This window comes from Cnephaeus nilssonii (assembly GCF_951640355.1).
Source record: "Cnephaeus nilssonii genome assembly, chromosome: 3".
In the NCBI taxonomy this organism is placed as follows: Eukaryota; Metazoa; Chordata; class Mammalia; order Chiroptera; family Vespertilionidae; genus Cnephaeus; species Cnephaeus nilssonii.
Genome location: NC_137074.1, coordinates 27,228,735 through 27,372,913, shown reverse-complemented (window position 1 = coordinate 27,372,913; position 144,179 = coordinate 27,228,735). Strand labels below are relative to the sequence as shown.

Genomic DNA, 144,179 nt, shown 5'->3' with positions numbered 1-144,179 from the left:
TGGGTTTAGTGTGGAAATTATAACTGTTAATAATTTCTTTGTAATTCTAGGCAATGCTTATGAATATCTGTCTCTACACAGAGAATATATAAAACTTAAATATATGAAGAAATATAACAGGCAAAGAATCTATATTATTTTATGCAAATGATAATGATTATTGGGCCAAAGGATATATGCACTTTATATTTTAAATATGTTCCTAATTGTGCTTGACAACTATTTTTTCACAAAATTACAGTCCCAGCAACTCTTTTTTTTTTTTTTTTTTACTATTTTATTGATTTTTACAGAGGAAGGGAAAGGGGTAGAGAGTTAGAAACATCGATCAGAGAGAAACATCAGGCAGGCAGTCAAAGAGGTTAAGTGCGATCAGGCAGGCAGGTGAGTGGTTAGGAGCTGCCGATTCCTGCACACCCCCTACCTGGGATATGCCCACAACCAAGGTACATGTCCTTGACAGGAATCAAACCTGGGACCCTTCAGTCCACAGGCCGACGCTCTATCCATTGAGACAAACCAGTTAGGGCCCCGGCAACTCTTTATGAGTGTTTTCCTCTCAAATATTATTACCAGTCTCTATATCTATAATAATAAATGCGTAATATGCTAATAAGACCGAACATCCTTCCAGATGACCTACTAGACAAAGCTGGGGCTGAGAAGAAAGCCTGGATCCTGGGTGCCTGCCGACAGCTGGAGGGAAGCCTGGGTCCCGGGTGCCAGAGGGAAGCTGGTGCTGGCAGCCGGGGAAAGGAAGGCCTAGTCTTGCATGAATTTTGTCCATTGGGCCTCTAGTATATCCTATATAATAAGAGAGGAATATGCTAATTATCCTTTAGACTGTGAGGTGTAACAATCAACCTAATAATGACCAGATCACGAATCTGAAGGAGGGTGGGACAGTGAACTACAAGTGGGCGGCAGAGAGTTACAGGAGAGGGCAGGGCAGCAAGCTATGAGCAGGGGCGGGAGGAGAAGGGCAGGGGAGCTACAGGAGGGCAGGGCAGCAGGCAGAGAGCTACAGGAGGGTGACAGAGAGCTACTGGTGCACGGATTTGTGTGCAGAGCTACTAGTATATATATAAAAGCCTAAGCTACTGTTATGACTGAAAGACCATAACAATGGGAACCAAGGGTTAACCAATCACTATGATGTACACTGTCCACCATGGGGCAGATGTTCAACACAGAGCTGCCCCCTGGTGGTCAGAGAGCTCTCACAGCCAATCTTCTGCGGCCTTTCCCTGCAGCCGGCCAGCCCCCATCAGTCCCTGGTGCTAAACCATTCATAGAGACCTGCTTCTGGGTTGGGGTTTTGTATGTAGCAGAGCAGCTCCCTCACTGAGATCTATTGAAACTCAGCCCTCGACACAGGGTTTGTCTCGCCACCATGGTGGTGGCGTGGCAGCACGGGAAGGAGGAGTGGGAGAGGTGGGAAACCACATGGTGACTGTGAATGTCACATCCTCTCCCGACCCTGCCCAGGCCCGAGGGCCCGGGCTGGGGCGGGAAACCGGGGGTGGGTGGCGGTGGACATGGCCACTTTCCCAGCGGGGGGGCAATGTCTGGCTCCCTCTTGGGGCCTGCAGCCAACCTCCTGTGGTCCTCTCATGCACAAATTCATGCACCAGGCCTCTGGTATTATAGAAATATTACACCCATCAGATGTGTCATATTTTCCTCATTTTATTAGCATTTTGTTTTTATTGTAAAAACATCATCATTTTAGATGTTATGTTCTTGTGTTTCTCTGTGTGAATTATCTTTGGCAACAGAAGTTTCTTCGTTTTTTAGTTTTTAATAACTCTTTGCATATTAACATAATTAGTTTTTTTTTACCTTTGATATGTAATCTATAATATTTTCCAGCTCTTTATTGCCTTCTAAATTTTAGTACTATTTTCTGTGCTTTAATTTTCTATCTAGTAAAATGTAATAAGATAGAAATTTGATAGAGTCAAATTTGTAAATCTTTTGTGAGATTTATCATCTTTTTTAATATGTTGCTATGCCTAAAAATGCTGTCTCCATTCCAGGTTTATCTTTTGAAAAGCCATCTTTTTTTTAGTTCTACTACCCTTCTGGTCTCATTTTGACATTTACATATTTGATCCATCTGGAATTACTTCTGCTACAAGCAATGAAGTAAAGCTCCAGGTTGCTTCTTCTACAAATGGCTGGCCACTTGTCATATGAACACTCAATTTTACCCCCAAATAATTTGAAATGTCTTTTTTTGTACCTGTGCTTTTATCATGTATATTTGGTTCTTTTTTGATCTTCCAATTATATTTAATTAATATATTTGTGCCTTTACATATTAGTTTTAAGCTAGATGAATTTTCATAACATTTAAATCAACAGAAGAATTAATTTTTCTTTCTTGCTCTAAATTTTAAAATTTTCTGAATATTATCACACATATTTTAAAATAATTCTTTACATCATTACTTTTCACAGGAATTTTACATTATTTTGTTAAAAGTAGCTGCTAGAGGAGGGACTGTAATTGCCATTGAAATGTCATTTGTGTATAATAAATATATGTCTCCTAAATATTGAAATATACCAGAGGAAATCTTCATATGAAAAAAAATGTCACATAAGTTTCCATTCATTTACATATTTTTTAATATTTCATATTAGATAGTTTTTGATGCTTTAGAGATCCAAATAGTTTTTGTAAAGCATATGCCTGTTTTTTGTTATGATTAATGTTAATGGGAAATATTAGTTATTATATTTGTTATTTTTGACATCTAAAAAGCATTTATTTTACCTTTTTATTTTAAATTTAGGAAATTTTCTGAGTTATCTGTTTCTAGTACTTCTACAGTTGATTTATGCTTTCTAAGTAATCAATCTTGAAATACAAAAATTATTTTTGCCTCCCTTCTATTCAATATTTATAACTCACTTTTTCCCCCTTTGGCACAGTACTCTGAGGTAATGTTAATTTGGTAAAAAATTTAATACACTTATTTTACAGGTAGAAAAACTGAGAATTGCGTAAAGATACACAACTAGTAAGATTACAGTAGGAATTTAGATCCAGTTTTGTCTCAATACAAAGCTCATGCTCTTAAACACTTACGTCAATATACAGAGAAGAAAGTGATGTCTAGAAGATTAGGACCTCCAAACATTGACCTCAAGGAGAGACCTCAGAAAATGAAATATTGAGAAACTGGGGAATGGTATAGACTAGGTAGAGAGAAAAGTTATTCTTGGTAAGTAACCAAGAAAGTCAACTCATTTTTACATTTTCGTCAGGGTTGCCTGCTTCTGGCAATTGCTTTGGGTTTACTGAAGTGGAATAAAAAATACACAAAGGTATGTAACTATTATATAATAATTTTCAGATTCAGCAAAGCACTTCAAATTTCCAACCAGCCTGAAAATCACTATGAGTATATTATAATCTGGGCAGAAGAAGTTCTTAATGCTGCCAAAACTTTCCAATGGTAATGCAGCACTTAAACCCATCAAACAATTATTGTTATGTCTTCATGTTAACTCAAATGATAGACAAGGATCAAAGGGGGGGGGGGGAATCAAGAAATTCATAAACACTAAGAAAAATTAACTTAAAGATTAGGGTATGCATTCTTCAGTATTAACTCTGAAGTAAAGTAGCATATAAACATTTGAAGACCTGTTTTTCACCCACTTACAACACCAATCCAATGACAGAGTTGTCATCTGAAACTAGGTCCTGAAATAAAGAGTATTTTCCATTGATAAGACGGATTCAACATACTTATATCATGGTAATACTTTTGAATTCCTTTTAAACCAGATTTTACTATAAGGCTGTCTTTAATCACTCTCAGAAAACTCACTAACTACTATATGAGTTCTATTAAAAATATGAGTAGTGACTTACCGTAAAATACAATCAATAAAGCATGTGCTGGTTTGTTTGTTTGTTTGCTTCTACATGATTACTACATTTACAATATTAAAATTATGACAAGAGTGAAGTACAAGACAAATTTTTTCAACCACGTCCCTAGAGTAACTCCTACTCTAGTGTGTAATCCTAAAATGAAATGCTGGTACGGAATAACAATAGTAAGGAATCTTTATTGTGTATATCATGTGCAATGTTTATTGTGTATATCATGTGCAAGCAACTGTATTATGGGCATCATGTTTACTCCTCTAAACAATTTCATGATGCTGTTACATGATATTCTCCTTTTGCAGGCGTGAAACTGATATAACAAAACTTGTGAGCCATAGAGCTAAGCTTCAGAGTGCCATCTGCAAAACCCCTCCTGTTTTCTCTGTCCATGTCCCTGGTTCGCGGTAGTAGAGGACATACTTAGTTACCTTAAAGTAACTTAGTTTTCTTTATTCTATTCCTCTCAACACAACTATATTGTTATGTCAAATGAAGCACTCTTTAACAGCAGGTGGTTAAAAGGGGGAAGTTGGATGAGAAAAAAGAAGAAAAACATAAATTGTACCAATCCCTCTATCTCAACCTCTTAATGCACAGGAAGTATGTGACTTATTACAAGGCAATATTAAGAGGCCCTTGCTTGGCTGCTTCGGACCTCATATTAACATCCTACAGAAAGCCAGAGACCAGGGGTGATCTTGTGGATGTCTGTATGACAGAATGCCTGTGATGCTGCAGAGCCAGCCTGTGATGAGGGCTCAGATTGTTTATGTGGCTCCTCTCAATTGCTTGTTGTTATAAGAGCAAACTGGATTTCCATTTTCCTAATGTGATTATATCCTAAATTACAGGTACTGATTGTAAACTCTACTAGGTTATTTGACTTAAGGAGACACATTTCATAAATCAGACATATATTTTTCTATTGGGTCTTGTTTATCAGTCCAGCATTAACTTGGTTTAGAATTGATTTTTCACAGTAACATATTTAGTAATTGTGTTTCCTTAAATTTATATGTTGAAGCTCTAACCATCCAAGTGAGTGTATTTGGGTCTAGGGCCTGTAGAGAAATAATTAAAGGCCCTAGCCAGTTTGCTCAGTGGGTAGAGCATCGACCTGCAGACTGAGGGGTCCTGGGTTTGATTCTGGTCAAGGACATGTACCTCAGTTGCAGGCTTGATTCCTGGCCCCGGTCTGAGGGTGTGTGAGAGGCAACTAATCAATGCGTCTCTCTCACATCAATGTTTCTCTCTCTGTGTCTTTCCCTCTTCCTTCCACTCTTTCTAAAAGTCAATGGAAAAAATATCCTTGAGTGAGGATTAACCAAAATAATAATAATAATAATAATAATAATAATAATAATAATTAAAGATAAACATTGTTTTAACTCTGGGACTCTTATGCATTAGGACTGGTGTTATAAGAAGAAGAAATACCAGAGAGCTCTCTCTTTCCACACATGACACAATGTGAACGTGATTGTCTGCATACCATGGATGTGGGAAACCTCACCAGAATCTAACCCTGCTGGCACCTTGATCGTATACTTCCACCTCCAGAACTGTGAGAAAAATACATTTCTGCCACTTAAACCTTCAAGTCTGTGGTATCTTTTCTCTTTCCTTTTCCCCCTCAGAAACACTGAGTGGTTATATTCCATTCTAAAAAGACATAAGACCCTGGCCATGGTTAGAGCGTCCTCCCATACACCAAAAGTTTGTGTGTTACTTCCTGGTTAAGGCACATACCCAGGCTGGGGGTTTGATCCCTGGTCGTGGTGCATACGGAGGCAACCTCTGGATATTTCTCTCTCACACTGATGTTTCTCTCTCTCTCTTCCTCCCCCGTCTCTCTTCCTAAAATCAATAAAAAATATATTCTCAGGTGAGGATTAAAAATAAATAAATAACCATATGTTGAAGAAACAGCATTGAGCTTTCATCACATACCATGTTTTTGGAAACTGAACATGCTTAATAACTTACATTGTATCTTTAACATACTCAATAAAAATCTAAATAAGCTCATCCCAGGTAAAGCACACACACATACACATAGTGTTTATAATTTGCTGAGTGCAATATGTTTAGACATATCTAATAGTCTCTATTTGACAATTTATGCTACAACAGCTACAAGATAGCAACTGCTTCTGTATCCAATTTAAAAACATGAATGTTCTTCCCTGTACCCTAGAGCTTAAAGACAATTTACAGAAGTAGGCCAATATGAAGTATTGCCACAATAAACTGTTGTTTTACTTTCCTTTTGTAGCAAAAATTAGAAAAACACTGCAATGCTGGTGAGTCATAAAATATGTTAGCAATAAAACAAATACAAGCTATCAAGTTTATTTAATTTCTACTGTTACTGTCATTATTCAGAGACCTCTTTATAGTCTTTCATATATTTGAAAGTAATTTATTTTGAAAAAAATATCAAAGTTGGAATAGCGGATTTTCTCCCAAAATGCTTAGTTGTGAACAAAATCATCCTTCATAAAACAAAATATAAGAAAGCTATTTTACTTGTTTCCCTGCAGAAGATATTATTTGTAAATAATTTTATTTTAAAAACATCAATCTTAGAGGACATGTGGTGGCAATATACTTAGCATTATTTTTAAAACAATAAGCTCATTTTATTTGTCCTTATCAGATCATGACTAATTATATGGAGTAAATCAGTGTTAAGTATTGAAATATATAGAGAAAAATACTGCATTCAAAATATACAGTTGCTAGAATACAAAAAAAACAAACCTATTTATTGTTCTTTTTGCTTAATACTTTTCCTATTTTAAATACTAATATTTGCCATATTATTTTTTTTGGTAAATGATCTGAGTTACGAGAGTTATAATTAGGGGAAATGACACTAAAAAATTACAAGGAAAATGATATTATAAATTTAAACAATTGCTTTAAAATTATTAAAATTGTTTGATAAAAGACAGTAATATTCTATACATTTGTTTCTAATTAGAAAATACATAAATTTCTATAAGTTTACCAATAAATATATGGAGAGTATGTAAGGAGACTTTATATTATATATCACCTAGAGTTCTTCAAAGGATAAATTATTTCAAAATAAATGGCACTTGTATTTCTATTATTTTATAAATTTGTCACATCAGAAATTATTTCGAATTTTTTTTCTGAAGAATTAAATAATTTGGCAGAGGTTCTCAAATTTTATTGACTGGGATCAAAGTGGCAAACGCATATTGTAAAGAATCTCAAAACTCTGTCAACTGGTGTGAAGAATTATCCATTGGGATAAAACCGCTCACAGGGAAGACTGGCAAGCATAGAGTAATCTCTATCTTCCCCAGAAATTCTCAAGTCCATCAATAACAGTGAAGTATACACTCTCTCAGATTTCAGTTACCATATAATATTAATATTAGTCAATAATTGCATAAAGTACAAATTTTACCACTAGATTTTCATTCCGTAACCACTATGTAAATAACAAATGGGTATCAGTGTTCAGTCATGCTACTTCTTTCAAAGTCTGCTGCTGATTGGTCACTGTATATCTCATTCATTTCATGCACAGACAGCAAGAGTGAAATTTGCCTCCTGGCCTACCAGTAATAAATTTACAGATACTTTTCAAAAAAAAAAAATGGTTAATGAGAAGAGGGACTTGGGCAACAAAGATGAAAGCCTAATGGAGAAATAGACAGTAAAAATGCTGACCATGAAACTGGATGTGATTAAGAGATAAATGCTTGTGGAAAGGTTGGCAAGTCCGCTCTTTGAGAGACGTAATATGCAGCCAGAGGAATTTAAGTAAAAGTAAATTTATTAACATAAATAAAGTGACTGTATTTTTTATTTGTTTTTATATATATATTTTTTTATTTCAGAGAGGAAGGGAGAGGAAGAGAGAGATAGAAATATCAATGATGAGAGAGAATCATTGATTGGCTGCATCCTGCATGCCCCACACTGGGGATGGAGCCCGCAACCCGGGTACGTGCCCTGGCTGGGAATCAAACAATGACCTCCTGGTTCATAGGTCGACACTCAACCACTGAGCCATGCCAACTGGGCGAGAAAGTGATTCTATTTAAAAGGAATGTAGATGTCCTACAGAAAATGACACCAGCAAAAAGTTTCATAATAAAGTAATTCTTGAAAATATTTTTATAACATAGTAAGTACAAAGGACAAATGTTGGAATCGAATCCAAACATAGAAAGAAGTATGAGATTTCCTAAGGTAGTAAAAGTGTTCACTCTATATTGTAAGTTATTAGATGAGGGGAAGACAAATACTATACAATTAGTTGATAGTTTTTTCACAAAGAAATAAAACACTTTAATTATCAATGGTTCTAATGTTGAAATTAAACTATACAAAATGAGTATTAGTTTTACTATTCTTTCCTTATGTACTTACAACCAACACTAATACAGTTTTTATTATTTTGACAATCATTTTTAAAGGTCAAGAAACAATGCAATTTCCCCATTGAATATTAATTATGTCGTGTACAGTTTCAGCCTGCACAATCATTTTTATGATTCTAAGCTACCATGCAAAGTAAGGTAGATGAAAGTCCAACAAAGAAATAAATAATGGATGTGCTGAATACAAAACTGAATGTGATTAGAAGACAAATGTCTGTGGGAAGGAATATTGACAAGGCTACTGTTTTAGAGACAATACTGTTTGATATAATATATCCTTGCCACTTCAGATTTTCATATATGTATACATACATATATACCAACAGCCTAGGAAGCTAGAGAAAGTGTCTTCCTACACAGTAAAAGATGGGCATGCCTACTGTCTTTTATAAAATACTAGAGGCCTGGTGCACGAAATTCATTCATGGCAGGGGGGTGGGGTGTCCTTCAGCCTGGCCTGCACCCTCTCCAATCTGGGACCCCTCAAAGGATGTTCTACTGCTGGTTTATAGGGATCGGGCCTAAACCAGCAGTCGGACATCCCTCTCGAAATCTGGGATTGCTGGCTCCTAACCGCTCACCTGCCTGTCTGCCTTCCAGATTGCCCCTAACCACTCTGCCTGCCGGCCTGCTCACCCCCAACTGCCCCTTGCTGCCAGCCTGATCACCCTCAATTACCCCCCTGCTGGCCTGCTCACTCCAAACTGCCCCACGCTGTCCTGATCACCTCCAACTGACCCCCACTGATGGCCTGCTTGCCCCCAATTGGCCCACCTGCTGTCTGCTTACCCCCAATGGCCCCACCCCCCACCAGCCTGATCACCCACAACTGCCGTCCCATCCTGGCCTGATCACCCACAACTGCCCTTCCCTCTTGGCCTCTAACCACCTCTACCTTGGTCCCCCACCATGGCTTTGTCCAAAAGAATGTCTGGAAGGTCTCCCAGTCTAATTAGCATATTACCCTTTTATTAGTATAGAGGCCTGATGCATGGGTGGGGGCCAGCTGGTTTTCCCTGAAGGGTGTCCCGGATCAGGGTGGGGGTTCCCTTGGGGCATGGGGTGGCCTGGGCTAGGGGCCTGTGGTGGTTTGCAGGCCAGCCACGCCCCCATGGGGTGAGAGTCCGGGGGGCATGGCCAGCCTGGGTGAGGGGCTGAGAGCTGTTTTCTAGCTGGCCATGCCACACAGCGATCCAGGCTACCAGCCTCTCCTTTTTTATTTTTTTTTTCAATGCCTCTATGAGTGGATGGCCAGGGCCAGCTGTAAGCAGGTATCTGGATTTTATTTATCTTCTATAATTGAAACTTTGTAGCCTTGAGAGGAGGCCAGGGCCGGCCAGGATAGGCAAGAAGCTTGGCTTCCTCCATCACTGGGGGCAACCCAAGCCTCCTGCTCACTTCAGCTCCGTGGCCAGCAACAATATTTGTTGGGTTAATTTGCATAATCGCTCCTGATTGGCTGGTGGTGTAGTGGAGTGATGGTCAATTTCCAAATTTCTCTTTTATTAGTGTAGATTAGGCAGCTCTAATGCCCATATTCCTTTCCTTTGACACAACCTATTGCATGTTCAACTATTATATGCTCTCTTTTCTCTACCTTATGGGAATTATATCTCTGGTAACCAGTGTAAAATGCTGATTCTCATAGCTGTTGCTATGAAAAATAATCTCCCCTTCATTTCTAATCCAGGAATATTGTGTTTTAGCATTTATAAAACTGTGACAGGCTAACTCCGTGGTTGGCAAACTGCGGCTCATGAGCCACATGCAGCTCTTTGGCACCTTGAGTGTGGCTCTTCCACAAAACACCATGGCCTGGGCGAGTCTATTTTGAAGAAGTGGCGTTAGAAGAAGTTTAAGTTAAAAATATTTGGCTCTCAAAAGAAATTTCAATCGTTGTACTGTTGATAGTTGGCTCTGCTGACTAATGAGTATGCCGACCACTGGGCTAACTTATTGGCTTGCAAGTAAGGTGATATTTCGGACCCTGCACATTTCTTGACAGTTTTAGTAATGGGGATTGAATATGACACACATGATTTTCTGGTAGAGAATAGATGAAGGCTTCATAAGCCAGTTGGCAGAATTTGAGAGCAGTCTATATAAATATTCACAGTCGGTCTTGCTTTGTGGACATTTTTCTTAGCCCTTATGTTGAAATGAGGCCATAGTAACAGATGCCTCTGATTCAAGTGGACTTCTCAAGAATTTTTCTCCTGTGCAAACAAGCTGGAGTCAGTCATAGGGCTCAAACACCTGTCCAGAAATCAAAGTGACTGTGGTTACTGAGCCGAAAGGCTCCCAAAGCTGAAATAGATAATGTCAGGTAGGTTGAAAATATTGGAAAACATTTGGTTGAGTCATGTGACACCATTATCTGAAGAGAGAAGTGAAGCATAGTTTGTTAACATTTTTGTAGGAAAAGAGCTACATTTAGTCTTTGAAACAAAGCTGTTTCTATTTATTTTTCTACTGCTTTCAACAGATCCTACCATATTAAGTTTGTCTCAAAATGTATTTGAACTTCCCCTAAAAGTTTCTTCCTGAACCTCAAACTGCAAATGTTTAAAACAGGAAAAAAAATCTATTCCAGCACACCTTTACTGACCAACATTTTGGTCTGATAAATAATGATATTATTATTAATAATAATGATAATTACAACCTTTCAGGGGAGTTGATGGTAGGCATTGCAATAACTCCCAAAGGTACGATGAATGTCAAAAACAAAACAACCCATTATCTGCACTCCTACTTTTCACAATATAATCTTTGTTACTTGTTCTATTTGTTTTTGTAAACTAAGTGATAATCATATCTAATAAAAGAGTAATATGCAAATTAACCATCATTCCACTACACCCACAAGCCATGCCCACCAGCCAATCAAGAGTGAGTATGCAAATTAACCCAACCAAGCTGACTATGGCCATGGAGCGAGCAGTAGGCTTGGGTTTCCCCAGCGATGGAGGAAACCAAGCTTTCTGCACACCCTGGCAGGTCGAGGCCTCCACTCAAGGCTACAAAGTTTCAATTATAGAAGATAAATAAATCCCAACAAAAATGGCGGCAGCCACAGAGCAAGCAGGAGGCTTGGCTCCGCTCAGGCTACAAAGTTTCAATTATAGAAGATAAATAAATCCCAGATACTAGGGCCTCCGCTTGGGTCTCTGGGGGGCATGGCCGGCCTGCAAACTACCACAGGCCCTTTGCCCAGGCCGCCCCATGCCCCAAGGGAATCCCCACCCTGATCCAGGACACCCTTCAGGGCAAACCAGCTGACCCTCACCCATGCACCAGGCCTCTAGCCTATCTAATAAGAGAGTAATATGCAAATTGACCATAATTTCAACACACAAGATGGCTGCCCCCATGTGGTTAAAGATGGCTGCCCCCATTTGGACACAAGATGGCCATCACAAGATAACCAGCAGGGGAGGGCAGTTGGGAGGGACCAGGCCTGGAAGGGAGGGCAGTTAGGAGGGACCAGGCCTGCAAAGGAGGGCAGTTGTGGGTGATCAAGCCTGCAGAGGAGGGCAGTTAGGGGTGACCAGGCCAGCAGAGGAGGGAAGTTGGGGGCGACTGGGCCTGCAGGTAAGGGCAGTTTGGGCAGACCCAAGCCTGCAGGGGAGATCAGTTGGGGGGGACCAGGTCTGCAGGGGCGGGCAGTTAGGGGTGACCAGGCCTGCAGGGGAGGGCAGTTAAGGGTGACCAGGCCTACAGCAGAGGGAAGTTAGGGACTAACAGGCTGGCAGGGGAGCAGTTATGCATGAATCAGGCTGGCAGGGTAGTGGTTAGGGTGTGATCAGGCGGCAGGCAGAAGTGGTTACGGGCAATCAGGAAGGCAGGCAGGTGAGCAGTTGGGAGCCAGCAGTCCTGGATTGTGAGAGGGATGTCCAAATGCCTGGTGGGATCAGGCCTAAATGGGCAGTCGGACATTCCTTGAGGGGTCCCAGATTGGAGAGTGTGCAGGCTGGGCTGAGGGACACCCCCCCCCCCCTGTGCACAAATTTCTTGCACTGGGTCTCTAGTTCTAGTATAAAATAGTTTACATGTTAGTATTAAAATATAAAGACATCTGGAAACAGTCCAAGTGCCCATCAGTAGATGAGTGGATTGAAATGTTGTGGTACATTTATATCATGGAATACTATGCAGCTGTAAATAAAAGAAGGATCTCTTATCCCTTGAGATGGTATAGAGGAAACTGGTGAGTATTATGCTAAGTGAAATAAGCCAGCCAGATAAAGGCAAGTATCACATGATCTCACTCATGTTAAATCTAATGAACAAAATAAACTGATGACCAAAATAGATCCCAGAGACATAGGATCATAGAACAGAGGGAAGGTGGGTGTGGGGGGAGGGGATTAACCAAAGAATTTAACTGCATCTATGCATAACCAATGAGGGTGGGGTAAATGAGGGAAAGAAAGAGAGCATCTGCAATACTTTCAACAATAAAGATAAAAAAAAATTTTTAAATATATAAAGGAATATTTAAACTTATTAGCAATAAGATATTTAGTATAAGAGTTTATAGGCTAATTATTCAATTCCTAAACTATAGAATTTAAATTTTTACAATCTTCTGTCATTTTTCAACTTCCTTTAATTGTTATTATTGTTATTATTTTCCTTGAGGATAAAAGTAAAATGATAATATAAATTCCAAGAGCAAGGTTTAGAAAGTTTAGAAGTCCTCAAATCATTTTGCCCACTGACTTAATTTAAGCCAAAGGCACAAGATTTAATTTTGTACCTATCATAAATATTTATATATTCCACATATAAATGCAAAAACCCCCCTTTACACATATGTAAAATTATAGGTCTCTACAGTAAAGTATTTTGAGTAATGTCAAAGAAAAATTACACTGGGCAAAGTTAAACAGGCAAGGAAGTTTTTAGTCAAGGGTATTGCAATATGGAAGAAGTCTTTTCAACTCCACTGAATCAAAAGTTGGAGAGTTTTAAAAAATGAATTATGGGGAATCTTAGGCCACCTGTTTGCTGATTGGCTTTATGCAAAGGAAATATAAACTAGCCTTCATGACAGGTGGTATTTTATAACTTGGTGGGAGATACCTACCAAAATTATTCTACCCTCCCACAGACGGGGATATTGAAGCATTATCTTCCTCAATGATTACATTGTGAAGGAATGGTTTGCAGGTCCTCCAGGGAAAAAAGTGTACAATGTTCTTTGTAATATGAATATAACAGAAACATTGAGAGAGGTGTTCTTGCATCATTGCTAAGAACAGAATTTGAAGAGGAAAAATTCAGTGTAATTGTCACCTTAACATTTACTCTGTGTCACCTTTGTAAATTCATTGATCTCCCTGAAAAACTCAATTTCTGCATCTGTCAAATGATAAAACCATAAGCACTTGCCTTCCAGAGCCATTGTGAAGATTGTAGTTAATAATGCATGTGAAGCATCTGTTACAGGACCTGAAACATAATAAATGCTCAAAAAGATTAGTTATTTTAACTGAAAAGACTCATAGTATTTAAAACAGAGCAAGGATTTCAATTTAATTTTATTAAACTACTAGAGGCCCAGTGCATGAAATTCCTGCCCCGGGGTGTGGGGGTGGGGAAGGGTGTACCTCAGCCCAGTCTGCACCCTCTCCAATCTGGGACCCCTCCAGGGATGTCCAACTGCTCGTTTAGGCCTGATCCCACCAGGCAGTTGGACATCTCTCTCACAATCCAGGACTACTAGCTCCCAACTGCTCGACTGTCTGTCTACCTCATTGCCCCCAACAGCTTCTGCCTGCCAGCCTAATCGATGCCAAACTGCTCCCCTGACAACCAGATTGCCCTTAACTGCCCTCCCCTACAGGCCTGGTCACCACTAACTTCCCTCCCCTGCAGTCATGGTCCCCCCCAACTGCCCTTCCCTGAAGGCCCAGTCACCCCCAACTTCCCTCCTCTGCCAGCCTGGTCACCCCTAACTACCCTCCTCTGCAGGCTTGATCACCCACAACTGCCCTCCCTTTTAGGCCTGGTCCCTCCCAACTGCCCTCCCCTGCAGGCCTGATCGCCCACAACTGCCCTTCCCTGCAAGCCATCTGTGGCGGCCATCTTGTGTCCACATGGGGGTGGCCATCTTGTGTGTTGGAGTGATGGTCAATTTGCATATTGCCTCTTTATTATATACGATATGTGCATTTGTCAAACTACTTCCTGCATTTGTTGGCTCTTCTGAAAAGTACTTCCTTACAGAAATTAGAAGGCTTTGTAAAAGTAAATAAGTATTACAAGACACGCAAAATAAATTATTTCTCTATCAACCATGGACTTGTGGTTCTTGTGTTGTTTATTGTACATAATTCAATACTTAACTGGTATAATTTCAGTGTGAAAATAATATATTAGTATGAAGTTGATAAAAGTAAAATGTGCCTGGCTGGCATTGCTCAGTGGTTGAGCGTCAACCTATGAATCAAGAGGTCATGGTTCAATTCCCAGTCAGGGCACATGCTCTGGTTTGCAGGTTCGATCACCAGTATGGGGTGTGCAAGAGGCAGCTAATTAATGATTCTCTCTCATCACTGATGTTTCTATTTTTCTCTCCCTCTCCCTTCCTCTCTGAAATCAATAAAACAAGTAAAATAAATGATGCCCTCATAAAATCATCCTAAAATGCATAATTTATATTGAGTATAAGAACAATATATATATTTTTATACTATTTTCAACATATTTTCATTAAAATATTTTACCATTTTATTTCTCATGTAAGTGTTTTTATAGTAAAAACCTCTGGTAGTAAACAAAACCACAAAACACATTAATTATGGTTCTAGTGACTTAATGTGACATATGCATAAAATATGAAGTACTTAAAATTTGGTTTCTGGAATTCTTCACATTTTCTAATTATAATTATATGCAAATGTCAATTAAAAATAGTAGCTATTTATTTTTCTTTCTCTCAGGTATTTAATAACACATGTGCTTTGCTCTTGTATGCTTCCCCCCTACCCCCTTCAACAAAGTAATATATGCAAATGTTCTATGAATCATAATAGTATAGAATGGTTTAGAATAAAACCATTTTTCATGTTTTCTAATACTACACCCCAAGAGGTTATCCTTTCATTGTTTCTGGTTTCAGTTTCTCTGATAATTACAGTGTAGTAAACTAAATTATTGACCCCCCATAACTGATCCTCATCTTTAACATATGACTTTTTATTTCTTACCATTTTGGCTTGGCCATAACTTACTCTGACCAATAAGATGTGTTTCACACAATGGAATACACCTTTACATTTTAAATATTTTCTGTGATAGATACTATTCAAACAATGTGCTGTAGCTTCTGAGAACAGTCCCAAAAAAGAAGATCCAAAAATATTTTGCACAATGTCAGCATGTTTAGGAAAAATGTGTGGTCTTGCCTTGTCACTATTCATCATTCTCTCTACAATTTGTGTGAATGATTACTTTAAAGATAAATCTTACTCATCGTCACATCACTGCCTTGAAATAAAAAGTCTTAGCCTTAATTTGCAAGTAATGTAAATTTTTTTGTTAATCCTCACCTGAGGATATTTTTTTTCCATTGTTTTTTAGGGAGACTGGAAGGGAGAGAGGTGGGGAGAGAGAGAGAGAAACATTGATGTGAGAGAAACACATCAATTGATTGCCTCCTGCACCTGCCCTGAATGTGACCAGGGTTTGAACCTATAACCCAGGTATATACCCTTGACCAGGAAGAGTCGAATCCACGCCTCTCCATGCATGGACCAGCACTCTAACCACTTAGAAACACTGGCCAGGGCTGTAATAGTAATTTTTTTAAAAAAATATATTTTATTGATTTTTTACAGAGAGGAAGAGAGAGGGATAGAGAGTTAGAAACATCGATCAGCTGCCTCTAGCACACCCCCAACTGGGGATGTGCCCACAACCAAGGTACATGCCCTTGACCGGAATCGAACCCGGGACCTTTGAGTCCGCAGGCCGACGCTCTATCCACTGAGCCAAACCGGTTTTGGCTGTAATAGTAATTTTTAAAGAAATTATTCTACCCTTGTAAATAGCATGAAATTAATTAAAATGTACTTTATATTCTTCTTGTCAGTTTGCATGTATGGAAACAAGATTGTGTTATTTAAAAATATAACAATAAATTTCATTCATTTTGACTCCGAGGCCATGGTTTGCTATTTTTTTTTTTTTTTGCTTACTTATGTGTTTTTAATCTTCCTATGGATTACCAGGATATTAAGCCACACTTGACTTAATTTTTTAATTTTCTGTTTTCAATCCATAAATATTTATTCTATCATTTTTTAATGCTAGTAATTTGACCAGGTGAATATAATAGACATAGTATTTTTCCCTATTGGAGCTTATATGTTAGTATAGGAAACAAGCAATAATATAAAATAATTGCTATGGTAATGAGTGCTCTGAAGAAATAAAGTAAGACTTGGAATGAGAAATTCTAATGATCAAAGAAGAAATCTAACTGATTATTGAAGAACAAGAAGAAGGCAATCAAACGTTGCAGGCAGCAGAAAAATGGTACTCCAGGATTTCAGAAAAGGTCAGTTATGAATTGATCACATAGAGCTTGAGGTGGGACATAAAATGGGGGTGATTATGAAATAAGAAGCTGAATCTATATCATGCAGGAGTCTGTAGGGAAATAAAAAAGGATCAAGATTACTAAGAGTGCTTGCTCTCTTTTATACAATTTAAGTATTTTGGTGCTTTTTAAGAAAACTGCAAAAAAAGTTAAGAAAGACATTATGTAGAGACATAAATATCACTTGTTTTATTTTGGACTTGCTATTTTAAGGATCAATATACAGGTTGGGAGCAAATGTAAATTTATATTGTTCATATGGGAAATAATGCAATAATTAATAAATAATACAAGAATAAACTCTATGTTTCATGTACTCACAATTATAAACCTACTTTTGCCTCACACTATAGACATATATTTTCTGTGAGTGAATGCATGTATATGTGTATGTGTAGACAGACAGAGATAGATAGTAACACATAGGAATATACATACATCCAAATAACTCAATAACCAAATATATTCATTTGTAAAAGAATTCAATAATAAGATTAAAACATTTTATTATATATCAGTTACTTGATGAAAACTATAAGATCAATTGCAACTGGGCACTCCAGTAATTGCCTAATTTTTGCTTGAGACGGTATAATTTCCTTGTGGAAATCTTATCAATTCCCCATGCTTCATTTTTTAATTTTTTTCATGGCTCCAATTTTTATCTTTCATAACATCTCTTTGAAAAAAATCAATAGCTAATTTTCCTATAACAAATCCATATGGATTTTTCATAAATGAGTAAAATTTAAAATGTTTCATGGGTACATGGCAATTTGTTATATTATTCATTCAAACTCTTAAATATGTTTAACAATTTTTACAATACAAAATTGAAACAACAAAGCAACAAAGCTTTCTTTTTTATAATGCTGTCTACTAAAGAATTACTAATGCTGTCTATTAAAATATAGAGGCCCATTGCACGAAGAGATTCGTGCAATAGGCCTTCCTTCCCTTGGCTTCCAGCACCGGTTTTCCTCCGGCACCCGGGACCTAGGACTTTGCTCCGGCCAGAGTCTGCCATCTTCGTCTTGGCTGCAGACACAGGCCAGAGTCTGCCATCTTCGTCTTTGTCTGCAGTCTTGTCTTCGCTCTGGCACTCGACTCCTGTAGATCCCTTCGCCCCCCTCCCTCCCTCTCTTAGCAGGCATCCTGCCCCGCCTGGCCACTCCGTGCCTGTAGCAGCTGGTTGGCCGCCATCTTTGGCCTTCTAATTTGCATACTCACTCTGATTGGCTGTGGGCATAGTGGGGGTATGGTCAATTTACATGTTTGTCTATTATTAGATAAGATTACTAATATATGTATATACATAGTACGGAAAAGTAGGTTTACAGTTCTGAGTATGCAAAACACAGTTTATTCTTGTATTATTATTTATTAACTACTGTATTATTTTCCATATGAACAACTATAAAACTACTTATGCCTCACCCTGTATATGCCTTGGTCTTATTGAGAGATATGTCATTTTTCCCTTTTTAGGTAACTGGATAAAACTGATAAATTACTTATTTTGTCTCTTGTTTCCAATTTGAAGCTACATTTCTATTGATATAATCAAGAAAAAATCTAATTTTTCAAGTTAAGTTTCTTTTGAAATCTTTAAAGGCAATCTACAACTTCTACATGGTGAAAAATGTCTTTGCCAATGAAAACATTCAGTAGAATAAAAATAGTTGGTTCTAAACATTAATAAAACATGAGAGACTTAGGTTGTCTGATTTTAGAAGTAGGTAACCATAGTCTGTGGTATTCTTTTCTGTATGGCATCCATTAGCATTAAAACCTACTTCAAAATATTATGGTTGACATCAATTAAAATATCTTCCCAGTTGTTGACCAATTTTATTGATACAAGTATCCTATATACATTATTATGTGTAGATTATATTTAATGACCTTAATATTTTGTGCAGGGGGCAAAGGGGGGACATCTGTAATACTCTCAACAATAAAAATAAATGAATTAACCAAATTAAATAAGTGCACAACTTAAAAAAAATACTAGAGTATATCCAAAGAAACAGTAACTCTTTTTTAAAAAAATCTTTATTGTTGAAAGTTTTACATTATATCCCGTTCTTTTCCCCATTGACGGGCCTTCCCTGGCCTATTGTCTGTGCCCATGGGTTATGCTTATATGCATGCAAGTTCTTTGGTTGGTCTCTTCCCATCCATCCACTCTCCCTTGCCTTCCCTCTGAGGTTGGACAGACTGGGAAACGGTAACTCTTATGTCCCCATACAAATGCTATTTTCTTTACTTAACATGTCATGAAGAAGATTGGGAAGCACTATTTTCAAGCATCCAAAATAATAAAACTCTTTGAGAAAACAAAGGCATTTTTATTTTCTGTCATTAGCCATAAGTACTTAACTATATTTGTTCTTCAAATTTGGTGCCAGAAACCAGTGGCTTCCTCATAAACACCTGCAGGAGTTCTGATTTTAAGATATATTATAACATTATATTAACAACGATCCTATTCAGACTGCCATGGTCTACCCATAGCTGTATAATTCTTCACTTTTTTAATGCACTTCCATAATGAGAAGGTATAGGACCTTAGAACTAAGGAAATTTGCAGTCTATCAGTGTGTTTTCTGTGTTCTCACAAATCTTTGATTTCAAAAAGCACAATATTTCTCTAAAATGTCAAACACCTTGCAGATTTATATTATGTCACTTGTTCTGAACATAATCCAAGATTCAGCAAAGCCTTCTGCAACCTCTCCTTTTCAGTGTATCCTGGAAATAAAACTTCTCTGGATTAGGGACTGGAGGATAGTCACTTGTTAGAAATCTAGGAGAGCAGGAATAGTGTCTTTTTCTTTGTTTTACTTTTACTTTCTGACCTTTTTCTATTCATAGAATGTAGATGGGAATGACTTCTAGTGAATATTCATAGACTGCCTGAAGTCCTGAGATAGTACTGCTTAAAAACTGAAGCATGCCCTAATCATATTTAGCATTCTCTATATGAGCCCTTTGTCCTTACATATAACAGCAAGAGCTGCCTCTTCTTAGCGCCCCTATGTACTACCTGAGGTGAGGATTGGTTTTCTATATTTCAATAGCCAATATTCAGTATTCTTAGAAATGATCCAATGAATAACTTCTATGTAAAATGGTTTTCATAAAATAATTTGAACATATGGCCACCTGAAGCCCACTCCTCACTGTCACTAGCTGCCCTAATACTTTTCTGTGTACTCCCTCCTATTATTTTGGCCTCCCAAATTCCAGGGAATTATGATATCTGGATTAAATTTGTCAGGTGCTTATGTAGGTGGAAAATTTGTGAGAAAAGTTGATAAATTTGATTTTGGATATTCTTATTTTGAACTATATGAGCTGTTCATTAAGTATATAAAGGATTAGGGAATTACCTGTTTATAGATGAAAATGGAGCCTTTGAATTGGATGTATGCATGTTGGTGTGGGTTCAAATGTTTGATTACCTCTTAAAGTTGAAGCAGGTGAAGCATATTTAAATTTTGTTGGAATAGAACCAAAGAAGAAATATCTTTAGCACAGTACTGACATGGAATAATTTTGTAGCTGAAAAAAAATTTGGGTGTTTGTAATTATCCATTCCCTTAGAAGTATTAGCACATGGAGGGTCCTAGACCTATTGAGTACAAGTCATTATTGATGTGAGTGACTTTCTACTTAGCAAAGAAGAGTTTAATAGATGAAGCAAGTATGCATTTAAAAGAAATCTGACTTAGCTTACTTTGCTTGCATGAAAGAAAGAGAGAAAGAGACAGAGACAGAGAGAGACAGAGAGAAAGAGAAAGAGAGAGAGGGAGTTTGAGACACAATGGGAATACCTGGGAATGGAAACTGTTGGGCTCTTTATTTAGGGAGAAAAGAAAAAGAAAATATTTTTGGCAACAGTCAAAAGAGACTGAGAAATAGATAATAGACACTTTAAATTGTTGTTTTTTTAGTAAATTCTATTCAGTGTTTGATATAAAGTGATTCTTCAATGCCCTTAAAATTCATAGTAAAATCATAACTTCTTAACCAATACCTTAATATAAGTTGATTCTTTGTATTTAATGTTGAGTCACTCGTTCTCTGTCAAAAAGACCCTTGTACCAGTCAATGTAAATATCAACATTTATCACACAATGTATATTATGTAATGATAGAGGAGATGGGAGTCACAACATAGGTGTAAGGATGCCTCTTAGGGTGAACCACACCTTTCCTCTATAACAGATGAAAAAATAAAAAAATAAATTAAAAATGAGTATAGAACATTGGATGAGTATAGAACATTCAATCTCATAACAAGGCCAATCACTGAAATGGATGGGTGAAGTGAAGTTACTACCAGTTTAAGAAGAATGGGGAAAGATTGAAATAATTATAAAGGATAAGCATGTTACCATAAAACCAAGTTCAGCTGCTTTCCAATCCTTGAGAAACAAGTATGGGATGGGAAGAAAAGGTTGCTTTATTCAGGAGGTGTCAGCCTGGGAAGATGGCAGACTAATATCCAAAGGCCATCTCTGAAGTTCCAGACCAAACAGAAGCATTTTAAATGGGAGGGGTCGGGGATTTCAGGGAACTGAGAGAGAAGTCTGTGTTTCCTTAGTCACAGATATTCTTTTTTTTTTTTTTTGTACTAGACTCCTGGGAGCCAACATTCATAAATTTTCTTTGGGACCCTGAAGTTATCTCCTCCTGCTTGACACAGAGATACCACATCAGCAACTTATGACTACATTCCTGAGAACAAAAGGAGTTGCTCACTAAGAGCTAGTCTGTCCTCCTATGAGACAGGCTAAGTATACAGGGCACAGCTGTGAATCAGGAGGCTGGCTGAGCTCAACCTAAATCCTTATTTTTTTTCCATGATGGTGTTATAAAATGGCAAGGGGGCAAGGGAACTCACTAGTTTGATAACATTTATTCCTGAGAGTACCTTCTCCAGAAGATGACATTCTTGAGATGTTTCATCTCAAGTATGCTTTAAAATACTGTTTTTATTATGCACAAGAGGAAATTCCTTTTTTAAAATACTAGTTTTCTAATCCCTTTTTATGTGGAAAAGGTCAAAACCAAACAACTACAGATGGATCCCTATTAACATCACAGATGACTCACAAGATACACTCTTATTTACCCAGCATTACCAGTAAAAACATTAACTTTCCGGATTCAAAATTTTTTTTTTTTTTTAAGAAACCATTATCCTGTTATTTTCTGAGGCAGTGGGTGGCAGTCTTGAACTTGAAACAACAATCTGTTTGATCATCCATCATCCATCTAATCATACTAACCACAAGAGCTAGTACATTCCTAAATACAAACCAGAGATTTGGAAATGCTGGGCTGTAGGAGGACCCATACACATGCTGCAGTGTCTTAAGTAGTTCTGTTGTCTTTACAAAGGTTTGCTTGCAATAGTAATGTTAACGTTTAAATTATAAACAAAAACCCACGTGAACACTCTTTAGAAGGAACCAGTCCAAGAACAGTTATGACCTTTTGGGCTTGCCCTTTGTCTACAAGTTTAACAAGATGACTAAAAACATTCTGAGAAGCCTGGAAGGAGCATATAAAAATGTAACGCCATCTTAGAAAACCCAGACATGGCCTTCCACATTTGTAAATCATAATAACAAAGGCAAAAGTTCCTTGTGCTGTTCCTTCCCTCAGGCTGCTCTCCTTTTAGCAAATGACCAATGGGATACAATGTTTACAGTGCTGCCGATTTGGAAAATGTTGACCCACTGCCACTACTGAAAGATAAGCAAGACTTCAAAATAGATAATCATAGATTGAAAAGACACACTATTTAAATGGCATTAGTTGCAATGGTCTGCATAAACCAGTAGTCTATGCCTATCTTTTTTATCACATGGCCCCAGAGCTTTCTTTGGGCATGCAGTAAGAACCTCTCATGTTCTGTAATGGCTAGCATAAGAATTCATTCTTAACCTAATAATTTACTATAACAGCAATAAATATTGTGGAACTGCCAACCGGGGAGAAACATTATTTCCTCACAGTTTTTAATGAGGTTCTTATAACAACATCCATAATAGTTATAAATACAAAGTGATATTTAAAAATATAGATCATTCATCTTCATGACAGACCAATTAAATCAGAGTTTTATGGTACATTAGTTACCCTTTATTCATGGGGGATACATCCCAAGCCCCCAATAGATGCCTGAAACTACAGATGCCTGAAACTACAGATAACACCGAACCTATGTGTATATATGGACATGTGCACACACTTTGAATGGTTATGAAGTCAGTGTTTATTAACCATACAGTTTATTTTCAAAATTTAAAAGAATCTACAGAAAAGAATAATTTTGTTAGAGTGTGTATATGTTTTTTGGGATACCTTATTTATACACTGGTTTTACCTATACATGCACACCTATAATAAAGTTTAATTTAAACTTAGCAACAGTAAGAGATTGACAACAACAATAATAAAATAAATCAATTATAACAATACACTGTAATAAAACTTATGTGAAAGTGGTCCTTTTTGATAATCAAAACAGTTACTAAATGACTAATGGGTGGTTAGCATATACGTTGGACAAAGGGATGACTTATGTTCCAGGTGTGATGGAGAAGGATGGCATAAGATTTCACTGTGCAACTCAAAATGGCACACAATTGAAAACTTATGAATTGTTTATTTCTAGAATTTTCCATGTAATATTTTCAGACTGTAGTTGGTTGTGGGAAATTGAAACCATAGAAAGCAAAACCGCAGATAAAGAGGGACTATTGTAGAGGGTCCAAAAACTGGTTTTAGAAAAAATACGCTAGAATACTCAAATGTTCAGATTGGTTTGAGAACCACTGATGTATACCAACAATCTGACTGATACAATGCTTTGTTTTTGTTTGTTGTTATCCGTGTTGTTTTTTAAAATGTTGATTGGGATGTAGAAATCATTGTTTCCTTGTAGACTCTTCATCTTTTTGGATACCATAAGGCCTTGTTTGGTGTTTACATTTAAAATTATGCTCCATACCTAATTAGATGGGAAACTGACCGATATGCATCAATGCAACTATTCAAACAATTGAGCTGCTACGAATTGTGTTTTACCTAGTGACTTGTGTTGGTCTGTCCTAGAATGAGGTCAAATTAAATCAAATAAAAAACAAATAGCATAAACTATGTGACCACAAACATTTAACTCATCGGAAACTGTTTCCTCACGTTACAATGTAGTATCGTTGTGAGACCTAAACTGTGTCAAGTACCTAGCACACAGCCAATCATTCTTTGAACTGCTTCCAATCATTTTTTACAGTGAGCGTCTTATTATCTACTGCCTAATTTCAAAAACAATAGTATTTAAGATAGATCTTTTTTTGCAAATAGTCACTGTTATTTTCTTATATTTGTGGTTAGGTGCCCTGAGTTGACATGAACATATCACTTCTACAGTAGAAACACAAGGATTGCTCCAAAAGAGGGCTCCATAAGCCAAATAGAATTATTTCTTTTTTCCCTTTGTGGTGATATAGCATATCGATCTCACAGAACTAAAGCAAGCTTTGATTTCAGTTATATGTGAAGATGAAACTATCAGTATTAAGCCAAGAGGAACAATTAGCCTTCTAAATAGAGTCAAAATGTAAAAGCCACACTGGTCTTTTTTTATGAGACTTCAGTTTTTTACCTTGAATATTAGCAATATTCACTCATGTTCACATGTAAGCATGAACATGTAAATCTATATTTATGTCTGAGTATAAACCAAAATTAAATATAAATATAACTTTATGTTTGTTGCTATGATTTCTCCAACCATTATTTCTTCATATTAACTGACAATAAATGTTGATGCTTAAAAAAAAATAAAAACTAAGTGTTCCCATGGCATCTAACTAGCTTGACAAGTAATTATTGTATGAATCAGTATTCCACATATAATTTTTTTCTTTACATTTAAAGCAAAATTCAGCACTTTTATATCTTCCCTTTACTTTCCATTGCATTTGTCACCTCCATAGCACAGGACTTAGTACTTCATGACTTCACACTGACATAGCCAGTGAACCTGGAATTCTCTCTCAACATTTCTTTACAACAACCTCCCACTGTTATCATATTGGAAAATCAATGATTATGGCTTTAAATGAAATATTTTTGTTAGACGTTTAAAACATTCCACATTTTCCCCAAGTCTGACTTGTCCAGCTGCCCCACTATCTATTCTCTTATGTGAATATTCTGCTTCCACCAGCTGATTGAAATATATTTCTTTTGAACCTATTCATCCACATTTTTGTTTATGCTGGTGTTCTTTGGTTTCTCGTTTTCTCTACATGCATCTTGCAATTGAATCCATCCTCTTCGATAATAAAAAACTCACCTAACCTTCAAAATTCTACCCAACTTGCATCTATTCTATAACAACTTCTCTGGCAGGCCAAACCCCAAGGATTTCCGTTAGTAATAAACTCCCATGGCATAGCTTTCTGTAATACCGATTGTCAGTTAGTTCCAGGGAGTTTCATTATGTGAGATGTGTTAGGGAGAATAAATGTCCTCAAAAATGTCCACCTCTTAATTGAAAAAAAAAAAAAAGAAAACAACAAAAGAAAAACAAAAAAAACAAAGACCTGTGAGCGCTGCCTCATGTAGCAAAGGGACTTTACAGATGCAATTAAGTTAAGTTTCTTGAGATGGAGAGATTATCATGGATGATCCAGGTGGGTCAAAGAAAATCACAAGGGTCCCTGTAAAAGGCGGGCAGGAGAGTCTGAGTCAGAAAGATTGGAAGGCTAGAAGCTGGAAAAGGCAAGTGAATTTTTTTCCCCTAGAGGCTTTTGAGAAGGCATGCAGCCCTGCCAATACCTTGCTTTTCGCCCTGTAAGACCCATTTTAGGAATTCTGTCCTCTAGAACTTTAAGATACACATTTATGTTGTTTTAAGCTACTAATTTTGAGGTAATTTGTTAGAGCAGCAATAGAAAACCAATACACAAGTTAACCTTATATAGTAGTGAGATGGGTGATTCATTGTAAATATATGCATGGAAACAGAAAGGACATGCGTCCCACTCACAAGCCTCATCTCATGTCATGATATCCAGGAGCAGGATTTTGGCAGTCGCCCCCGCCACCGGACCCCCAGCTTGAATTTAAACTGTCTTGTGGATTCTTGAATGCATTTCAAGTAACTCCACAATAGTGAGAATTTATTATACTCCATTATTCAAATTGATTCAGTTCTTTTTTTGTCTCAACCTATACCCTTCCTATGGCTAATACTAACTCATCACCTTTCCCTCTGCGTATATTGTCTGCACTTCATGGCTTTTGCTTACTCTTAGCTTCTGTCTGTGCGTGACTTGCATTATCCCCTTGTGGTTTTGACTGATGCACATGCGTATGCACTGCCATTTCTGTTTAGCTTTTAGTTCTGCTTCCAAATGCCTGCCCTTATTTCCACATCTCCAGGTCACGTCTGGAGGAAGAGCATTCAAGTGGTCCAGATAGCACCTAATGCTGTCATCTGAATTTGGCTTCCACATCAGGCCCCTTTGTCAGTCATAGCTGGCCACAGATTTCCTGGCTTGGCCTACTCTGGCACAAATCTGACTTTCAGTTCACTGTAGGCATGCATATGTTTTGCTTCTATAATGTGATTATGAGAATTGGATGTCTAGGACCACATATTGTTTTGTATTTAACCCACTATCACATATTATAGGGTTCAAATTATCTAGATTTTAATTAATTATTTGGTCAATTGAATAATGAAAATTGAGAGTATTACGATTACTCCTGCCAAATCTGCTACCTTTTATTGTGAGGTAGGTTATGAGTACCACACATTTAATTCTTACATATCTTCATCAGTTTCCATATGAATATCAGATATGTATATATCTGAAAGATCTTTTCATTGAAGTTTAATAATTGAAAATATTAATGGTAACAGAAATGTAAGATATAATTTGATTTACAATTCTCAGTTAACATAAGAAGATATTGATTATTTCTGTTATCAATTATTTCCATAGAATGTAAATATAATTTATATCACTAACATATAACACATTAATCTAATTTGGGTTTTATAAATTATGCATTAAAGCTAAATTAATAATATTTGATGATATTTACTTAATCTAGGTTATTTACAGAGTCCGACTTTGCATCTATCCATACCCTTGGTCTCTAACCTAGGTTTGGAGATTTCCTTACTTTGGCTTGGCAACCCGATTCCAGACACATGGAAGCATGCTCAGATGAGAGCTGAGAAAGGTTGCCACTTCAGCCTCCTCTCCACCTCCAACATCAACACTGGTACTTCTATCATAAAATCTCCACTGCAAAACCCTTCATAAAAAACAAAAGCCTATTTTGGCTTTGTTTGCAATGTTCAAGGAGAGCTGACTTCATATTAAAATGCATGACTCACAATTTTATGTTGGCAACAGACGTTTCAAACAGTGCACTGAGAACTCTTCACTACAGCAGAATCCTAGCACTGCTCTGTGGGGCACACAGAAAGATATCTTGTGACTCCACCTCTTACTCCCTCCACCCTAAATTGCAACGTTCTGTTCCTCACTAACAAGTTAACCGAAGGCTGAATCCTGATCACTTTAGTTCTGAGATACTCAGTAAAGTCTGTGTTTGCTGCAAGGGACATGTTTATCATTTCCTCTCCTGTTCCTTTAGAATTTTGCATGTAGTATGTGATGAATAAGCATATTAAATTATTCTCAAAATGTATTGGCGAGAAGAAATTTGAAAAATCTTAATGCTGCCATACCCATATGAGAAAATGCTTTTTAAATTTTTCAGTTATTGAGACAAATGTTGATGACAACTATAAATAGCCTAGTTCTGTGATAAAGGCTTTGCTGAAACCACAGAGCCTGGCTCTCCCATGGTTTGTATCATGGAAATAGAATACCTGTTTTTATAACATCTCTGCTAAGGTCATTTATGAAAAGAGCAGGCACAGAAAAGTACAATTTTTTTACTTAAAATCTACTGCTGTCAAGTGTCTATGCTACAAGTATGAAAACAAAGATGAACAGTAAGACACTACCTTCAAAGAGCTTATAGTTCAGTAGGGTTGATAAATGATACTCACAGAGAGCTGTAGTACAGACAATATTTCTAGAGGCTGTATAAAAGTTACAAAGGGAACGATGGTATTGTGATAATCTGGCACGCCTATGGAGATATAGAGCTATTATTATGGAGACGTGCAGAGTGTATTCATTTGCAATGTTATTTTTTATCTCAAAAATCTTGAAATGTGGTGACAAAAGGTAGTGCTTTTTTCTTTCATATTACTATTTTTTATAGATCAAAAAAGAGGAAAAGAGTTAATATGTCAATGATCTGTTCATGAACATATAAAGCTCAAGTACCTTAGTAATGACTCAGGCTTCACAATTATGACTTGATAACATATGGATCATTACTGATTTCATCTTAATTGATATGACAATTTTCTTTACACTCTGTAGCAACATTTGGCATTGTGGTTTTATTCAAAGTGAATAACTCAGATATCTGACATCTTAATTTGAAGACATCTGTCAGTCTAAACTAAAACTGATAATTGATTTTTCAGCATCAACATATTTAGAATTTATAGCAATATAATGTAAAATAATCTCTGAAATAGATTGAACTATTTTCCAAAAATTATATGCTCATATCAAAAGTAATATACTGTATCAGCTTGGACAATATATTATAAACTCCTTTTCTCTTAAATATTGACCCACAATTTTGTGTTGAAAGAATATACTTTCCCCCTCATTGAATAGCAAGTAATTTTTTATTTCCTCTTAATGAAGTAAGATAAAATAGACTCTCATCTTGGCTAGTTTCTGTAAGTTTTGTGGTTCAGTTACTATCAAAGTGATCTTTTATTTATAAATAAATATTTTTATGAATATCACCAATAATTTATTCCATGATTTTTTTCACCAAGATTCAAAATAACACATTATTGAAATTAGCAGTAGTGGTTTTGACAAAAATGACATCAAGTATTCTCAACTAAGCTAGGGGTTATATCAGAATGATCTAGGGAGGTCATTTCAATTAACTACTTCCTCCACCAATATGTTCTTTTTTAAAAAACATATTTTTATTGATTTCAGAGAGGAAGAGAGAGGGAGAGAGAGATAGAAACATCAATGATGAGAATCATTGATTTGCCTGCTTCCTGCATGCCCCCTACTGGAGATTGAGCCTGCAACCCAGGTATGTGCTCTTGACTGGAATTGAACCTGGACCCCTTCAGTCTGCAGGCCAACACTCGATCCACTGAGCCAAACCAGCTAAGGTCACTGATCTCTTCCTTATCCCTTTTCAATCACTGCTTTAGTCAGCCATTCTTACCAACAACAGTGCATTCTATTAGTTAGGTGTATGGAGGGACAGGCAAATAGTTGAGAACTATTGGATTATAATACATTTAAAAGAACTTTATATATGTAAAAAATCATTCTCTTTTGAGGCCATCATATTTAGGCAATTTTCATAGACAATGAAATAGACAATTTATTTCTAACAAATTTTAAAAATATATTTTTAGATGATTTTTTTTTGTTATTTATACTGTCTTTGCAGATATATTGGCTGTTAAAACAGCATATGTACTGAAAATGTGTTTTAAAATTTACTGTGAGGTTTTTCAATTTTAATTATTAACATTGGACATAAACATAGAAGGTTTTGTGTGAGGCCAAAGACCCTGCATTTTTCCACTGACACTGATGTAGATGGTTCATGGCTCATGCATGGAGAAACATGCCATGGAAATTGAGTTCAAGGTCCTTGGAGTCATGCTGTCTGATTGGAACCCTGAGTCTGCCACTTTTCATTTGGGCCACCTCAGGCATGACTTATTTAATGTAGTGAAGTCTCAGTTTACTTAAGTGCAAACCAAGGACAATAATGGTACCTATATCTTAGTGTTGTGGTAACTATTCATTCAAAACATGTAGTGCAAGAGGCTGGCACTAGGAGGGAACCATTAAGTTATGCTATCATTATCATCATGATCAGCATCATCATGATCAACAACATCATCATCTAACAGGCATAGAACAGCAATCTATATTTAGAATAATCTCTTAATAGTTACTATTTCTTTTATATAATATATTATTTACAATTTTATTTAATTTTCTCTTATGTTTTGCTTTGTTTTGTTGGTTGATCATTTTGTTTTCCTAAGACAAAATCATTAGTGCTATTTTACTAAATAAATTAGAAGTTTTGTAAATGTTGCAGATTGCTAAGCCACCTTAGGGAAGCAAACACAAAATATCAAATCATATCTAGCTGTAAAAATTCAGCCAGAATGTCTAGAAAGTGGAATAATTTGTTCATCTTCAGATGTGAATTGATATTTCCTTCATTATGATAAAAGCAAACATCCCAACATTATGCTAAGTAAAATAAGTCAAACAGAGAAAGACAAATACTGTATATCACATATTTAGATTCTAAAAATCCAAACTTATGGAAACAGAGTGGAATGGTGGTTGTCAGGGGCTGGGGAGATGCAAGTCAAAAGGTACAAACTTTCAATTCTAATATGAATAAGTTCCAGGGATCTAAGTTACAGCCTAGTGACTGTAGTTAACAATATTGTATTATATACTTGAAGTTGCTAATAGAATAGGTCTTACGTTGAGAATATGTGTTCGCAACACACACACACACACACACACACACACACACACACACACACACAAATGGTAATAATGCGAGATGATGAAATGTGTTAACTTTGTAGTAATCATTTCACAATATATAGTTGTATCAAATCATCATGTTGTACACCTTGAACTCACACAATATTATATGTCAATTATATTTTAGAAACATTCTGATCACCCAGCTATCCTGCACCTACCCAATAGATCTGAGGGGAAGACGTTTGCCTTCAAATCAACAAATGGGTGAAGTCTAAATTTAAGATTAATGTTTCAACAAGAAAATATTGGATTAGAAACCCAAAAATCCCATATTGTTTCTGGGAGCCTATTTCATTATATATGTTAGGCTTTTCACCCATTTTTTTCAGTCTTAGAGTATTGACTTTCAATACACAGTTTCATAAGCAATAATCTAAAGGCAGAAGTAGAACACACACTTCAACTCCGACCTCCACCTAATATGTGATTTGTGAGGAGCTATGCTTTTTAAACTATACTTAACCCTGTGTACCCTGGTGTTTTCTAAATTGGTCTGTCCCCCCTTCAATTTACTCTATCCCCTTAAAAGTCATCCTATATAATAAAAGCCCAGTGACCATAATGGCAGAATGACCAGAACAACTGCTCAATCAGTCACTAGGAGGTGCACTGACCACCTCTTGGTCCTTCCCCCGCCAGCCGGCAGGCTCCGATCACCTGATGGCGAACTGGGAACCCGGGTGGGTGGTGGCAGGGGGCGGGGCAGGCTGCTGGCAGCCGGGGAAGGTGGTCCTGATCACAGGCGAGGCTGAGAGACAGTACCCACCCATGAATTTCGTGTGCCAGGCCTCTAGTCTTCTATAAAATAGACTTGAATCTCCCAATTGCTGGAAGTGTTCTCTGTCTTGATTGAGGTGTTGATGTTATGGGTCACACATTGGTCAAAACTCAATGAATTGTACAATAGAAACATATGCATGAATCCCCTCTACATAAATTTTTCCTCAATTAAAAGTAGAGTGATTCATGTTGATGTCTTGTTTTGCATTTTAAGATAGAATTTTACACTAGTTTTTTTTTATAAAACAGAGACAAATTATATGCCTACTTCTTCTAGTTCAATCAAAATGTTTTAAGCCTTGAAGTCTATATTATGTGGTAACGTTGTCTCCTAGTAGCACCATAATATCATTGTAAGAATGAGATTTATAATGAAAATTGCAGCTCATAGCTGAAAACAATGGAAAATTATGGCTTTCTCAGTGATATCTCCTACTTCTAGCTAGCAGAGTTCCTAATTTCTTGTATCTTAAAAACAATGTAAGATTTCAATCTTTGAAGAAGAATATCTAGATTTGAAGAGGCCTAATAAACATCTCTCAGCACTCCCAACATTCTGAATAAAATGAGAAAAAGATAATAAAAGACCAAAATATCAGCTTTCCAATGGATACAGTTTAAATAGGATTCAAATGGATTGACTCTCAGTCCAGGCCAGGGAAAGATTTTAAGTCTGTAGAGTAAATGCTTTCTTTCCTTCTATTCTCTGTCTTACATTGGCTTGAAATGAAGGTGAAAGAAGAGACAAAATCCCCAGTGCTTAGCTCAGTCAAGTGGAAAAATGGTCTGACCGGTGTGGCTCAGTGGTTGAGGGTCAACCTATGAACCAGGAGGTCATGGTTCAATTCCTAGTCAGGGCACATGCCTGGATTGGGGGTTCAACCCCAATGTGGGGTGTGCAGGAGGCAGCCGATCAATGGTTCTCTCTCATTATTTATGTTTCCATCTCTCTTTTCCTCTCTGAAATCAATAAAAAATATTTTTTAAAAAGCATAACAATAACTTTTATCCAGCAACCAGATAATTGACTATACTTGTGAGAGTAAAAGTAAGGGGAAAAGAAAAGGAAAGAAATGTTTAGAGAACACTGGCATCAGAAGTGTGAAGAAGGGTTATTTCTGTATATGGAAAATATGTGAAATCAGGATATTGTAGGAATCACTGACCTCAATCCTGAACCTGATGTAACACAGATCTCAATCTTTAGATTTTGCTGATTTACAAATTCATTAAAAAGTTCTTTGCAGACTTAGACATGTTAAAGGAACACAAGTAGCTATCTGCTGCTGGAATTAAGGACACACATAAGGTCAGGAGACTTTTGTTTGTCGAATAGTATTATTATTACTTGGAGGTAGAAAAGAGACAGAAATAAGTCACAGTGGAGGACACCGAAGTCTGCTTGTAGGTATAGCATGTCACTAATGAAATCTCCAGGCTTCTTTTTGTCTAGCTAAATTCTCCAGTGGCTTCTCATTTCACATAGGGTCAGTGTCCAAACCCTGTTGATGACCTACACAATCCTATCTGATAAGGCCTTCCATAACCTTTCTGCCCTCATCTACAACTATCTACCTTTTGCTTGGTCCACTCCAGATGCACTTGTCTCTGCAATTCCCCAGACACAGCAGGTAGGACCCACCTCACAGTGCATCTGTTTAGCTCATACCTTTACTTCTTTTAAGAAGTTTTTTAAATGTCATTTTCCAATAATGAACACTGCTTGACTTCCTTGCCATGTTACTTTTTTTCGGTGGGATTTATCACCTATCTCTATATAATATATGTACTTATTGTGGTAGAGATTATGCCCTCAGACAGGAATAGAAATTCCATGGATGCAGGTATTTCTGTGTCTTATTCGCTGCTATAGCTGATGAATGAATGTACCCTCACGTAGAACAACTAAAGGGCATTCAGGATTTCCTGATGTTGCGGGATATGCATCTGACTGCCAGTATGTTGTTAAACTCCAGATGCATGCAGCCAGCTAATCTAACAGCAAGGAGTCATCCTCAAACACAGCCTAGTTGTTATGTCTTTTCCAAGTATAATACCCCAAAAGCCTTACTGCTTAGCTGTTTCTTTGGTACTTTCTCTCTGGTTCCCAGCTTCAGTATACCTCAGGACTGTGCCTCACTTTCTGTTCCCTTCATGTTGATTAATTTGGGCTCCCGTTGGACTTCTTGCCCATCCATCCTAATCTCTATGTTACACCCTTGTTCACTGTCCACCCAAGATCACCTCTGTCATTCTGGCCAAAGGGAGAGAAAAAGACAGCAGCCTACTTCACTTTCATATCCTTCAAATATGCAGCCTTCAGGGTACTAATTTGCCATCTACAAATTTGTATTTATAGCCATGTCTGCAAACTTAAAAACCCAATAAATAACATCAGAATATAAGGAGAAGAGGCACTTTTTAAATCCACTTTTCTTCATTTTAAACACATTATTTTCTCTGTTCTTCAGCAGATATTCCTCTGCTCTCTGCTGAGTTATTTTCTGCTTGCCTTAGGAACTCTCTTACCAGACTATATCCAGGGGGCCTATTTCCCATGCTCTGCCTCTCTGTATGTGAAATTTCAGAAGCAGGTGTGGGGTGCAGGCATCTGAAACAATTCATGGACCAACAAGATGCCTTGGTGAACACTGGGCGGAGGCCAAGCATAGAGCTAGTGTGGGGACTGGAGCCAGGACTGAACTGGCTCATGATGCTGTGATGTGGAATAGAAGTCACGGAGCCAAGAAAAAGAGCCAGATATCAACTTTTCATCACATTGAGGGTTTCACTCTGGGAACAAGAAAGGTTTCTTTTTAAGTCTTACCATTCGCTAGTCTTGTGAGAATTGACAGAAACTTTTACTTCTGCTGTTTTCCTCTGGGGCTGCTAGACTAAGGTGACCAGACGTCCCGCTTTTGGCGGGACATTCCCGATTTTTAACAATTTGTCCCGCGTCCCGCGGCGTTTTAAAAAAGTCCCGATTTTTGGAAAGAATGCACGACAAGCTAGGGAACAGCGGGAGAACTGGAAGGGAATGTACGGTTTTCGGTGGCCATGTGGCTATTTAGCCAGGATATGAGTTTTATATTATTTTTGTTAATTTTATAATGTTAAACTTTAATAATAACAAATAATTGTTGAGAACTGATTATTGAGAACTGCTTATCCAAGTTCGCATTGTTGATCAGTTGTTAGAATTCGACCACCATTGTTTGGACTTAATGAACAATGGCATTTTTTGGGATTGGCAACGATGAAAACATTTTGTAACTGTCTGTCAGACGATACACATCGTACTGCGTGCTAGTAAGCTAGTTAAACAAGTGATGTCATTACCAATCAGATATTCAGATAATTTAGGTAAGTAATTTATTTATATTTCATAAATACATACATTTTCTTGAATTTAGCAGACAGTACTTGTATTATTTATATTTTATAGTGGCGGCAAAAAGTCTAGCGCCGGCCTTGAAAGTGACACTTACGACTTACGTTACGGCAAATTCATGACCTTTTAAACAACGACAGCAATCTACTAAAAAAAAATTCACTCAAATGAGAAATATGCCAAAGAATAAAATAATACTATACATAATTTTTTATTTATTATATTTGTAAATTGTACTTACGTTGAAACTAAAAAAATATATATTACAATACTATTTTTGCGTTCTATGAAAATTTTTGTTGCTCCATATAGACCATATTTTTAATCAAGAACACCCTCCCCCCCCCTACTCCCCCCCGGTCAATGGTGTCCCGCTTTACCAATGTTAAAATCTGCTCACCTTATGCTAGACCTATCCCTCCTGACTATGGCTGACAGGCTCTGCTTCTGCGCCATGATCCTGGCCCAACAGATCGTCATGCTTTTGTGTAATACTCTCCCCTGGGTGCCAATGGGACTTGTCACTTGCATCTAATCAATAGAATGTGGCTAAGGCAGGTGATGGATAGCACTCGTGTGGTTTTGTTACGTTAAATAAAATGCCTTCTTGCTAGCAGACTTGCTCTAGAGACTTTCCATCCTAGCTCAGTGGCGTGAAATGACTTGCCTGGAAAGCCAACCGGACCAGGAACTGGGAGCAGCCTCTAGCAGCTGAGAAGGACCTCCCCACTCCAGCCAGCATCTGGGGCACTCAATGCTACAGTTACAAAGGACTGTTTCAAAAAGCCCGAATGAACGTGAAAACTGATTCTTTCTCAGTCCAGCCTCCAGATAAGCTAGACTGCTGGGCCCAGACTCTTGACACACAAAAACTTTGGAATAATAGATTTGTGTTGTTTTAAGCCTTTTATTTTGTGGTAATGTGATACGCAGCAATAGATAGCTAATACACTGAATTTGCAACCCCTAGTGGCTTCCCTATGCAAATACACTTAAAAGATGCTGTTAATCAACAGACCCCCCCCCCCCCCCCCTGAATTTTTATCAAATGAGGCCATTTTCCCTACTTTTCCAGCCACGTTTTACTATACCAGGATTGGACAACTGCAAGTTTCCAAACCAAGACATGCCTCGACCTTGGTGCTCCTGCTGAAAAATCGAACTGGACCAATTAAATTATCTGAGAGCCCTTAGAACCAAAAAGTGCCCTATATGTCCCACAGACTGTCGGGAAGAGGATCAGGTTTGAGAACATAGAGGGTGAGTTTGCTGTAGCTCGCCATTCTATCTGCAGATATGGTATTTATATTCCATTTAGTACCATTTTCAAAATAAAAGGTACCTAAACGTCAAGTGTAGCAGTGGACAATCAACATAAACTTACATTTATCCCTACCAATTTGTTTTGTTATTTCTGTTATGTAAATTTTAAAAGTCCTTGGTAATTAATCCACTTCTGTTATTAAATGCTCTCTAATGAGAGATATTTAAGTCAGAATTCTTTCCTGATGTGAAGAAACAAAGACAACATGGGGTCCCTAAATTTAGTCAAGTATAAAAATGTGTTAGTAGCAAAATGTGTGTTTAAAAATGGTGGTGAAGGCATAGAGAAATAAATTTGTTGTTTTATTATGTTTAGCCTTGGTAGAAATCCAAAATAAAATCATTGAATAACATCACACAGTAGCTATAATTTATGTAGTATTTTTAAAATATCAAGTATAAAGTAGTACCTTTATTGGTGACAGATGACATGTCACCAATAAAGATGTGAATAAAACACAATACCTTTTATCAGATATTTTACAACTAGAGAGATAAATATTATCCATACTAAATATATTTGATAAACCTTGATTAAATTTAATGTTGAAATCAAATGCCACATACTTTCACTGTTAGAAAATGAGAAAACTGTAAAAGAAAATTTGATATTAGATATTAAAATATAACATTAGGCAGCCATTATTTTTGCATTAAAAAAATTAGCACATGTATCCCTAGCTGGTTTAGCACATGTATCCCTAGCTGGTGGATAGAATGTCAGGCTGTAGACTGAAGTGTCCCGGGTTCGATTCTGGTCAATGGCATATGCCGGGTTGCAGGCTCAATCCCCACTAGGGGGTATGCAGGAGGCAGCCAATCAATGATTCTCTCTCATCATTGAGGTTTCTATCTCTCTCTCTCTCTTCCTTCCTCTTTGATATCAATAAAAATATATATTTAGAAGATTAGCAAATATAGATGTCATAGTGAGATCTATACTTAAGCTCATTAAAAAGTTGAATCCTACCTATTTCAGTCAATAAAAATGCCTAGGAAAAGTCCTAAAAATATTGAAAGGTTTCTTTTATAGCCCGAGAAATTTTTTGACTTAGTACTTTAATAATATAAATGCTTCTTATAAGGATCTGAACAATATTAGAATATTTGTTGTGAAAATAACATTGATTCACTGACACTTGCAAACTATGTCACAGGAGGTGGTGGGATTGAAATTCACACAAGTTACTCTGGGAACATGGAGGGAAGGGGCCACCAGAAAATAATTAGAAGCTCGGGATATGGTTATGTTTTGTATTAGAGAATAAGAATGTATTGAAAAGCAGGCAAGAAAAGGCAGGAATAAAGATACAGAAATGTAAAATAATAGTATACGAAGGGCTGACATTTACCTTTATTTAAAATATTTTATCATCAAAATCTATTTGATAACTTTCTTTTCAAAATCTGTGACTTGTGGTGCAAATATTTCAGTAATTACTCTTATTCTAATACATTAATGTCCCTTTTTTCTTATATTTAAATTTTATAAGCAGTGTGAATATTCTATACAAACTTATTATTTAATCATATCTAATAATAGACAAATATGCAAATTGACCATACCTCTGACACACCCACAAGCCATGCGCACCATCCAATTAGAGCGAGTATGCAAATTAACCCAAACCAAGATGGCTACAGCCACAGAGAGCAAGGTTTCCTAGGTAACAGAGGAAGCCAAGCTTTCTGCCTGCCCTTGCCAGGCCTAAGCCTCCACTCAAGCTACAAAGTTTCAATTATAGAAGGTAAACAAATTCAAACAAATGGCGGCAGAATGGAGTTTGAGAGAGCAGGCCAGGGTTGCTGCCAGCAACAGGGGAAGCAAAGCTTTCCACACACCCTGGCCGGGCCCACCCGCTTTAGGCAACAAAGTTTCAATTATAACCCCAACACAAATGGCTGCCGGGCCTCAGAGGGAGCCCCAGGCTTGGCTCCGCTCCAGGCTACAAAGTTTCAATTGTAGAAGGAAAATAAATTCCAGATACCAGGGCCTCCCCTTGGGTTGCCAGGGGGCGTGGCCGGCCTGCAAACCACCACAGGCCCCTCACTCAGGCCGCCCCACACCCCAAGGGAACCCCCACCTGATCCGGGACACCCTTCAGGGCAAACCAGCTGGCCCCCACCCCTGTACCAGGCCTCTATCCTATCTAATAAAAGAATAATATGCAGATTGATCATCACTGCAACACACAATATAGCTGCCCCCATATGGTCAAAGATCCTGCCCCCATGTGGACACAAGATGGCCACCACAAGATGGCCAGCAGGAGAGGGCAGTTGGGAGGGACCAAGCCTGCAAGAGAGGGCAGTTGGAGGTGATCAACCCTGCAGGAGAGGGCAGTTAGGGGTGACCAGGCAGGCAGAGGAGGGAAGTTGGGGGCAAACAGGCTGGCAGCAGAGTGGTTAGGGGGTGATCAGGCTGGCAGGCAGAAGCGGTTAGGGGCAATCAGGAAGGCAGGCAGGCAAGCAGTTGGGAGCCAGCAGTCCTGGATTGTGAGAGAGATGTCCGACTGCCCGTTTAGGCCCGATCCCACCGTACATCCCTCAAGGGGTCCCATATTGGAGAGGGTACAGGCTGGGCTGAGGGACAACCCCCCGCCGTGCACGAATTTCGTGCACCGGGCCTCTAGTATTTATATAATATACTTAAACTGGTTATTTAATTTAGTAGTCTTCTTAGTTCAGTTGAGAAAGAAGTCTGTACTTACTATATTTTTTGTAGAGATATAGTTTGTAATGGAAATTTCATACTGGATTCATTAAAGGGAGGGTGGTGTGTAATAAATACTTGTGGAAATATCCAAACAGTTCCCCATTCATTGTTACTAGAACATTGAAGACACAACATGTTTACTAGCAAGATGGCTTATTTTTCATGTGTAAACTTGGCTGGCGCCTGGTGTCCAAATATTTGGTCAAAAATTATTCTGGAGGTTTCTGTGAAGGTGATTTTGGTTGAGATTAACATTTAAATTATTGGACTTTGAGCAAAGCAAGTTATTCTTATTATGTGGATGAGCCTCATCCAATTAATTGAAGGTATAAATGGAACAAAGACTGACCTTCCCTGAGCAAGAATAAATTTTGTCAACGGATTACCTTTGAACTTGAGCTGCAAGTCTTCCCTGGGTTTGCTGGCCTATCCTGCAGAGTTTGGACTTTCACCTCTACAGTCATGTGATCCAGCTTCTTAAAATAAGTCTCTACATACATACATATACTAATGGTTCTGTTTATCAGAGGACCCTGACTAATACAACTATCTCTGTCTGACTGTATTTTTAACTACTATGAATAACAATTTTCCAACCATAAAAATAGGAATTGGACTAGGTGTCTTTAAAAATCTCTTATAGCCAGAATTTCTATGAGCTAGAATTTAAGGTGATGTTTTCAAAGAATTGTAAGATACGAAATTTTTGGTAAGCTATATTATACTTGCATTGTGATCACTTACAATATCATCCTTAGTAAGTGCTATGGGGCAATAGTTGTACTTATCTACAAATTAATCAGTCATATATATATACCGTATTTTCTGGTGTATAAGACGACATTTTAACCCAGGAAAATCTTCTATACGCCCAGTCATCTTACACGCCGGAAAATACTGTTCTTTGTTTCTAAGGAAGTAAGTTTATGACCAAATGATACCAACACAAATGGGGAGAGAGAAAACAAACATCTAGATTCCTCCCTAATTATATTTTGTTATTTTTTTTCATACCTTTTTTTTCCATAAATTGACTAGAACACTGATATTTGCTAATGACTTTTGTTAAGGATGATTGCTTTGATTGGAATTACATTTATTTTCATGGTTATGCCATCTTTTCAATATTATTTTGCTTTAAAAAGCTAGTGATCTAAGCAAAATTCACATGCATATGTCATCAAAAGCATTTACATAAAGACACAAAATAATTTATTTTCTTAATAATCCACCCATGTTGGCAACTATGATTTTTAAACAGCTGGCACTATGATAAATGATCCAATATCTAGAAATCATGCCATGAATCTGGAAACTTTGCACAGATGCTTATAATGAAATGTTCATGATCACATACCACTTACACATTCAGAGGATGACACAACCTTCTGTTGTAAGACATTTACATGGTGATATTTCTTTTAGTAATGTTTAGTAATGCTGCTTTGCTTTAAAGATTATGTATTCCTCAGGAAATAAATTTATTATATTTGATTATTTTAATCTTTAAGCTTGATGGTTAAGTGTTTCTTAGATAAATTTTTAATGGAAAATATTAATTTAGAGTTTATGCACTTTAACAAAAAGAGTTGAAAATACTCTGGGCTTAAAGATGTTTACAAAACTAGCTTTTCAGACATCAATACAATTTTAATTATCAACCACAGAGATATTCAGGCTGTAAGAAGAAAAATTTCATTTTGTTACATGGAAAAAATATTGTTTAAAGTAAAAACTAAAATGTTTGTATTAAGATATATGAATTGTGTTGCAATACTTATTCTTCTTTAAATGCAGTTCACAGAATAGCAGGTAAAATAGACCATTGAGGAGAAAAAGGAAGTATTTTATTCCAAAGGCAAAAAGTGAATCAACTTGAGCTGTAAAGGACTTGAAGATGATATTAATAGGGAGATAGTGATTTGGAATGTTGAGTGATGATTCCCAAGGAATGCAGAAAAAGCACTTGACATAGAATGATTACAAATCACTGCCAGAAAGATGGATCATAGCAATCTATTTCTTGGTTCTTTAATTATGAAATATTTAAATCTCTAATATTCCAAAGTCTGAATTCTAATTCAGAATATAATTTCAGAGTTTCTCTGATTTACCTATAGAGAAAAGCATAGGTTTTAGCATATTCTAACCCTAACTTATTTATATTTACTGCCTGTCTCTATGTGTCTCTGTCTTTGTGTGTGTGTGTGTGTGTTTCTTTCATACACATATCACCATACACACACAAACACCCTTTCTAAAAATTCAATGGAGCAGATAAGAGACAAGGAACATACACAAATATTACTAATTATGTTAACTTCATTTTGAACTTGATATTTCAAAATTAAACATAAGAAATTCTCATCTATCTACACATTTATTGTATTGACAGTCTTTACTAAGCTTTAAGCTCATAAAACAATGGTGATGAATTGTTAGCCAAATTATGTGCCAACTATCTTTCAGTTTTATATTTCTAAAATAAATTATGAAGACTGTTAACCTAGGCACATTTGAGAGTTACTTAAACTAGGTATAAATGTGAAGAACTAAATAAATTTTATGTATCCATTTAAAAAATTCTGAATACTCTCAGGGACTTACATTGAGACAAACTGTGACAGTCAATATTAAAACTAGAACTTACAAAATAATATTTTTATTTTTATGTGGCCCAAAAACAGTCATTTTTTGAATTAAAGGAATGTAATAATTCCTTATTGGGTCTATAGAAAAATTGTTTTCCTTCAGTTTGTACTTCAAGTTTAATATATTTTGATTGAAAATTTTGTTTGTTTGTTTGCTAATCCTCATCCTAGGATATTTTTCTTCCATTGAATTTTAGAGAGAATGACAAGAAGTAGGATATGAGAGAGAGAGAAAGAGAGAGAGAGAGAGAGAGAGAGAGAGAGAAATATCTATGTGAAAGCAACATCCTTTGGTTGCCTCCTGCACGTGGCCCAACAGGGTCCAGAATAGATTCTGAAACCAAGGTCCTTTGACCAGAATCTAACCTGTGACCCTTGGACAGACGCTCTAATCACTGAATAAAATCAGGCAGGATAAGAAAAATTTTAAAAATATACAGAAAAATTTATGAGAGGATGAATTAAGTAGACATGATAAGAATGCAGTTTTCCCCTGTATTTTTCTTAATTTTCTTTCTTTATCCTTTACTTTTACTTATTTTCCTTATGTTAAGGTATTGTGTTTAATGGCTATTACAAAACAAGAAAACTATCCACCACCTGAGCCACCCAGCCAGGGCTATTAAGATTTTTTTAAATATTCAAACCACTATGCTAAGCACTGGTCCTAGAATGCTCAATACGACCCTGTGTCTAGCACAGAAAAACGCAATGTCCTATATCATCATGCTTTTACAACTAACATGATGGTATACTCTTGTGAAGTTATAGCATGTATCTGATATGAAATATTATTTATTGAAATACTGCTTTTTGTATTTTATACTATCAGGCCTTGGCTATTCTCCTGGAATTATAACCAATGATCAAGGTGACCACCTTCCTACACCTAAGGTTATGGTGCCTTATTTACATAAGGTACAGACTCCACAAGGTATGCATATTGCCTCAAAAATTTTAGTTTATTATGGAGGAATAGAAAAATATACTTACAATATAGGCTTCTGAGAGCCTATTTCAAAGGCAAAGCTTTTGATTAATAAAACCTGAGCTTTGTTAAGAGAATTAAATATTTCTGGAAAGCAAAAGTGAAGGCCCTTAACATAGTGAAACATAAGCTTATGTCACAACATGAACTGGAGAGGTGATAGAGGAAGACGTAATTTAGCCCCAGGGAGATGTGTCTCATCTGGCCTGGAATAGGGTTTACAAGAAAACACTGAAACTTTCAATAAGAAATAAGGCCATATATGGAGAAGCAAATACAGCATTAGAAGCCTGACCAGCATGGGTCATGCCACCATAGTGGCCCCAATGGGATCCCTACCAATTCTCTCAAGCATCCGTTCCATGTGAGCATATGATGTGCTTCACATATGTTGGGATGAGGAGTCAGGTAGATTATGCTTCTTTGCATCATTGTCCGATAAGGACCATTGTCAACAAGTTCCTTCAGGTTGCCCATGAATCAACTATCACATGGAAGAGATTCTCACTTATGCTGCAAGATTTTTCAGAGTACCATTCAAAATGGCAAATGTGGGAGTGCCAATATTTACATCCAGATATCTTGTAAGCCTTTTGAATAGCACCAGAAATCTTATGACGATATGATGATATATAAAGGAAAGACCTTAGCTACTCAACGTTAGAGGTGTACCTATTACTTATGGAGATTATTATCAGTGCCACAGAATCATTACCAATTCCTAGATTAAAAAATAATTAATTAATTAATCAATTAATAAATACACAGTCATTTGAACACAAGGTCATGACCCTTTAGGGGAAAACATCACATCAAAGAAGAAACAGGTTATTCAGAGAGATAAAAACAAAAAAGAAAAAGGAAGGAGAAGGACATAGATAATAATCTTGAATGATTCTGTCTTAGACTTTGAATTTCCATCAAATTATGGAACCTCTTTTCAGGTAAAGAATAGAATTTGCACAGATCAGACCCTAAGTGTTATGGCCTTGACAATTGAAGAGGTTGGAATTTGTAGGAAAAGACTGGTTTCTACCTGCAGGCCAGAAGGAAAATGTGCAGCTGGTAATGTGGACACTAAGTTACTTTGGAGGTGTTTTGGGAAGCCAGAGAAGACTGTTGTCATTTTTTTAGGATAGGAAGATACTGGCATTCCTCTTAAATCAGATGCAATTGTGACTCACAACTGGTTAATGAATACAACTGCTCAAAGAACGCTTTGCCTGTGCTGGTGGCAAAGCCACCAGAGAGAGAAATGAATGTTCTTGCACCCACTGCAGCGCTACTGAATCAGAAACTCTGGGAGTCATGCCCAGAAGTCTGCTTTAACAAGCCCTTCAGGTAATTCTGATGCACAATTACTTTGAGAACCATTGTTTTAGTGTAAGACATAGTGTCCTCTACTGTTCTGATGTTGGGAAAATAGCAAGTCATATAAAAATCAAGTTTGACAACATTTAGCTTTCAACTTTTAGGATGAAATAGCACCCTTCCATAAGATTAAGTGTCTTTTTCAAGGCAACAATGTTTTACTGGGGTAGGATGAAATTGAGGTAATATTTTTGCAGATGAAAACAGTAGAATTCTATTCTCAATAATTTCAGTTGTAGCCTGGCTTCCATACCCTTTGAAATAATGGCATACCTTGTATCAAATAAAGTTCAATAACAGCCTAAATAAAGTAATTGTTGATCAATTTTAGGTTTCAAATTAGACATTACTTTTTAGTTTACAAAAAAATAGACTTTGTTAATTTTTCTCTACATTTTAGAAGCTGCTTCTCAAGTATCAAGATAACATTTAGAGGTCTGAGCATAGCTTTGTGCCTAAGCCAAAGTGTAGAAAGGATATAATCTATAAATATCAAGACAGCTTTACTGTGACTTAGTAAGGAAATAACTGTCTGAGCAGTGCTAGGAATATAAATACAGAGAATAGAAGACTTATTAAGACATTGACTAGGCCTCTGATAAGGGACCAAAGCTCTCACTTTGGGGTTGGGGTTGGGGTTGGGTGGGTTAAAATACATGTAGGATAGGGCAAAGAACAATTGGAAAAGGAAGCCCTACTACCTGAGGCACGTTAGAGCCACAGAAGAGTAGAAGTAGCAGCTTGACATTCATGGGCAGAAGGAGAGCTGGAAATGCAGCCACAGGCATCTATCTCAGAGATGGCTTAACACATGAAAGAGCTACAGATGCTCTTCAATCACTCTTTGAGTGCATGGAAGTGCTGAGGAAAAGGTGGCCTGCAAGGTGTCTGAAGTTGGAATAAAGAAGCAGCAGAATCGTTAATCTTGTGATCTGAGGCAGTGGGAAGCTAAACAGTCATCATCAGTGAGTACCAGCTTGGTGGTCAAAACCAGGCCAAACCAGGTAGGTGCACATAAGCAGATAGCAGTTCAGGAGTGACTGTCAGGGCAGGGAGGGCAAGAAGTACATGGACAATGCCTTCCATGAAAATCAGAAAACTTGACTTTGAACAAAGATGTCAAACTAGAAAGTCAAGGTGAGAAAAGATCCCTTGAAGCAGAAAATGTCCTTCATATTAAGCTTAAACTTTATCCTAACTGAATATTTAAGGAAAAGTACTTTAATTTTAAAGAAATCAAATTACATTTAATAATCCTATCTAATAAAAGAGTAATATGCAGATTGATCATCACTGCAACACACAATATAGCTGCCCCCATGTGGTCAAAGATCCTGCCCCCATGTAGACACAAGATGGCCACCACAAGATGGCCAGCAGGAGAGGGCAGTTGGGAGGCACCCGGCCTGCAAGGGAGGGCAGTTGAGAAGGACCAGGCCTGCAAGGGAGGGTAGTTGGAGGTGATCAACCCTGCAGGAGAGGGCAGTTAGGGGTAACCAGGCTGGCAGAGGAGGGAAGTTGGGGGCAAACAGGCTGTCAGCAGAGTGGTTAGGGGGTGATCAGGCTGGCAGGCAGAAGCGGTTAGGGGCAATCAGGAAGGCAGGCAGGCAAGCAGTTGGGAGCCAGCAGTCCTGGATTGTGAGAGGGATGTCCGACTGCCCGTTTAGTCAGACATCCCTTGAGGGGTCCCAGATTGGAGAGGGTACAGGCTGGGCTGGGGGACAACCCCCCTCCATGCACGAATTTCGTGCACCGGGCCTCTAGTCAAATATAAGTCCCATTCTTTCTTCTAATTATTCTTCTTAGATCTTCCCAGTAAATCACTCTCTTATAGTAAGTGAGGCACTTAGGTAATTAAACCAATTTCGAGTCCAAATTGATATGATATTTCCATTTAAGTAAATGCAAGCTACTTGACTGAAACAACAGCTATAGGTAATCCACGCTTGTATAAAAGCAGAAATACATTGTATTTGTTGAAGTACAATTTTCACTATTACACTAGCATCTTTTCAAATAAATTTGAGAAGAAGCTACACTAATCAAGAAGTTTCCCGGGTATAATTTTGAAAAATAAATATGACTTATTTACAGAAGCTAAGCCGAGTAACCTGGCATGTGTGTTTTTCAAATATTGGCATCCATTCTAAGGCCATTAGATATACTAGTAGCTTATAGCCAAGGTCTGAGTGCAAACAATTCAAGATTTTCTACATAAAATGATGGCGAATGTGATAATAAATGCCTTCTATAAAAACAAAATATTCACAAAAGACATTCTTTGTGACAAGATAACTCATGCTGACAGCTTGTGAATTCCCGAATTCTTCAGGCAATTCTATTTGCCATGGTCTCTGGCCCAATTTTATAATATTAACTGATTATCACAAAAGGGTAGCTAAGGAGGCATTTTAAAAAGATATTGGATAATTTTGGATTTGTAATGACAAAAAACAGGTAACTTTAAAACGTTATGTGATATTTCTAGGTGCATAGACAAGGAAAGACAATTGAGCATTAAGCAAAAGTTTCCAGCAAAACATGCATGGCTACAGAATTAAGATTGTACCTTTTCCTAGAACAAAAGTTTCCAAACAGTGCAGATTTAAAATTGCAGGCATAAACCTATTTAAAGGGCTTCATCATTCAGGCCTGCAAACAGCATTGTCTTTATCAATTTGTCTGTAGTTCATTCTGGTGGGTGACATTGTTCTTGAGTACTAATCAATTGATGTCTCCGTGCCATCTGGCATTCTGTTGCTAAGCACAGCTGCGGCCCTGTAAGGTGAAGGGTGAGTGGCAAGAAACAGGGTTTGTGTTCATCACGATGTCCCGGTCCAGACTACAGAGTCAATAAATCCTTCATATGTCGGGCTTATCCTAGCAGGTGAAGAAATGCGTTGGCAATGCATTCAAGAACATATGATGAAAAGTAATTACTCTAATGAGATTTTGAAAATCTTGTTTTGTTTATAGAATGACCTCATAAGAAAGGATATTTTTCTTCACTTGGGTTGAATATAATACAAGTCATTAACAGCTATAGCATTACATAAACTATTTTACCTAAAACTCTGAGTTCATAGCATATTTATTTTTTTATTGCTAAGACATAGGTATAATATATCTCATTGACTCATTTTTACCTATAAGCAAAGACCTATATAACTTGTCTTTAAATTTCTAAGAGTGAAAAACAACACTATTAATGATTATGTGGAGAAAATAGGCATTTACCAGGAGTATCCCAGACAAATATAGTACAAGTCTACAATTGGAGAAAACTGATGCCCATTAAATATTGTAAAATTCAAATAAAAGCTTAAATTCTCATCAAAATGTTGTCAAAATACAACAAATGGTTTGCTTTATAAACATCATAAATAATCTGCTATTATTCAGCTTGAGTGTGGTGGAATTTTATACAAATTTCTATCAAAGCAAGAATAGTAAAGTGTGGATTTTCATTATTATTATCAATGACTAAGAGCTATAACCATGGTGTACCTGTATGTTCTGTGAAGTCTCTTTTTGCCATTTATTCCATGATTACCACAATCAGCGTAACGCCACCTTGGGAATGTGTGACTGGTTCAAGAACATCTTGAACCAGTAGAAGATCTGGAATATGAAATTTGGAACATCTTTCCAAATTTCATATTCCAGATATTCTATTGTATTCCTTAGGAAAAAGAGACATGTCTAACCTTCAAATAAATTGTTTCATTGAGTGTATCCAGCTGGAATAGAACTGGCTTAGAAAACACCTTGGGGAAAGGGCCTGACAAATCCCTATCCTATATAATAAAAGAGTAATATGCAAATTAGCCATCACTCCGCTACACCCACAAGCCACGCCCACCAGCCAATCAGGAGCAAATATGCAAATAAACCCAAACAAGATGGCTATGGCCACAGAGAGCAGGAGGGAAGCTTGGGCTTTCCCAGCAATGAGCAATGGAGGAAGGCAAGCTTTCTGCACACCCTGGCCGGCCCAGGCCTCCGCTTAAGGCTACAAAGTTTCAATTATAGAAGATACATAAATCCCAACAGAAATGGCTGCCACCATGGAGCGAGCAGAAGGCTTGGCTCTGCTCCAGGCTACAAAGTTTCAATTGTAGAACATAAATAAACCCTAGATACCAGGGCCTCTGCTTGGGTGGTCAAGGGGCGTGGCCGGCCTGCTAACCACCACAGGCCCCTTGCCCAGGCCGCCCCATGCCCCAAGGGAACCCCCACCCTGATCTGGGACATCCTTCAGGGCAAACCAACCAGCCCCCATCCATGCACCAGGCCTCTACCCTATCTAATAAAAGAGTAATATGCAGATTTACCATCACTCCAACACACAAGATGGCTGCCCCCATGTGGTCAAAGATCCTGCCCCCATGTGGACACAAGTAGGCCACCACAAGATGGCCAGCAGGGGAGGGCAGTTGGGAGGGACCAGGCCTGCAGGGGAGAGCAGTTGTGGGTGATCAGGCCAGCAGGGGAGGGCAGTTGGGAGGGAACAAGCCTGAAAGGTAGGGCAGTTGGGGGTGATCAAGCCTGCAGGGGAGGGCAGTTAGGGGCAAACAGGATGGCAGGGGAGCAGTTAGGCATCAATCATCCTGGCAGGGTAGTGGTTAGGGGGTGATCAGGCTGGCAGGCAGAAGCAGTTAGGGGCAATCAGGAAGGCAGGCAGGCGAGCAGTTGGGAGCCAGCAGTCCTGGATTGTGAGAGGGATGTCCAACTGCCCATTTATGGGCCTAAATGGACAGTCGGACATCCCTCGAGGAGTCCCAGATTGGAGAAGGTGCAGGCTGGGCTGAGGGACACCCCCCCCCGTGCACGAATTTCGTGCACCGGGCCTCTAGTCTATACCATAAAAGGCCTGTGGTTGTGACGCTGTAATGGTGTCACGACCAAACAAGCAGCGGCTCTTGCAGCAGGTGGGGCAGGGTGCGAGCTACTGGTGGCAGACAGCTACTAGTGGCAGAGAGCTATGAGCGGTGGAGGGCGGGGCAGCAAGCTACGAGTGACGATGGGCCTCTAGTAGTAGATAAACACCTATAACCGATGAGTGATTGCAAAAGATATCTCCAGCAATGAGAAACATCTCTTGTGTTGTTGTTGTTATGTACTTTCTATTTCTAACAATGAAACTCTTAGAGAAATAGGCACACTATACATTTAAAATGATTTTGAGAAAAATTATGTTTTCTGCATTTATTTATCCACTAAAACAACTACCACATCTTATACTGTGTCTACTGTGGTGCCAAGGAATTCATGAGATGCTGTGAATACAAAGATAAGCAAAATGACATCCATTTTTTATCAACTCAAATACAAGCGGGTGACAAAAAATTAACACATAGGGAACTATAATAAGCTATTTTCTCTAAAAGTACTTTTCTTTTTTGTATGACTACTTATCCAGGCCATCAGATGTGTTAAAAAATGATCACTTTTCTATGTCCATAAAGCTTATACATCCATAGTTCTAACAATTACTGCATACAAATAAGTTAGATATGTATATCTATGTATTTGTAGACAAATATTTTGTAAGTTCTAGATAAGTCACCCTTTCAAGTCATGTTTATTGTAATACACAGCACTTTATCTTCTGTCATGTTGATCATTTAAACAGAGCCAGAAATCTGACACCAGAGCAATGATTATACAGAGAAGGACCAAAGTGCCATCTGATGGGTTTAAGGAAGAATTAAAAGTTAGAAATATTATGTGGAGGCTGCAAATTATCTTAATGCAAATTTTCTCATGTTCAGCAAAATAAGCTTCTCCATATTTAGGAATATACTCTGAACACATTTTCTTTGTATGATAAAATCTTCCTGAGAATGTGATCACCAAATATGAACAGACTGAAAAACAATTTTAAAATACAGATTGTACTAAGACATAGCGCGATTAATTATTAATTGCCTGATTATAAATAGTAACTGCAGTCATGCACCGGCAATCCAGAGCTTAGCTAAATGTCAGACTCTTTGGCAATACATTTGTAACCCAATTGCAAAACATAGGTCAATCTCAGCAGTTCGCACTTTCTGTATTGTGGCTTTGACTATTTTTCCTCAAAATAAGGTTTAATTGTCAGTCTTTGCAAAGTCATCCTGGTGTAATAAAATAAAGTTTAAAAGCAAAAGAAGAAATGTATCAGAAATATAGCAAAGAAGATTGTTAGGGGGGAAAATGAAAGAAAAAAATAGGAGAGATTACCATGGAAAAGAAAGCAAGAATCTGTTGGGGAAAATGCCCACTGATTGCTCTTTTTAAACTCTTGTCTCGGAAATCACTCTATGACTCCAAAATGTGCTCTTATAATGATCAAATTATTTTATAAGAGATTTTCATTTAAACATGTTGTATGCAAATTGGGAACTTTTCAAGTTATAGTAGCGGGGAAAGTAAAATGCTACAGTTTTCAACTCACGATACAGTAGCATAACTATTTTATTTTATATTACATAAATCTTTTTTTCCCTCCTCCTAGGTCCAGTTCTGCCTACTTTTGCAGTTGGTGACTCTCTAGGGTGCGTATGTGCGCGCGCGCGCGCGCGCGCGCGCGCGCACACACACACACACACACACACACACACACACACACTGCAGATCATCTATATAAGGAACCCAGTGGTCATAATGCCATAACAACCAAAGACCAGTCACCAGGAGGCTGCATGCATGGCGAGAAGCAAGTAGGTGGGTGGGGCTGCGTGCGCAGCGAGGCGAATGCCGGTGGGTGGGGACTTGACTCTGGGTCTCCCTGCACAAGTGGGAGTCCCTCAGCGCCACAGGGTCTGGGGTCCTGGGTCTCACGCAATTTCATGTGCTGGGTCACTAGTTGAAAAATAATGTCTCTCCTAACAAATATAAGGATTTGTTAGGAAGGATTTACACCTCACCACAAATATGGAGCCTTCCTAAAAGTCATTCCTATGCATGTGACTCCCCAGCATTTCCATTCTTTTTTTTTTAATTGATTTCAGAGAGGAAAGGAGAGGAAGAGAGCGATAGAAACATCAATGATGACAGAGAATCATCAATCGGCTGCCTCCTGCATGCCCCCCACTGGGGATCGGGCCCACAACTTGGGCATGTGCCCTTGACCAGAATCAAACCTGGGACCCTTCCACAGGCCAATGCTCTATCCACTGAGAAAAACCAGCTGGCCCAGCATTTCCATTCTTTTTAAAATTTTTAAAATTTCTTTATTGATTAAGATATTACATTCCCATTCTTATGGCAGCTCTCCACATTACTACCTTCTTGTAAACTGTTTGCCTGTCACCTTATTTACCTTGTCTCCCAGCAAAAAAAAAAAAAAAAAAAAAAAAATCTCTTTGCTCCAGCATCTTCAAACTGCAACTTTTTTTTCTTTTACTTTCTATTTGGGTATATATAAATAATAATTATAAGAACAGTGCATTTGCAGTACAAAAAATTAGAAGATAAAGAGAACCAAACAATTACAAGTAAACTTTATATACTCACTAAAAGCAATAACCACCATTAATATCTTTTTTTAAAATTCTTTATTGTTTAAAGTATTACATATGTCTCCTTTTTCCCCCATTGACCTCTCCCATGCCACTCCCACCCCCCAGCACATGCCATCCCCCCCCCCCCCCCCACTGTCTGTGTCCATGGGTTATGCTTATATGCATGCATACAAGTCCTTTAGTTGCTCTCTTACCCTCCCTCTCCCCGCCTACCCTCTGAGATTGGAAGGTCTGTTCGATGATTCTGTGTCTTTGGATCTATTTTTGTTTTCATTTTATGTTGTTCATTATATTCCACAAATAAGTGAGATCATGTGATATTTATCTGTCTCCAAATGGCTTATTTCACTTAGCATAATGCTCTCCAGGTTCATCCATGCTGTTGCAAATGGTAAGAGTTCCTTGTGTTTTTTTCTTACAGCAGCATAGTATTCCATTGTATAGATGCACTACTGTTTTTAATCCACTTATCTGCTGATGGACACTTAGGCTGTAAATTGTGCTGCTATGAACATAGGGGGGCATATATCCTTTCTGATTGGTGTTTCTGAGTCCTTAGGATATATTCCTAGAAGTGGAATTACTGGGTCAAATGGGAGTTCCCTTTTTAGTTTTTTGAGGAAACTCCATACTGTTCTCCACAGTGGCTGCACCAGTCTGCATTCCCACCAGCAGTGCAGAGGGGTTCCTTGCTCTCCAAATCCTCGCCAGCACTTGTCGTTTGTTGATTTGTTGATGATAGCCATTCTGACAGGTGTGAGATGGTATCTCATTTTCATTTTTATTTGTATCTCTCTGATGATTAGTGACTTTGAGCATGTTTTCATATGTTTCTTGGCCTTCGGTATGGCCTCTTTCAAAAAGTGTCTATTTAGGTCCTTTGCCCATTTTTTAAATTGGATTGTTTATCTTCATTTTGTTAAGTTGTATGAGTTCCCTATAAATTTTGTAGATTAAACCCTTGTTGAATATAACATTGGCAAATACTGTACGGTCTCTCATGCAGTGGGCTTTCTTGTTGTTTTGTTGATGGTTTCTTTTGCTGTGCAGAAGCTTTTTATTTTGATGTAGTCTCATTCGTTTATTTTCACCTTTGTTTCCATTGTCCTAGGAGCTGTGTTAGTAAAGATATTGCTATGACAAATGTCTGCTATTTTGCTGCCTATGACTTCTTCTAAGATTTTTATAGTTTCCCGTCTTATGTTTAAGTCCTTTGTCCATTTTGGGTTTATTTTTGTGAATGGTATAAATTGGTGGTTTAGTTTCACTTTTTTACATGTATCTGTCCAATTTTCCCACCATTTATTGAAGAAACTGTCTTGACTTCATTGTATGCTCTTGCCTTCTTTTTCAAATATTAATTGAGCATAAAGGCTTGGGTTGATTTCTGGGTTCTCTGTTCTGTTCCATTAGTCTAAATGTTTGTTCTTGTGCCAGTACCAGGCAGTTTTGAGAACAATGGCTTTGTAGTATAGCTTGATATCTGGTATTGTGATCCCTCCAACTTTGTTCTTCTTTCTCAGGATTGCTGCAGCTAGTCAGTGTCTGTTTTTTAAAATATATTTTATTGATTTTTTACAGAGAGGAAGGGCGAGGGATAGAGAATTAGAAACATGGATGAGAGAGAAACATCGATCAGCTGCCTCCTGCACACCCTCTACTGACATCATACTCAATGGGCAAAACTGAGTATGATGTCAGTAGGGGGTGTGCAGGAGGCAGCTGATCGATGTTTCTCTCTCATCCCCTAAGAACAGGAACAGGTCAGGGATGCCTACTTTAACCACTCCTGTTCAACATAGTACTGGAAGTGCTAGCTATAGCAATCAGACAAGAAGAAGAAATAAAAGGCATCCAAATTGGAAAAGAAGAAGTAAAACTGTCATTATTTGCAGATGACATGATATTGTACATAGAAAACCCTAAAGACTCCATCAAAAAACTACTAGACTTAATAAATGAATTTGGCAATATAGCAGGATACAAAACTAACACCCAGAAATCTATGGCTTTTTTATACACCAATAATGAACTCACAGAAAGAGAAGCTAAAAGAACAATTCCATTTACCATTGCAACCAAAAATTTAAGATACCTACGAGTAAATTAGCTAAGGGGGTGAAAGACCTATACTTGGAAAACTATAGGGCATTAGTATCTTAATTCATGTCCTTTTAAATTTGTGTGTGTGTGTGTATGTGTGTGTGCATACCATAATGGGATGATATTTTCATAATATTCTTTTAATCAAGAATTTTCACCACAGTTATTCTCATATAATCTAATATACAGAAATTATTCATATTTCCAAAATTGACCCCCAAAATATATTTTCTGACATTCAAACCAATTTCTCGTCTGCACCATGCACTGCCTCTGATTTGGTCCCTGATATGTTGTCTATTCTTGCACAGAACTTGCTTCACGGTTTTGTTGAAATGACCAGGTCAGAATGTCCCACTTTTAGGAGTTTCCTAATTACTTCATTGTGATATAATTTACTTTGTTCATTTATTTTCTTTATTTTACATAAAGTGTAAGTCATATCTTAAAGCTTGATGATAAAAGATCAATTTAAAAATTTAGGTAGACAAAGTGCTGTTATGTGCCCAATATTCCATTGATTCCATCATCCATGATGCTACATTTCACCCTTAGCTTAACTTACAAAATCCTGAATGTAATCTGTGTGGTGTCTCAGAATATAGAATGTCCAATTCTCCATCGATTATATACCTAAATATTTTAATATCAATTGTTAATTCTTGTCTGAATTAATATTTTTATTAGCGTTTGTGATTTTTTGTTTCTAACATATTATTCCTTCTACATACATTAGTCATCGTCTTTAAATTAGAGTTGCCCCTCAGTAACAGAGCTATTTAATTTATTAGACTATTGATTGAATTCCCTTATATATAAAGCCAGAGAGCAGGTGATTTCCATAGATCTTGGAGGAGTATTTAGGAATAAAGGAGTATGACGCTAGAAAATAAAAGTAAAATAAATCAGAAAAAATAATAGGCACATATATGTACATATATAAATATTATCATATACATATATAGGAAGAAAGAGATCATGATATTGAATATGGGGTCAAAATATTACATGTAGTAACTCTGGATAAAGGCATATGAGAGTTCTTTATACTGTTTTAAAACTTTTCTATAAGTTGAATATTATATCTAAATAAAAAGTTACCCTTTTGGAAACTAATAATAAACACATGAAAATATGATTGCTCACAGTAATAAGCAAATGAACTAAATGTAAAGTCATAGTTTACCAAATGAAACAAAAATGGGAAATATACAATAATAAATTGTATTTTTTATTTAATAGAATTTATATTTCAGAGAAGTTTTAGGTTCACAGCAAAATTGAGAGTAACGTGCAGAAATTTCCCATATTTTTCCTGCCCCAACACTTGCACAGCATTCCCCATTACCAACATTCCTCTACCACAGTGATACACTTGTTACATGGGTGAACCTATATTGACACATCATCACCCAAAGTTCATAGTATACATTAGGGTTCACTATTGGTACTCTACATTCTCTGTGTTTGGACAAATATATAGTAACTTGTAACTACCATTATAGTAGCATCAGAATAGATCCTATATCCTAGTATTAGTGCCCTAAAAAATATTCTGTGCTCCACCTATGTATCCCTCCCTCCATCCAATACCTGGCAACTACTGACATTTTTAATTATATCCTTAGTTGAGCCTTTTCCAGAATATCATATAGTTGAAATCATTACAGTCTGTAGCCTTCTTGCACTTAGTGATATGCATTTCAGTTTCCTCCATGCCTTTCCATGGCTTGACAGCTCTTTCCCCCATTAAATTTATTGTGTAACATTTATTGATAAAATTATATGTTTCAAGTGTACAATTCTATGATATATCATCTTCATATTTTAGTATGTATTTATTGATTTTAGAGAAAGGAAGGGAGAGACAGAGATAGAAACATCAATGATGAGAGAGAATCATTGATGGGTGGCCTCCTACACACCACTACTGGGATCAAACCTATAATCCAGGCATGTGACCTAACCAGGAATCAAACTGTGACCTTGTGGTCCCTGGGTCGATTCTGGGCTATCATGTGTATATTGCATTCTGTACCCATCACACAAAGTCAAATCTTCTTCCTTCACCATATATTTGGCACCCTTTTCTAGCCCCCACCCTTTATCCTCTGGTAACCATCATACTGTTGTCTGACTTTTGAGTATAAAGGAAATGTACATTTTTTAGACTGCTGGTGGGAGTATAAATTGATAATATTTTGTGCTGGTAGTTAGTCGTATGTATCTTAGCCATAAAAGTGTACATACCTTTGGAAAAATTCTGATTTAAGTAATTATTTCATGAAAAATAAGAAATATATTAATATATTTATAATTGTCATGTCTATTTCTTAAGTTTAATCCTTGCCTGACACTATTTTTCCATTGATTTTTAGGGAGAGTAGAATGGAGGGAGGGAGGAGAGGAGAGAGAGAGATGTGAGAGAGACATATTGACTAGTTGCCTCCTGCACATGTTCCAACTGGGGACAGGATTAAACCTGCAATCCAGGTATGTACCCTTGAGCAGAATTGAACCCAAAAGCCTTCAGTATGCAGGCTGATGCTCTAACCACTGAGAAACATGGGCCAGGGCTCTTATGTCCATTTTAATATTATTACTAGAGGCCTGGTTCATGAAATTCTGGCATGGGGTGCAGGGTGTCTCAGTCCGGCCTGCACCCTCTCCAACCCAGGACATCCCTCTCGCAATCTAGGACGGCTGGCTCCTAACTGCTCACATGTCTCCCTGCCTGATTGCCCCTAACTGCCCTCCCCTGCCAGCCTGATCACCCCTACCTGCCTTCCCCTGCTGGCCTGATTGCCCCTAACTTCTCCCCTGCCTTCCTGATCGCCCCTAACCACCTCTGCCTCGGCCCCCACCACCATGGCTTTGTCCAGAAGGAGGACCAGACGACCAGAATATATCCGGTCTATCTGGTCTAATTAGCATATTACCCTTTTATTAGTATAGATTTCCATGACATATTTAAAACAATCTACCTTTACAACAAAAATGAGTTAGGTAAATTATAGAGCATCCATAAAACTGATTAATGTGCTGGCAATAAAATTAAAGGAAAATATTTGACAATGTCAATTATATGAAAGCAGACCACAAAATACTATATTTGACACATTTCCAAATTAGTTTAAAGTAAAAGCTGTAATTCAGTGTGATTGAATAGGAGAACAAAAATAACCCTTATACATGATGGAGTAACAGTTTCCTGAGGAGCCAGGCCCCAGGACTCTACCTCTCAGACTGTAGTCTGTGAAGTTCCTGACTCATCGCACACAGGAGGCCAGTTTAAAAGCTCCCACACCCAGCTCTGTGAAAGCCCAAGCCCAAGGATGTGGGCCAAATCTGGATTTCTAAAGAGCAATTGGATTGATTCGGTGGCATGCTAACATAATTTTTCTGAGGGTAGAACTCCAAGATTAATCAAGTGTTTGGCAAGAATAAATTTAAGCCAATTCAATAAATTAGTTTCTAAGCAAATAAGAGTGCTGCTTCTCTTTCTTTCTTTATTCATGTTAAAAAAAAAAAAAGTTTGTTTTTCTTTCTTTGCTCTAGCCCCGCATACTTTAGTTTCAGAGTTTATTTCCTTACTTTGATTCTCTTGACCTTGTAACTTTGACAGAAATCAGCATTACCATGTTTCCTCAGAAGCTGTGGCTTTATTTTTTATTGTATTATTGTTCTTAGAGTCTAGTGTTCTAGACTCTAACCAAGTTGTTGATTTCCATAAACCTCATTCCAGAACTTCTTTAGATGATCTTCCTTTATCCCTGTATAAATAGCACAAGGCTACTTCAGACTCCCCACCATTCACTCTCCTTTAACTCCAAATGATCTTTGTTTTATCTCTTACTGATTCCACTGCCTGTAGGCACTTCCATAATAGCTATCACCATACTATTAAACACTTGTATTGCCTGCAGAGCTGGGCTCACCTCTAAAAATCTGTCAAGAAATCTACCTTAAAACCTGCCACATCTGGGTATGACTGTCTAGTCCCTTGACTCCAGAGATTTATTCAGATTTACTCTGATTAAGAACATTGTCTCTTTTTGCAGGAACTGTTGAAAACATATGATTATTTGACAGTCTTGAGGGGTCTTAGAAGACTGCAGAAACCCCCACACTACTTTGTACTAGACATACTGAGTTATTATGAAAAATCATATTAAGAAAATAAGAAAAAGTTGCACTGAAATATCCATATACAATAAGGCCAATTGTAATAGTGTTACCATAAAATTATATTAGAAGGTAGTTTTATTACCTGTGTGATTTTTCGCATGTTACTTAAACCCTTTGTGGCTAAATATCCGCAACCATAAAATAGGAATAACAATAGCACTTACTTAAAAGGTGGTTTTGAGTTTTAAATAAGTTAATATATTAAAATATATTCAAAGAGTTTCACCCAGCTGGTGTTGCTTAGTGGTTGAACATTGTCCTATGCACCAAGAGGTCACTGGTGCGATTCCTGGTCAGGGCACATGCAGGAGGCAGTTGATCAATGTTTCTCTCTCATTAATGTTTCTATCTCTCCCTCTCCTTCCCCTTCTCTCTGAAAAATTAATAAAGACATTAATATGAATATATATATTCATGAGTTTATATATGACATGAATATATATATATATATATATATATATATATATATATTCAATGAGTTTAGAACAGCATGTGCACAAAGTAGTTAATAGTTAAAATTATGATTGTCATCATATAAGTAAAAAATGATGCAAACTTATGGATAATATATCATTAAATCATTAAAAATGTTTAATAAAATTCATATGAAATACATTGAAAACAGGAAACAAAATTATGATAACCTATTTGATTATCACTACATATAACTCTGTAACTATCACAATGTACATATATTTAAAAACTAGAATGAAATATATCATATGATCACTTTTATCTCTGTGATATGTAAAATGTAGGAACATGCTCTTTGGTGATTCCTTTTTTTTTAGAGGAGGCATTGCTCTTATAAAAGTCTACTAATAAAACATTAGGGCATTTTTGTGGCATCAGTGTGCCTAAGGACAACTAATATATATTACAAATTCCCTTGAATGTTACTATTGAAAAAACAACCAGTCCAGTGGTAATTAAGTTACACTAAACCTTAAAAGCAAAAAGTCTCTGTAATAGGCTAACTGGAACTAATCATGGTTGTCTTGTCTGAACTTCAACATTTTTTGTTGCAAAATGTGAGCAGAGTTAAATTAGTGTTGAGTGGTGTGGTATTTCAGCAGTGTCACTCACAAGATCATACTCAACATCTAACAGCATGATCATTTAACCACCAGGCTGTCAGGTAACACTTGTCTACTAACCCTGAAACGAGACCCACTGCCTGTGATCTACATCCTCCTGCTGGATATGAGTGAAAAAATGATGACATTGGACAGAAGCAGACAGCAGATGTATGTTCAAACACAAAGAAAGAAACCCTCAAATAAGACAAATAAATAATGCACTGAAATAAAGCATCATAGAATGAGGCACGACCAAAAAAATCATGAGAGAAAATGAACTAAAAAGACAGTAGCCACGCAAAACTTGAGCAGAGGAAAAATTGTCAGGTTTTGTAATCGGTTGGTGTTATCCAGTTGAAATGTGTTAAAAATAAAAATCTGCTTAAACGGATTATTGTTTATGTTTAACTTTTGGTTTAAAATAAAAATAAAATATGTGTATATATGTGATGTATTTTACACAATAGTGCATGGATATTAGGAATTAGGAGTATACCAAATGCTCTGTTGAATTTGCTAACGTCTAAAACATCCCTCAACAATTGCAGGATTTGAGAAAAAGACCAATCACATGTTAACCCAAAAATCAGTGCCGTGGAGCTGTGTTGGAGAGAGGAATTTTTACATTTGGATAAAAAATCACATATATTAAACTAATGATTTTTTTTTCATGTGGGCCATAAGAATGATTACATTTGCCGGTGTTGCTCAGTGGTTGAGCACAGACCTATGAGCCAGGAGGTCACGGTTCTATTCTTGGTCAGGGCACATGCCTGGGATGCAGGCTCAGTCCCCATTAGGGGCCGTGCAGGAGGCAGCCAACCAATGATTCTCTCTCATCGTTAATGTTTCTATCTCTCTTCCTCTCTGAAATCAATAAAAACATATATATATATTTTTTAAAAATGACTACCTTTTAAACAAAAATGCCATCTCTTTACAAAACAATGTGTAATTGTCAGTGTACTATTTAAATTTTTTCCCCTTCTTTGGACCATGCATTCTCCAACTTTTGTGTAACTAGGTTGTCATTTCATCAACTATATTACAAATAAATTACAAATTATTATGATTATGAAGTGTGAAGTTTATTATCTAACAGATAACTCTTAGTAACATTTTTTCTCAAATAGATAACTTTGAGATCAAGATGGATGCTATCTTGGAAACAGTTAACATGAAATAACATGAGACAAATCTAGGTTAGCATTCTGATTCTAATAGCTACTATTGATAAAATATATAGCAAGTTTCTGATCTTTATAAGTCTGAGTTTCATCAACTAATATTGTGGTTAATAATATTTAACATATATATTTGTTGGAGTAAAATATTTATGGAAACTGGCAATTACAATGATTGGCATAAGGTAGAATCAATAACATGACAGTTTTTATATTGCATGTTTAAACAATATTAAAAAGCAAAAATAGGCTTACCTACAATTATTGTCTGCTGGTTACTCCATAGTGAGCCAAGAATGAGTGAGAGAGTTAAAAGCTAAAGCAATTAGTATTTGCAAAATATAAAGAATGTAACCGCATTGAAAAATCAGGCATTAAACCGTTAATTTGTTTTTCATTTTTCCAAAGTCCTAATGAGAAAAATAAGCCTGAAAGACACAAATACATTCTTAAGAGCTTGCACACTTCCAGGTGACAAATGTGACTTTTCCATAGAGTTTGGTGCATTGTTTTTGGTTATTTTTCTTGTCTTGACCAGAAAACCCTGGCTTCTCAATACATGTGACTGCCTGCAGGGCCACTGAAAAGAAAATTACTCAGACTTAAATAAGTGTTGGGGTGTGAGGATTGAAAGGACATACATATAAGAGAAATTCATTCAGTTAATGTAGCTAATCTTTCGATTTTCACACCTTTACCTGCCTAGTAATTGTGTTGTTTCCTAATTTATCTTTTACATTCCTTTATGATTGGCACAGATTGAAGGTACAAAGATGTCAATAACAGCGTTTTTTTAGAACAACGTGTTTAAATCTTAAGTTTCAATCTTAAACTGAGCATAAGAAAAATATATAACCTATAAAAGAGGGGAAAAAATCTTTAAAAGTTTTGGTAGTGTTAAAACACACACACATACGTTCATTTTCAGTTCAATTTCAGCTTCTTTTAAAGAAGCTTCTATTTCTTTATTTCTTCCGTCTTAGATGAGTGCCTGCAATCTTAAGCCATGATTCCGGTAATATTTTTGTAAATGGATCACGATTGCATTCATACCATTAGCCTCTGAACAGATGTCAGAAAGTAAAGATTGGCTGCTTCCAGAGCTGGGTGCTGCTGCCAAGTCTCGCGAGCTTTGTCAGTAACAGTTGATTGTAATGTCAGTGCAGTCCAATTTACAGGCTGGAGCAGCAGCTGCCTGCTGCATTTCCCTGAAGTAATACATGATTTCCACGCCTTGCAAACTTTATCATCTTTTGTTGCAGTGAGTCGGGTAAGTTGTTCCGAATTTACATCTTTGTAGAGAGACGCAAGTTTCTGTGAAACTCATTCTGTAGCAGGATCCTGATCCCTTCACGTGTTTGCTGTGCCTCTTGGGTGCTCTGTGGGGGGTCAGTCATTGCAAAAAAAAAACAACAGATGAGGCAAGTGAGCAGGCACCTGCATCAAATCTTTATATTATTCAGGGAACACAGACTGAGTCCATTTAACTGCTGAGGAAATAGTGAGTTTATTTGACTTTGTATAAAGAATCGTAGCACTTGTGGAATCATTGTTGTGTAGGTTCTTAGTGCACTCCCCAAGCAAAAATGTTTTATGCTATTTTACCCTTAAATACACTGTTCAGTGAGTTTCTCCTTAAAATAGTAAAAATAAAGGTGGTCTTAGACTAGTTTTACTCTATTTTTCTAAGTTGCATGAAAAGAATAGTTCTCTTATTGTCTGGCATGACAGGGTACTTTTCTTAACACTTTACCATCTGAAACTTTAACAATATCAATTGGCAAAGGAAAGCTCTAAGTTTCTTATAGCTGAAAGGAAAATCTATTTCCTAATTTGATTTACAAAATTTTGCCCCCTTTTTCTTGTTTGTCCTCTTTCAATATGTGTGTAAATTATAGCAAAATATTTTACATTTACTATGATTTTTATTATTTTAGAGACTTTAAGCAAATATAGACTTCTGCCCATATTCTAATCTTGTAAACTTACCTTGATTTTGATGATGTCAGTACTTGTTTCACTAGAAGATTAAGTATAAATTGTATGAATGATTAAAAGCAAACTAAATGTGAGAAAAATTCATTGTTTATGAGTTCTATTTGTATTGTTATTTTTTTAGATTTTAGAATATAATGCATGATAATAAGTTCAAGTAGGAGCTACTATTACTAGCCTGTGTAATGCGTTCCATAATATAAACTGTAGTTCACCTGTATAAATAGTTACCTTTTTAAGGATGAGCATGAACTTTCAGAGAGTGGCTTTATCCTTTAAATGAAAAATTTTAGAAGCCCTGTGAATTTGAAGTAACATGGCCTTTTGGATGCCAAATAAAATTTCTAATCAGATTTACGAAGTTCTGTTTCATTCTCCTAGATTTATTGTTACTGTTTGTTTATAATGTCCTGCTTCTTTAATTGTAAGAGAATTATAATTGAATAGATGTCAACCTAAAAACAGATTCACCTTTCAAAGAGACTCAAGATATCTCTCTAATATTAAACGTTCAAATTATTCACACAATGAAAACTTTGTGAATGTTCTTCCTGACTGAGGACAGAGACAGATCTTATGTTGCTGACACCTAATAAAGATTCTTCTATCTGCATACATCCTTTTAGTACCTCATGCGTATCTGAAGAATCTCTGAAAGACAGTGGTATAGTCTATTTATAAATAGACTTCCTCAGTTCCCCACTTCACTTAGCCTTCAACAAAATGAGCTTTCTAGGTTTGGTATAAAGGCTTAGTTGTTTTAGCTTGACCAAACTCATTTTAGCAGTGCATGTGCTAGATCATATTATCCAAGTAGCTGTTTTCCCACTATTTTAAGAGCTATTATTTTTATAAAGAAATATATATTCTATTATAACTATTTAAAATAATGGGAAATTATAATCAGAACAAACTATTATCAATATTTGCTTGACCATTCTTTAAGAAGTCCTTAGCTGGCCAATTATTTTGAAAATTTGGTTGATATTCAATTATGGAACATATGTGGGTAAATATATTGCTCTTTATAGCAATCATTTTCTAACACCCACATCTTGTATTATAACATTACAATTTTCTTTTGAGAATTGGTCAAGGAATTCTGATACTACTTTCAAAATTGAATTAAAAATGCAAAATGAAGGAAATTTATTTTTACCTTTTTAATGTTGAAAGTTATTTTTTTTAAGTTTTTAATGTTTTCTCAAAATTTCCAGTAGATTTTTATATCCTGGAGCATTTGGTAAACTTTGAATACTATGTATTTATCTTTCAGATTTCCTCCCCTTTTCACTCCCATCGTTCATTTCCTTTTGTAGTTCCAAACAATAATTCCTGCCTTTCTTTCAAGTGTTATACATTATTACAATAAGTTAACTGATCTAAATTCAGATAGTTAGTTGTACTTAGCATGAAAATTCACCCCAGTTTTTATGATAAACATATTAAGTATTCTTAGTGTTCAAAGTGGTTATTTAATGTGATAGTAGTCAATTTGTACCAGAATTAATAAGAGAAGAACAATGGTTTTTTATTGAATATTTTAAATATTAATAAAGATTTAGAGATATAGACTAATATTTTCATAGCCACCTTCAATTATTTCTCTTTAGAATGTTTAATCATGTGATGGCATATATTAAAAATATGAATCTCTTAACGGTAAAACTACAGAGCAACAAGTTAAGTTTGAGAATAACAGATTTTGAAAAGACAAAATAATGCTTATTAAAATAAATTACTGCAGCTATATATAAAAATATTTGCTTATACTAACAATGAGTATGTGGACAAATGCATATTTTAGTATTAAGATTTAGATTTAAGAATATATTATGTAACACTCTCCAATAGATAACCAGAAGGTGAATTAGAATTATATTGACCATGCTAACACATTTAACCTCACTAGTCATACATACTTTAATAAATCAAATTAACATATATGCATTGAATAATCCTTGAGAATAAAATTCCTTCTAAATCAGCATCTTCTCCCATGAGCTATATTATTAACAACTGGTTCTCTCCATTTATATTATAATTCAGGTAGAGAAGACCTCCTGATTATTTAATATCAGAGAAATTAACTGGTATCCTACATAATAAAAACCTAATATGCTAAGTGTTTGGTCATCTGGTCGTCCATTCAACCAATCAAAGCGTAATATGCTAAGGCCCCTCAACCACTCACTATGATGTGCACTGACCACCAGGGGCCAGACGCTCTGACTGGTAGGTTAGCTTGCTGCTGGGATCTGGATGATTGAGATTGAGCAAATGGGCTGGACACGCCCTGGAGCCCTCCTATGGTCCCTCCTTAGCTGGCCAATCTCCTGCATCCTTCCCCAGCCCTGATCGTGCACCGGTGGGGTCCCTTGGCCTGGCCTGTACCCTCTCACAATCTGGGACCCCTCGGGGGATGTTGGAGAGCCAGTTTCAGCTCTATCCCGCAGGCCAGGCCGAGGGATCCTATTGGTGCACGAATTCGTGCACTAGGCCTCTAGTATATCCATAGAACTCCACCTCCAATTTTTCTTGTATAGGTTGTATAATGGTAGCAGATTTGTTAGTTTTCATACTGTATGGTATAAAAGACAACTATTTTATGTTACTTAACAGTCAATGAATAGATTGTCCAAAATCTCTTCTGAGCATAGATTGAGCTTGAATGGAGGAAGAACCTACTAAGCAAAAAGGACCACAGAAGGGATCATGGAAACTGAAAATGACAATAAAAGACTAAGGTTCCTTAAAGCTTCTTAACCTACTTTACAGTTCTGTCAAGAACCAGCATGCATGAATATGTACATATTTCAGAGACTACATGGGCTTGTATTTTCTCCTCTAACAAGGTAGAAATTTTATCTGTAATAAATAGACTGCCACTTATGGTGGGGCTGTGTATGATAAGAAGTATACATACCTGCTTAAAATAAATATCCCCTATAAAACACTAAATCTTCCTTGCAAACATTTGATAATGAATTTTTTCAAAAGGAAATAGTGTCTACTTTTCATTCCACTATTTGTTTTTGAAATTGAAAAATAAAATATTTCCAACTGTTTCCTATGTGGTTTTTTTTTTTTTACATAAACCTTTGTAGTGGTCCAAGATTTATTAGTTTTCATCACTTGCATGATTAATTAAAACTACTACATTTTTGTTTGTTATTATCAATAAAACATAATGCCAGATGCATAAGGCTGTTAAAACTTCCTACTTACCTCTCTTTCAGAAACCAATATGCAGAGCAAGGGTACAATCGTATGCAGCCAACTTCTCTTGATGTTTCTTCTGCTCTGGGTGCTTATTGGGAAATCACACACTGAAGAAGACATCATCATTACAACCAAGAATGGCAAAGTCAGAGGGATGAACTTGCCAGTTCTTGGTGGCACAGTAACAGCCTTTCTTGGAATTCCCTATGCACAGCCACCTCTTGGTAGACTTCGGTTCAAAAAGCCACAATCCTTGACCAAGTGGTCCAATATTTGGAATGCCACAAAATATGCAAATTCTTGCTATCAGAACACAGATCAAAGTTTTCCAGGCTTCCTTGGATCAGAGATGTGGAATCCAAATACCGACCTCAGCGAAGACTGTTTATATCTGAATGTATGGATTCCAGTACCTAAACCAAAAAACGCTACTGTAATGGTATGGATTTACGGGGGTGGTTTTCAAACTGGAACATCATCTTTACCTGTTTATGATGGCAAGTTCCTGGCACGAGTTGAGAGAGTTATTGTTGTTTCAATGAACTATAGGGTGGGTGCTCTAGGATTTTTGGCTTTACCAGGACATTCAGAGGCACCAGGGAACATGGGCTTGTTTGACCAACAGCTGGCACTTCAGTGGGTCCAAAAAAATATAGCAGCCTTTGGTGGAAATCCTAAAAGTGTAACTCTCTTTGGAGAAAGTGCAGGGGCAGCTTCAGTTAGCCTTCACATACTTTCCCCTGGAAGCCACCCATTGTTTACCAGAGCAATTCTTCAAAGTGGGTCTTCTAATGCTCCTTGGGCAGTAACATCTCCTTATGAAGCTAAGAACAGAACATTGACCTTAGCTAAATTTATTGGTTGCTTTAGAGAAAATGAGACCGAGATCATCAAATGCCTTCGAAATAAAGACCCCCAGGAAATTCTTCTGAATGAAGTATTTGTTGTCCCCTATGATACTCTCTTGTCAGTAAATTTTGGCCCAACTGTGGATGGTGATTTTCTCACTGACATGCCAGACACACTACTCCGACTTGGACAGTTTAAAAAAACCCAGATCTTGGTGGGTGTTAATAAAGATGAAGGGACGGCGTTTTTAGTATACGGCGCCCCTGGTTTCAGCAAAGATAACAACAGTATCATTACCAGAAAAGAATTTCAAGAAAGTTTAAAAATATTTTTTCGAGGAGTGAGTGAATTTGGAAGGGAATCCATCCTTTTCCATTACATGGACTGGTTAGATGATCAAAGACCTGAAAAGTACCGTGAGGCCTTGGATGATGTGGTTGGGGATTACAATTTAATATGCCCTGCCTTGGAGTTCACCAAAAAGTTCTCAGATTTGGGAAATAAAGCCTTTTTCTACTATTTTGAACACCGATCCTCCAAACTTCCTTGGCCTGAATGGATGGGAGTGATGCATGGTTATGAAATTGAATTTGTCTTTGGTTTACCTCTGGAAAGAAGAGCAAATTACACAAAAGCTGAAGAAATTTTGAGTAGATCCATAATGAAATACTGGGCAAATTTTGCAAAATATGGGTAAGTGGCCATTGTTGTAATTGTTCTTATTTTGTTTTGTTTGTTTTGTTTTGCTGAGCTTTGCTTGGTGCTTGGTGTAGACTTCATTAAAAGCACAGAAACATTTTAAATATTTATTCTTTTTGTACTTTAGCTGATTTTGTGTTTTACTATGTAGTGAATTTCAATTCATTGCATGAGCATGCCTAAAAGAGCTCATCAAAGAACTTTGTGAAAAATATTTTCTGATAACGTTTCCAAAATGCCACAGAGTACTTTAGCAATCTCAGCCAGAGTTTGTATGGAAATATATGTGTAGCTTGAGAACTAAAATTACTGTGACCATGTCTTTTAACCTGAAAGTTCTTAATGCTCACAGGTTTAGAAAAGAATAGAAATGTAACTTTTCACTCTCTTAAGCATGGGAACAGTGGTACCCGATAACATAAAAAAACATGCACCTGCTCAGGGAAACCAAAAGCAAGATGGTGATGGGGTTGATCCTTAGAGTACAGTTTTCCATTTTATAGAAATTTTCCCCTAATAGGTTTGCTCAGAACTTTTAGGTGACATGTACTGGACAGAAGCTACAAAGCTCCTCATGTTTATCTAAGCCGTTTTCCACTCGAGTAGTCGTATGGCTGATTAAAATCATCAGAAAACTTGCCAAATAACATATTTTCCCTTATATGTTACAAATAGTGTAATATGTCTTCAAGAGTCAGGAAAAAATAATCTATTTGAATATATATTCTAATATATTTTCTAAATATAAAAAATGTATGTGTATAGCAAATAAGGCTTTTTTAAATAACTGCATTTGTAAAAACAAAAATGAATTTTATACAGTGGAATACCTTATATGAATTAGAATGATAAAAGGTAGAAATTTGGAAATCTATTTTAAAAGCAGTGCTTATACAAACTTACCAATTAACTGATGCATTGATTCCATCTGTGATACTGTCTCGTATTAAAAGGAATGTTGATAGAAATATCATTCTGGTTTTCTTTTTCAATTCCCATTTGAAATTTATTTTACTCCATGTTACAAAATACTTGTATGATGTAATTCTAAAACAATGATACTAATCCACTGTGTATAAAGTTAAAATTCTTCCATCTGGCATTAGAGGCCTCTCTAATTTTGCTGCCAAACATTTTCCCCAACAATACCTGGCTGCTTGCTAGGACAGATATCTCATGAATGCCAAAGATTTCAAGCTTAGCCATGTTCTTGCTATACGCTTTGTTTAGGACATCTACTCCTACCCTTTTAAATGACACAAGCCCTACTATATTTTTTAAGGTCATCAGAAACTACATGTTTCATTAAGCAGATCTTTAATTCCTTGAGTTGCAATTGCTTCAGACTACCTTTTCACTCTCAGAAATTATTGACTGTGCCTTGTCCATTTACTATCTTTCATTGTATCCTGAACCTCCTAAACTAGACTAAACAGCTGCTTGGGAAAAAAAGGTGGTTATATTGGATACTCATTAAAGTACTGACTTGGGTATATATACTTAACAAATTTGTAGTTAATGGTTGAATGAAAACCTCTAAAGGCTAGTATGAATAAGAAATATAAAATTTTTATGAGGTACACGAACTATTATACTATTTAAAGTTGTGCAATATCTTTTTTAAATGTATTTTATTGATTTAAGAGAGAGATAGAAACATTAATGATGAGCAAGAATAATTGATTGTCCATCTCCTGCACACCCCACACTGGGGATCAAGCCCCCAACCCTGGCATGTGCCTTGACTGGGAATGGAACCATGACTTCCTGGTTCATAGGTCTACACTCAACCACTGAGCCACTTGGGCCAGGCAGGTTGTGCAATATCTTGTTGTGCAATATCTTATGCCTTCTCAATATCAATTTAAATTTCTGTTTAAGAAGGATCATCTTATTTCTAGATCTGAATTAGAATTACTTAATATCTTATTCAGTTCTCTCCCTAAAGGCTATATTCTATAAAACATCATTAAATATGTTTTTAATTATTTCTTATAATTTAAAGATTACAAATAATTTAAGGAGGATTTCTTAAAATTATTGATTCTTATAATTTCTAAAGGACTTCATATTTTGCATGTTGAAGTCATTAAGGACTTTATATTTTCTCATGTCAGAATGAAGAACACTGCATATCAAATGTGGAAAATGTCTTGTGTATGGCACTCAGATAGTGACAGATCAGAGAGTAGACTCTTTGACACAATAAAATAGATTGCTTAATCCTCATGTCCTTCTATGATTAACATATGTTAATGGGAAATAAATGGAGGTTGACACATTTTAATTATTATGCTAAGTTCATATAAGCAAGATTATAAACCAAAAGATTAAAGTAAACTTTATAGGTAATTTAGCCATAACAAGATGTCATGTTAGTTGATGAGTTTCTTTATGGTCTATATTTACACAGTTCAGCATAGATACTTCATATTTCTTTAGAGTTGACATCATGCCAAACACAATGTTAATCTCCTGGTGTGCATTATCTTTTATCAAAGCATACTTATAACAAATATAGACGCCTAGAATGGTTAAGTAAACTCCAATGGAAACAAAGTTAGTTAAGTGTTAGATTTAAAGCCCTAGCTGGTTTGGTTCAGTGGATAGAGCGTTAGCCTGCAGACTGAAGGGTCCCAGGTTTGATTCAAGTCAAGGGCACATGCCCAGGTTATGGGCTCGATCCCCATTACGGGTTGTGCAGGAGGCAGCTGATCAATGGTTCTCTCTCATCATTGATGTTTCTATCTCTCTCTCTCTCCTTCTCCCTTTCTCTCTGAAATCAATAAAAATATATTCTTAAAAAGTGTTAGATTTAGAAATCTAACTCTGTGGTTCTCAGTCCAGAGAATAATGTCTGGAGTGGTTTTTGAGTGTCATGACTGGGAGTGTGGTTGCTGCTAAGGTGAAGACCAGGGAAGTTGCTCAACACCTTATAATGCATAGGACAGCTCCACAACAAAGAATTATTCATTCCAAATGTCAATAAGCAGAAGATTTCTACTTCCACATTAACCAAATATGATACATTAAGAAAGTAAAAAAGTAGAACAAGCAGTTACAATTATCATTCAGAAAAATTAGTTTTCAAGTTCATGGTTTATAAAATGTGTTAATAAATTATTCTCCTTAAATAATGTCAAGCACATAACATACATTTCACTTTGCTACTATCACTAACCTTCTTACTGTATGTATTTAATAATAATAAGCAACAACAAAAGAAAAAAATACACAAAAATATTCACAGCACAATTTCCTGAGATGTTAACAATGTGAAGGTTAGCAGAAAATTAATACTTGCATGCTCTCTCCTTTGTTTGTACCTGAGAGAGGCATGACCGATCATACAGGTATCCATATAAAAGGGTTGCAGGGTCCAGAACCGAAGTTTTGTTTGACAAGCAAAACATCCCCACCCATCTCCATGAACATATTGAGCAAGAAAGACCCGAATTGTTCGATATGGGAGACATGCGAGAACCGAGGTTTGACTGTATTTAAAAACGCTTATAATTTGACTTCTTGACAAAAATAAAGAGAACATTATTCTGTGGAAACATTAAATGGTGTTCAAATTCGGTATCTTTAGTTGCAGTGTTGGAGATTACTTACAAAACAGAAGCTGTGATATAAGTTAGACATTTGTTAATTAGAATTAGAACCTCTATGTGTTTTGATTGTTTCTGCTTTAACCTCAATTCCATCTCAGAAAGTGAACTTAAAATCTTACCCAAATAACACAGAGGTCCATATGTGCATTACTTCCGATATCCTATAGTAATACAGGTTGAAATATCAATATAACATATCCATCAGTTATTCATCCAAGCAATAATTTGGTGAACGTCAAATTCAATTTAGCAGCACTTAATGACATCCTTTCAGCGCTACCTCAGTGATACAGAAACTGATGAAATCAAACTTGATTTATCAGTGAAACCAGAACAGCTAAAGACGGATGTTAAGCCAAAATCCAATGAGAGCATCATGTGAGATAGAGGAAGGTATTATTCCAGGACCCCTCTGAATATCTCCTACTGTTGTCAAGCATCTTCTGTTTGCTCTATCCTCTCTGAGTGCTATATTCAGAGCTCCTCTTAGACTACTTCAAGGGTAGCCATTTACAGATACACAATCTTTCTCTCATATGTAATTACCACTTTATGTCCAATATTAATCTTTCTATAGTTATACTAGTGGCCCGGTGCATGAAATTCATGCACATTAAAAGGGAATTAATTAGAGGAAATATTTTAATATTGCTATTTGCCCTTTCTCTATAATAGAAGTGTCAGAGATGAAAGAAAATTAGTAAAATGTGTATGAAAATCTCCCTCCTGTCAGAGTCTGGGGTGCGCCACAGGACCCAGAGTCAAGTCCCTGCCCACCCGTGCGTGCCTCGAAATCATGCCAGACCGAGACCCGGCCAGCCCCACCCCTGTTGGGTGAGACCAAGACCTGGCAGGTCCCAACCCCATCCAGCCCCGCCAGGTGGGGGGCACAGGCGGGGGGTGCGGCCTCAGGTCCCCCGACAAGCCCCGCTGGGGCAGGGGGCACAGCCTTAGGTCCCCCACCCCAGCCCGGCACCATGCAGCCTCAGGTCCCTGCTGATCGGTCTTTATGGAGTCACAGTGTGATGACCATTTGCATAATAGCCTTTTATTATTATGGTAATTTTAGGAAAGTTATTAAAATTTTCTACATTTTTTTCCTATCTGTAAAATGGAGATATAAATATACCTCCATTACTGACATATTGAAATATACCTTATTAATGACAGGAAATTGGTTTCCTTTTTTCCATAAAAATATTCAATTTTTCCTCTACTAAGTACAAACTACCTCAATCTATTTTTATCTAACATTAAATTTGGTTTTCACCACATAATGTACAATTGTTTAACTTTCAGGCTTAACAAATTAAACAATTACGCTTTCAAAGAAATAGAACTAAGCTGCAAAATTGAGGTAATTCACATGCTTCTGTGTTTGTTCTTCTGGTGATAATTTATCTCTACAGAGCCCCTCTAAAATGTTTAATGTTTCCTAACATGCTTTGATCAGAAATAAATGCTATGACACGTCACTTTTATTTTATACTACTTTGATATCCTGAAAACAAAAAAATTAAAGTACTTTAAGTAACTTTACAGCATCATTCCTGCTGCTATTTTCATGTAATTTATTTTTTATTTATTCATTTACATTGTAATGAACTTTACCACAAAAGAAACGATTTATTAAAAGGAAACAAACATATATTATTAAGGTTTCAGTTCCAAAAAATACAACAGTTCCTGATTTTTGTACCGGTCAGCAGGTGTGATTATATTAAATGCAAAGTCATCATTTCTTAGTGCACAAGATTTTATTGAAATAATTGAGACCATTTAAAAATAAGCATTTTTCTGTATAGTAAATTATAATAGTAATTACTAAAAATTACATATTTTTTCATATTTCTAGGGCAATGAACGTTCTGATTTGAATTATTTTGGAGATATATTTACATACACTCACACTGAGGGATGGGTGTTTCATGTACATTACCATGACTTCATTATACCACTAGAAATGTAATCAATAATAACAAATTTTAATATGTATAATGTGAAGTTGATTTAGTTATATTTAATCTTTAATATGTATACTTCTATCTTGTTTAGTTATATATGACACAAATAATAAAGTAATCAATTAAACAATATTTTAACCCCACTTATTTTTAAAATCATATATTTGTATTTTCTTTGTATATTCCTTGATTTTTCTTTTCTGGAATTATTTTATGTTTCCAAAAGGCAATAGACAAACTGAGAAAATTCAAAAAGAAAGTGGAGACCTAGGGCTTCTTTTGCTAAATATCTGTATAGGAATTTTGCATGTGCCTGTATCATTATATAGATTTTATGCAAATCCCTTCACAAATAAATTAATTCTCAAGTTACACTTGAATCTATTTTTATTATATTTTTCAACTTAAAGAATAATATTCTAGGACTTCATGACAACACATTTCTTAATAAGGGATTTCTTAAATATACTAAAAAAAAAAATAGGAGTTAAAGGTATTTTTAACATGAATGGTACCATTATACTGATGAAGTACAAAATATATGGATTCTATTAGAATAAAAAAAATGCTGAAATGATGATATTATATAACACTTTTTTTAGAGAAGAAAAGTGTGGGCCATAGAAGAAAAGGGAATTGGAGCTAATAGGTGAAAGAACAAAGATTAACTATGACGCAAGATTATTAACTTTCATTTCCTTGTATTATCCACTTACCAGGCTGCTTTCACTATGAATTACTGAAAGCACTCATTAAATATACTTAGGAAATGCACTTGGTTGCAAACTTATAATTTTAACATGTTAGCACGCTGATACCTGCCTGGGTAATGTTACAGAGGTAAGGATAGAGAACAGACTAAAATTAGACATCATGACATATCGACAGAAGTTTAAGTGTGTGAAAGTCTGTTATCTGGCCCATCTAGTCCAATTCTTATCAGGCTTATAATTAGATTTTCTGACAACTAATAGTTCATGTAGTTTCTAGAGTAAAGAAAAAAATTCTTACCCTCTGGTTCTATAATTATTGTGGTACATTATCATAATTAACCTAGCTGGGACATTTTGATGACTTTGCAAAAGGGCGAGGGTTCAAATCCCTTTGGATTTATTTTATTGCTGTCACGATGACATTAATGTTCTATTACTTCAAGTCTTTTCATTCCCCCTTAGGAAATAGGTGAGGAATTATTTTACAAGAAATGAAACAATAAATGTTAGCTTGAGTGTTCCTGTTAAAGTACTTATAGTTTACCAGATAAAATAGAAATGTAGGTGAAAAAACATATATGCATTAGTGTAATTTATTAGAAAAGGAAGAATTACATTATGGGACAATTTAAAGTGTACATAAGATCACTTGCAAAACCATTTCAGAGTGCAGCAATATTTTACCATCAGTGACAGTGGAAGGAGAAGAAACCAGATCCCCAAAGGGCTACATCTATGAAATAGCTATAAAACTAAAATATGTTTGACTAAGTGCTTCAAAATACTCTATCACAGTGAAGAGAAGGACAACTAATGTTTCTGTAGTATAAGGGCGCTCATTAAAAAATGGAAAATCCTGCTTATTGGGTCCATATACTTGGAAATAATGTGATTTGTTCTCTGTGTTTTTCCAAGTGCATTCTGTATTTGGGAAAACTATAACATTTGTAAATCTTAACTTCAGTCGGACATTAGAATTAATTAATCAATTATTTTTATTAAAAGCATAGTAAAAATGTAATGCTTTAAAAGACTTGTCAGAAACAAAGTAATAACTTCAAATTTCACAAAGAAAAAAATGCACTGACTAAATATTTTTACTGTATCAAATAACATGTTTTTTATTGTTCCAAACTAAAATGTGTTTGGTCAGATTGAGGAGTTCCAAGAAATTATTTTTGCTTCAGTTTGCCTTCCTAGTCAATAACACTCGAGGTCAGAATGCTAAAAGGTATAACTGCACCCTCTTTTTATTTTTCATATGTTAATATATTGCCTGGACTTCTTCCTATTATGATAAAGTACTATTAACCTGTTGGTATGTTAATGTTAACTTGTCCACAGATCTCTGTTATGTAAAAGCAAGTGAGTATCTTATACAAATTAAATTAATTATTGTTGGTGTATCAGTCTGAAAGAATTGATATAAAATAATATTTATTTTATGAGTTAAATATTAATTAAAATATATCTTATCTAATAATCCATTACAAACCAAAATAATACCTAATGTTGTCACATGTGTTAGTTTTCACATTTTGCTTACATCTATAATATTGATGTTTCTGGATATATGAAAAATTACATATTTGATCAAACTCCTTAAAATAAAAACCTACATTTTTATATAGCACTTGGTAATCACAAGTTATTTTTTTAAATGTGGGTGGGTCATGTATTATGGCGGTTTGATAATTCATCCTTCCATTTAAATCATTCAAAAATATATTGAAAACCTATATGCACCAAGCATTACCTAGGTGATAGGAATACAGCAGTAATGAAAATATACACAGATGGAGAAAAGAAAAAAACAAACAAAAGGAAAACATTGAGGAGAAACACAGAGAAAATCTCTACCTTCCTGGGCTTTACAATCTAATAGCAGGAAAAAGGCAATAAACATATACATAATATATTTTATAATGATCAGAGCTCTAAAAATAGTAAGCGTAGTTAGGGGCATAGAGCATGATGTGAGTGGAATATGATATCATTTGCAGGGTGGTCATGAAAAGTCTCTGACAAAGTTATATTAGAGCAGAGTGACTGTTTAAACATTTGGATATCTGGGAGAAAGCCATCATGTGGATATCTTGGAGACATTTTCTCAGAAGAGAAAGCATCAAGGACATGCATAAGACTTAAATCCTTAAGATGTTGAAGTGACTGGTAGAAGATAAAGTTAGAGAAGTATAGAGGGCCAAGATATATATAATTTGAAGCTTAATAAGTCCTTGGAATCTACTCTAAGTGAAATAGTAAGCCATGAAAAAATTGGGGCAGTTGAGATTCACAATTAGAGTAAATTTTATAAGCATCTCTCTGATAGGTAGATAAATAATGTGATGAAAAATAGAGAAGAGCTAGGAGTCCATAAAGGAATCTAGGTGAAAAAGAATTGTGTCTTGCATTTTGTTTAAGTGGAAAGAAATGGTCAGATTCAGGATATACTTTGAATCATTTAACAATATTTGCTGATAGATTGGATGTGGGATATGAGAGAGTAAGAAGAGACAAGGATGCTTCCAAGGGTTTTGACCTGAGCTACCAGAGGAACAGGGGTGCCATTTCCTGGGATTAGAATGACTTCAGGAAGATAGAGGTGGGATTGTGTAGTCAAAATTGCACTTTAAGTTGAAGGTGCCTACTTTGCACCTTCAGACACTTAGAGAAAGAAAATAGGTATTCCATTAGCTATTCCACACTGGCATCTGGAATTCAAGAGAGAGAGAGAGATAAGGATTAGGGATAAATTTGATGCCTAACAGCGTGAAGATGGTATGTAGAGCCAGGAGACAGGATTATATCATCTATGGAGGTTGTAGACAGAGCAGGTGTCTGAGCACTCCAAGGTTAGATGTCAGGAGGAAGAAGAGCAACCAGTAGAAATAATAATAATTGGAAGAACAACTAGGACAAAATATCTCCCTGAGACCAAATGAAGAAATCATTCAAGGAAGGAGCTAATAACTGTATCAATTATGGAATGAGTACAATGAAAACTATATGAAATTGTATATACAGGTCTGTGGGTTTGGAAATATGAAGGTTATTGGTGGCTAAGATGTGATATTTTGAAGGAAGGGTGGGAATAAAAACCTTAATGAATATTCCAAAGAAAATGGGAGGCAAGGAATTAGAATGGCAGTGTGGATCAACTTTCTCAAAGAGCTTTACTCTGAAGTGAAATGATTGTTGTTGCTTTTATACGGGGAAATATTGCAATATGTTTCTGGGCTGATGGGACTGGTACATTGATTAATGTGACTAATTTGGTTTTGTGTCAGCATTATAATTATCTATCTGTTTTCTTCCATCGCTTATGTTATTTTAAGAAAACAGTGCATCTAAATTCAATGCAAGCCACTTGGTTAGAAGGCAGGCTGTTAGTAACTTGGATTTTGTGGAGCACAAATGGAGGAAATCCAGAGATGGGAAACAAAGGAAAAATAAAAATACCACCCACATATTTTGAACACCAAAAAAGGCTTTCAGGAAATATTTTTTGATACAGGGGTGGGCAAAGGTAGGTTAATAATAATAAATATAATAATAAATAAATAATAATACAGGAATAAACTGTGTTTCCTGTACTGACAACTATAGACCTACTTTTGCCCACCCTATATTTATTCCACATAAAGCGTTGTATTTTACCATTTGGAACTTATTGACTTGTCATGTGCCCTAAATTCTAAAGAACTAACCTTTTATTTTTGAAGATGAGAGACAAATTAGAAGCAGCAATATTCTGAGAACTAAGGCAGGAAGCAAGTAATTTTACAATAGTCCCAGAGGTCAGAGACTAACAGCAAGACAAGCAGCTTGGGGAAAAACCTCGGATATGTGAGCTAGTAAAAGTAGTAACAAAATATTGACTCTTAGACCAGGTAACATGCTGTGTAGTGTCTTCTATGTGTCCTTTAGCATTCAGGGAAATATTCAATGTCAGAAAAATTAATTTGTTAAAATAAAGTGAAGATGTCATAATACAATAACAACCTTTGAGTAATACTATTTGCACATAATAATAATAATAATAATAATAATAATAATGTCATTATTAAATATGTATTTAACCAACAAATACAATTTTTCAATGTAATATTATTATTATTATTTAGAATTGTTGTGTGGTCAGAATATGCCTAAGGAAGTACTGACCAGGGCTGGCCGATGTGGCTAAGTTGGTTGGAGTGTCATCCCAAACACCAGAAGGTGGCTGGTTTGATTCTGGTCAGGGCATATACACAGGTTGTGGGTTCAATCCCCCACTGGGACATGTAAAGGAGGCAACTGATGAGTGTTTCTCACTCACATAGATGTATCTCTCTCTCTCTCTCTCTCTCTCTCTCTCTCTCTCTCTCTCTCTCTCTGTCTCTCCATTCCTCTCTTTCTCAAATCAATAAAAACATATCCATGAGTGAGGATTAAAAAAAAAAGTACTGACCAAATAGCCTTTGGATTAATCACTTTAAGCCTATTGTGTTGTTTGTGTGAATAATATTAATTAAAATTTATTAACCACTAAGAACTGGCTCTGTGCTCAGCACTTCTCTTTCATTATGATAGCTCTCTAGAGAAATATGATCCTTATCAACAGGTGGTGACAAGGATACTGAGGCTTAAAGAGCTTAAGCTGCTCAAAATTCCACAGATATTTATTAGTAGAAGCCAGAGATACAATTTGAACCCTGGGGTCTGATGAAAACCAAGTACATCTTCCATGTACTTTGCTCCATTTCTATTAAAAATTTTGTGTACCCGTAGGAAAGAAAATAATAATTAAATCTCCTTTTTCTTTATCTTTAGTATAGGAGTGCTAAAGCCTGTTTCCTGAGTTGTCATGGAAATTTGAAAAAATATATGTAAAACACATCACATATTTCTAGACACATACCAAAGTAGGGTTACCAGATAAAGAACAGAATATCCAACTAAATTAGAAGATCAGCTCAAAATTTTATTATTGTTGTTATTATTATTATTAACTGTTGATATTATTATTATTAATTACTAGAGGCCCGGTGCATAAAAATTCATGCACTGAAGGTGGGGGGGTGTCTTTCAGCCCAGCCTGCCTCCTCTCACAGTCCAGGAGCCCTCAGGGCGGGAGGTGACCCAGTGATCAGGGGCAGGCGATGCCCCTGTCACACCTCTGCTGCTGCCACTGCCGGCAGCACAAACCTCGGCCGGCCTTGGTTACCTGAGCCTCAGGCGGCCTTGGGTGGCTGGGCAGCCGCCATCCGAGGCTTGCCTGTGCCTCGGGCTGGCCCTGGGCTGCTGGGGGGCTGAGTGGACTGGGGGACTCCGGAGGCAGGTGCCCCAGCGGGGCTGAGGAGACTGGGTGCCCCCATTTTGTGGCTGTGGGCGCCACCATATTTGAGGGCGTGGCAGTCAATTAGCACATTCCCTCCTTATTGGCTGTGGGCACCACCATCTTTGAGGGCGGGGCAGTCAATTAGCATATTCCATCATTGGCTGTGGGTGCTGCCATGTTTGAGGGTGGGGCAGCAATTAGCATATTCCCTCCTTATTGGCTGTGGTCACCGCCATCTTTATGATGGCATGGGGGTCAATTAGCATATTCCCTCTTTATTAGATAGGATTTTAGTGCATGTCCCATAAATCTGCATGGAGCATACTTACTAAATAAAGTTACTTGTTCAGTTGAAATTCTCATTTGACTGGGTGTGTTTTTGCTTTTTTATTTATCTAAATCTGGTAATTCAACTGCAAGTCAGATGTGCTACATAGAACTGAAAATAACCCCTAGGAGTAGGGTTTAGTGAAACTTAGAAACATTCAGTGAAGGGCCCACAATTGGTGGGATGAGCAGGAAAAAGAAAGAACATAGACCTGGGTTGGCTCTCACAACTGGATCAGGTCAGCAGGGATTGGAAAGTGGGGGTTTTCAAGGAATACCCTGAATTTCTAATGTCCTGGCTATAATTCTCAAGATTGGGTCTGGGCTGGGGCTAGGAGAGCTCAGCTTGCATGTTAGGGTTTCCATTAAATGTTAAGTGAGCTGCGGAAAGTAAAGATTAATAGAAGGGCAAGAGCTCATCTAAATGTTAATATAGTAAAATGATTAATGCAAATATTTGATAATTTAATATCTAAAAGAAGAATATAATAAATTATTTCAACATCAAAAAGGTTTTACTTATATATTAATATATCTTTTAAATTTCATTGGTATATAATCAAAGTGAATTTTGAAATAGCCAACGATTTCAGAGAGGAAGGAAGAGGGAGAGAGACATAGAAATATCAATGATGAGAGAGAATCATTGATCAGCTGCCTCCTGCATGCCCCACACAGGGGATGGAGCCTGCAACCCAGGCATGTACCCTTGATTGGGAATAGAACCGTGACCTCCTGGTTCATAGGTCTATGCTCAACCACTGAGCCATGCCAGCCGGGCGAGTCTTACACTTTTGAGCAAGATTGTTTCATTGCTTGTGTTATTATATTGCACAGATTAAAATTTAACATAGCTGCTGTTTCCATGGCTGATTGAAAAAATAAAAGACTTATTGTATTTATTTTAACTATTGGTATTGTACTGCAGCAGCTTCACTTCGTAATTCATAATTCATAATTGCCATGAAATAAATTTCAGTCAATTTAACCTAAAACAAGTAAAATACAAACAATAAATTAAAATCAGAGGAAACCATCACTACCATCATTAACTGCATGCTTTCATGTGTTAACTTTGAGTCAGATGTTTCTGTTCTTCCAGAAATTCCACCTCAGTTTTATCCTCTGATCTTGGCACAGTTTGTCTTATATAAAAGCACCACACCAGTTATTTATGTAATGGTATACTAAAGAACAACAACAACAACAAAAAAACATTTTAAGAGATAAAAGGAATAACAGCTATCAGCTTGCTTCAAATACTGCTAAGGAAACCAACATCTAAAACGCACTCCTAATTTTAAACAGAAGAACTTGATTTTCCAGATGGGCCACTGAAGCAGAGCTGATGACACAATGCATCCTTACCCCCAGGGGCAATTTGTCTAGTGGTGTTCGGTGTCCCAGTATTAAGCCTCAAAGTGGAAAGCTGACAAAAAAACAACACACCCAAGGACAAAATGGTACAAACATTATAAAGTGACTAGAGGCCCGATGCATGAAATTTGTGCAAGGGTAGGCCTTCATAGCCCCAGCTGCCTTGCGGCCCCATCCCACTCCTGTACCCGCCTTGGCCTGGTGCTACCTGCATCTGCCACCACACACCCCTGGTTCCCCAGTTCCATGGAGCCCCCCAATGATCGCCCGGCAGAGGGTGGCCTGGGCCTTCCTCTTTGGGGGCGATCATGGAGCCCCCTGATTGATCACCCTGCTGGCCAGTGGCCTGGGGCTCCCTCTGTGGGGCGATCATGGGGTGATTGAAGGCCCCCCAACCAATCACATTGCACCCACCTTGGCTGGCCTGGCACCAGTGCATGTCATAGTGTGGTCATCTGGAAGGTCGTCCGGATGATCATTCTGCTGTTCAGTCCTTTGGTCGATTTGCATATTATGCTTTTATTATTATAGATAAAGCTATGCAAAGTCTGCAGTGAATCCCTTAAAATGCAATATTAGCACTCAAATAAAGGAAGTATATATACTAGAAATAAACTCTCCCGGACACTATATATAGTGTATCCTATCTAATAATAGACAAATATGCAAATTGACCATACCTCCGACACCCCACAAGCCACACCCACAAGCCACGCCCACCATTCAATCAGAGCAAGTATGCAAATTAACCCAAACCAAGATGGCTACAGCCACAGAGAGCAAGGTTTCCTAGGTAACAGAGGAAGCCAAGCTTTCCGCCTGCCCTGGCCAGGCCTAAGCCTCCACTCAAGCTACAAAGTTTCAATTATAGAAGGTAAACAAATTCAAACAAATGGCGGCAGAATGGAGCTTGAGAGAGCAGGCCAGGGTTGTCGCCGGCAACAGGGGAAGCAAAGCTTTCTGCACACCCTGGCTGGGCCCACCCGCTTAAGGCAACAAAGTTTCAATTATAACCCCAACACAAATGGCTGCCGGCCTTGGAGGGAGCCCCAGGCTTGGCTCTGCTCCAGGCTACAAAGTTTCAATTGTAGAAGGAAAATAAATTCCAGATACCAGGGCCTCCGCTTGCATTGCCAGGGGGCGTGGCCCGCCTGCAAATCACCACAGGCCCCTCGCTCAGGCCGCCCCACACCCCAAGGGAACCCCCACCTGATCCGGGACGCCCTTCAGAGCAAACCAGCTGGCCCCCACCCCTGTACCAGGCCTCTATCCTATCTAATAAAAGAGTAATATGCAGATTGATCATCACTGCAACACACAATATAGCTGCCCCCATGTGGTCAAAGATCCTGCCCCCATGTGGACACAAGATGGCCAGCAGGAGAGGGCAGTTAGGAGGCACCCAAACTGCAAGGAAGGGCAGTTGAGAGGGACCAGGCCTGCAAGGGAGGGCAGTTGGAGGTGATCAACCCTGCAGGAGAGGGCAGTTAGGGGTAACCAGGCCGGCAAAGGAGGGAAGTTGGGGGCAAACAGGCTGGCAGAAGAGTGGTTAGGGGGTGATCAGGCTGGCAGGCAGAAGCGGTTAGGGGCAATCAGGAAGGCAGGCAGGCAAGCAGTTGGGAGCCAGCAGTCCTGGATTGTGAGAGGGGTGTCCGACTGCCCGTTTAGGACCGATGGGATCGGGCCTAAACGGGCAGTCGGACATCCCTCGAGGGGTCCCAGATTGGAGAGGGTACAGGCTGGGCTGAGGGACAACCCCCCTCCGTGCACAAATTTCGTGCACTGGGCCTCTAGTATTAAAATACTTTGATAGGCATATTCTCCCTAGTAGAGACAATATGGAAAACTTTCATGAAACTTTCTCTGTGAATTTGTGTCTGCTGCTAGAAAACCACAACTCAGAAGAATATTATTTGTAGCTCATATTGAGTACAACTATAGATAATAAAACTAATTCTTACTGTCAGATGTTTATTTTTAAAAATTCAGTAAACAAGAATATAGCATACATTATATATACTATTTTTGTCCCCTTAATAAATCTCAACTTCTGTAATTGGAATCAAAATAAAGAATGTATTTATTTATTTACATTTAAATTGTACTTAATTTCTTTTTTCCCATCACCATTTATCCCCCTATACTCTCTTCCACTTCCACCCACTCAAGATTGTATTTAAAGCAGTTAATACAATGTCTATAACATAGCAATGATAATTAAGAATGACAATTTTAATATTATTAGGAGTCATAAACATAAAACACCATTCTGATAATGTGTAAAACTCTACTGACTTCTATGACAGACCAAAAAATAGTGGCATTTTCAATAAGTTATGATAACAAAATAATGCTTACCTTGACAATGCTATTTTTTAAAAGTTTGATGGTTAAGGAAATTTAAATAAGGGTTATGCTCTAGACATGCTTATTCAACTTTTATTATTATAAGAAACTTGATAGTCATAAAAACCATACCACCTCTCTTGGAGACTGTGTATAGTATCACATTGTGCACTTTACTTTGGAAGGTACTATAATATGAAAGTATGCTACTCTTAGATTATAAAAAATACATTTTAATATGTGTAAGATAGTTAGAGGGGAATATGCTTAAGACACATTTTCCTTATACCACTGACAAATATTCTAAATATGAGCAGTGGATCTAAATAGTTACTACGCATGTGAGATTATACAGGCACATACATAATTTGAAACAACATATTGTAAGGCATATTTCATATCAAAAAAATCTTTAACATCAACTTATTCATCCTAAATTTTTATTATATAACAATGTAAAGAATAAAAAGTGTTTTTTAAGTATTTAAGTTTTATTTAGTATGGCACATAAGAGACCCATGGACATTCAAACTTGGCAGTAGTATGGTCTTGATGTAAAAGTTTAATATTTCATAACTTTTAAAAATTTAAACCATATGGAAATTAGATTTTGCTATTTTTATACCTGGAATTCAATATTTTCAATCATATTGCTTTTATGTTAGGCATTCAAACCCCTGAATAGCCTATAGAAAATAAAGGTGAAACATTTTTACACTATAGGAAATGAAAAGTTTATAACAGTTTGGTCCTCTACAACCTAAATACCAAATAACACTCTTTTATCATAAAAGGGAATAATTTTATAATAACTTATGAAATATAGATTGCCCAGACGGTGTGGCTCAGTAGTTGAGCATAAACCCATGAACCAGGAGGCTACCATTTGATTCCCTATCAGGGCACTTGCCCTGGTTGCAGGCTTGGTTCTGGGTTGGGGGAGTGCAGAAAGGAGCCGATGGATGTTTTACTCTCATATAAATGTTTATCTCTCTTTTTCCCTCCCTTCCTCTCTCTAAAAATCAATAATTTTTTTAAATCCCGATCATTTTTATCTTAACCATTTTAAATAAATATCTCAGTGTACTGTGCAGTGATAACTTTTTAAAAAACAACTATAAATATTTTTGTGTTAAATATGATTGTGTATCAGATAGGGAGAACTTCAATTATATTTCCTAGGAAACTTACTAGACAAACAAGTTTCTAGAAAATATTACTTTACTTTAAAATGGTCTTTATTATGGAGATTGCAGCCAAAAAAAAGAAAAAAGAATGTAATATGATGTCAGAAATATAAACACATAAATATTATAATTCAACTATAATTTACCTAAATCTGAAGCATTCTTCTTCTAAACTTATAAGAATATACCAGATGCTGGAAAATTGCATAAAGTAAAGCGAGGAACCTAACAAAACTTTTTGTTGTTATTTTGTAATATTTCCCTCAGAAATAAGAAAGAAATGGAAATTAGGTACTACTTGAGTTTTCACCTCCATTTCATCAACCAAATGGGGAAAAATCATGGCTTATTAAGGAAAATATGATGTATCAATATTGTTTTAAAGTAAAGGTTTGAAAGAATGTATTTAACTTATCCTGCCAAAGACATAGCAACATTATTAATAGTTGTTTCTAAGATTATAGTGTTCTTGTCAAGCTATTTTCTCTAATTTCACAACTGAGTTTTTCATAATCAACAGATGGAAAGAACCCAATTTGGTCATTAGAACAACAAGAACAATATTTCATCATTTTGACAATTATTCAGGCAGATTAAAATAAACTACATAATTAACTATGATAAAGATGCTATTGTACCCTTATTTGGGCATCTAGTTCTAGGCCTTTTTTGGTTTGTCTGATATTATGAACATCAATAATGATTATAAAAACAAAATTTTTATATTAAATTTTACTCCACATCTCTATAATATTTTATAATTTTATTCATTAAATAAATATATTGAGAACCAATCATGTGTCAGGCACTATACTAAATGTTGTGGAAAACATAGTGCAGAATAAAACACAGATCTTTCATCAAGGTGATTACCACCTAATGCTGGAAGAGAGAAACAAATAAGCAATTACCATACAGAGTGGTAAGGACTGTAATATGGCTAAATTCTATGGAATAAAATATAGAAGAACTGCAATCCAGTCCTAGAGTCTTATGGAAGGACATCTTTCTCAATGAATCAGAGTCTTTTGGGAAGATAAAATATTGCTTGCAAAGACCCAAATGTCATAGAGATAGCAAGAGAAAGTAAGAAGGCAGGTGTAAGGAGACATGAATATGGAGAAGTATGCAGAAACAGGTCATAAATTTTGTAAACTCAGCTATTTGGGGATTATATTTCCATGTGGAAACATTTTGTTCTGTTTGTTTTCTTGTTTAAATCAGCAGAGAATGCTATCAAATTTGAATTTTAGTAAGAGCATCCTGTCCGCAGGGGAGAGGATGGCTTAGAGGTGAGCAATAAAACTGACAGGAAGAATGATTTGGAGGTGTGTTGCAATGGTCCAGGGCAGCATTAACAATGACCTAGATTAGCAAGGTTATGCTGGGAATAAAAAGACCAAGCTGACAATGGATTTGAGAGATTCAATGGATATAAGTCATATATATGGGGATTCATTAGACATAGAAAGTGTATGAGAAGAAAGGGAAAATCAATAAATGCTATCCAATGTTCTGACTTGACTAGCCAGAGCCTTTTGCTGAGTTAGGTACTTGTGGAGGACAGGGTTAAGTTTCTGAGTTCGGTCCTTCACACATGGCGTTAGTGTGACATGTGTGAAGGACATAGGAGACATCTATGGTGATAGGTTAAGTAGGTACTTGGATATAAATGGTAATTTAATTAATTGGATTGGGTATGATCACAAAGTATTTTATGTAGAATGACAAGAGATACAGACCTAGTATAACTATCAATATACAGTGTCAGGAAGGAAGAAAAGGTGCCTAAAATTCAGAGCAAGAAAAAGTGCCTAGAAAATTAGAAGAGACAAAAAAAGAAAACAAGAGAAATTTGTGATGTTTTTGAAGGTGGCGAAAGTAAGCTTGTCAAAAAGAAAGGTAAAATATTGACAAAGTAAGCACTAAAAAAGCACATGACCTTTAATATTTAATGATTCAGGTCCTTGTTTGTCATCCATCTGTGCTGTATTTAGATCTCCAAAATTATATAAAGAGAGATAAACTTCTCTCCATCTGCCTATATACATATGAGTGTGCATGCATCAAGATAAATATTCAAAATATGTAACAAAACATCTTATGGCACTAATAAATATAACCTTGTGCTTAATTTTTTTGAAATATATTTGTGTTCCTTTAATAAACTATGCTGAAATAAACACTAACCAACTTTCCACCTTTCCAAACTTCCATACCCTTCAATTGCTCCGTCTGGGATTCCCAGACTGACAACCAGCTTCACTGCTGTTTCAACTTCTGGTCGTTTTTCTTCACACTTTGGCTTTAAGAGATGTCTGGCGGGTCCTGGCAATTCTTTTTCACCTTCAGCTCATTCAAATAATACTGCTTTTATTTCACCATGCATGTACCACAGAGTTGTATGTACATATATATCTTCCTGAGTTCTCATTACTATTTTAAACATTATTTCTTCCTTCTCCCTCAGAATAATCCAATTCACTGAAGCAGATTCTGTCAGATGATACTATGCTATTCCACTTCCCTATATTTCTGTAGCCATCTGCTTCAATACAAGTGAATCCTACTCATTCACTGGAGATTTTTAGCATCTAGCTTACTTTCCCCTTCTCTCTATCATAAATCATGTAATCATTTTAAAATATTTCAATGTTTGTACTAATAATCCACCCAATGATTTAACTCTTCTTGCAATCTACTCTCCTGCAGGAATTACAGCCTTACTTGTGTCAATCAAATAGTTCAATGTGCCTATAAACACACACACACACACACACACACAGAGAGAGAGAGAGAGAGAGAGAGAGAGAGAGAGAGAGAGAGAGAGAGAGCACTAATAAATTGAAGGCCTTAAACTCAAGATCTTTAATGTAGCTTAGTAATAAATGTCCCTACCTAATTAATTTCCCAAAATTTTCTACAGAATATTTATATTTTGTCTCTCCTCAAAGCTTAAAAATCCCTCCTCCAGTCCTATTTTTAGTTATAAACTTGCATTTACACGGAAAACAATACACCCAGACTTAAACAGCTCACCATTTCCACCAACCTATCAAAATCACACCAAAGAACTCTACCTTCCTTCTGTGAAATGTATTCTCTCTCATCTCTATCTAGATTCTCCAGAGTCCATTCACTCATGACTATGCAAAAACTTGGCTTTTATAATTCTTTTTCTTCTCTCCTCCATCATTATTTTTCTCTCGATCATTCCCATTATTTTACTAATATGCAATATATCTAATCTTGAAAAAAAGACCTCACATTGTTCAATGGTTACTTCCTCATTTCATTTTCCTAGTCTTTTTGACAGCAAAACACCCTAAATGAGCTATCTTTACCAATTGCCTACTTTTCTCATTTTATATTTAAATTATTCCACTATCCCATTCACTTCATGTTGACTGCTCTCAAAATTGTCAACAGTAATTTCCACTTTACCAAATCATGTAATCGTTTCTCCGTCATCTTACTTAACCTGTGTTTGAACTTTGTTCATTCTCTCCTCATTGAAGCATCTACTTTTGTTGGGTCCTGGGAACCCAGCAATCACCAGGTAGTTTCTAACGTTTGTGAACCTACTCTTTTAGTCTTGTGTTGGTGTTTCTCCTCTTTTTCTCAGTTCTGAATGTTTTAGTGTTCCAAAATTCAGTCTTTGGGCATGTTCTTTCTCTCTCTCTCTCTATTTTAAAATCCTCATCCAAAGATATTTTTCCATTGATTTTCAGAGAGAGTGGAAGAGAGAGGGATAGACAGATAGAAATATCAATGTGAGAGAAACACATAGATTAGATGCCTCCTATATGTGCCCTGACCAGGGCCTGGTCCTGGGAGGAGTCTGCAACTGAGGTATGTACCTTTGACTGGAATTGAACCCATCTTCAGGCTGACGCTCTATCCACTGAGACAAACTGGTTAGGGCCTGTTCTCTTTTCTTATACATATTCATTTCATAAGTGATTCTATCCAATTTCATGCCTTTAACTACTATTTACATTCTGATGGCTTCCAAAGTTTTATCTGTAGCTCAGACCTCTCCCTGAACTCCTGGATCTTGTGTGCATATTCACTTAAATATGTAGTAACTATCACAAACTTAAAATATTCATAATTTTCTTTAATATTCTCCTCCCATGCTTCCCTATCTCAGTTAAAAATCACTCCCTTCTTCCACTTGCTTATGCCAAAATCCTCAAGGATAAACAATGCTGCCTCCCTTTTGATCACTCCTCACATCCAATTTGTCAGTAAATAATGTTAACTTGACCTTTAAAAAAAATAACCAAGCCAGCACTCACTTCAAGAGTACACATTGCTTATAATTATTAATGTCTATTACATATCTTTTCATCTAAAACAGTTGTAAATATAGTCTGGACATTAGAAGATATTAAGAAATAAATGTTCAATTTATTAGGTATGACAGTGTTGTCTTGGCTAAGTAGGAATATGTCCTGTTAAGGTGGAGGGAAGTGGAGGGAAGTGCATACTGAATTGCTTAGGTGAAGAATGTGATGTCTGATCCAGCCTGTATGCCCAGTGGTTGAGTGTCGACCTATGAAACAGGAGGTCACAGTTCAATTCCTGGACAGGGCGCATACTTGGGTTGTGGGTTTGATCCCCAGTGTGGGGTGTGCTGGAGGCAGCTGATCAATGATTCTCTCACTATTGATGCTTCTATCTCTCTCTCCTTCTCCTTTCTTCTCTGAAATCAATAAAAAACATATTAAAAAAAAAAAGAATGTGATGTCTGCTCAACAGCATAAGACAAATAAAGAAATAGAATGGATTAGAAAATATCCAGAATTTAACCCTCTTTACCACTTCCACTGTTACTATTTAAGTTCAAACCACCATCATCTCCCATCTGTTTTTTTTCACTAGTCTTCATCTCAATTCCACACTAGCTATACTAGTTTCCTTTTTTGCTGTTTATTGAACTTATCATAACACTCCCATATTAAGTATAATTAGAACTTTTGCACTGGGTCTCCCTCATTGGTCTCTTTGCTTCCTTCTCCAGATATTTACATGAATAGATCATTCATTTTCTTCAGGTCACTCGTAAGTCACCTCATTGGAGCCTCTCCTGGCTACATTTTCAATACTCTATACACTTGACATTTTCTTTTTCTTCTTATTTTGGCCCTCTTTGCACATATTATTTAGCAGATTGATGTTGATCATCATTGCTCTCTCCCACCAAAAGAAGAACAGGAGTTTTTATATATTTTATTTAGGACTGTATACCTGGCATATTGTTGGGCACATAATAGTCAATGAGTGATTGTTCAGTAAGTGAATAAATGAATAATTGAATTATTCTTCTCATCTTACCTTTACTAGTAGAGCTCTCCAAAGCTTAGCTCTTAGATCTCTTCCCTATTGTCTTCCTACAATTTTCCCTAAGGAATCTCATCTATTTCTATGATATTAAACACCTTATATATGCTCATGAATTCTGTTTATATTTCTGAATGTTTCCTACTTTTGCAAGTTACTCAAAGCCCAAACTTTTTTTACATGTAAACCCTTACTTTCTCTATTCCACATTAGCAAGTTCTTTCAGCTCAACCCTCAAAATAGAGCCAAAAATAACTTAAATCAGACTATCTTCAGATTCAACCCACCAATGTATCTTTTCTGATTTTCTACAATAGCCAGTCAGTCTCCCTGATCCCACCGCAGTTGTTTCTAAAGTTTATTCTCCTCACTGTGGTTGGAGTTATCTTTTCAAAATGTAGGCCAGATCTTACCACTGTCTAGATAATAGCTCTCCAGTGACTTATTTTTTTCTAGAATAAAATCCAGATTTCTCATCATTATCTAAAAGGGCCTATATGACATGTTCTTTGGCTACTTCTTTTAAGATTCTCTCCCTTTTACTATACCCCAGCCAAGCTGGTCTCCTTGAGACTACTTATCCTACCTAATAATAGAAAATATGCAAATTGACTGCACCTTCACCACGCCCAAGCCACGCCCACCAGCCAATCAGGACAAGTATGCAAATTACCCCAACCAAGATGGCAGCTAATTTGCATATCAAGACAGTGTAGAAAGAAGCCAAGAGCTGCAGAAAGTAGCAAAGCTGCGGAGAAGCAAGCAAGCGGCGGGGGGGGGGGGGGGGGGGGGGAGGAGAAGGGAGGAGCGGAGGCGGGGCCGGGGGAGAAGGGAGAAAAGCAGGTGGCCTGGCGGAGAAGACGGGCCGGGGGAGAATGGAGGAGAGCAGGCGGGCGGGGTAGAGTGCAGCAGGAAACCCTATTGCAGGATTTTTCCTGCAACAGGAATGCTAGTTTAAAATATATGGATAAATGGGCTCTGAGAAGTTGAATACCTTTGTGCAAGTTCAACCAATTTTCAGTAGTTGAGTCTGGTAGCAAAGCCTGTGATTCCAAGCCATGTACTTTGCAGCCCCTCAGGATGTAATGTGATATTGGCAGCAGTTTGAGGACATTAACTGAATCACACAACACGTCAAGTGTGTGCTTTGCAGAGGTTAAATATGATGTGGTCCCATAGAGTTGAGGGAAAGCAGAATGATTAATATAGGTGTGTTCGCAGTGGTTAGGTGTTCATAGCCAGAGCCCAGCAATGTGTTATTGATGGAAGAAATGTGGAGACAAATGAGTCCACCACATACAAGGATAATTAAAAATGAGAATGGATACATTTATGAAGGGATAGGATAGAGGCAGAAAGTTTGAGTTAAGGTGATGCCTTGGGAAACCAGAATCTAAATGACAGTTTAATTTTTTGTTTGCTTATTACAAATATTTGAATAACAAGGACTTCTGGTCACAATGACAGGGATTTTAAAGATAGGACACAGGACAGGTATCTTTATCAAAATCTCTAGCTAGGCACATGTAATTTTTTTAAAGTTTTACAAATAAGTATGGTATGACCCCTAATTAGATGTGTCTCCTTATCACCAACATTTGTTCTTCCCTCTTTTTCCCCTTCCCATTGAGGATTACTGATTTGTAATATAAGAAGCAGAAATGCACCTAAAATATTTTTTGCAAACTACATAGACAAAAGAGTAGATTAATAATATAAGAGAAAATTATGCTAGTAGCAAAAAAAAACCACAAAAAAACATAAAAATAAATACATACTTAAATTAAAAGCCATGTCATGGATAACATTCTCACCACTGTACAGATAACATAAGCTACTGGTAAATACATGTTTAATGGAATATGCTTTGAAGAAAGAGTTGGGATGAAGATTTTAAAATTACAAAGAGTTTTAAAATATGAAATAAAAATTTATTTTAATTACTTCTTAATCCTAAAAGTATTGAAATAAATCACATTAAAAACTGAACATCTAAGCACACACTCACATATGGGTATCTAAGTTTTTCTTTCACCTCCACAAAACAACAAAATAAAACCACACAAAACACTTTTTGTTAAAACTTCCAACAAGCTATTATGGATTAGAAAGAACATGGCTGGCGAGTAGAGGAAGATGTACTTAATTTTAAAGCCCCTGTTTACACGTAGTTGCCAAGGTAATTAATTCCTCTGTGTCTCTATTTCTAATAAGACCTACCTCATAGTTTTATTGGGAAAACATTTCCAATGATATGTATCCTACTGTGGAAAGCCTGCAAGCAACAGCCAGAATGGACTGCTCCTTACAATCTTCACTATCGCCCTGTCATCCTCTTCATATTCATAGCTTCCATATATTAAATATTTCAGTGAGATCCATCATGGCTCTAAATGTTCTGCATTTATATTGTATGTGTACTTTACAATCACTCTACGTAAAATACATTAATATCCTTATTTTACAAATAAACTGATGATTGGTGATTTTAGGCAAATTGCCCACGGTCACGCAACCAATAATATTTTTAATAAATACTTTTCCTACTTCATTTATTGATATTAAAATTGTTTTTAAATTGCAGTACCTGAAGTAATGCTTTCAAGCTCCTAGTGTCAGAGAAAAACACACTTTAAATCATAAAATGACTATGCTGTAGGAATACTGCTTATCTTTATACAACTACTATTCTCTATATAGAAAATAAACTTTATTTTACTTTATCAGATTGAGGACATTTTCAGATTTGTAATTTCAAAAAATATATTTCTTAATTTTATATATTATATTCCAGAATTCTACTTTAAATTTCATAAGTATATATTTATTTAAAATGGTGAAAATATATCTGATCATAACAAGATGAGTACTTAGGTAGCTCTAACCATAAAACAGCATACAATTTAATGAAAACAATACTTTTAATTCTTCAGCATCACCTTATATACTTTTGCCTAAAATCCATAAAATAGTTTCCCGGGAACACTGTCTTTAAATTCATAAGTTATTAAAACATACTTCCCAGTGGTGAATACTTATCTTTGTAGTTTTTATTATGGTGCATCTGCCCTGGACATAAGAAGTAAAATTATGTGACTGACTTAGCTGCAATTAATAAGTCATTCGGAAGTCACACGCATCATTGTCACTAGAGAAGAGTCTGGAAGAAATTGCCTGCACTGTATTTAGAATCTATGAGAACCGCAAAGTGCGCTCTGTTCCTCCTTCTCACATTTCTCATTCTTGGTAAAAGCCAGAAAGCTGTAGCCAAGATGCAGGGCAGGAAGTCAGGCTTGCTTTCATCACCCTCTTCAGTTCCTCTCACAGCCATTTTCTGACTCAACAGCCAGTTATGAATCATCATGTGCTATTTACAGATATTTGGTTATACGTCTTGTCTTCCTTCATAGACAATATTACCATCTGAATTTTAAAATATTTATTACACTGTTTATTTGTTCTATCTGTACAGATTAAATGGACAGATCTCTGATATCAGGGACCTTATTAGTTCTCTTCACTGCCATATCCTTTGCCCATCGATGAATTCCTGGTACGCACTAGGCAATACAATTCAATGACTGAATAACAAACAGCTTTCTGAAAAAATATATTCAACATTTTATTATGGGTTCAAAACAATTCAACAGAATACTAGCTAGGATGTGATACCTCTCCAGATAGAATAACCTCATTGTCTCACAAATGAAAAGGTTATCTTTAGTCTGTAGGAAAAAAAAAAGTGCTTGTGTGAGGGTGATAATGTATCTAGCTTTGTACAATTCAAGTGAAACAAAAAGTGTATAATAAAAGAGGTTAGATATACAGTATATCCTACATATCCTATGTGGGCATAAAGCAGAGAACCTTTGGGAAACAGTTATATAAAGACCATTTTTTAGCTTAGTATGAAAAAGTTCCTTTTGAGAAAGAATAAAAAATTTCCCCAGTGCCTAAAATTCTAGTAGGAACTGAATGTAAATCTGTTCTATCAACTAGAGTTAGTAATGAATAAAGTTGTCTGAGATTGTAATGACCTTGTCCAGATGTGACACATACCCCATTATTGAAAGTGAGCAATCAGAAGCTAGAATAGCTTTATGCAGATACCCTAGAGAGAATAAAGTACTGAATAAGAGATTAGACAATATTATTTTAAGAAAACTTCAACTTTATTTGAAGGGCATAATATTTATCTTTGCGTTAAAAAAATTATATAATAGTAGGAAAATTAGGAGAAAATCCAGAAAATAGTTAACTGAAACAATGTAAGGAATGGAAATATTTGATTAGAAAATATTTTCAACTATATGCTAACAAAATATGATGCTTCAATGAGTAATAATTGAAGGCTTAAATGGAACATCATATAATTTTTCAATATGAAAAATATAGGGTAATTTTTAATTAAGTACATGTTGGTCAAGTAATATAATAGACCTATTGGAAAACAACATGGTATTTTATGTAGTAAGTAGCAAACATATTTATTGTTATCTCTCAAATATAAGTGTAGATTTAATAACACTTGGGTCAGAGGTTTCCATCAGTTAGTTAAATTATATAAAATTAATCATTAAAGTGAAATAAGATTATTTGCTATGATAACCATTTTAATGATAAGAGATACAATATGCTTGGGAGCCCTCTTTGGTAAATTTACTAAGTACAATTTGGGGCTTTACTTTGTATTACAAAAAAAGTTATTTAAAATACTTGTTGTGCTAACAGGTTCCTCCAAAAATAGTGTCATTGCTATCTATGTTCCTTAATATGGCACATTGGTTTCTTTCACCTTACTTTCCCTAGAAGTAGCGTTTTGTAAATATTAAAATAAAATATGCATAGATATTCTTAAAAATTTAGTTTGCAGTATATTCATTGTATTAGCTAAATCTTTTCTTCGCACATTGAAGATTTTTGCATTTATATATTTATAAATTAAACTACACTATGTTCAAATACCATCAGTATAATGGTTTCCTTACTCCAGCAAGCCCCTCCTGGTAGGTAAAACCTTTACCAAACAGCTTTTGTTAAGCACTGACTGTGCTAGGTTGTGGGAATAAAAATATTCTCTGCTCTCATGGAGTTTTCCAGTCTAATGGAGGTGATAAGTCAATTATAGGGACCTCCAGAGAATAGTGATAGAAGAGAAATAACTTTGAATTCAAGAAAAACTATCTGATAAGCTCAAACCACCCATTGAAGAAAAAAGTTGCAATAATTTAAGGTTTTGTATAATTTTCTTAGAGCATTTGATTTCCCAAATCCCTTGTAATATTCAAGTGTTCCCTTAAAATCAAGCTATTTTAAGACTCTTACATGTTACTATAAAACTAAGTTTCTAGGACTTTTTTTTTTTTTTTGGCATTTCTAAGCTTATTCCTGAAACTGTGGGCTTGCTGCCATAAACTTTATGGCACAGACTAGAACAAATCAACATGAATAAGAACAAAACTGATAAAATTTGGAGGACTCAAAATAGAAACTAATTTGTTTCAAGTTTGGGATTATTTTCCTGTCCTTAGCTAATGCTGTCTGTCCCCGTATTAACATAAGTGCTCTGGTATCATTATGTGGACCTGCATTTGAACTTTCTACAGACCTTTGGGCTATAGCTCCTCTGGGATTCATGTGATTGCATCCCAATGATATCAGTTGCTCTACAGACACAAAGAAAACAAAATTAGGTACAAACAAAACAATAGCAGTAGTTCTCTTGTCACTAGAAAACAAAAATTGGTATTAACATAATCATCTTCACATTTAGAAATTAAGCAAGATACCTGGATGCACTTACTAAACTTATAATAAAAGAGAAAATATGGAAGGAAAGAAAGTTTTCAAGGAGGGAGGATATAAAAGAAATTACACAAACACACACCCCCCACACACCCCACATTAGGAAGGACGGACGAAACGAAGGGAGGAAGGAAGGAAGGAAGGAAGGAAGGAAGGAAGGAAGGAAGGAAGGAAGGAAGGAAGGAAGAAAGGGAAGGGAAAGAGAGAGGGGGAGGGGGAGAGGGACAGAGAGGGAAGAAAGGTTCCTGCTTCTCTTTGAGAAAATCTAATATTCACGCCGGTTCATTTTCTGGGGAGCTGGAGGAGGTTAAACATCACCTAGTATTCCTCTTTAATTCTCCAGCTAATTAAGCAAACCCTTCTGCCCAAAAAAAATTCAGGGGAAAGAAGAAAGAATAATTTTCCAGACCATGAAAGCTTTGTTTACCCACCATACCAACTGTATAGTGAAGATCTTTTGAGATCTTTTGTCTGGCAACCTTTTGCCCTTTCAATTGATGAACAACTAAAGTTGTACAATGCAACTTAATTGCTAAATGTGTGCACTGGGATTCAATTTGTTTGCATGGCTCTGTCCAACTACTGTAGTGAATTAAGTATTTAAGAGAGTGGGTTAAGTACAAAAACCTCTTTTGCATACTAAATAAGATTTAAATGTTCTAATAAAACATAGGCGGGGGGGGGGGAAAGTGTTTTAAATGGCATTTGATTTCTAGGTCTAAATTTAGGGGGGGAAATACCACATCTCAGTAAAGGTGAAAATGTGTTGGAAGATTTATATTTGGATTAAAAGGAAAATACTGTCTGTGTAAGTCATTTTTTTACTCCTTTTACTTTACCTTTAAATATGATTGAATTTAACAACACTGACGGACAACTTTTGCCAGGTTTTTTTTGTTAGGTGATCATAATAAAATTTTTTAAATGATTAGACAAGTTCATGATACCAGGGAGCACTTTAAGCTATCCTATATAATAAAAGGCTAATATGCAAATCGACCAAACGGCAGAATGACTGGTTGCTATGACGCACACTGACCACCAGGAGGCAGATGTTCAATGCAGGAGCTGCCCCTTGTGGTCACTGAGTTCCCACAGCGGGGAGAACCGCTCTGTCAGAAGCCAGACTCACAGCTGGCAAGTACAGTGGCGGTGGTGGGAGCCTCTTCCGCCTCCGCGGCAGCACTAAGGATGTCCCACTGGTGGCTTAGGCCTACTCTCTGTGGGCTCTCAGACTGCAAGAGGGCGCAAGCCAGGCTGAGGGACCCCCCTCCCGAGTGCACAAATTTTGTGCACCAGGCCTCTAGTATGCTATAAATATGCAGCTTTACATTTTAGATCATTCTCAGACTGGATCTTTCTTCCTACCTTACCAGGCATCCAGTTTCATAGCACATGTCTAGCTATATTACAATAGGCCTTAGCTTATTGCTAGTGCAGAGATCTCACCCCATATTCTGTATGCCACTAGTTACTACAGGTGCTAATTATTCTTCAGTTGGAAGATGATATGCAGCTAAATATAACTCATCTTTCTAAAGGTATATTTTAAACTAAAATGTAATTTGTTCTTTTTCATTAGCGTTGAGTGAAAATAAATCTTCCTCTTTTTTTTTTTCTTCCCGAGAAGGTTAGACCATTGATGTGTTTTGCCTTTTGAGCAAACTTGATAACAGGATCATACAGTCTATATATTTTCTTTGGGATTCTGGTCTTCCCTTCTCTTCCTTCCTCTTTCTGTCATAAAGATCTATATTCTTATTTCTCTGTGAAGAAGCTGAGAATGTATCCAAGCTATTAGTTAGGATTAATAACCAAATTGACCATGGACTCTATTTCTATAGCATATTTAGATTTAAGAATTCAGTGTTAGAGAATTTCTGAATCATTGCAAACGTCCCTGATGTAGTAATACAATCCTGCTCCTCAGGTACCCAGATTCCTTCTTAGAAAAACAAACCTGTTGATGTAAGGAGGAAACAATGAGTTTAGGGAATTGTTCTTCAATAATTACTTCCTTCATTTCTGTAGTTTGCAATGGAACTGTCAGGAGATGGGAGGAAGCAAGTAACAAAAATGAACTAGATTTAGATATTTGCATTAAATATAACCTAAACTAGAGGCCCAATGCACGAAATTCATGCAAGAATAGGCCTTCCTTCCCCCGGCTGCTGGCATCAGCTTCCCTCTGGCACCCGGGACCCGAGCTTCACTCTGGCTGCCTGCAGGCACCCAGGACAGGACATCTGGAATGATGTCTGGTCTAATTAGCATATTACCCTTTTATTATTATAGATTGCAAGTAATCCATTTATAAAGAATTCTCAATGCACACCTACATTATTATACACTCCACATTGCTTTAGTAACTGATATTTTTGCCTTTGTTACATCCAGAGGGAAAACAGTACAGTCAAGAAACCTTCCTAACAAACTACAGCAAGTCTAGATGGAGGGCACAAGTGAACCTTGGAAAGAGCTCTATTTCAATCGTGAACAGGCTTAGGAGAAACTTATGCATAGTGTTATTCCTCATCAGCTGACATAGGGCTTTGAAGTCACATGTAGTATTATTATATATTTAGGCACTTGAAGAGTCAATGTGAGTTTTCAAGTTTTTAATCTTAGAAGATTCATGTTAACAAGACATTCTTTCCATCTTATCATATGAGAATAAAGTGAATTTCTCTCTTCTAATGTTATTAAAATTAATATATTATAACTGATACTGAGTTAATACAAAATATATCCAAAGTTCTGAAGGCTATTCACTTAGTTCTCATTTAAACAAGCATTTCTGAACTTTCTTTTTAGGCTTATAATGGATGTTGGGCATGCAAAATGCTCAAAATGTAGTCGTCTATCCTATCTAATAATAGCGTACCATGTAAATTACCATCACTCCGCTACGCCCACGATTGGGCGGCGGAGGCTGGGGGGCGGGACTTGGGTGGCTTATCCGGCCATTGAGAGGCACGGATCCTCTGCCACTGAGCGGGGCTACGCTGCTGTTGAGAGGCACAGGGGGCGGGACTCCCGCCCCCTGTGCCTCTCAACGGCCAGATCCAGGCCGCTGAGGGGGTCCCACCCCCTGCGCCTCTCAACAGCAGGGGAGACCCCCTCAGCGGCCCCGGATCATCAAAAGTGGGGGAGCGAGCTCTGGCCTCAGTCAGCTAGCCACGGAAACCCGGCAGAGGATGGAGAGCAGCGACGAGGAAGACATGGAGAAGCACCGCATCCACCTACGCCTGTCACTCTGCGCACACGCTGCACCTCCTGCCCTGTGAAGTCCGGGTTAACCGGCCGCCCCTGTGGGGCGCTTTTTCACCCCGGCCATCCGTCAGGGTCCCGATGGACTCGAAGGGCCGCAGTCTGAGGGGCGAGGAGGTGGAGGTGCCGCCTGGCCTGCTGGGATACATGATGGTGAGTCCATCGGGACCCTGACGTGCATGATTCAATCATGCACTGGGCCTCTAGTATATATATAAAAAGTCACTGACTGGAATGTGGTCATGAACGGAATGATTGGTCGCTATGACGCCCACTGCGGCCAGCAAACCGGCCTGATGATGGGTGGGGCCGGTGGCCAACCTTCCACGGCCCCTCATCCCGGCTGGCCTCACCCCCAATCACCCCTCCCTACCCCAATAGGGGGCGGGGCTGGCCGGCCAACCTCCTGCAGCCCTTCCCCCCAGTTGGCCCTGCCCCTAATGGGCCACCACCATGATCGGCTCAGAGCCCCAACCCCGATGATTGCCCCCCTTACCCCAACAGAGGGTGGAACATACCTCCTGCAGCCCTTTACCCCCACTAGGCCCCAACCCAGGGTGGGGCTGGCTGGCCAACCAACTGTGGCCCCTCCTCCTAGCTGGCCCAGCCCCTGATGGGCTCCCACCACTCCAATAGGCCCATGGCCCCTCCCCCTGGCTGGCCCTGCCCTCAATCGCCCCCACCTCACCAATCAGGGATGGGGCCAGCTGGCCAACCACCCATGGCCCTTCCCTCTGGTTGTGGCCCCCGATCAGCCCCTCCACCCCATTAGGGGGTGGGGCCAGCCAGCCTACCACCTACAACCCCTCCCCATGGTGGGCCCTACCCTCAATCAGCCCCCACCACCCTGATTGGCCCACGGCTTTATCCTCTAGCCAGCTCCATCCCTGATTGGCCTCCCCTACTCCAATCCAGGGCAAGACTGGTGACTACTGCCCGCAGCCCCTCCCCCTGGCTGGATCGGGCCCCCCCATACCAATTGTGGGTAGGGACAACTGGCCCACCCCCCTACATTCCCTCTCTACAGCCGGCCCTACCCCCAATAGGCCCCCCCCCCCACCCTAATAAAGGGTGGGCTTGCCGGCCAATTGCCCTCGGCCCTTCCCCCCGGCCGGCCCGGCCCTGATCTGGCCCCAATCAGGGTGGACCAGCTGGCCAACCTCCCACCATCTACTCCTCCTGACAGGCCAGGCCCCGATCTGCCCTGATTGGGGCCAGGCCAGCTGGACCCCACCCGTGCATGAATTCGTACACTGGGCCTCTAGTTATTTATACAATTTGGCACCCTTATGGTGAGTTGCAATTGCAAGTTATGACAAATTAAATTTTTATGTAAATAACATTTGTTCAAATGTTTTTGGTTACCTTAATATTCAAGTTGCAGAATATATACATATACATGTATATACACATTATATACATATATGTAATATATAAGACCCAGATAAACAGAAATGGGCATGCTTGTATGTATATGAGTTGTGAGTATGTTTGCAAAGAAAAGCCATTTAAATTATTTCATTTATCTTTAAAAATCAAGCTTATAAGCCTGTAAAAAGCCATGAAGTTCTGTATAACAAGTTTTATAGAACTAATCAATCAACCTAGGATTAGCCTTGTAGATTAAAATGGAGCCAGTCTGATTAAATTATTGGAAATACATTCAGGAATTAATACTAAATTGCTTTAATAGAATTCCATGGGTTCTATGGGTATTAAACACAATTTGGTTGGTTATATAAGTAAGAATATATATTTTTATTAATAATTTAATATAGGAAAGCTCTCTTTAGGTCAGTTTTAAAGATTGCATAGATTTTAGGACACAATTAAACAAAATCAGTCATTGAACTTGGTCAAATTCATAAATATATTTCAGTCACAAAATATTCTTCTAGAAGCAATAAAAAAATCACTGTTTAATGTCTGTATTTATCCTAAGGAGTTTAATGTATGCAAAATGAAGCAGATAAAATGATCTTTGAGAAAATATTATCTTATTTATCTTTTGCTGTTTATTATTGTCACTATTTTACTTGTGTCTTCATATTTTCTAAGATAGATTATGTTATGAATTCATGTTCATTATCTCATACTTAAATATAGAGTAGTTTGTTTACTATTTGCAAATTGCTTTGTTTAGTCTTTATTTAAACATGTCAAAACAATAGAAGTAACTTTTAAATTTTTTTCATTTATTGCTGTTACTACTATTCCTGATATTAACTCAATGTCTCCTTTTAATTTTCTTTTTGCTCATTTTTGGTCTATTTGTTCCTAATGTTTTCTAATGTTACTAAATCTGCACATCTTACTTTTTTATATGTGAATCCTTTAGGCACAGGTTATATGTCATGTTATCAATTAGTTTCATTTAAACTAATGGTAAAAAAAGAGTTTATATGTAATACCTTATATGTAATACCTTAATCAATAAAAAATGAATTTTAAAAAATAGTATATATGTAATGCACATGTTAAAACTGTCCCATAATGTCTTATGGCCATAAAAAAAATTACTTGAAGCAAACATTTACATTATTTGACTCAGAATGCTGATTTTCCTGAAATGGGATAAATGATTGTGAAATATGATTTTCTATGTGGTGGTAGTTTTTAAATGTGAACATTTACTATAATGGAAAATGAGATAATTTGAAGTGCCAGTAGGATATTTCTTATTTCTTTTAGTCATATTTCTTGCAAAATACTATAAATCAGACACAGTACCAGGTTGTAAACAAAGCAATCAAATGATGGTTTACATGGAACTTACTCTCTGTCTTAGTCCATTCAGGTTGCTATCACAAAATACCACAGCTCTGGTAGCTTATAAGCAACCACAATTTATTGCTCACAGTTCTGGAGGCTGGAAGTCCAAGATTAGGATCCTATCATCGTCACCTTCTTGTGAGGTCCATCTTGATTCATAGCTGGTTTCTTCTCATTTTGTCTTCATGTGGTAGAAGGGGCAAGGGATCCCTATGGAGCCTCTTTTATAAAGGCACTCATCCTATTTATAAGGGCTCTACCCTCAGCACTCAGACATCTCCTAAAAATTTCAGCTTGTACTACCATCAACTAATGGGAAGGCTCAGACCATAGCACTCTCTAATAAGAGAAGGAAAAAAAAGCACAGTTAAAATAAATTTTAATATGAGGACAGAGACTGAGTATTTTAACTGAGACATCAAGAAGGCCTGTTTGAAGATATGATAGGAAAAGCATAGGGCAAGGAACTACGATCTGGATGGGGACAGGTGTTATATATCCGATGAAATAATTTATTGCATTATTTATATTATTTTTAATTTTCATTTATGTATTGACATTTATAAATTGATCACATGTTTAGTGCTCGTGGAGGAATACTGCATTAAAGAGCTTGTGAATCCATTTAGAATGCATAGATTCCCTCAATTAAATAAAGATTAACCAACACCAAATTCCAATTGCTTACCTACTGTCTCTATTTGAATCTCAAATTAACATATAAAGCGCTGAATACTTGATATTTTCCTCCAAACATGCACTTCTTGCAGCATTTCCTATCTTGGAAATGATAACTCCATTCAGCCTTCGAATTTTTCAGGCCAGAATCCTTAGCATCATCCTTGACTGCTCTCATTTTCTCTATGTCCAATCTATTGGCCAATTGATTGTAAGGGCTGTATCTTCAAAATATATTCAAGATCTCAGTTTCTACTACTACCTCCCTAGTTCAAGCAACTATCATCTCTAACCTAGATTATTCCAGTAATCTCCTAATGGGCCTCTGTTTCTGGCCTTGGATTCCTTGTAGTCTATTCCCAGAACTGCAGCCAGATGAACTTTTAAGAAATGTGAGACCTTGTCCTTTCTTTGTGAAAATCCTCCAATTAATGCTTCTTTCACAGAGAGTAGATGTAAAAAGCTTATAAGGACCTACAGGTCACTAAATAATGTGGCCCTCCTGTCATCTCTCTAACCTCACCTCTACTTCCTCCCTAGCTGTCTCTACTCTAGCCACACTCTCCTACTTCTTTATTAGAAAACTCCAGGCAACCATCTGTCTCACAGTCTTTGCTTTCTATTACTTCTGTTGAAATGCTCTTCCTCCAAAAAAACTGCATGACTCACTCCACTCTTTTAAGTCTTCATTTAAAGTCCCTTTCTTACCAAATATTGCAGACTTTTCTTACCCAGTTAGCTTAAGTAAACGTTAAGGACTCAGTCCTTCACACTTCCAAGTTGGCCCAAGATTTCTGGCACCAGTTGCATGTGTAGGGTCCCCAGGCCACCCTCAGTTCAGACAAGCCAGATACAAATTTAGGGCCCTTGTGGACTCCATAATATTTGATAATTTGTTAGAATGACACACAGAACTCAGGAAAGTGCTATAATTATAATTATGATTTTTAATATAACAAAAGGATATACATCAGAACCAAAGAAAGAGATACATAGAACAGGGCCTGGTATGGACAGGGTTCCAAAAGCAAAGCTTCTGTATACTTGGAGATGCATTGCTTTATGCCATTAATCATGGTAATGTGCCCTTAGAGTATCGCCAACCTAGGAAGCTCATTTGAGCTTGAAGCTCAGGGTTTTATTGGAGTTTCATTATATAGGCATGAATGATTGAATTACTGGCTCTGTGGTTGAAATCAATCTTCAGCCCCCTCCCTTTCCTGGGAGTCAGGCTAATATGTGGTTCAAAGTCTCAACCTCTCTAATCACATGCACAGTCTTTTAGCCATAGCCATTCCTTCCCTGAGATTCTAATCATGAGTAGCCCCACCTTGAATGATGTCATTGTCAAAAGTCATCAGGTGCCCACCCTGAGTCACTTTGTTAGCATACATAATCAGTATTGGTGGGAAATTCCAAAGTTTTAGATGTTAGCTCACAGGAACTGTGGATAGTGTCTAATCAAATTAATTATTACACACTCCCTCACCACTGCCGATCCCCACTGATACTTACTGGTCATTTCCTATTATTCCTATTCTCCACTTCATTTTCTCTAGCAGCTATTACTGTCTAACATATTTCCCCCATTTATCTGGTTTATTGTCTATCTTCCTCAAAGAATGAAAACTGCAAGAGTAAGGAATTTCTGTCGAATTTGCCTTTGTTAAATCTTCTGTGACTTAAAGAAGCCTGACATAGTATGCACTCAATAATATTTGTTGAATCAAGGAATGATTTTTTTCTATATTCAGATTATCTTATAGACATTCTACTCTTTAAATTAAAATACAATTTGATTGAAGTGTAATATGACATAGAATATGAATCCATGGATATTTGTATTTTTAAGAAATGATCCAATATAAACTGTTACTCCTTAGCCCTCTTATGACAGTAGAATATATCAGGTGGTCTTTCAATTTACAACCACTAATCATGTCTTTACTTTATTCGATTGTAAAGCATACTGAAATATATTCACTTTAAAATAAAATAACTGTATATAGCCTACTTATACATTGCTGACTCTGAATTCTTAGTCAAGAATAATCTTAATTTCAGTGTTAGTTTTGGTAGGTAATGTCAGGATTTATAAAACTCAGAACACTTTATATATGGAGCTTAATACATACTGCTTCATATCAGGCACGCTGAGTCAATTAACGTCATTAAAAATCTATTTATGAAGTGAATTTTCAAATCTGGGCTCACATTTCAATGACAAGCTGGTAATTTCCTGAAACACAGAATTTCAAAGATAATCTGCCTCTTTTTGGTTAAACAAGAGAAAACTTAAAACTTGTCAAACCTACATAAGAAGAAAAGTATAATTGATGATCTTTATACTACTTTTATATACCACAAAGTACAAAATGAATATAATAGTAAAAATAAAGCAAAAATTACTCTTCATGAAAAATTTTAGGTATCATCACTTTAAAACCTTTCTTTTGTGACAAGAAGATATTTTTTTGAAAAATTGTGATGTTAAGATATTTAAATGCATCTATAATTTTGAGATTAAAATTATGTACTGTTTCAAAATTGTATATCTGGAAAATATGTTGTCTTTCACAAAGTTTTTAATTGATCCAGATAGGAAGAGCATTATATCCCTTGTTAAGTTTTAATTTCTTTGGAGATTTCTTCAAATTATAGAGTAAAATGCTCCATCACTTCAATAGCTATTTCAATCACTTTTTGAAAACTTCATCTGCATCCACAGGCAAAGGAATTTTATTATCACTGAGTTGTAATTTGGAATGTCATGAGTTATTTCATGGACAAAGTTTGTTAAATCAACCCTGGCAGTGTCATTACTGCCTCCCTCCTGAACTCAAGAACAAGTCGGCTCTGTTTAAGTCACCATTTGCAGAAGCCATAAATGAATGTGCAGTTAAAATGGTGCCATAAGTTAATTAGAGTGGAATTAGAAGGAAAGCCAGCAATTTAGGGACATAAGAATTGCTGTACCGAATCAGACCAATGGTTCTTCTGGTTTAAAATCCAGCCTCCAGCAGCTGTAGTTGTTAGTTTCCAAAGCTTTAAAGGAAAGGGAAAAGACTCCGTAATTCACCTAGACAAGGGTGCCATCTGTGAGCTGGAAAAATTTTCTTCATGATCTCTCTCAAAAAACACCCTAAGGCAGGAGGTTTCAATCCTGTTATGATATGGGTTTAGCTTGAATACCTCTGCTTATTAATAGTTCTTATTAAATCATCCAATTCCTACATAAAATCAACTCTACATCCAGAAGTTATTTATTGCTAAAGCTTCTGAATTTGTGGTGGAATAGTCTGCTTCTATGGTAAAATATGAATGTATGGTGTTTATGTGATACAAGTTCTTGATGGCAAAATCTACTGCTAAATATTCATGCTGGACAAATGCTTGCTTGTCTTTCCAAAATCTACTGGGTTCATAGGCTTTTGTATATATACAATATATATATTGTATCTGCTATTACTACTCTCAACTTTCTATCCATTAATAATTCACAGAAGGTACTGAATAATGAAGAATTTTATGTGTTCTACTTTTAGGCACATTCCACTGGAGTTTTTCTTACATGATTTTGCTTAAGGCAGAATGAATCGAAGAGAAAGGAATGACTCCCTAATCCTTATTACTCTAGTCTTCGGCTTATGATTAAAGTACTTGTGACTACTTTCTAGGTTTCCTGATTATTCTAGATATCACACGCAGATAAAAAATTCTAAAATGTTATGTTCACAGTAAAACATTTAGTCAAAAATCCCTCAAGAATAGTAAATACCTACAAGCTAAAGTCCAAACCATTTTTCTAGACTGTCGGGTCTTAATGTGATAAGACTAATATCCTAAAGCTATAACTCTAATAGGATCTCCTCTACCCTAGAATCCCTTGAACGAAGATGAACACTCATTATTTGTGCTTATGTTAAATCTGTTCCCTCTTCCTTCTCCTCCCTCACCCCTGCAATCACCACACTGTTGTCCATGTCCATGAGTTACTGCTCTCTTTTCTTTTTCCTTTTTTTGCTCAATCTCCTGCCTCCTCTCTATCTGAGTGTTTCCTCTCTTTAGCTTTTCCAACTTTTTTTTCTAGTTCAGTTCCTTATTTTCTCTCCTTACTTCAGTATCATTCCTTCAGGTAACTTCCTTTCAAACTTAGTGATTGCTCAATCCTCTGATGATTTGTGTCCCTTTGTTTACACTTGGTTTAGGCTACCATACATTGTTGATTCCTTCTTTTCATGGATATTTTTGTTTATAAATTCCCTGTGGGAAACTATGTTTCTCATAATTATTTGTATTTCTAGAGCCTAGAGCAATGTCTGACTCATAATTATAACTTTAAAATATATTAAAGGAAAATCTATGGATTTTCTACTTGGAGCCACTTTTGCAATGTTTGACCTAGGTAATAATGTATTACTGAGTGCCACAAAGATGTAAATGAATGCAAAACTATAAATTTCTTTAAAAAAGTCATGTTATTGATTAAGAAACCCCAGTGAAAGATGTAAGAAATATTGGCACAAAAATAGTATATGAAAGTTCTTAATCAACATAGACACATGATATTGGGGAATAAAAAGATTTCAAGCAGAAATAATAGCTGGGGCAAAGGCAAAGAAATAAAATAAAGGAGGATATTACTAAAGAACTATCCCTAACTCCTATTGGTTAGCTTATGAATAGAATATCTGAAAATAAGCTTGGAAATGTGAGTGGCATCATGTTTATTAACTCTTATCTAAACCCACTGGGAGTTATTAAAATGATTTTAAGCAGTGAACAGGGCTTCAAGAAGGTAAGATCAGCTTAAAAGTGAAACTTAAGGCAGTTTCCTAGAGTAAGGAGGCTATCTATACTAATAAAAGAGTAATATGCTAATTAGGCTGGGAGACCCTCCAGGAGACCTTCAGGATGTTCTTCTGGACAAAGCCATGGTGGTGGGGCTAAAGTAGAGGCTGTTAGGGGCCAAGAGGGGAGGGTAGTTGTGGCTGATCAGGCCAAGATGGGACGGCAGTTGTGGGTGATCAGGCCGGTGTAGGGGGCCATTGGGGGTGAGCAGTCCAGCAGGGGGGGTCAGTTGGGGGTGATAAGGCCAGTGGGGGGGCAGTTGGGGGTGAGAAGGCTGGCAGGGGGGCAGTTGGGGGCGAGCAGGCCAGCAGGGAGGGCAGGTAGGGGTGAGCAGGCCATCAGTGGGGGTCAGTTGGGGGCAAGCAGGCCAGCAGGGGGGCAGTTGGGGGCGAGCAGGCCGGCGGGGAGGGCAGGTGGGGGTGAGCAGGCCACCAGTGGGGGTCAGTTGGGGGCAAGCAGGCTGGCAGGGGGGCAGTTGGGGGAGAGCAGGCTGGCAGGCAGAGTGGTTAGGGGCAATCAGGCAGGCAGGCGAGCGGTTAGGAGGCAGCAGTCCCAGACTGCGAGAGGGATGTCCGACTACCGGCAGTCGGACATCCTCCGAGGGGTCCCAGATTAGAGAGGGCGCAGGCTGGGCTGAGGGACACCCCCCACCCCCGTGCACGAATTTCGTGCACCAGGCCACTAGTTACATAATAAGGAAATGTGTAATCGGTCCCAGACTCAGTCAGTAAGAATAACAAATAGAATGAAATAGATGCAACAGATATTAAATAGATGATATTAATGTTAATTGTGAAAAGATTAGGCCTGGAATAAGGGGAAAAGATGAAACAAAAATGACACTACCATTTAGACATGTTTAAAATAAAACAAAACAAAACAAAACAGCATTATTGCCTGGCTGGCATGGTTCAGTGGTTGAGCATTGACCTCTGAACCAGGAGGTGACAGTTCGATTCCCAGTCAGGGCACATGCCTGGGTTGTAGGACTCAATCCCCAGTGTGGGGCATGCAGGAGGCAGCTGGTAAATGATTCTCTCTCATCATTGATGTTTCTATCTCTCACTCTCCCTTTCTCTTTGAAATCAATAAAAATATATTAAAAAAAACACAGCATTATTGAAAAGAAAATGTATTTTTCTCCTTGTATGTTATGCAGAAATGTATGTAAAAAAGTTCTTCAAACTTTACTTCCAACAATTTCTAACTAACATAGTTCTTCAAGATACTGAAAACATTCAACCAAGCTTGTTTATGCTTGACATCATCAAACAAATCCACATTTTTTTCCCTGAATTTTTAAAAAGCGCTTATTGGTTTTTGAGAACAATATTGTGAAGTAGCAATGATTTCAGTAGAGGTATAATGTCTTTCTTTAATTTTTTAGAAATCCAAATGGGACCCAGAATAGTAGTACAAGTTGGCCTGTCTTCAAAAGCACTGAACAAAAATATTTAACCTTGAATACCGAGTCGCCAAAAATATATACTAAACTACGTGCTCAACAATGCCGATTCTGGACACTGTTTTTCCCCAAGGTCTTGGAAATGACAGGTGTGTGTTTTTAATAATTTGTTAAATAATTGCTTGTGGATTATGTAAAAGAGGGAAAATCTGGACTATCCAAGGCATGTAGATGGTGTTAATCTGTGACTTTATAATTACTTGATTGGGATGAGTCCTATATATTAACAATTTTCTTCCAGCAAGTTTGGATATGTTTTGAGGGATTACTATATGAACATCACTTTAGTAATTAAATAAAGAAAACTAAAATTGGAATTTTTCCCTAGACGCAAATAAAACAGTAGCAGAACTAAAATAGGGCACTACTTGCTATTCAACGCATCTTCCTGGAATTAATCAATGGATAATAAATATATACATAAAATAAATAATTCATACAACTAAAAATATAACAAAATATAATTTATACTAAAAATAGGTAATAACAAATTTATTGATAAGTAGTGCAACCCTTGATTTCTAAAGAGGAAAAAACTCAAAAGTTTACATTTAAAATAACACAATCCAAATATTTCTAAATATTCTGAACCTGGAGATATTTATCTAAACACATGTACACATATTACCTAATACAATAAGCAGATACTAAATAAATTAGCTAATCTTCTGGAAGTTCTTATCTAGATTTATATAATGAAATACTAAGAAAATTGGCTCAGGTGATCATATTATTTCAAAATTCATGAGCAAAAAACTATTTAAATTAACTTGAAAATACTACTTGAATGGCCACATCTTTTGTGAGAAAAATGGAATATCTCATTCAATGCCTGGCTTTAAAATGCTCAGCTGTTTATAACCCATGTGGCTCTTCTAGTCAATTTTCTACCTTAATTTTCTCAAATAAAAGTAATTGACTTTCAACCATCAGACATATTGCTGGCCAGTTCCTTTATACTTTACCATTCTGTTCACTATTACACTGTAATTTTCAGACTACATATTAACTAGCACAATATAGTATATATATTTTAGTTTCTTATTTAGAGGGGGAAGGGGTCAGTTTCATGCAAATAGGAGCACCTCAGAGCTGTATTTGATTGTTTAATATGCCTTTTGATTATCAGACATTACTCACCAAAATTATAATTATGTGCTCCATCTGTTTGGGAAATGTTTCTGATATACCAGCACTCTGTGTATTACCAAATGTTCAGTGACATAATATATATCCAGAGATGGGCTTCTGCATTCCTTGGCAGAGATACAGTGCTGCCTTTGTGTCCTCTGGGTGTGAATAACAATGAGGTAACACGTTTAAACTGCCAAGAGACCAGAAGAGGTACCATTTAACATACCACTCACTGCATAGTCTTAATCTTTACTTAAAATATTTTTAAATGAGAAGTTCATAATTTGAGAAAAAAATAAGAGAGGGTTTGGTGGGATTGTAAATGACTAATTTATTATAAGCCAAACTGAACCGTTCTGATTCAGGCACATATGGTATCTTGCAATTTATTTGTGGATAAAATAAAATTTGACTATCCACAACTTCTGAAGATCTACTTCAAAATCTCTACCTCTAAATACTCAACTGCCATAAGGCAGATTTAATAAAAATAAAAAAAAACTTCATAATTTTTAGCTAGCTTCTGCCACTTCCTATGCAGTACTGAACAACTTTCTAGTTTGAGCAACACTGTGTGGAAATATCATACCTGCTCTGTGTTAGTAATATGATCTTGGGATAGTTCCATGTGATTTTAGAACATCAACATTGTATTTCTAAATTTCTTTAATATTTACATTTAAACACACAAAAATAATTTTAAATTACATGATTTTAGTTTTATAAATAATAAGTAATGAATGGTTTAAAAAGGTTAAAAGCACATGTTCTATAAGCCTAACCAATAGACACAGACACCAGGGGGGTGAGGGCATGCGTGGGCGGGGGGGGGGGGGACAATGCGGAGTATAAGGACACATATGTAATACCTTAATCAATAACGGGAAACAATAAAATAAATAATAAAATATATGTACTCAAATTAATAAAAATAGTAACTAAAAGCACATGTTCTTATCATACCTTATGTTTTTCAAGTTGCAAAACGTCAAACATTTCATTTTTTGATGTTTTGAAAATTGAAGTTTTTCAGATGACATGGGTGGAAGTTTTTATGAAAATATTATTTTTAAAAGTGCAGCTCTACAAGCAAAAGAAAATTTCAAAGAATGACAACTGACTGGATTATTTAAAAGGAGAAATGTAATGCTTACTTCACTCAAGATGGAAACCCAATAAGCTTTATAAGTACCACTTAGGCAATGGTTAATGTTTGAGAAATAGATGTTCTTAAATAAAATAATCTGTAAAACTTGTTTAAGCACATGAATTCTAACACTTAACTTTCAAGCCATAATTTAGTACTTGCCTATGCTGTTATTGCATGCACCTGCAAGAAATAAAGTGTAATACATTGGTTTCAAATTTTATCAAATTGAGAGTTTTCATGAAGAATATAACTGTATAATATATCAGAATCATTTGAAAAAGAAAAAACCATGAGAGAAATGACCCAGTCAATGTCAATAAGATATCAACATTTTTCACCAAAAGTGGAAGAGTACATTTATTTAACAGAAAAAACATATTAGACTTCCATATCTTCCCAATAGAAAACAAATATTAGATCCAGTGGTTCCTCCTTTGGTCTTTAAATAAATCATGACACATTACTTGCCCAAACTAAAGAAGACCACATATAAATTTAAGAGCTGAGATACCACTCTGAAGAATTATATACTGCTATTTGTTAATCATTTAGCAAGAATAGAAACCAAAAAAATGAGAGTGAAAACTGGCTTGGAGGAAAAAAATAAAATAAAAATTTTTGCGACTTTCATATTCTGGATTTTCTATTCCCATTAAAAGAAAAACAAAATATGGAACAACTACAACAAAAACCTTTGGGCAACCTTTAATTAAGTCAAATCATCTTTTAGTTTAATTTTTAAAGCATGAAATCATCACAAAACCTAGCCTGTTCACTCTACTATTTCATCACACACTCAAAATTATAACAGGACAACTATTAAGTTCTGATACACTCCATAAAAGCCATGCATTTCTTTGAAATTTTAATAATTGGTTGACAAGTTTGGAAGTAAGAAAGTAGTAAGAAGAGAGTTTCAGTGTACTCTCAAAATACGTAAAATATTTTTATTATAATGCTCAGCACAACTCAATATCAATTTAATCTCTTCTTCAGACTTAACCTTCATTAACAATTCTGAGTTGACTTCCCACTCGGTGTTCTCTCCTAACTCCTCAGACTTGACTAAATAGACTAGCTGCAGTGAAATATTACTGTTTTTTAATCAAGACAAAATATGGTTTTATTCTTCTTCTTTGTGTAAGAAAGACTGACTTTTTTTTTCCTAGTGAGACAACAATGTGGCAAAACAAAGATTACAAAAGTCCTGAAAAAAATGTGCCAATGTGTTTATGAACTACTGGTATTGATCTAGCTGTACATAGATTCAATAAAGACCAAAGTTAGGAATAAATTTTTGTGACACGGGCATTAAATTTATTAGTGTAGCTCCTAATAGGTATGTGGAGTTTGATTTCATAATGTACACATCATCTCATTTATTCTTCACAGTAACACTGCAAAATAGTGGAAAACTTATTTGAAAAGTGATTAATTTTTCTGTCACTAATATAATAAGTAGTCAAGATGGGATTTCAATCCATGTCACTACAAAACCTATACTGGTGTTCTTTTCTTTATTTTACATCATAGTACCTTGTTATCAGCATCTCATACATGGTAAATCTATAGATGTTTAAATAGAATTTCCCCTTTTTGAGGTGAACCAGGAGTAAGAGATAAAGCTCTAATTTTGGTTTTCATTCATGTCATGGGACTCAAAATGTGTTATTTTCTTATTGTGGTGCATTCAGTTCGCCTGGATTCTGTTAAAAATAATTAAATGTTTTATAATTTAGTGTCTCAATCAATGTTCAGTACTTCTAAATGAAAAATGTAGTTGGGTTTACAGAGCATTTGTACAATATAAAGTTTAAGTATTTCAATACATGTTTGATTTTGTCACATAAGGAAATAAACTTGCATGTACATGAATCAATAGATTTGGAATTATTCCAACAACAAAAAAGGAAGATCATAGCTAGGACATTTTCTGTAAGTATTAGCATTTATGTTATAAATATTAAATTACCAATGATATATTTGTTATATCAAAAATTGTGTTCTTTCTGAACTATAGGGTCCTTATTTCATATAAGTAATATTTAAAACATTAGTTATAAAAATAACATAGGAATGATAATTTGGTTATAATATTTAATATCTTTCTTCCACCTCTAATGCTTTTGACTATAGAAAAGTTATATTATTCACAAAAAATGATAGTCATTGACCTTTAAGTCATTTTTATATAAAACGAGACTTTTTAATATAAATTCTCAAATATTTGTCCATTTTCCAAGCAGTATGAACATTTCAAACCTAGATTTATTCTAAATTCCAGAGAATATATTGATGTTTGTACAAATGTTTTAAATATTTTGATATTTATATAAACTAAAAATGAATTAATGAATGTGCTCCATTATTAATAGCATGAATAAAAGGAAGACACTTTTCCATGTGTATTATAAAATAGTATGAGATCACATGAACTGTCTTTTCTAAATTAAAACTTTACAAAGTTATAATTGTTATTTTAAATTCCTACTTGAAAATTATATATTTTAACAATTCTAAGTTATTATTTTTAGGAAAATGTAAATTACTTAAAATTTTGTGTTTAAGTCAATGACCAATTCAGCATACTAGAAGTTTAAAACAATAAGAGAACTACAAATGTACATAATACTTATAAATTTAAATGATTTAAACCATCTTCTAGACTTATCATATTTATTTATATTGGGAACATCAATATATGATTTTAAAAGTTTATAATTTAAGAGTTTCTATTGTTCACAAACTTTATTCTTTCATCTAATACACTTTCAAATAAATCAAGATTCAAGGTTCTTGTAGTACATAGAAAGACTAATTTGGTTCATTGCCTCACATTTTTTACTTAAATACCCCTCTTTCATGACACATACATGCACTTTGCAAATTACTAGAAAGCATAAATTATCTTAGTTGTCTTTCTCATTTGCAAAGCGATTAATAAACAGCTTTCCTATAGTAGTTTTAATAAACTGTTTTCAATAATGAAGAATTGTTTGGAATTAAAATAATTAATATAGAAAGAGTGCAAAATTTATATAGAATGCCAATTGCAAAGTTATCTGTGTGGTAATAATTATTGTAATATAAACACTTTCATCAAGAATAATATTCTGAAGTATAATTACATATGAAAGTAAGATGCATTAAATAAAAATTTTGTTATGAGTAGGAGACTCAAGAAAAGAATATTATCTTTATCTTTTTAGAAACAAAAACAAATATATGTAATATGTTATAATTTGGCATATAATATATAAACTCATTTTTGCATTTTATGTATTATAAATATTTGTATTTTGTATATGTTTTAAACAAATGTATTATTTGCATTTTTATATAATATATAACAATTTAATAAAGTTATTTGGGAAGTAAGAAAAGTTGATAATAAATAATAAAAAATAAAAATATTGCTGTACAGTGTATTTGGAAAAAATGGCAACTGCAATCAAAATTATTTTTTAATTAATAGAAACAGAGATAAAATTTACATTAATTCAATTTATTCCCTGTTTTACAGGAAATATTGATGAAGCAGAACAAGAATGGAAAGCAGGATTCCATCGCTGGAACAATTACATGATGGACTGGAAAAATCAATTTAACGATTACACTAGCAAGAAAGAAAGCTGTGCAGGTCTCTAATTAATAGATTTACCCTTTGTAGAATGTTCATTTTCCTGTAAATCAAGGCAAAAATACCAGTAGCTCTCTTACACACCTATAAGAAGCTATTATATAGCTGAACAAAAATGCCAGAAGGATAATATCGATTTCTCACATCTATCACTTAGCATTGTACCTAGCATTCCAAAACCCAAAAGGCTAGAACTTGTTTAATTAAATCTCACACTATAAAGTGTGACAATTAATTATATGCATATTTAAATGATTTGTGGCTTCAAACTTTTTCTTTTCCAAAAAACTTTAACATTTATTTTCTAAAAAGTATCTGTTTTGAGTTGCATTTTTTTACCTTACCGCTCATAAAAGGGTACCTTTTTAGAATGAATGAGGTCTTGAAACACTGGATACTATAATTTACAATACTGTTTCCCCTAAATAATTTATGAATTTAATGTCAATCTGAGTTACAAAACGAAACAGAAAATAACTATCTCTTTGTTTTTAACATAAAGCAGGAGGGAGTCTTAAAATAAGAGGCTTGGTCTCTTAGATAGAAATAAAATGTTGCTACTAAGAGAAAGGAAAGCAGTACATTTCTGTTTCATATTTTTAGTAATATATATTCTTAGAATCCTCAAATTATATTCTTTATTCTTTTAACTCTTGCCCTTTTGAAACTCCCCACTCCTTTACACCTCCCCAAACATGTATGTATATAAATTACTCTTCCTATAACTCCAAAAAGAAAAAAATGTAGATGAGCAGAAGTCTACAGTCAGAAATCATGTACCATCTGGGATAGAAAACCTGGCTGGACCCAGAAATATTAGTAAAAATGGCCCATTTTTCATAGGAAAATTGTTCAATTGGAAAAAAAGAAAATTTCTACTTTCAACAGCCAAATTGTATTATTTTTATAACTTAAAAATTGCAAAGCTGCATGTACTAACTTGCATGGCAAAGGACCATATCTAATGAATAAATTTACTGTAATTCACTAAATGGGATGAGTTGGAAGGGAGAAGTTTCAGAAAACGGTACTACTTGTTGATTATGTTAATTAAGAATTGAAAACTAGCCCTGGCTGGGTGTGGCTCAGTTGTTGGGCATCATCCTGTGCACCGTGAGGTTCCTGGTTTGGTTCCCAGTCAGGGCACATGTCCAGGTTTCTGGCTTGATCCTCTATAGGGAGGCAGTCCATGGATGTTTCACTTTCACATTGATGTTTCTCTCTCCATTCTTCTCTCTCCAAAAATCAATAAAATATCTTAAAGCAAACAAACAAAAAGAATTGAAAACTAGCACTCAAGATAGGACAAAGTGAGCCTACAGGTCTGCATACTGTTGGTTAAAGCATATCCCATTGTTCATTTTTCCTAAGTGTGTCCATGGTTGGAGCTAGCGTGGGTCTGCCATGCTCACTCAAAGTTCATGGTACTTTATCAGCTTTAGCTGTTAGAGTTTTACAGTGGAAGCCAAGTCAGTTTTGATATCACTTCAGTACTGCTATAAACGGACTTTTTTTGCTATTGTTTATGGTTCTTCCCTCTTCCTGAATTGAAGAAAAAAAAACAAACAAATGATAGGTGAATTATCAGGCCTTCCGTCCTACACCTTCTTGATTTCAGGGGACATTCTTTCAGGATCTACTATATTTTTCAGAATCACTTGGATCTCCTTTTGATGTGGAATACTCTGATATATGAAAGGTATCATTTTTAAAGGCAAAGTAATTAATTTCTGGCCCAGAAATTAAATTCCACAGATAAATCTTATCGTAATTGCTGCTGTGGCATTTTAACAAAATATTCTAATAATTGGAACCTTCCCAAGATTTCTGAAAAGAATGACAAACTCAACAGTTAATAAATTTTTCTGTTGTACCTGTGTGTTCTCTTTATAGTTTGTTTCAAAATTAGAATGGTAAGAAAAATAGGAAATGCAGGTTTTTTGACTAAATGTATTTAAAGGTAAACCAATAGTGCTGTTTACCAATACAATCTTGGTGGAACCTTCAGACTATCAAAGAATAAAACAAAGACCACCACAATTAAACATATACACCCAGACATGCACACAGAGATGCAAATACATGCATTTTTACATATGGGAGTTTATTAATGTGCAGCAAGAGATCACCTTAAGAAATTTACTGAATTATTACAGGAGGGGGTTAAAAAGAGATTTTGCCATATTAAAAAAAAAGGCATTATCTATATAAAGAAAAGGTTAATATGCAAAGTGTCCCCTTGGGAGTTCAACCGGGAGACCAGGAGTTCGCTATGACATGCACTGACCACCAGAGGAAGGCGCGGAATGAAGGAAGGCCCAGCAGGCAGCTGGCAGCCGGGGAAGGGAGACCAGTCCAGCAGCCTGAAGGCCCCGATCGGCCCTGAATACCGGCCAGACCTAGGGACCCTACTGGTGGATGAATTTCATGCACCGGGCCTCTAGTAGGCATATAATGGCCATCTATTCAAGCATTAAAAACTAAGGTAATCCAAACTCATCAAGTTGTATACCTTAAATATCTATAGCTTTTTGTATGTCATTGTACCTAAACAAAGTGATTTAAATTTTTTAAAAATATATATCTATATGCCTTATATATCTGTAAAACATATGGGGGTTAGGAGTAATGGATTACAAAGATATAGTGGGAAACATTTTGATTGTGATGATGATTTTACAAATGTATATATATATATATGTATATATATATATATATGTCAATCTTATCAAATTGAACATTTTAAATGTCAAGTATATCTCAATAAAGCAGTTTAAAAAACAAACAAAAAATAAAATAAAATGTCTTTCCTATAAAAAAAAACTAAGGTAAGATATACATATATTTTATAAATGTAGATATTAATATAAATATATGTTTATTATATATATATAATTATTAAAATAATATTAAATTGTTATTAGTCATTTTAAAGCCAGTTGTGATATAAAATACACAGTCATTTTGATATGTCATTGGCATGTGCTGCTACAATTGGAAAAAGTTTATTTATAAATTAATTGAAGAGAAAAATAATAAATCGATTATATTGTTAGTAACTGAGTGAGGAATATTATCTATCAAATTATGAGGTTTCCAGTCTCAGGTGAATATATTATAAAAATATATATAATATTGTTAAGAATTCTAAAATCCTTGAAATGAATATGCCAAGAATATAATCTATCATCTATCTATCCTATCCATCCATCTATGTATTATCTATCTAGAATAGCTACTCTCGATTTCAATCAAAGAGGAAAGAAAAAAAACACCAGATAAATATTAATGGTATAGCTAATTCAACCTGGAATATAAATTCAAAGTCGTTGGCATGGCTAAGATAACTTAACTAGTGGCCCAGTACACAAAATTTATGCACAGGGTGGTGTCCATCAGCCTGGCCTGCACCCTGTCCAATCTGGGACCTCTCAGGGAATATCCGACTGCCGATTTAGGCCCGATCCCACAGGGATTGCAATCTGGGACTGCTGGCTCCTAACTGCTCACCAGCCTGCCTGTCTGATCAACCCTAACCACTCTGCCTTCTGGCCTGCTCGCCCCCAAATGCAACCCTGCCAACCTACTCGCCCCCAACTGCCCCCCACCAGCCTGCTTGTCTCCAACAGTCCCCACCCTGCCGGCCTGCTCACCCCCAACTCCCCCCCTGCTAGCCTGCTCACCCCCACCTGGCCCCGCCCCCGCTGGCCTGATCACCCTCACCTGCTCCCCTGTTGGCCTGATTGCCCTGAACTGCCCCCCCCCACTGGCCTGCTCGCCCCCAACTGTCCCCCTGCCAGCCTGCTTGCCCTCAACTGCACCCCCATGCTGGCCTGCTCACCCCCAACTGCCGCCTCCTCCCAGCCTGCTGGCTTCCAACTGCCCTCCCCTGCCAGCCTAATCGCCCCTAATCGCCTCTGCCTTTGCCCTGCCACCATGTCTTTGTCCAGAAGGACGTCCCGAAGGTCTCCTTTTCTAATTAGCATATTACTCTTTTATTAGTATATATGCTTCCAATAGCATAACAAAACTTTGGACAGATGTCTTCCTGACTGTAGGCCTTTGACCTCCCATTTCTTAGAGCATTAACTTTAGAAATCTTACAAACGTTAATTCCTTCTCTGCCCCTTGAAATATCTGTAAATCTCCCAACCTCTTGCCAGATTTATTTCACAGGAAATGTCTTTTGCAAACACCTGGAAATTATTGCTTTGAATCTAAATATTAAAAAAGATAGTGCCTTCATTGGCCAGTCTCTTGGGAAGATAGGATCCTGACTTTGATGGGAGCCAATTACCAAACACATATGGCCTCATCATAAAGAAAAACATTTGCCATTTCAACAACTCAATGTGCTCAACACAATTTATTAGACAACCCTTCCCCAATGTCCTTCAGTACTTTTCCACTAGCTCACCTCAGCTTTTATTTCAGAGGAGTTCAATTTCTATCCTCCATTGTAGTAGTCTTGCACAAAATGTCTCCTGGTTGTTGACTTTATTCACTGCAATTTTTACTTTAACTGCCTAAACCAACCTCTAAGATTTCTTCAAGTGCTTAGGACCCAAACACATTTCTATCAACTTTTTATTGCCATGTCAAAAAAATACAAATATTTTTCTTATCACAGATATCCTTCAGGAACAGTAATTCTCTTAATAACTTAATGAAGAGAATGGCAGAACTTGAATTTAGGAGGTGTTGAGTTTTTACTAACTTTTTGGTAGTTTTTCCCTAATATATTTTAGACCTTAGGCAGAAAATAATCTGCATATTCCAGAATATTTTCTTCCTCTTTTCTACATGAAATTTAAGTTTTCATGGTGATATTGTTTTCCTGATAGATGGTTATGGACAAGTTCATTTTGCACATAACATTCCTTTTCTTTTCCTTTTTCTCTTCTCTCTTCTCTTCTTTTTCTGTTTCTTTAATGCAAAGGAATAGCCACAGATCCATATGCTGTGGTCTAAAGGTGACTGGTGATATAAAGAATTGCATTTATATCTGTAATGCAAATTTTCATTATACTATTAAGACCTTTGGGAAGAAACCCTAGAAAATATGATTCCCAGAAATATATGAGTTTTGAGAGGAACAAAACTTGGTTTTCACCACATCAAATGTCTTTAGTCTATAGCCCCAGGCACAAAATAACATTTTTTGTCCACGAGGACTCTTCCTCTCCCACTGTTCTTAAAGATATTTTCCTGGTTTTCTTTAGTTGAAATGTGCTATCTTTGTTTTACAATGTTGTAATATGCTAATTTTGAAGTTACTATCTTTGTGCAAGGTAATAAGTGAGTAAAAAACAAATGCTAACATCTGCTATGGCATTTCAATTTTAAACCAAATGTGTGTATAATATTCTCTTTGGTAAGTGAATTAACATTTTCACATAACCATGAAAGATAAAACTTTAATAACCTCCCTTGGAGTTGTCTCTTTGAAGTCATGTGCAAAATATGAAGTGAGAATTCTAACAGAACACTATTCCTTCTTTCCTTTTAGATTTTTGAAGATTTCAAAGACAGAGAGTAAGTACCATGTTCTCTCTCTCTTTCAATCCACCTGGCATTAAAGCCAGTTAGAGAGGTAGCCATTCATTTCTCTTAGAGTAGACTTAAGGCTACCAAAGATTGTGTTAAATTCCAGAAGACCTAAGCTTCTTGATCATTCTCTAGCACTGCTATATGGAATTACATTTCATATACATTGTTCAGTACCTGGGAAATATTCTAACATTTCTATGATGTCTTATAATCATCTTTTCAAACTTTACTCTAACTTTCACTATTTATTGAAAGAAGATAATTTTAAATTATTATGTCTTAATGTCCTAATGTAAAGTATCACATTATTAGTATCAGTCCAATGCATAGGGTGTCAATTTTAGTAAATTTGATTGGATCCCAGAGACCCTATCTTAAGAAATTCAATGGTAATAGTTTGGGACATTTTCCCATATAAGGCAATCCTACTCATCAGATTTTAAAAGCAGCTTCAGAGGAGAAGTACTTGTACCATATAAGAGGACAGGTACCTGTGGCCCTCCATCTTCAAAACAATGTGTTGGTTGCATCTCTATATCCTAATTAACTATCATCTCTTTTTCTGTCTTATTTATCCATAAAAATGTCAATAGTACATTAACATTTTTAAAAAGTAACTTCATTTAAAAAATCTTAGAAAATATAAAAAAAGAAAAAAATTGTAGTCATACTGACCAAAGATAACTTTTTAATCATATAATAATAATAATAATAATTAATATATAATAATAATTATTATTAATATATATATATATATGAATTTTTATCTACTACAAAAATGCATATGCTTACATAACATACATATTTCAAAATATGTCTCAGGATATACTGAGATAAAGTTTAATTTACTTTTTATTTTTTATTTTAATGTGTTCATTCAAAAATGCAAATTTAGAGGAGTAAACAAAAGATTTTCTGCCTAAATAACTGGTTGAATAGATTTATCATATTCTGAGGCAAGGAAAATTGTAGGACCAGCAGGTCTAAATTGAGAAACAAGAGTTTGGTTGAGGGTGTGTTAACTTTCAGATACCTATTAGATATCTAAGAAAGAGATAGAAAAAAATACCTTCTTAAATAAGAGGTGAGTTGAAGGAAGATGTCTAGATTAGAGATATAAATTAGGTTGTCTCCAACATCGAGATGTTATATAAAGCCATTGGGCTGGAGGAGATTACCGAGAGATTGGGTGTAAATCTGGACTGAGCAGAGCCAGCACTCCTGCACTGAGACTTGATTTGATGTTAAGTCTCTGTTAAGCTATGGTGCTATTGCCAGATCTTTAAAACCACAACAACAACTTACTTCTTCATAAGTTTCTAACTTTGACTCATCTCCCTTCCATCTATAATTCAACAAAATTTTCCTTTAGGAAAAAAAACAAAAATATAGCAAGTTTTTTTCTTATATCTAAGACAATCTTTTGGTTAAATTTATATCACCATTTAAATATATTTTCAACTTTTAGAATAAAAGTCTAAAAATAAGTAGAGTTTTGTTTTCATGCGTATAACATATATATATATATATATATATGTTTGGATACTTGTAAGATTTATACATATGTGCATACATACATATAACTCACAGGCTAAATGATGACCCCTCCCTCCCTTCCAAAAGACATCTATTTTCTAATCCCTGGAACTTGTAAATGCTACCTTATATTGCATAAAATAATTTTGCAGAAGTGATTAAGTTGAAAATCTTGAGAGGAGGAGATAATATTGCATTATCCAGGAGGGCACTAAATACAATCCTATGTATTCTTATAAGACAGAGGCAGGGGGTGATTTGAAACACAGAACAGGAGAAAGAAGGTGATGTGACCAGGCAGAGATTGGAGAGATTCAGACACAAGCTAAGGAATGCCAGCAGCCACCAGAATGTAGAAGATACAACAAATGAATTCTCCCCTGAAGCCTATGGAGGAAAGGTGGCCCTGCTGACACCTTGGTTTTGACACGGTGAAATTGACTTCAGATTTCTCACCTCTTGAACCAGAAGAGAATAAATTTGAATTGTTTAAGCCATCAAGTCTGTGTTAATGTGTTATACCAGTCATAGGAAACATATATATAACATTTCATCAAGATATATCTAATTATTATTAATCTAACATACTTCTCCCTAGGTTTTTAAAGGTGTTTTCAAAGCTATTTTTAATCTGCTAATTAAAATACTGTATATCTTCATTTTGTGACAGTTTTCAGGTATAGATCTGTTATATTTGCTCGGTCCACTCTACTCTCACTTCCTGTGGCCCTATCATATTTGGGTCCCACTACCTGAATCTGCCCCACTTTAACTTTTCTTGCCCTGGCATGTGTTGGTTGAGCATAGTCCCATGAACCAAAAGTCATCAGTTTGATGTCAGTCAGGGCACATGCCCTGGTTGCTGTCTCAATCCCCAGTGGGGGTCATGCAAGAGACAATGGATTCATGTTTCTCTCTCACATTGATGCTTCTCTCTCTCTCTAAAAATAAATAAAAACATTATTTTTGTTTTCTTTATTGCTTTCCTCAGAAATACTCTGAAGTTTCCCCTCTAATGTTTGCTCCTCTTCCTAGATTTGCCTTCTCTATTTAATCCATTATTTTATTACCACCATTATTTTTATTAAATTTTGTAATTTGTGTTTTGCATTTCATATTGTTTTTATTTCAACTTATTTCCTCTTTGTAATTTGTTGTTATAATTCCATAAATGCAAAAATCCCTTTAATCTTTTAAAATAAAATTTTATTATTCATAAATATTCTAAAAATGTCTAATTATTTATGCACTAACAATTTCTCAAGCAAGTATTCTTTGATACAGCCACTTATTTTAGATTAATTATTTTTCCAGAGCCCTATGCTAATACAATGTTATGTGATAGAAATGTTGAGATAAATTTAGACAAAAATAGGTGGGAATTCCTGGTCTAATCCTTAGGATACAGGTAAAGGAAGAGGAGGCAGATTATATTTAATACAGTTTTAACCTATTAGTGGGCAAATCCACCATATAGTAGAGTCCAAGAAGAAATTTGAGTGGAAGATCCTGTCACAAAAAGTTCTGAAAAGTTTCTTCTCAAGATAGGTGTGGTAGACACAAAATTGCCTTAGCAATGCCCCATTTCAGTTTGCTTTTTTAATTTTATTTCTTTGTTTTATTTCACTTTATTTCACCTTGCATAACCCTGGGATGCACTAGGATTTACCTTCAGAGGTTTGTTTTGCTCTTTGTCTAACTCACTTCTCAGTACTAGAAATATTATTATTTTAAATGGTAGAATCCAAATGCTGCTGATCTGTAGGGGCAAAGATTTTTAAAATCCTGAAAATGTACAGAGATATAGGTTGATGTTATGTGTGATATTTGTGGACACCATATCCCTATGCTGAAAAAAGAAGAAAAAAACTGCATACAAAAAAAAAAAAACTGTAGGTAAATCAGTGTGACAGAAATTGTTCATTAGAATCTCATAGACATAGATCACCCAAAAAGAGTAACTTCAATATTATAATATTAACTGGTGAACACACTATTGGTATTAATTATTCATTCTATAGAAAAAGACAATAAAAATGTGCATCAACACCATCAGATAATAGTCACAAGAGCTATAAAATTATTTTACTGAAACATACCATTTACTACATTTTCATTTTAAATAGCACTCTACCAATGATTTTATTTTTTATTATAAGCTCAAAAACTCTCAGACATGCTTTATATAATATTTAAAGACTCCTTTTGGTAGAATTTAAAGACTCCTTTTATTTTTCATGGAGATATGTTTAATTAAGAGTCAAGAGGCATAGTGCTGCTGAGATAAATCAATTATTGTTGCTCAGACATATTAAATTCACCCAATGCCTCTTTATTTCATTGTTTTAAGATAGTCCTAGTTGATAAAGGTCAAGATGAACATGTGGGGATTACTAAGCTAAAAGATTTTAAATGCTAATTAAATATAAAAAAATATGTTGAACATAATTAACTTCAAAAATAAACTAAGGAAATGATGCCTAATTCAATAATGTCTTAAGAAAAACTCCTGCCTCACACAAAATTTCTGAAAATTATTGGTCTCAGAATTCAACTGATTGAAATTAAGAAACCAGCACAGAATGTACATGAAAGTGCTGAAATAAAAAGGAAGAAAACAGAAAAATAAAGGATGGACAAAAACAACATTAGGAAAGCAAAATTGATTTCATGGAGCAGATAAAAATTGTGGTCAAATAAATTACCATTAAATCTAAAAATCTTAATAGAGCAAGAGACAGTATAACCAATATGTACTTCAAAGCAGAGATATAAGAATTTAAGAAAGATGTGGTAAGTAACAGAAAGACAACATGAGTTAGCAAACCACAGGGGGAAAAGTAAGCAGGGAAAAATAATCTCAGCTATGAAGCCTCCACTAGGAGCAGCACAAAAGAGAACCATCCTGGCTGAAAACACAGTGAAAATATGATAGGATTGAAATGCAAATAAAATAAAAGTAAAGAAAGGAAAAAAAGATGAATATAAAAGATTTAGAAAGGAGATCTAATACACTCAGCTTGCTGAGTGTGAAAATGAAATAAGAGGACAAAAAAAAAGAGTTGGTGAAATAATATAAGAAAGCATACATTAAATACAACTTTTTGTCTGTGAGTTGAAAAAGGGCACTATTTCTCAGCAAAGAAAATAAAAGTGGTCACATAGTCTAGGAATTCAACAAGACAAAAAAATGTCTTAAAAAATAAATAAATATTCCATATAAAAATTTTCTTTATAGAAAGCATAGAAAAATAACATAAATGTCCACTAATAGGATAGTATTGAAGCTTTAGTCATAAAATGAAATACTACACAGCAGTTAAGTGAGGTAAGTCTTGCTGATATGAAAAATATCCAAGGCTTTTTAATTGGAAAAAGTCAATGTGCATAATTATCTCTGGAAACACAATTAAAAAGAGTAACAGTGAATGACTCTGAGGAAGGAACTAGCTGGCTGTGATAGAAATTGGAACTAAGAATTTATTTTACATGTTCTATTTTTTAGTGCCTTTTATACTTTGTAACATACATGTACATATATTACCTATTCAAAACAAATAACATGTCATTTGAAAAAGGGCACCAAAAATATATCTATAATAATAATAAAAGGGTAATATGCTAATTAGACCAGACGTCTTCCAAAAGTCATTCCAGACATCCTTCCTGACAAAGCCGGGGGTGGAGGGAAGCCATCCCAGGTCCTGGGTGCCTGCAGGCAGTCCGAGGGAAGCCAGCCCAGGTCCCGGGTGCTGGAGGGAAGCTGGTGACAGCAGCCAGGGGAAGGAAGGCCTACTCTTGCATGAATTATCATGCATCAGGCCTCTAGTATGCATAATAAACACATAGACACAGACAGAGTATGGAGATAGCCAGGGAAAAGGAGAGATAGGTGGAGGCGGACAAAAGATGAGGAAAGGAGGATGGAAAGAGACTTTGGATGCTGGGCACACGACGCAGTGTGCAGATGATGTTTTATTGAGTTGTACACTTGAAGTTTGTTTGGTTTTGCAAACCAATGTCTCCCCAGTAAATTCTTTCATTCATTCATTCACTCAGTCAATCATCATAAAAAGTCAGCCAAACCTGTCATTTCATTATTCTCAGGGGAAAATCGTGCAATAACGACAGCTGAAAACTATACTGCTGCTTGTGGCAGGCATTGTTCAGCAACATAACGAATGATGCGAGATCATTCTACCCAACATGTTAATACCTTCAACTATTTGGAGCAGCATTTTGCAGCTAACTAACCCATGAAGGCTGTGCTTTCCAAAATTACACATTTGGGAAGAGATTTACAAAAGTTCTTCGTGTCTATGGATAACTGGTCACACCTGCCCATAACATTTCCAGGCCAAAATGGCTCTTCCATGCTCTATGGTGCATAACTCTACTGTCTCAACCAGAGCACTGATTCTTTTACAAAAAAAGAAAAAAGCCAGTAGAACTCCTTAAATGAAAATACAATTTATAGTCTTTTATTTCCATAATGGAATGTTAAAACGGGCACTTATAGTTCACTTCAACCAATTACAGGATGAGTCAATATCCCCGGTTGTTGAAATGGATGTAAGGACCTGCCAGGCCAAGGTCACTTCTTCCTCTCAGAAGATAAAGGAACAGCAGCATGGACCACACACTAACAGAATTCCTTTGTGCTTCATGTTACCCATATACCCTCCCTTCCTCCATTCTTCTGTTGATAATATGTAACAGGAGGGTAACAAAGGGCAAAAAGTAAGAACACTGATTAGGGTAGCTAGCTGGGTGAATTAGGCAGACAGAAAGGGACGAGGTCCAGAGCGGACAGCGGCATCTTGACCTGAACAATTAAAGTGGCCATAAACCAAGGACAGAGGTATCTCTGGCCTGAGCAGCTAGGAGAGCCGCAAGGGAGATCAAAAGCAACTCCAACCAGCAATGTAAGGTGGGGAGAAAGACATACATTCACAGAGGATAAAGAAAAGTCACAGGAAAAAAAGAGGCCGTTTTAGACTTTGAGCAGAGAAGACAGAGTTTCAGTCTCAAGGCCTGGCAGGATGAGGTTGCTAGGTCACAGAGAATAGGCGAATGTTGCAAAATAAGGGAAGAGAAAGAGGGGAGCACCACGTGAGGTTTGAGCTTGAAACTAATACTATGTAGCAGAATGGCCAATGAGAAAAGCAGGGGGCGTGGAGGGGGTCCTAGATTAAGGGAAAGGGTCTCTAGAATATATAATACCTCAAGACCAAGAGAGCAGTGGCCACCCTCTTTAGGGAGGAGAGACAGAGTCTTAGGAATAGAAACTTAAAGTTAGGAGTTTTAGAGATAGTATCTGCTTGCAGTAAAGTTTTTGTACTTCTCACCTACCACCTTTTGTCCATGATGTCATTCTTCGAATCCATCTGGACAAGAACCTGGGAAAGAAATCACCCTTGCATCCTGCTCACCAAAAAACAAACAAAAAAACTGGAATCAATACCATGCCCAAGAAAAAGGTGAAAGGATTAAGAAACGCAAATTGGGAGTTACAAAATAGTCATGGGGATGTGAAGTACAGCATAGGGAATATAGTCAAAGATATTGTGATCACTATGTATGGTGCCAGATGAGTACTGGAAATATCAAAGGGAACAATGTGTAAAGCATATGGTTGTCTCACCACTATGCTGTACACCTGAAACTAATATGTAATAATATTGAATGGCGACTGTAATTAAACATTAAAATTGAAAAAAATAAATAAAATTGCTGCATTTGTAATTTCTGGAAAACAAAACGAAACAAACAAACAAAATAATCATGTCCAGACAGGTTCTTTATCAGATAACCAGACCTGTTTTCTGATCAAGATAAAGCTACTTCTTCCTAGAATTTCCACCATGCCTGCTTCTGTAGTTTCTGAATAAAGCAAGCATAACTCTTACACATTAGATATTATTGTTGACATGTTTGTTATGCAGAAAAACAATCTCAATAAAGAAAGCAGTGCATTGTTTTCGTCCTGTCACAAGTTCCTTATTTCCGTTGCCAACTATCCAGAGGCCTTCCTTAGGGAGCCCTGTGATGACTTAGGTTGAGTGCTCATCAGTGGTCCCCCAAGTCAGTGTGACCTAAATCTGAGATGAAAATAACAAGACCAAAACCTTCATGCTGTAAACCAAAACTAACGTCAGAGTGTAATAAAGAATGAAAAACATTTATTTGAGCAAAAGGAGTTGCAGCCCAGGAGACACAGATTCAGGTTAGCAACCTAAATTGCGTTCCGCCAAGACAAAGTGAAAGCAAGGTACAATTTCCTGCCCAGGTTCCCAATTAGGTCCATGTTATGTAGATGAGGTATCCAAATCTGTACACTTTCTGATTGGTGTGAATCTCACACTTCTGATTGGTCGCCATAGAACAGTTCCAATTGGATGGAGCAGGAACTTGTTTATAAAGTTGACACAGCCAGGCTTAAATGAGCATAGTGCAGGAGGCTGAGAGTTCAAGCTGAGGTTCTTCTTGGTTATACAGAGTATGTGATAAACGCCTGTAAGCAAATGGCCACTAAGCTTTTATTATTTATAAAATTTGATCCCTCAATTGACCATGGGGAGTCCATCTCAGGAAATAAATTCCTTCTGGGGTTCACATCAAAGGAATCTTTCTTCTTAGGGTTCACAATTCCAATAATCTGAGAAAGCACATTCTAGGCTAGTGCAAAGACACCAAGGCGAAAATATGCTTATTATGTCTGATAAAAAGTTTGGAGCTTAGAAAGGATAGAAGGAATCACAGGAGATAAAGCTGAATTTTGTAGGTTCCTATAAGAGCATTAGAAATTTGCATTTTGTCTTAAATTTAGTGGAGAGGTATTAGAAGGATAATAAGCACAGGAATGATGTGCTCTGATTTAGATTTTAAAAGATCATTGTCATTGCTGTGTGACAAACAGATATTTGGGAAAAGCAGTCCAAGCAGAAGCAAGGAGACCAATAAGAAGGCTTTTAAAATAGCCCAGACAGGAAATAATTGTGGCTTGAAAGTGAGTAATCACAGTGAAGATCCAAATAAGATAGAATATGCTTTGAAGTTGAAATAATCAAAGCTTTCTAAGTATTGAAGGTGGGAGTGAAGAAAAAGGAGAATAACTCTAAGATGTTTGGTTTAAGGAACTCAGTGTATTGTGTTGCAGTGACATGGGGCAGCTGAGATGGGAAAACCCAGGAGGCAGAACATGTCTATTTGTTGAGTGTGTAATTCCAGTGTTCCATTCTGGAGGTGCTCACAATTTACATTGCCTATATTTAAATAAAGCTCATAGTCCTTAGGATGCAGTATTTGATCTTCATTTCTGAGGTAAGAGCATCCAACCACATCTCTAGTTAATCGTAACAAGCATACATAAGTCCCATTTTCAAAACAAGCCTGCTATTCCATTTTTCTTCGTTTGAACTACCTACATTTGCATGCTTTCCTAATGAAATGCTACACACCCTATAAGCTTTAAATATATGTCAGTTTCTTCCTAGGGCTTTCCTTGAACCTTATCAGGGACAAGTGTCTTTCCCCAAGCAGTATCACTTAATTTTATTTATACTTTTTAGTATAAGGTGACACATTGGCATTCCCATCAACTCTACCATGAGATCCTCAAGGGTGAGCATATCTCTAATTCATATTAAGATTCCTGGAGACCAGCCCAGTGAATAACTTCACACTAAAGACAAATTTTCATATGCACTCATGCTGAAAAAATAACCCACAAGCAGTATTTTCAGACCCGTCCACATTCATATAAATAGCAATGTCTCTCTCTAGATACATCTTCAAGTACAAAGGATAAGGGTATGGTTAAAAAAAAAAAATCAAAGGCTTAATTTTAAAACTAATGGCAAATGTATGGTTTTATATTTTTAAAACCGTCCTGACTTATATGTATTTTTGCATTCAAAAACATTTCATTATGGATTTGGAAAAAAGAATACTGTTTTCAACTATCGCAGTTTCCACTCTTCTGTTGTTAGTAAATATTGTATGTCAGAACACATTATTCCCATTCTAAATTTGCTCATTTGTAATTAAACCAAAATGGTTTCCTTGAAAGTTGCACATAGGGGTCAAGTACGTGACAATGATTCAGAGACTAAGAGGCAATAATAGCAATAAGTCTGCCCAACTGTGGGACACATTGTGGAGAAGGGTGAGTGCCAACTGAATGGGTATGTGCTCTCTCTTTGCTTCTTTTTACAGTCGTGGGAGTTTGCCAAAAATCTGTATATTGCTGGCAGGCAAGCAAAGCCAATCTAAGCACCTGTGTGGCAAAACTCAGCAATTGTGTGATTGCCATTAGGGATCCATCTGTGAGGCTGGTACTTGCCACATGTCAGTTGACTCACATAAGGTGGGTTGAAGGGAAATTCCACTAGATAAGGAGGGGGAACAGCAAAATTAATAAGTCACTTGTTCTACGTGATTGAAAAAAATCTATAACAAACATTGATGAAAAGTGAGAATTTTAAAATGTATTTGAGTTGATTAGTAATTGGTATTACATGACAAATGGAAAAGGTTTAATTCAAAAAGGGGGGAAAAAGTGTAGGAACAAAGCCTGCATTTTCTTTAATGACTTGTTACACACAAATGGAGTATCAGAGTCACTGGTCCAGCAGAGAAATAAAAAAAAAATAATGTCTTACAAAGATTCTAAAATGTTAGGTGAGGGTCATTATCTTAGACTAGAGGCCCGGTGCATGAAATTCATGCATGGAGGGGGGGGTTCTCTCAGCCCAGCCTGCACCCTCTCCAATCCGGGACCCCTCGGGGGACGTCTGACTGCCTAAACCATCAGTCGGACATCCCCTAAGTGTTCCTGGACTGTGAGAGGGCGCAGGCCAGGTTGAGGGACTCCCCTGAGTGCATGAATTTTGTGCACCGGGCCTCTAGTAAAATATATATTTAAAAATATAAATAAATTTAAAAAGAACTGTGGTTCAGAGAAGTTACCTAACTTAACCATTAAAAAAAATGACCTGTTTAATATTCCTTAAAATAATTTTTATTTCTTTTATATTACTTTTGTGGCACTTTTCATAGTGGTGCCTATTAAGCAGTACTTCATAAACATCTCAGACCCTAAGCTATTGAGATGGTATAATCCAATAAGGTTGTATTATGAAGTACATGTATGATACTGTACATGTACTAGCTGAGGAAATCAATAAAAGACAAAATACCCATGGAATATGTCAATGAGAAAAATGAAGGATAAAAACAAATATCTGTCATGAAAAAGTTCAGTTGGGAAATGTTAAATTTGGATTTAAGAAAATCAGTGCTTCTGCCCATATCTATTAAATTACAAAAATAATACATGCCTCCCATATAGTTGCTTTAAAAGGACATTTATTCAAGCAAATTCTAGAAGAATGTATACCAACTATTTTTTAGTAGTGAGTATATAGATTATTTATATTTTCAGATTTTGCTCTTCTGTATTTCTAAAATACATAACTATTTAATTGTGGAATTAAATACTTGAAAGGAATATTTAAGATGATCCATAGTAAGGATGGTAAACATTGAACTTAGAAATTCCAAAGGCATATGACTTTAAAGCAATGTAAAATACTACCATGAAAGTAGTAAAAATGGAGATTCTTCTAGATTCTCAAATGCATAAAAATATTAGTTGAGAATGCATTCTTTATGTTAGGGAGTGCTTATTGATTAGATGTTTTTATTGTTCCAACATTTCATTAGAATAATTTTCAAACAGAAAAATTGAAAGAATTTTACAGTAAAAATTCAATACATATTATGTCTCTGTTGCAATGAACATTTTGCTATATTTGCTTTATAACATATCTGGTCATCTACATTCATGTACTTTTCTAAACATAAATTCCATAAATTCATCTATCTTATTTTTTATGCATTTCAAATAAAGTTACAGACATCAGTATAATCCCACAAGTACTTCAACATGCATTTTATTAATCAGAGTTCAATATTTGTTTCCATTGCTTTTTCATTGTTATTTTTGAAGTAAATTTCAGATACAATTCAATGCATAAATCCTGAGTGTCTTTTTAATGAAAACTGACAAATGTATCTAAATGTTAATTTTAAAAGGTCATGAACTCCCATATGATTTCACTTATTTGTGGAATCTAAAGAACAAAATAAATGAACAAACAAAATTGAAACAGACTCACAAACTGGTGGCTTCCAGATGGGAGAGGCATTGTAGGGCTGGATGAAAGAGGTAAAGAGATTAAGAGGTACAGATTGGTAGTTACAAAATAGTCACAGGGGTTATAAAGTACAGCGTAGGGAATACAGCCAATAAATTTTGATAATTATGTATGGTACCAGGTGAGTACTGGAAATATCATGGGAAACACTTTGCAAAGTACTTATCTAACCACTATGCTATACACCTGAAACTACTATAAAAAGTAAACTGGGGAAAAAAAGATATATAATAAAAGCAAAGAGAGAGAGAGAGAGAGAGAGAGAGAGAGAGAGAGAGAGAGAGAGAGAGATTCATATTGAGCTCATCTTCTTACTGTTATATTCTCAATAGCTTTCTAGGTTGGTGGATTGAGGGTTATAAATAAAAATCAAATTCCACATTACTGAATTGTATTTTAAGAGCAATTTCACCACTTCTTCGTTTTCACTAATTATAAGAGTTCTAAGTTGCAAGCAACAACAACAACAAAAAAAAACCTCAGGTAGATCTAAATCTTTTCTGCCTAAGCAAAAGATAAATTTATTGAAAAAAATATATTGAGTTTATATGTTTCAATGAAGAGCATAGAGAAAAAACAACCAGGAGTTGGAAGAGCCAGGCTTGGAAGTGAATGGAGACATGGGCTAAGGTAATAACTAGGATCGTTAAACCTGGTTAGAGGAAGACATAATGTAACAGACACTGAATACTGTCACAGCACCAGGTCAGCACTGACGAGGATGAAGTCAAGTAGACACGACTACCTGAACTACCATGGCCCAACATCAAAATCCATATCATTATGCACAGTCCCTGTGAATGTCCCAGTGGCCCACCTGTGTCACATGTTCAGTGACATGTCCCTTGTTGGGGAGTCTTGGAATGTGAGAATTTAGTATTTCTAGCTCTTCTAGTATGTGCAGCAGGCTTAGCATCCCAACAAGAACCATGAAGAAAGAAATTCTTTAACTACAGTCAGGAATTTTCATATGATTGGTACCAAAAATTTTTCAAATATCACTAACATACATCATTTCATTGCAACCCTATGAAGTTGTAACCAGGCCGAACCAAACATTCTTGTTTTATGGATGAGGGATTTTTTTAGACAACTGATGTTTTGTCAACTTGACCTTAATACTACATTTTCTGGTTTGACTAGTGAGTACTTGTCAGATTAGAACAGTGAGACTTCTTTTTTTTTTTCTTTTTTTTTTTTTCTTTTTTTTTGGGGGGTGGGGACAGGGCTGCAGGGCCCATGGTGGTTAGACTAGGAGAGGTAACTTATGGACACCAATTAAGCCAGATGGTTCCTTACCCAGGAATCTAGACAGTTAATTTCGATTACGGCATCTCTCTACAATAGAAAATTCTAAACTTGAAAACTAAAGGCAGCCGTTTTCAGCAATGCGACCAGGTTGGTCAGCAGCAAGACTGAACAAGAAAACCACCCAAAGTAATTACTGAAGACACAGCCCTAATGGCAATTATGTTGGCGGTTCCAGCTCTTCTCCTGAGACCTGGGCACAAGAGGTCCCTGTAAACTGTGAATTACTTGTATATTTTATTCTGGTATTAACTTTTGCTTTTTGATTAAGCAATTCCCAACGGGTTTGTTATTTGCCAGTAGGCGCTATAATCATTGTATTAATAACTAGAAGCCCAGCCCGATACATGAAATTCATGCATGGGTGGGGTCCCTAGGCCTGACTGGCAATCAGGGCCAATTGGGGCCAGGCCGATCAGGGCTGGGCTGGGCACAGAAAGAATGGACACCAGACGCCGATGTGCCATTGTCAGTGCCCCCCCCCCCCACCATGCAGTTCCCCACCTCCTGCCCTCCTCCTTCCCTCACCATCGTGCTGCTATTGTGGATCCTGCTGGCCGGAGGGAGAGACAGGGCACAGGAGGTTGGCTGCCAGCCTTGAGGAGGGAGCCAGCCCTCAGGCCCCCTGGGAAAGGAGCCGGGTCCACTGCCACCCACCCTCGGTTCCCCATCCCAGCCTGGGACCCAGCCCCAATCAGGCGATCGGGGCCTGTTGGCCTGGGGGAGGGACTGTGGGAAGTTGGCCAGCCAGAGGAGGTTGGCTGTAGGAGTGCACTGACCACCAGGGGGAAGCTCCTGCATTGAAAGTCTGCCCCTTGGTGGTCAGTGCGCATCATAGCAACTGGTCATTCCAGTGGTTCCAGTCATTCTGGTCGCTTAGGCTTTTATATATATATACTAGAGGCCCAGTGTATGCAATTGCGCAGCCCTGCCCACCCACCCACCATGCTCACAGCCAGGCCCACCTTGCCCCGCACCCTCTTGCTGGCTGCCCTGCCCACCTGCCGGCCACCAGCCTTGCTGCAATTGGAGCCTGTGGGCCGCCGGGGAGGGCCTGAGGTGCTCCATGAAACTCATGGTGACTGGTCAGTTAGTCGTTTTGATCATGATGCCTCTTGGCCTTTTATTATGATTAGAGACCCGATGCACAAACTTTGTACATGGCAGAAGGGTCCCTCGGCCCGGCCTGCACTCTCTCCAATCCGGGACCCCTCGGGGGATGTCCGACTGCCAGTTGGATCAGGCCTAAACTGACCGTCGGTCATCCCTCTTGCTGGCTCCTAACTGCTCACCTGCCTACCTGCCTGATTGCCCCCTAACTGCTCCCCTGCTGGCCCAATCACCCCTAACTGCCCTCCCTTGCTGGCCTAGTCACCCCTAACTGCTCTCCCCTGCCAGCCTGGTCAACCCTAACTGCCCTCCTCTGCTGGCCTAATCACCCCTAACTGCCTCGCCTCCCCCCACCCACCATGGCTTTGTCCAGAAGGACGTCCAGATGGAAGTCCAGAAGATGCCCAGTCTAATTAGCACATTACCCTTTCATTAGTATAGATAGATAAATAGGTGACGCTGATTTGAAACCTACTTTTACCCACATTGCAGTGATAGGTCACAATTTATTAAGTGTGGACCTCAACATTTTCTAACTATAATCTTTCATATAATTAATACTGAATTTATGCCCTCCTCAATAAATAATGTCACAGAATAATGGGTTTCTTTTAAAACAAGAAATGCCTGCTTGTACTTTCAGAAGTAGCTGAGAGACAAAAAGGAATCAAGATGTACTGAAGAACCATCTCACCTTCGTTTAAATTATTATCCATTTTATCTTCCCCACCCATTTCTATAAAACATTAATAGGGCTGTAAGTCTATAAGCTCTTATGTCACTATAACTGTGTAGCTTTGGACTCTACAAGAGATTGACTCCAAATATGGTATTTTTTTGTTACAGTAATGTGCATATGAGAGGCAATAACTCATGTCTGCAAGCTCTAATTCCATAATAATTTATTCCCAGGCCTTGGCAGCTAATGCTTCACTCACTATTAATAGAAAATTGTGCAAGTGGTGTAGGTGGTACTTTCAGTTTAGTGATGCTGGAGTTAATTTTTTTTAATTTATAAAGTATTTATAAATCTCATCTTTGTGAGCTGCTAAAACTGTGTAGGCAGAAACCAGTTATCTCCTTATCTTGCAGCCTTCTAAATTGTATCCACTTCTGTAGCCTACATAATGACTTATACTCCTCTTACTAAATCTGTTGTATGAACCCATCTGTTGCTTTGTATCTTGTGAAAGAGCTGATTATTTGTGTGGCTCATAACTAGAACTTATTTTGTTATTCAAATTACCCTACTGCAGGTTTTGTTACAGAAAGTTTGAAAGAATCCAGATTCCTGGATTCTGTCTAAGCACTGGAAGTAACACTTTCAACTTTTACCTTCATGAATTCTTATTTATATCTGGTAATACCCCATGCCTAAAACCATATCAGCTTTATCATATGCAGTGTTTGCATATCTTTTCTCCTCCTTTTACTTTCTTGTGTTATAATGAAATTTTATTTATTGATTCTGAAATTAGAATAGCATATAAATTTTCACTTGTCACACAATATTTTCTTCCTTTAATTATTTTCCCACCATCTACAATTTCTGACACCATTCCTAATTTGTGAACCATGCAAAATCAAACAGTGGGTGAATTTATTCTCTGAGGCATTACTTCCCAGCCCCTGCTATACAACACAAAACAAAGTTAACCCAATTTAAAATGTTAGACTCAATGTTTATAGGTAATTTTAATGTTCTCAACTGATATTTATTGATTATCTAAATTGGGCAAATTAAATAAATAACTAAGTTAAGACTCTATAATTTCAACAGGCAAAAAATACATAGAAATAGTTAGAATATCCAATACTAAATGTGGCAAGGCACAAAAGGGTGTTATAGAGAACTAGAGGCCCAGTGCACGATATTTGTGCATGGGTAGGGTCCCTAGGCCTGGCTGGCAATGGGGGCCATCCAGGGCCTTCTTTCGTTCCAGGCTGCCCCCTGGTGGTCAGCACACATCATAGCGAGCAGTCAAACTCTCAGTTGGTCAAACTCCCGAGGGGACAATTTGAATATTAGTCTTTTATTATATAGGATACTGGGCAGTACTTTGAGGTTTTATTGAGAATCTGCATGGAATAAAATGTACATACTTAAGTATATAGCTCAAGGAATTTGACAAATATGTACTTCTGTAAACAACCTTCCCAGTCAAGAGAAAATGTAATTTCATCACCCTGGGAAAATATCTTATTCCCTTTATAGTCAAAACCCCACCAAGAGCAGCCATTATTGAAATTTTCCTTAGATTTTATCAGTCTTTAATGTTCTAGAAATGCATGTAGATAAAAATCATACAGTATGTTCAACAGTAATAATGGCTTTCTCTAATTTTTCCTTTAGTTCTGACAGTAATTACTTCATGTTTTGTTGAACTCTGCTGTTATGTATGTACAAGTTTAATATTTTTAAATCCTCTTATTAAATTGACTCTTTTATCATATTAATATATTTTACATCTGGTAATGCCCCATGTCCTGAGGTCTGCTTTACCTAATTGTATAGTCACATCAGCTTTATTATTACTGTTTAGCATTTTTTTACTTTCTACTGTAACAAGAATTTCCAGGATTATCTTTACTTGTCCTGTTCCATATTTTAAATCAGTCATTGATCTAAGGCAGCAATTTTCAACCAGTGTGCTGTAAGACTTATTGAAACATATTCAAGAATACCTGAATATTTAATCAGGGGCACTGACCTTTTCCCTTAGATTGTCAAATAAAAAATAAAAAAATGACAACAGCCAACACAATAATAGCTGTCCAGTATGAATGCCTGATTTTGAACCATAAATATATAGGTCATACAATAGAGTTGAATTTTATTGGTCACACAGCAAACATAATAAGGTTGCCTCTTATTGGTTAATTCTTGGTATCAGAAATCCTTGTATGCAACTATAGGCAAGTGATTTTTTAAGTCATTTTGGAACAAAAAGGATAGGTAATTACTAATATATATATATATATATATATATATATATATATATATATTTAAAATCAATAAAAATTATGCCTATTTTTGTCAAATCAGCAAAAAATAAATATTTTTTGATATGCTGCAGAATTTTAGTAACTAGTTTATGTGTGCCATGAGATGAAAAAGGTTGAAAATTGCTGCTCTTAGGGGTTCTGGTTCATGTTGGTGCATGATAGTATTTTAAAGCCATAAGCTGGGTACTGGGGATCCTATATCTATGATAAATCATTATCTCTGAACCCTTTCTGTGAAAGTGATATGAGTCCTTACCTGGTGTTATGGATAATGGTCTAGCAGGAAGGAGGAATCAACTATTAATCAGCCACTAATTGCAATTCACCATGGGTAATTACATAAGTCTCCCATCCTGCCCCTTGCCCTCAAGGAGCTTACCATCAACTTAGAAAGGATGGAAAATACTTGTTGCTCAAGTGACAGGAAATGTGAGCTCATAATTAGGTAACAGTCATCCATAACTATAGATACACATTTTCTTTTCTGGTTCTCATTTTAACAGAGGGTGAAGGAAATAACCTCTCGGTGAGAACAATTGGGGGAAAAAAAGAGAGAGAGAAGGAAATTATATTTTTTAATGACTTCAAGGGTATTTCTACTTCTAACCATAAAGCACTGCTATGAAAATGGCCATGCTAATGTAAACAACTACTTCAAATATATTTATGAAATGATAGGTTTCATACATAAGACAACAGCCAGAACAGGATTGTGATCTTTAAGAGAAAGGAACACAATAAGCCAGCCTTATGAGTAACATAGGTTACTTTCAGAAGGCAGTTTCCAGGTTGTGGTTCAGTGAAAGAGACACCAAACAAAGCAATCACAATGAGTGAAAGAACCTGAAGTCAGAGATAAATGATGTAGAATAGGCTCAAAAGCATTGGGGGGAATACCAGAGAGGAGTGAACAGAACAGAGAGAGAGCTTTAGATAACTACAGAGAGGCCTCTTTAAATATTTACCTTTTTACTGTTCTTTTCCCAGATTGGGGTTACATTCTATGAGGTGGTTGTGCTAATATCAACCTGAACATATTCTAGAGCTAAAAAAAACATGCTAAAGTCAGAAAAGCATTTAAATTTATGGGACATCAGATAATCCTGTTATGAGTATCACTTTAGGTAGGTCAAATCAGGTGTAGATTAAATCCTTCTCTGAACTCACCCTAATATTGCTTAATATTGCAAAAGGATCAAATCAATGGCTTACCTAATATTGCTTAATATTGCAAAAGGATCAAATCAATGGCTTACCTAATATTGCTTAATATTGCAAAAGGATCAAATCAATGCCTTACCTACATGCCAGAGAAAAGTCCAAACCTCTTTATAAAGAAATAAAACAAACTCCATGACCCAGCCACGTAAAATTCACAATGTCCAGGATCCAATGCAAAATCACTAGGTATACAAAGAAGCAGGAAAAATAATATGGCCTATGACCAACAGAAAAATAAATCAAATGAAAGAAATGAAGAAATGACAGAGATGAGGGAATTAGTAGATGAGCATCTTAAAATAGCTGTAATGTATATGCCCTGAATGCTCAAGAGTATTTAAAAAACTATAAATATGGTGAGGGAAGAACTAGATGATAGCAAAAAGACCACAACTTTAAAAAGAAAAAGAAGAGCATAGAATTTTGCATAGAGGTGCAAAGCAATCAGTGTGCTTGACGACATAGCAATAGAATGAACACAAGGAGAATAAGACCTGACAGGAAAGTACAAATATTGGGAGAAATCATGGCTAAGCAATATGTTTGATGAATCCAATGAAGCTGCAGATACAAGAAATTCAGCAAACCCAATCAGAATAAATATATTGAAAAAGCACACCAATGCATATCATAGTCATATTTTGAAAACCATTATAAAAGGGAAAAAATCTTAAAATGTTAAAATTCAATATTAATAAAGATTTAATGAAAACACTAAAATATAGAGTGATTGTGCTAAATCTTTACTAGGTTAGTTCACTTGCCAGAAAATAACAGAATGGGTCAGGTGTAGAAAAAGAATGATCAGATTAAAGGATAAGATGTGAAGTTCTAAAATAGAGATAATGACATACACAACTGATAAGGAGTTATTGACCAATAATTGTACTGCCTAAGGCAATATATGTTTTACTCACTCTATTATTTATATTAATGAGCTTTTTAATTCCTTCATCTTTTCTTTGTGAGTTTAGACTTGTGAGTATGTAGACCTTAGGAAACTCTATGTACATTTGTGATTTAATGACATACTATTTTTAGCATCTCCTTGAAATGCCGCAAAATTAATAATGCTGCATATATGATATAAAGAGCCTTGTCACTTTGAATTTGCTGCTTGAGCAACTTTGCTTTAAAAAAGTATATAAATTACATAGTGGAATTTAATGAGTAAGACATTTTCAATGATATTAACCCTCTAAATTAATTTATGCAGAACAAGGGGTTCCAAATATATATTAAATCTTCCTTCGAACACAATAATTTTTAAAATTTAAATACATATTCTTTCAACTATACACCTACCCATCTATTAATCTATTTACCTTTTTGAGAAAAGCTACAATGAATTATGAAATCTAATTACTCTGGAATAATGGAAACTATTCTGAATAAACTAATAAAAGATAAACAATATTTCATTTAGCAGTAATCTAATAAGTCACATTTACATTATGTTTTGTACTTCATGAAGTACATTTATAGGTATTATATTATTCGAATTTTACAAGCCTGTTAGAGGAATAGAGACCTAGTATGACTCCTACTTTAAATATAAGAAATATAGTATGCAGAGAAAACAAGAGATTTGCTCAATATCACATGGCTAGTATTGGACTTGATGTCTGCTATTTAGGTAGATGTTCCAGTCATTCTTCTTATAATACAAAACCTCTTTAGCAATATACACAAGTTTGTATACTGTTATTACATTGAGTATGCTTTCACTAAAAGTAAATATAGTGTCATTATTATTATTTCTTTAATTAAACATAAAATTAAATTTAATCAAATAAATTTATCAATTTTATATGTTAAATCTCAACATTGAAGTGTTGTGTCAAAAACTAAAACCGTAATGGTAATGAACACTGATTTAGATGGTGTATTAGGTTTCTATTAATGCATAAAAAATTTACCACAAAAAATAGCAGCTCACAACTTTGCCCATTTATTATCTCACAGTTTTGGTAAGTCAAAAGTCTAGCATAGCATAGGTGGATTCTCTTACCAGCCTCTCACAAGGCTGAAATCAAAGTGTTAGCAGGGCTGCAAATCAATTTGAGCTTTGGGGTCCTTTTTTGAGATTGCTAATTATTGGCCTAATTCATTTCCTTATGCTTTTTTAAGTGTTTCCCTCAATTTTCAAGCCACCAATAGCAAGTGGAGGCCTTCTTATACTTCAAATACCTCTCATTAACCGTTTATCCATATCTCTCTGATTTCCTCCTTTGCTTTCAATGCCTCAAGTAATTGCTTTGGGCCTACCTGGATAACCCACAGTAATCTTTCTATCTTGAAGTCAACTCATTAGTAACCTTAATTACATCTGCAAAGGTTTATTTTTGCCATACAATGTAACATATTCATTGATGTGAAACCAAGCATGAAAATCATGGAGACAAAATTCTGCCTCCTCCAGAGATATTTTCTGATGATAAAAAATTATCAAATACATTTGTGTCTAAGGATAAATTTCAATCAACTTAAAATTAAGCTTTAAATGTTAAAAAGCAAACTGAGGTAAAATGTATTCAAAATTATTTATTTTGTTCATAATAACAAACAAGAAATATATATTTAGCACTTGCTATAGAACAGTACTACTAGAATCAAGACAAAACTATAGCCAATATCTTTTCCGTCTCTGGTGTGTACAAAAATATGTTGGACATATATTTTATAAATAATCAGAAGATAAAAAGTAATGCATTATCTCTCTCCTGCAATAACACACAATATATAAAGAGGAATTGACATGCCAATTCCAATGAAAGGAAACAAACAAAAAACGAGGCAAAACAAACCAAAAAAAAGTGTCTCTATACCTAGAGACCATGATGTATAAGGGATGAAAGGGCAGAAGGTAAGCCTTGAAAAGTAAGCAAGAACCAGATCTTTAAAAGAAGGATTTGATAAACACATTTTAAAAAAATTAAGGAAGGAAGGAAGGAAGGAAGGAAGGAAGGAAGGAAGGAAGGAAGGAAGGAAGGAAGGAAGGAAGGAAGAGAAAGATGACCTTGATAAAACAATCAAAAAGCTTTATATAGTATTTTACTCTTTAATGCAAATTAAAAATAATGTGTTGCATCTTTTAAGCCATGTTGGGGCTGGGGTATTGGGGGAATATAGGTATTGATAAATAAATGAAATAATGTACATTAGGTCAGTACTTTCTATTTGTAAAATTGTATGATGTAGATTACTACCTGTTCTATCTATATGGAACTTAAATCTTATGATTTATTGTCAAATTCATTATCATGATCAAGTATACATTTTCTCTGTGACCTATGATTAGACACAAACAACATTCTTTTTTGTTTTTGCTAATCTTCACCCAATGATATTTTTTTGTAGAGAGAGTGGAAGGGAGGAAAGGAGGCAGAGAGAGAGAGAAACATCAATTTGAGAGATGACACATCAATTAGTTGCTTCCCTTACTTAGAACCTGCACCCAAGTTGGTGCCCCTGACAGAATCAAACCTTTAACCCTTCAGGTTCAAACCACTGAGCCACACCAGTCAGGGCACAAAGAGCATTATTTAAGACTGTAAAATTGGTGATTGTCAAAGTCAAATATACTGTGTTTTATAATTGAACATATCTGATCACTTTTTTCTACTCTTCAAAATACTCCATTGCCATCCTACCTAATAAAAGGGTAATATGCAAATTGACCGCACCTTTGCTACGCCTAAGCCACGCCCAACAGCCACGCCCACAAGCCAATCAGTGCAAGTTTACAAATAAACCCAACCAAGATGGCTACAGCTACAGAGAGCAAGGTTTCCCAGGCAACGGAGGAAGCCAAGCTTTCTGCCTGCCCTTGCCAGGCCTAAGCCTCCACTCAAGCTACAAAGTTTCAATTATAGAAGATAAATAAATCTTAACAGAAATGGCGGCAACCACAGAGCTGGAGAGAACAGGCCAGGGTTGCCCCCGGCAACGGAGAAAGCAAAGCTTTCCACACACCCTGGCCAGGCCCAGGCCTCCACTTAAGGCTACAAAGTTTCAATTATAGAAGGTGAATTAACCCCAACAGAAATGGCTGCCGGCTATGGAGTGAACAGGAGGCTTGGCTCCGCTCCAGGCTACAAAGTTTCAATTGTAGAAGGTAAATAAATTCCAGATACCAGGGCTTCCTCTTGGGTCACCAGGGGTCGTAGATGGCATGCAAACCACCACAGGCCCCTTGCTCAGGCAGCCCCATGCCCCAAGGGAACCCCTATCCTGATCCGGGACACCCTTCAGGGCAAACCAACTGCCCCCCCCCCCCCCGCACCAGGCCTCTATCCTATCTAATAAAAGAGTAATATGCAGATTGACCATCACTCCAACACACAATATGGCTGCCCCCATGTGGTCAAAGATCCTGCCCCCATGTGGACACAAGATGGCCACCACAAGATGGCCAGCAGGGGAGGGCAGTTGGGAGGCACCAGGCCTTCAAGGGAGGGCAATTGAGAGGGACCCAGGCCTGCAAGGGAGGGAAGTTGGAGGCGATCAACTCTGCAGGGGAGGGCAGTAAGGGGTGACCAGGCCCCAGAGGAGGGAAGTTGGGGGCAAACAGGCTGGCAGGGGAGCAGTTAGGCATCAATCAGGCTGGCAGCGGAGTGGTTAGGGGGTGATCAGGCTGACAGGCTGAAGCGGTTAGGGACAATCAGGAAGGCAGGCAGGGGAGCAGTTGGGAGCCAGCAGTCCTGGATTGTGAGAGGGGTCCCAGATTGGAGAGGGTACAGGATGGGCTGAGGGACATCCCCCCCTCTCCGTGCATGAATTTCGTGCAATGGGCTTCTAGTCCTATTATATTTAAGCTAATGATAAGCTTTTAATAAGCTCAGAAGACAATATTTTCTACACTTACTTTACCTATTTCTCCAATATTTTTATCAGTTATACACTTTTACTGTCTTTGCTATATTAACGCTCATTTTGAAGTACACTAAAATGCATTCCTTCTTTCACCTCACATCTTTTATATTCTATTCTTCCACAAAAAAAATAGTTCAATTAATATACAATAATTTTGCCAATTGCAAATTCATGTTTTCCTTTTTTTCTTTGATTACAAAATAATGGAATAATGAATAATTGACCCCAAATCTTCTTCCTTGACATGGCCACATAATGAACATATATCATTTTCCCCCACTGACTTTAGGCTTGGACATGCAATTGTTCTGGCTAATAAAATACAGTTGAAAGTATTTGAGTTTAGGCCTTAAGTTAACTCACCCTTTTGTAAGAAGACATTCCCCAGTTGCAATCAGAAAACCAGTAGGCTCAAGACTTTAAAAAAAGCTAATGTTTCCATTGGAGTTCTAAGTCAGGAAAAGTTCTATGTCCCAGCTCAAGATAGTCAGGAAGAGGAGTTCCTTGTCCCGGAGGGCGTGTGAGCCTTTTTGTTCTGTCCAGCTGGTTGGATGAAGGCCCACTCACACTAGGGGAGGCAGTCTCTTTTGCCTAATCTATTGATGCAAATGTTAATGTCATCTGCAAACACCCTCACAGACACACCCAGAATAATACTGACCTACTATCTGGATACCCCATGGCTCAGGTTTTGTTGACACCTAAAGTTAACCTATACACCTAGGTCGTTGCCACCTCCACAGCCTGGGCCTCAAGATGAACACACCTAAAGTAGAGCTGTCACAGCTAAGCCCAACCAGACCCACAGCTTAAAGCACAGCTTTTCTACCAAGCTTAGAAGTCACAGTAGAATGAAAAGAAGTAATTTTTGTGTTAATCTATACATCTAGTACTTACCTATTAGATAACTGGTTGGCCAAACATGTCTATGAGAAGTCCAAGCACAAAATCAAACTAATGTATTTAATTGGAAGATCACTACTGATATCTTTATGTGATTCTTTATTTCATGCCATGACCATATTTGTTGTATTGTACAAATGCATGATTTTAGGTGGGAAACTATGATAAATATCAATGTCAGTACAATCCCACAGGTGAATGGAAATTGTGTCTGAAATGGTAACCAAAATAAGTTATTGAAACAATACCAAAGCAATGGTATTTTTCATTTTGAATGTGGCATGTCTTTGTAAGCATTTATTCTCTGTACTTGGTTTTCTAATGTAGTTTCTCCCATAATTTATGTTAAGCTAACAGATTTTCTGTTCCTGTACTTGTCATCACTTAATGCCTTTTCGATAAGTGTGTTATGACAACCGTTTTCTAGTCTTCAGGAATCTGATCTGTCACCGTGCACTTCTAAAAATATCATTTGCAACTCCCCTAGTTTCTGCCACACTTACTACAAAGTCTATCGATGTGTATGCCATGTGTTTTCAACACAGAGCATTTTATTTCCCTAAAGAATATTTGTCAATATGAGAAAGTTACTGAAAGATCTTTCATAAAATGAAATAATTTCTCTTATGTAAATTACACCTAACCTCCATGACAGATAGATCAAATTCTTCTATAAATAAAATAAAAATCTAATAACAATTAAATCAAATATTGAAGCCAGATAGGTGCTTGC

At 36.5% G+C, this 144,179-nt stretch overlaps 1 protein-coding gene across 1 annotated transcript; it reads left to right on the top strand.

Moving 5' to 3' along the window:
• Positions 1-61,146: 61,146 nt before the first annotated feature.
• On the top strand, positions 61,147-114,129 carry BCHE (butyrylcholinesterase). The gene is made up of 4 exons (XM_079763448.1): positions 61,147-61,260; positions 65,225-66,749; positions 107,716-107,882; positions 113,601-114,129. The coding sequence occupies exons 2-4, from the start codon at positions 65,233-65,235 to the stop codon at positions 113,723-113,725; spliced, it is 1,809 nt and encodes a 602-aa protein (XP_079619574.1). The 5' UTR covers positions 61,147-61,260; positions 65,225-65,232; the 3' UTR covers positions 113,726-114,129.
• Positions 114,130-144,179: the final 30,050 nt, after the last annotated feature.

What these genes read in the sequence shown, in the direction of transcription:
- BCHE (XM_079763448.1), top strand. Translation starts at nt 65,233, where the DNA reads ATGCAGAGCAAGGGTACAATCGTATGCAGCCAACTTCTCTTGATGTTT. An exon ending in GCAAATTTTGCAAAATATGG is followed by an intron (nt 66,750 to 107,715) that starts GTAAGTGGCCAT and finishes TTAATTTTTTAG; the next exon opens with AAATCCAAATGGGACCCAGA. An exon ending in CAAGGTCTTGGAAATGACAG is followed by an intron (nt 107,883 to 113,600) that starts GTGTGTGTTTTT and finishes CCTGTTTTACAG; the next exon opens with GAAATATTGATGAAGCAGAA.